This window comes from Salmo salar, chromosome ssa01 (assembly GCF_905237065.1).
Source record: "Salmo salar chromosome ssa01, Ssal_v3.1, whole genome shotgun sequence".
NCBI classification, from domain to species: Eukaryota; Metazoa; Chordata; class Actinopteri; order Salmoniformes; family Salmonidae; genus Salmo; species Salmo salar.
Genome location: NC_059442.1, coordinates 154,458,586 through 154,581,524, shown reverse-complemented (window position 1 = coordinate 154,581,524; position 122,939 = coordinate 154,458,586). Strand labels below are relative to the sequence as shown.

Genomic DNA, 122,939 nt, shown 5'->3' with positions numbered 1-122,939 from the left:
ACAGCTAGTGTGAGACTATCTTTGTAGTGCTGAGCGATTAACCAACATTTAAGTTATTTGAACCAATGTCGGTTCAATTATTTGAATTCGGATTAGGTTTGTTTCTGTAGAGATAAATCAGATCGAGCCCAAACTGTGCGATGTAGTAGGGAGCTGTAGTTTCCAACAGGCCAATATTGTACATAGTTTAGCACAGAAAATGTAGTAATATACTACAATGACCATAATCCATTGCCCGCCTACTTGTCCGGTTTCTTTTACACTTGCTACATAAAAGAGACAGAAGAATGTATGATCGAGAGGCATTGAGCAGTTGTTTCACAAGGTATCGCAACCTGAAAATACATTATCTAAGTGATTGATAGTTGGTTTTCAGCAGTCATAAAAGTATGCCTTATTTACTTTGAAGAACAAAATTGTGATTTTGTCAGACAGCATAGGCTGAAGCTTTATAGAGTAGATTATGACTTGGAATGAAATAACGCCATCAAATAAAACAAATGTAATATACACAACTGAAATATTTTCTTAAAGTAAAGTGAATAAATTATAGTTAATAAGTGATAAAGAGTAACGGGCAGTCACTAACATCATGGGACTTTTATTAATTATTATTCTGTGTCGTTACAGCATTCAACCCAAAAAATGCAGTTAATGTAAAAAAATAATCAAAACCGAAAAACGTTTTCATTAATCAAACCCAAATGACCTCAAAAAGCACTAATTTCTCAGCTACTACTATGTTGGCAAGCATGACCGAATAAGATCCCTTGTGTTACCATGTAAGTGTGAGATCACCTCTGAGTAGAGGGGGTCTGTTATGGAGTCCGTACCATCTGGGAACCCCCACTGTGACAGGGGTCTTGGGAACAACCTGCCTGGGTTGAGAGGAGGAAGGATGAGGAGATGACACACAAAATAAATGAATGAGCAGAAACAACAGGAGGAGAAGAGAAACAAACAAACACAGGGCTAGTCTTACAGCCACCTGCTCCATAGACCACTGACCCTACACCCTAAACCGTACTCAGCCCCAGTAAACCTATAGCTATTAGTTGTAACTGCCAACTAACCCTAATCACCAAACCAGATCTTAAACCATTACAATCCACCAGTGCATAAAAGCCCCTTAGATATTAATTTAGAATCCTAAAAATGTAATTAGATCTACAAGGACATTTTATTGATCTGCCAGTATTTTCATTTAGAGATTCTGGTAAATTCTTTGATGTTTCCTACCAATTATTATTGGATTATTTACCATGGCAACCACTTGTTAGTATAAAAACAAAACTTATTTCTCAGTTCGGTTGGCTTTTGTGGAGATCAGACCGTTTTCATTTGCAGGGATATTTGTGAGTTTTTGACCAAGTACTGGGCTTCTGTGTCTGTCATCACTCTTTGACCAGAGTGCAGTCCGGCATCCATTTACTCCAAGTAGCCTATCCACACATTAGAGAGCACCAGACTCCGTTTTATGGTCCTTTGAGCCGGATGATGGACATCGAGACTGAGGACAACCAGATCTCCCAAGGGTCCCATCCCAGAGGAGAAGACCGTCCACTATGGCAGATACAGCAGCCAAAAAGAATGGAGGACTACATAGTCAACCACCCACGCACTCTAACAACCGCTCCAAGTGGGCATGCCCACCGAGGTGAGGGCATTCTAACTGGTGAGCCCTCCCCCACAGGTCAGCTTCAGGCAAGCCACGCCCCCAAAGAAGAAGACCTTGAGGAGGATTTTGATGAAGAGGATCATCATCAACCTCAACAAAGCGAACTGTTGAGCCCAGGCCAGCCAGAAGAAAAGGCGTTAAAAGCCCAGTCCCTCCAAGGAAGGGGGTGGCCAGCCCCCAGTCAACAAAGCAGTAATGGAGACAACAGTTATCACTCATATATTCAAGTTCATCTTAAGAAGATAGAACTGGAACACCAGTTAGCTAAAGAGATAGAGGCAGCACGGTTCAAGTCTGAAATAGAGAGACTCCAACTCACCATGGAGAGAAGATACCAGAAGATGCAGCTGGAGAGTAGAGAAAGATAATGGTGAGTGCAGCACCAATGTCACAGACTGTTCTCTTTGCTACCACACGACAAGCAGTACCGGAGTGCCATGTCTGGGACCAAAAGGCACCTGAACAACTTCTACCCCCAAGCCATAAGACTGACAATTTATGTTGACCCCCTTTATTATTTATTTATCTTAATGTTATGTTATTTATATTTGAGTACCATAAGATGAATTAATCAATCAATCATTGCACATGCAAAAACACAGATATTGAAACAAACAACTTGAAAAATCAACCTGCAATAGAGCATGCCGGGAAATGATAATGATGGGCGTGGCTTTGGTTCAACTCTGGTTATTAACACCAACACCATGGTTCTTTTACACCACGGAGTGTTAATTTAACCATCACAAATGTTACACTGAAAAATCAACACTAGTAAACACTGGCCAATTTGCTGTGTACTATGAAAGGGACACATCTGCAGGCTACCATACATTTCAATAACCTTTTCAAATTCTGAATAACGGTAGATGCCCCGTCAATAACCCCCCACTTAACTCAAAGGTTCTTTATTGGGCAAGAGTTCTCCAAGGAACCTTAAGAGCTGAGAAAGAACAATTTAAGAACCTTGGAGTTAAGTGCATTTAAACTCCATGGTAACTCCATGGCAACACTGATTGTTATTCTTCTTGAAGCAGAGAAGACTTAAAAGAGTTATCACCTTCATGGCTTTGAGTTTTCACATCACACTCACTGAGACAGAAACTCTGAGATAAGATTTCATTACTCAAACTTTAATGAAGATGGACTGACACCATAAGTTATCAGGGCGCCACCCTGCTACAAAGAGCACATTAGGAGTCTCGTCTGAGTTTGCATTGGGGGGGCACACACACTCATTCACACAAGTCATTGATTAGGCTGTTATCAGAACACTAGACTACAATGTGAGCAGGGATAATACAGACACACACACACTGCATTGATTTAGCTGTAAAAGAGACCCAGTGCAGAGCAATCTTCTTTGACAGTGTCAGCCCAGACACACTAATGTTAAACCCCCCCTTCCTCCAACCCCTCCCCGCTCTGAATAGTTACCGTATGTTTACTACACCTGGACATCGTCGAGTTCCCACACACTCTGTGCCACCCGGTGGACTACACTAAACAGGGGCAGAGAGGGAAAGACCTGACACAGACAGACAGCTGGAGAATGGCTCCTAGCTGGGCACATACGTACGTCAATTCAATGTCTATTCCACATTGAAATGACGTAGGAAAAAAAAACATTGATTCAACTAGGGTGGACCCCATTGCACTACTTACTGCGATGTGCCATGACAGCAGCATGGGGGAGGGGGGGCTGAGGTCGCTGACCTCCCACATCAGAAGTCTTTAAATCTTTACCCCTCCATCAGTGAAGGAGTGGAACATGCCTTTACATAGATTCTGCTGACTGGGGAATCTGAGTCGGGCTCTGGGGAAACACACTGCTCCAGCGCACATGCTGTATGTGGAAAAAAAGAGGGAACAGAAAGAAAGAAATAGGGGTCAGTACTTCAGGACTCTCGTTCACTATGTTGAGATGTGTTTTGGCCGTATACATTACAGCCTCCCAAACACTACAGATGGCCCCAATGACAGACGAGGAGAGGAGGCGTGAGGGAGAGGAGTGAGAGAGAGGAGTGAGGAAGAGGAGCAGTGAGGGAGAGGAGGAGTAGTGAGGGGGAGAGGAGTGAGGGAAAAGAGGAGTGAGGGAGAGGAGGAGAGGTGACAAGAGTGGAGGAGCAGGTGGAGGCATGGTGGAGAGACAGAAACATTGCTGACAAACAACATGTAGCCTGCAGTCTGTGGAGTTAAGAAAGGAAACCCAAATCAGCAGGCTTGTTCTGCACCCCAATCCAGGCCCAGGGTGGTCAAGAATGAGGAATGGCTTTTGATTTACTTAAGTCCTAGAAAATAAATGTCTTTGTACGGCTCCTGCAGTCGGTATTGTTTGTCCCCACTCTCTCTCTTTCTGTCTTGTTTCTCTCTCTCTCTTATCTCTCTATTCTTTTCCTCAGTGCTCTACAGTATGCTTGTAGAGCGTTTGCCCCCTACAGAAACCTCAGCACAAACTGGACACTATAACTATATTATTTTCCAACATAACATTGTCATACCAGCAAAAATAGTTGACCATCCTGTTGTTCTCTCTCTCGCTCTCTCTCCTTGCCACCTTTCTTTCTATTCCACATCCCCAGTCTCAATCTAACCTTCATTCTCTCTCTCTCCATCTGCCTATCAGTGTTAGTGTGACTCATATATTATTGCAGTGTTAACGTAGGAAAGCACCCAAGCCCTGGGCCGGAAGGTCTGCTTCTGGAGATTGAGTCACTGCAGGCAAAATAGCCTTTCCTGTCTCCCACCCTATATATCTCCCGCTCTAATATAGACCTATAATTCATTACATCAACACCAGAGGCTTATAGTGCAGTTCACAATATACAATATAACTGTTTATGTCCAATGGCCGATGAGCACCGACATGTTTTATCACAATATACAATATAACTCCCGCAAAAACGAGCCTCTGCATGTTGTTTGTGTCAACATTTCGGGTTGGAGACTTTTATCAAGACAGATATAGTTTATAGTCCCCAAAAACACTTCAATTACTAACTCATAAAGTGTAGATTAAAGCTCGTTGGCAACATTTATATTAGCTATACCGATATACAGCTTTCCTGCCATTGAGCATCCACGCCTAATGAGGAACTGTAGCTTCCATGATGCTGAATGACAGCGCCTTCTGTCCAAGAACTTTCATTCTCGGGTGGTTGGGTGGAAGAAATACCACTAACTGTTCCACAAGAGAATGTCACTGATGTGCATATTTTATTGGGTTGTTTGCAGATGATTTTGAATATTCTTCACATTTAAGTGAGTGTGACAAATTCAACAGTCAAGTGGAACAGCAGGTCTTTTTTTTAACCTTTATTTAACTAGGCAAATCAGTCAAGAATTTGTTCTTACTCTCAATGACAGCCTAAGGAACAGTGGGTTAAGTGCCTTGTTCTGGGGCAGAACGACCGATTTTTACCTTGTCAGCTCAGGGATTTGATCTTGCAACCTTCGGTTACTAGACCAACACTCTAACCACTAGGCTACCTGCCTTATTTAAGGGTTAGGTGAGTGTCTGGCCCTTGACTGGCAGGGGGTTGGGAGGGGGGTGTAGGTGCATTTTAATGGGGTAGAGTCTGGCGTTTGAGAGTGTGTGTGTGTGTGCCTGTATGTTTGCTTTGGTTGCTGGGTGGGTGTGGTGGCCGGCTGCAGGGTGCAGGGAGTCCAGTCTGCAGGGTCAAGATAAATGCAGAGAGAGGAGGGTGAGGAGGTGAGACAGGAAGTCCTCTAACATCACTTCCTGTCTTTGTTTCAACCACTCTATTTTCAAGGCTTGGAATGTAAATCCTGTTTAGAGGTGAATGAATTCAAAACAAGTTTATTAACCCCTACGTCGGGGGTGGAACAGGCTTCTGAGTGTCTCTGTGTGTGCGTGTGCGTGTGCATGCGAATGGTTTGGTACCACACCCTGTCTACATCCTGTACCAGCCCTTCTGTCCTTGTATCTCAGGCCAGGGCACTGAGGAATGCCAAGCTCCACAGTCCCACAGCACGCTAGTAGAAACACTCATTGACCCTAAAAGGAAGTGTGTGTGAACATCAAACATAAACAGTGATTTACAAAGTGACCAACGCCAGCCCAGGGCTAACGGACAGACAAACACTGCCATACTCTTTACTACGTTATGGAAGCCTACAAAGACAGTGTTTTCCTAAGACAACAACCACATCTCACTTTTAAACTACAGTGTGTTTTAACCCGACTTACATTTTCATGGTGTTGGGCTGGTACTGCTGAGGAGAGAGGACCTCACACACACACTCACTTCTATCCTACGTGGTTAGGGGGTTTTAAGTGGAAGGGTTTGTCTCCTATGGGACGTCATGGAGATACATGTCTCAGGCTGAGGCTCAACATCGACAGAGGACAGATTTAGGGTAATCCTCTGTTCCTTTCCAGAAAGACTCAATCACCCTAATGAGTCTAGGAAACTGCTGTCTGTCAGCAGTACAGGGATTTGGGATTTGAGGCAAACAAACCTTTTCCAACTTCTGTTCACACTGTGGGAAAATTTGTTTTTGTGTGAATACAATGTGAATTTGTGCAAGTTGCAGTGATGTTGTTCTATTTTAAGTGCATTGTACTATTTGAGCGTATTTGACAGCGCTTGGATGAATTATTTTCTATGTGCGTGTGTGTTTGAATGTGTGTGTTTGTGTTTGACTGATATAATAGGTGTTATGACCCATGACTTCTATAGGATTAATAGTCCCTTGGGTGAACAACCTCACATGGAAAACAGTGTGGATTTAACAATCGCTTGGCTGATGGGTTGTTGTTCTTACCTGTGGGGGTCAATCAGCCTTCCCTTGTTTTAACACCCTCCCACCCTCCGTTAACTACCCTCTCTCCTTCCCTCGCTTACCAACAGTGGTGGAAAAAGTACACAATTGTCATACATTACCAGTGCCTGGTTGTTGAAGTGTGTTTGTTGACAGCATGTCGCTCACATATTATGGGCACATTAGGGCCAGGCTGCATGTCCTTGACATGTTTAAGAGAGCACCTCGCCCCATAATTGGACTGAGGATCACCAGGCTGGTCAGGGACACGGCCATGACAAAGAAGGCCATTTGTCAGGCTTGTTTTTCAAATCTTTTTGCTACTGTGTACATCTACTTTAACAATCCTCCTCACTGACTGACTCAAGGTCTTTTAGACTCTATGTGCTACATATGTAGGATCTTAATTTGCAGCAAAATAATCCTGCATAAAACAGGATTTTAACATTTAGTCCATAATGTTGCTTGATCTGTGGTTAGGCTATCAGCTGGCCAAAATTAGACTACATGAAAAGTGCAATACTGTTAATATAACTGTGTAAGTGTGGGTTTTCAGTGAATTTATGTAAATCACAAAGCTCATCTGCATTTTCTGCAAAGAAGGAAAATTCTCAGCAACAAAAAGTGATCAAATTAAGATCCTACATCTGTACTGTGTCAGATGGGCCTTTACTTCTCATCCAGGGAAAGAAGCCATAGGGTACGTCTGAAATGGCACCCAATTTACTATATAGTGCACTACTTTTGACCAGGGCCTGCATAGGGCTCTGGTCAAATGCAGTGCACTATGGATCTTGGTCAAAAGTAGTACACTATATAGGGAACATGTAAGATGCAGACGTGATCTGCCTCAGCATTAACCCTCTGTCTTTGGGATGATTGGCATTGGGGAAAGGTGTTTCAATGTATTATACAGTAAGACACATTTATGTAAATGGCTCCATATTTCAGAGATATGAGGTATCTGAGAGGCTCATCGCATGTCGTCTGTCAAAATCCAGGTGGACGAGAAAAAGAGAGGCTGGGAAAAGACGAGAGGCTGGGAAAAGACAAGCACTGACAGGACAACCGCTGGTAAGCTTGACAAACAAGACGAACTGGCATAGACAGATAGAGGATAAGTGTGGAAGATGGGCAACACCTGGAGGGGGTGTAGAAAAGCACAAGGACAGGACAGGTGAAACACATGTTGAATTTCTTACATGAGCTTTTTCTGAAGACAACTTTATTTTCAAGAATAAAATTTCTTCTTAACTTTTTGCTTAAGGAGAAACATAAGAAATAGCTCAAGAAAATGTCCAAGAACCTTTTTGAGGAATATCAACTTGCTTAACTTTCTTCTTAAGTCTATAGCTAAGGAAAAAATGGCAGTTAAGTAGACATTTCTTCTTAAGAATGTTTTGTGAATCTGGGCCTGGAGGCTCCATTATATACACTTTAGTTTAGGCTCTGGCTTCAACGCTACACAAAGGTGCTATCTAGAACCTAAAATGATTTGTCAGCTGCCCCTACAGGATACCTTTGAAAAACCCTGTTTGGGTCCACGTAGAACCCTTTCCACAGAGGGTTCTAAAGGAATCCAAAAGGGTTCTATCTGGAAACAAAAAGGATTCTATGGGGACAGCCAAATAACCCGTTTGGCACGCTTTTTTCTAAGTGTGTAGCTGCTAACATTACAGTCTGAGGGAATTGTAAAGTTCTTACTCTCTAGTGGTGGAAACTACTGGACACCTCTATCTCCTTACATTAGTCCTGGTTTACCCACTGCCCAGCCTCTCCATTTAGCTGCCGCCAAACCTCTATCTATAAAACACAAAGTGATCCCATCAACTACCTATGTGGATTTGATCTCTAGCCTATACAGATACAGAACCCTTCTTGGCACCACCTGCCATTGATTCACAGCAGCTTTCTCTATTCTTACTGCCCCACCACACACAGTCTCTTATGAGTGGGTTAGGAAACCATGGGATACTCTTTCTAGAAATAGCATAACACAGCAGCAGAGTGGCATATATTATTGATGGCAAAACGCTACAAAAGTTGGCAGACCATGGGATATTAAATAGCCAACAAATACTGTGCGTCTCTATATAACTTAATTCCTTGCTGGAATGCATCAGTGTTCCGTAACAAATATTTGCGCAAAAACTGTAGATTAAATCACAGTTGATCTGAACTACAAGAGATCCTTTAGGACTATTTTGGTGTGAATGTCCACAGTTCACACTCACCAGCCTCCTGAAACAACTCTAGGGAATGTTTTGGATCAAATACAAGATGTTCCAAATGCTAGCCTCATGGAGAGAGAATTTGATTACTATGGTAAATAAGCCAATTACTGTCACGTGTTTCTGAGGGAGCAGAGTTTGGGTGGAATGTGTATAAAATCCCCATCCCTCCCTGGCCACCGTTGACAGTTTCTGACGAGGATTGTTGGCAACAGCAACAAGGGGAAGAAATCTGAGCGGGATGGGAGGGAGGCCATAAAAAGGCATGTTTAAAAAATGTGCTCACATTGATATGCAGGACAAAATTAGTCAAGGCTATTCTCATGTATTTTTGTGATGTCTAAGCATTTTTACTGTAGGGGCCCAAGGCATGGATGGTAAAACCAATTGCGCAACATTGATACACTAGTGACAAACTTACCCACCCTACTACTCAACTAGATTACTAGTTTCCCTTCTCTCTGGTCTTCAGGAGAGGGTGAGATTAATAAAGGTTGGTACCTCTAAAAAGGCTATTCACACATCCAAAACTGGGAAGTATATCAAAGCATGACTTTGCTTTAAAAAAAAAAGTCAAATCCCTTAGGATTTGTTCACATTTTGTTGTATTACAAAGTGGAATTGAAATAGATGTGTTTTTATTTGTAATTGATCTACACAAAATACTCCACAATGTCAAAGTAAAACATTTGATAAATTTTTACAAAATAAAACAAATTAAATAACATATATAATATAGTCATTGCATAATTATTCACCCACTTTGTTAAGGCAAGCCTAAATTAGTTAATGAGTCAAATTTGGCTTAACAAATCACATAAGTTACATGGACTTTATGTGAAATAATAGGGGTTAACATGATTTTTGAATGACTACCCCTTCCTCTGTACCCCATATGAGTGGCAGGTAGCCTCAAGGTTAGAGCGTTGGGCCAGTAATCGAAAGGTCGTTGCTTTGAATACTGGAGTCGACAAGGTGAAAAATCTGTCGCCGTGCCCTTGAGCAAGGCACTTAACCCTAATTGCTCCAGAGGAGTTATACAATGGTGACCATTGCCGTCACACATATAAGCACCTACTCCCATACATACATCTGTAAGGTCCCTCATTAAAGGTTTGAATTTCAAGTACAAAGAATAGGGAGGTTTTCAAAAGCCTCTTAAAGAAGGGCAGTGATGGGTAACAATAACACAGACATTGAATATCTCTATAAGTTAATTATTATGCTGTGGATGCTGTATTAAATCACAGACATATCAAAGATACAGTCAGGCTTCTAAACTGCAGGACAGGAAGGAAACTGCTCAGGCATGTTACCATGAGGCCATTGATGATTTTAATACAGCTATGGAGTTCAATGGCTGTGATGGGGAAAAACTGAGGATGGATCAACAACATTGCAGTGACTCCACAATAATGACCTAAATGACAGAGTGAAAAAACCCGGCAAAGGAATACACTTTTTGGCTTAAATGCAAAGCCTTATGTTTGGGGAAAATTCAACACAACACTGAGTAATTGCCTCCATATTGTCAAGCATAGTGGTGGCTGCATCATGTTATGGACAATGTTGCCTTAGGCAGTGTGCGAATTTAGGTCTGCTGAACGCAAACTTGTGAAAACTTCCAGTGCGCATTTACTGTGAACACTGAGGCTGTACCCGCTTTAAGTTATAGCTTTAACAGTGGCTATGTAGGTTACTGTGGCTATTTGATCATAATTTAGCCCTACCAGAGTGGCCTACCATAAAAAAACAATGGAGAAAATGCATCCTATAACATTAACAAGCGCATCTACTCACGACCGCTCATGCTGTAAACATAGTCCAGTTCAAAGTAAATGGCACAGACCCATATATGTAATGGTCTATTAGCATATAGACCTACTGCAGCTCTGATTGTTTATGTCGCACAGGTCTGCGTAGAGTACGGGCTGAGTAGTGCGTGTCAATGCAATGGAATCCTAATCCGATGCGTTCTACCTACAACAAAATCTCTTGCATAGTTCGTGTTATTTCGGTATGTTGAATTGAATGTGGCTAATATTGCATTGATTTGATCAGTTGCCACAATAAACGGAAACGTTGATGGGGGAAACTCTTGAACAGTGGTTACCAAACTTTCCTGATTCAAGATCACTTTGAGTCCAAATGAAAGCTGAGATCTATTGCTCACCCAATTTTTTTTTACATGACTTAAAAACCGTAAGCATATGCAATATTAACCAATTAAAAACAGTACTGTAGAAATGAGGTTTGTGCAGTAAGCTATAGGCCCAATACATTATCACTGCATATTAGTTTTGCTTGAAATGCCCTGCCTATGCATTGTTGTTCGGGCCATTTAAAAAAATTATATTTCAACATTTGAGGTTGGCTATATGATCACACCGGTAATAGAGCCGTTGTTATATTACTTGTGAGGCACAGCTGAGTGAGCATGCATTTAAATAATCTTTTGTTAATTTATTTTTTTTACTGGGCTGATGGTGCCTGCAGACTGAGGTTCTGCCTCTCAACATCCATCCGCTCTCCCTTTCCTCCAGTGACACTGACCAAAAAGGGACACAGTCTTCCAGCTGATGGGGAAACTCGAGTCGTACCGCATTATTTCTGCCTCGTGCACAAATTCATGTTGTTATTCCTATGAACAGAGAAAGTTAAATATTCCTCGATATTAAAAAAGACCCAAGCCACCAATAATAACAACAATGCAAGAATATAGATACACTTTCCTATTCATTCATTACTGCTGCATTGTTTGTTGTAGCACTGAGTGGAAATAGGAAGAACGAGGCATTTTATGGTTTATAAAAAAGTGTTGACTACAAAGTGTTGACAGTGCTGAGTAAGAACTTTAACCTGAACTCACTCAAAAACTGCAGCTCTGCTGTATTCGTTGACAGTCTCTCTCTAGTGATGGTTTTAAACGTTGTGAAATCTCACAGTATTAACTCCGCTGTAAGCTTTATTTTATGCCTGCTTCGTCACTTTAGACATGGTAGTCTGAGACATCCGATTGGTCAGCAGTAGGCCTATAGTGCACTTGATTTGCTCTCTGAACCTGCCGGGAAGGCAGAGTTTTTACTTTCAGACACATGAAATGGTTCAAAATGGCAACAGTTTGCCTACCCGGCACGCAGGGCAGCTGAATTGGGTGCACCCACCACCAACAGCCCGAGACGAATACAAAAAAATTGGAACACAAGGCTTTATCTTGTTTGTTTTTTTACAGAAATGGTTGGCGTTCGACAAGGAATGCCTTGGTGACCACTACTCTAGAAAGTTGAGTGAAGTTCACTTTTTTTAATTTAACCTTTATTTAACTAGGCAAGTCAGTTCTTATTGTTATTTACAATGACAGCCTACCAAAAGGTAAAAGGCCTCCTGCGGGGACAGGGGCTGGGATTAAAAATATAATAAAAATAAAGGACAAAACACACATCACGACAAGAGAGACACCACAACACTACATAAAGAGAGACCTAAGACAACAACATAGCATGGAAGCAACACATGACAACACAGCATGGTAGCAACACAACATGGCAGCAGCACAACATGGTAGCAGAACAACATGGTGGCAGAACAACATGGTAGCAGCACAAAGCATGGTACAAATATTATTGGGCACAGACAACAGCACAAAGAGCAAGAAGGTAAAGACAACAATACATCACGCGAAACAGCCACAACTGTCAGTAAGAGTGTCCATGATTGAGTCCTTGAATGAGAGATCAATATAAAACTGTCATGTTTGAGAGTTTTTTGCAGCTCATTCCAGTCGCTAGCTTCAGCGAACTGAAAAGAGGAGCGACCCAGGGATGTGTGTGCTTTGGGGACCTTTAACATAATGTGACTGGCAGAACGGGTGTTGTATGTGGAGGATGAGGTCTAAGAGGGTTTTTATAAATAAGCATCAACCAGTGGGTCTTGCGACGGGTATACAGAGATGACCAGTTTACAGAGGAGTATAGAGTGCAGTGATGTGTCACATAAGGAGCATTGGTGGCAAATCTGATGGCCAAATGGTAAAGAACATCTAGCCGCTCGAGAGCACCCGTACCTGCCGATCTATAAATTACATCTCCGTAATCTAACATGGGTAGGATGGTCATCTGAATCGGGGTTAGTTTGTCAGCTGGGGTGAAAGAGGAACGATTACGATAGAGGAAACCAAGTCTAGATTTAACCTTAGCCTGCAGCTTTGATATGTGCTGAGAGAAGGACAGTGTATCATCTAGCCATACTCCCAAGTACTTGTATGAGGTGACTACCTCAAGCTCTAAACCCTCAGAGGTAGTAATCACACAGTTGGGGAGAGGGGCATTCTTCTTACCAAACCACGTTACCTTTGATTTGGAGGTGTTCAGAACAAGGTTAAGGGCACTAAGAAAGCTTTGTTGTAGAGCATTTAACACAAACTCTAGGGAGGGGCAAGCTGAGTATAAGACTGTATCATCTGCATATAAATGGATGAGAGAGCTTCCTACTGCCTGATCTATGTTGTTGATGTAAATTGATTAGAGTGTGGGGCCTAGGATCGAGCCTTGGGTTACTCCCTTGGTGACAGGCAGTGGCTGAGACAGCAGATGTTCTGACTTTATACACTGCACTCTTTGAGAGAGGTAGTTAGCAAACCAGGCCAAAGACCCCTCAGAAACACCAATACTCCTTAGCCTGCCCACATGAACGGAATGGTCTACCGTACCAAAAGCTTGGCCATGTCAATAAAAATAGCAGCACAACATTGGTTAGAATCAAGGGCAATGGTGACATCATTGAGGACCTTTAAGTTTGCAGTGACACATCCATAACCTGAGCGCAAACCAGATTCAATACCAGGGAGAATACTAGACATTAAAAAAGCCAGTCAGTTGATTATTGACAAGTTTTTCCAACACTTTTGATAAACAGGGCAAAATAGAAATTGTCATATAACAGTTAGGATGGGCTTGATCTCTCCCTTTAAATAAAGGACACACCGTGGCTGCCTCTCCTCAGAGAGTTTAGACAGGTTAAAAAGGTCAGAAATAGGCTTGGCGATGATAGGGGCAACAACCTTAAAGAAGAAAGGGTCTAAATCCAGATGGTTTTTGGGGGTTAAGTTTAAGGAGCTCCTTTAGCACCTCGGACTCAGTGACCGCCTGCAGGGAGAAACTTTGTAGCGGGACAGGGGAAAAAGAGGGAGGACCATCGGGGCTCGTCGCATTAGAAGGGGTGGGAGATGAGGAAATGTTGGATGGGCAAGGAGGCATGGCTGAGTCAAATAGGAATCCTGACTTGAAGTGGTGATTAAAGAGCTCAGTCATGTGCTCCATGTCAGTAACAACCACATCATCAACATTAAGGAACATGGGCAGCTGTGAGGAGGAGGGTTTATTCTCTAGGTCTTTAACCATTTTCCAGAACTTCTTGGGGTTAGACCCACAGAGAGAGAACTGCTCCTTAAAGTAACTAACTTTGGCCTTCCGGATAGATCACGGTCGAACCAGGGGCTGAACCTGTTTCTAATTCTCAGATCGGTGTGGAAGAACTTGACTGGCCTGCACAGAGCCCTGACCTTAACCCCATCGAACCCCTTTGGGATGAATTGGAATGCCGATTGCGAGCCAGGCCTAATCACTGCCCGGCCTCACTAATGCTCTTGGCTGAATGGAAACAAGTCCCCGGAGCAATGTTCCAACGTCTAGTGGAAAGCCTTCTCAGAAGAGTGGAGGCTTTTATAGCAGTAAAGGGGCGACAAACTCCATATTAATGCCCATGATTTTGGAATGAGATGTTTGACAAGCAGGTGTCCACATACTTTTGGTCACGTAGTAGCTGAGGGTAGAGTTTAAAACTGTTGTGTTGTGGTGAACAGTTGTGCTGATTGGATAGAAATGAGAAAAGATGGCACGAGACAAAGCAACCAGACGTAGTAGTGCCTGACTAATGTGATTCGCTTGGTGTATGACATGCTGACACTAGGCCTATGATTTGAGCCCCACTAAGGAGTAACCAATCACCTGTCATGTAAATCTGATGAACTGCCAACTTTGAGTGTGAAAATCCCCCCAAAAGTACACGGATAGGAAGCATCCGTAGTAGTACCCGTACTAAGAGCCAACTGTGTAACCCATAATGAGATCTGAGATCAGGCGCTATTGCGACGTTACCATAGGACCAACCATGAAAAGGCACTTGAGTAAAAGTGTTATTAAAACTGAGCACTACCCAAACCCTTGCAGGTGCCAGATGAACCTTGTACACTAGCAGTAAAGGAACCAGTGTGGTAAACCCATTCCTGGATGTGATGTAGCCTGGGATCAGTTGTAAAGATGGCTGGATAGCCACCAGTGCTGGGTCGTTGGTCATAGGAGCCGAGAAAGGGGCCCGGGTGGAAGTGGTGGAGGAGCCACGGAGGCTTCATGGGAGCAAAGGAAGCAGGAAAAGCCTGGTCAGAGGAGCCCATAGCCTTGTATCTTGGAATTTCCCTTTCGCTGGTGAAGTCGAATCTAGAGCCTTTTCTTCCGTCTGGGGGAAAACCTCTTCTCCCGCAAAGGGGATACCGTCGTCTAGGAGTTGCAGAGATAAGCCGAGTACATCCGTAGCCAGAAGAGAGGAGCTCGTGGCTACTAGATGAATTAAAAGTGACATGCCATTCAGACCAGCCTTCCTGATTGAACTTTTGTAAACTACATTTCTAACATGTATAGACTCAGGGGGTTGAATACCTAACTAATCAAGGGATATTAGTGCTTTCCTTTTCATTAATCTCAAAAAAATTATTATAATTGTTCTTCCACTTTAACATTACAGAGCATTTTGTGTAGATCATTGACAAAAAAATTACAATGAAATCCATTTTATCCCACTTTATAACACAATAAAATGTGAAGAAATCCAATGGGGGTGAATACTTATGATACCCACTGCATGGTTCATAAAGCTTTCATCATTATTGCTTGTATGAAGTGAGATGGGTTGATGACAGTAAAATGAAGAAAAAAGGGGTGTTGGTGAAAAGAGGGGTTTGATTGAGGCCTTGGATGCAGGACGTCTTGTTTGGCTTGAATGAATGGAAATCATGTCATCACTGTGGTAGTGGTGGGGAGAGGTCTAGAGCACAGGGAGAGGGGGGTGAAGAGTATTTGTGTGTATTGGGGGGAGGGTCCCAGAGACTTTTCTTCTCTTCTTACTCATCCTCTCCTCTGTCTTATCTAAGCAACACGCAGTGTCATGACAAGGATCAGTATGCAGGATGTGTGGTTTGATAGCAGTGTGTATGCATCATTGTGTAGGGACAATAGGTGTGCATTTGCACATATCTGTACACACATGCATATCTCAGTGTCTCCCTCACACATGCTCAGAAGCCTTACAGTACAAATCTCCACAGCATCCAGTCTCTCCATTCTAGTCTCCAGCATGTAGACAGACCGAGACCAAGCAGCACATCATCATGTAGAAGTACTGTATCAAGTATCTGGAAGCGTCAGTAATGTTAAACTGAGCCCATTCTGCTGACTATGTTTGTGTCCTCAAATTCTTACATTACTGGTGAGGACAGCCCAACCGTCTTAGAGTTGGCCAGAGACTTTAAACACAGCACTGATCCACAACTAAGATAGAGAAGGGGAGGGGGGAGAGAGCAAGAGGGGGGTAGAGAGGATTTTGTTTTCTGTCAATGCTGTTTATCCATTCATGTTTTAAAGAGCAGGTAGATATCAATGGTGGATCTTAGTACCTGCAGCCACAGAAGAGACAGGTACAGACCAGGGCCAAACTCTGTAAACACACTGGTGATGTCATTAATACTCAGACAGGGAGGGAGGTGTTCACTATAGTTCAGTAGCCAGGGAGAAATACCTGGCGTATCCCGTTGGAGAAAACACACACACACACACACACACTGGCACAACCGGCGCTTTCTACATAAACACACCCCAATCCTATTGTGAAGCCAGATAATAAACCAGTACCGGCATGTGGTGGGAACGCTCCAGACTTATTTGTTTGTCAGCAACAATAATATTTACTGTATTGTATGCCCTTCTTTACCCCACCACTCACACTCTCTCTCTTTCAGCCCTCATCAGGAAAGTTTGTTCATGTTTCTAACCCTCTTCAGACCATAGCATGGGCACAGTGACCCTTCTCTCGACTCTCTCCAGGGTAAGTGCTTCTGCCTTTTAGCCAAATCTGTCAGGTCCCCTTTGACGCACGTCCGCTTCCTGTACAAGTGAGATTTTTATTGTTCCAACGGACCCGACTCCAGAATCTCACTACCACAGCCATTTCCTGCTTCCTCTTCGGCAGGAAGTGCTGCTTCGCTTCAGTTGTTTTTGTTGGTCTCAGCAATCGGCATACAAAACTTTGCTTGCGTCAGGCCAAGCCTTGATTTCAAAGAAAGAAAATAGTTCCTTGAAAAGAAACATACACTCGCTTACACACTCGCATATTTTGTGTCTCACGGTCCTTGAACCTTTCCTGCCACTCACCCTTGGCAGAATGTCCTGAGTGTGTGTTGGTGTGTGTGGTCAACCGGGACCCCCAGCCATGGTGCTACAGCACATAAACTTCTTCGTTGTCGCAGTAAAAACAGTATGTGTGCAGGTACAGTAGAGTCACATCGCTAGGCTACAACCCAAATCACTGGGCCCTTAACTAACCTCAGGAATAAAAAGATACCTCACTTTAGCAAGTTTGGTATTTTCGTTTAAAACGCATATGTTATTATATTTCTCTGGTAGTTTTGTAACGTATCTGTAGACCAATATCAACATTTTACCAGCGAAAGGTTTAACCAAATGTTAACCTCTGAACAAATTTCATAACATCTTTTAAAGAAGCTTTGAAGGAAAAATTTTGAATAAATTCAGCATACAGTGCCTTCAGAAAGTATTCATACCCCTTAACTTATTCTACATGTTGTTGTGCTACAGCCTGAATTCAAGTATATTTTTTTCTGTCACCCATTTTATTCTGTCACCCTAGGATTAAATACTTTCAGGGTAATTTTCAAATGTTGCATCCCAAGAATAAATCCCTTTTCTCCTGGGTAACCCGGTATTTCTCTCCAAATCCGGAAGTGTTATTCAAAAGCATATAAATAGGCCTATGTCTGGATTTGATTAGAGCTTTGATTGAAGATTCAAGTCTGATGCTACCTGAGCCTGATTAACCATATATTTAATAGATTTTATGAGCCCAAGTCCAAAAAAGCCCAAATGATTGTGCTGTTATGCAATACATATTTGATATAGGCTACTGCACATTACACATGACAGAAAAACAAAAGCCCATAGATGAAGCTATATGCTCTCTTGGGTAAATACATGAAACTAGCTCCAGTAGGCTAATCCGTTTGAGTATGGACTGTATTAATGTACTGTATTGTATTACACTGGATTATATGACTGGAATTACACACATCATTCAATCCATGATAAAGCAGGGAGAGAACATGCCATTCCGGTGCAGCACATACGGCCTATAAAGTTACAAGTATAGGTTAGCGAATTTGATTTGAATTTTGAAATATAATAGGGCCTATTTGTATAATTGGTAGGCTGATGCATATACAGTGCATTCGGAAAGTATTCTGGCATTTTGTTACATTACAGCCTTATTCTAAAATGTAGTAAATTGTCATTTTTTTCTCATCAATCTACACACAAAAACCCATAGTGATGAAGCAAAAACTGATTTTTCTTTTTGCAAATTTACTACAAATAAAAAATATCATTTACATAAGTATTCTTTCCCTTTACTCAGTACTTTGTTAAAGCGCCTTCGGCAGCGATTACAGCCTCGAGTCTTCTTGGGTATGATGCTACAAGCTTGGTACAGGTGCATTGTCTTGGCTGTGTGCTTAGGGTCATTGTTCTGTTGGAAGGTGAACCTTCGCTCAAGTCTGAGGTCCTGAGCGCTCTGGAGCAGGTTTTCAAGAATCTCGCAGTACTTTGCTCCGTTCATCTTTCCCTCGAGCCTGACTGGTCTCCCAGTCCCTGCGGCTGAATAACATCCCCACAGCATGATGCTGCCACCACCATGCTTCACTGTAGTGATGGTGCCAGGTTTCCTCCAGACATGACACTTGGCATTTAGGCCAAAGAGTTCAATCTCGGTTTTATCAGACCAGAGAATCCTGTTTCTCATAGTCTGAGAGTCCTTTAGGTGCCTTTTGGCAAACTCCAAGTGGGCTGTCATGTGCTTTACTGAGGAGTGGCTTCCGTCTGGCTGTTCCACCATAAAGGCCTGATTGGTAGAGTGTTGTCCTTCTCGAAGGTTCTCCCATCTCCACAGAAGAACTCTGGAGCTCTGCCAGAGTGACCATCGGGTTCTTGGTCACCTCCCTGACCAAGGCCCTTCTCACCCAATTGCTCAGTTCGGCCGGGCGGCCAGCTCTATGAAGAGTCTTTGTGGTTTTTAAGAATTATGGAGGCCACTGTGTTCTTGGGGACCTTCAATGCTGCAGAAATGTTTGGGTATTAATAATTATATATTTAATATAAGTAGACATGCACTCATTGACTGTAGCCCATATAAAGCACCCACAAGCCACCGGTGGCTGAAAACACAATCATCGCGGGATGAACTAGTGACAAATTTACGGCCAAGGCTGGTCCATTTAAAATAATTCCTTCCTCCCTCCCTCGCCCTGCAAGTGTATACTCGTCAGACTTCATGATACGTCATCAGAAGTGTCCACTTAATTTGAGGGCTGAGGGGATAGGGTGCGTCTTTTAAGTGTTTGGACTGCAGCCTCTGTCTTTATATAACTGTAGCATAAGCTATGCTGCAGCAAATGTAGGCCTATTTGTCACAATAAAACAAAAAGTTACCATGATGAGATGATAGGTCTACATGAATTCACACCATGCTGTTCATATAAATAATTTGTTATAATTTACCAGTTATTTATCCTGGGAAAAGGGAGTGGTTTTGGTTGGTAATTCCCAGTAAATCTTGGGAACCGTGTTCCCGCCTTTCAACCCTAATGTACACACAATATCCCATAATGACAAAGTGAAAACATGTTTCTAGAAATGTTTGTAAATGTATAGAAAATTAAATACAAAAATATAATTTACAAAAGTATTCACACCCTTGAGTCAACACTTTGTAGAAGCACCTTTGGCAGCGATTACAGCTGTGAGTCTTTCTGGTTAAGTCTCTAAAAGCTTTCCACACCTGGATATTGCAACACTTGCAAAACATTTCAAAATTCTTCAAGCTCTGTCAAATTGGTTGATCATTGTTAGATAACCATTTAAAGGGCTTGCCATAGATTTTCAAGTAGATTTAAGTCAAAACTATAACTTGGCCACTCAGGAACATTCAGCAACTCCAGTGTAGATTTGGCCTTGTGTTTTAGGTTATTTTCCTGCTGAAAAGGTGAATTCATCTCCCAGTGTCTGGTGGAAACTCCCCAGTCCTTAACGATTACATGCATACACTTAACATGACGCAGCCACCACAATGCTTGAAATTATGGAGAGTGGTACTCAGTATGGTGTTGTATTGGATTTGCCCTAAACATAGCACTTGTATTCAGAACAAAAAGTGAATTGCTTTGCCACATTTTTTGCAGTATTACTTTAGTGCCATGTTGCAAACAGGATGCATGTTTTGGAATATTTGTATTCTGTACAGGCTTCCTTCTTTTCAATCTGTCATTTAGGTTAGTATTGTGGAGTAACTACAATGTTGTTGATCCATCCTCACTTTTCTCATATCACAGCCATTAAACTCTAAGTGTTTGAAAGTAACTATTGGCCTCATGGTGAAATCCCTGAGCGGTTTCCTTTCTCTCCGGCAACTGAGTTAGGAAGGATGCCTGTATCTTTGTAGTGACTGGGTGTATTGATACATCATCCAAAGTGTAATTAATAACTGCACCATGCTCAAATTGATATTCAATATCTGCTTTTTAGGTGCCATTTTTAGGTGCCCTTCTTTGCGAGGCATTGGATAGCCTCCAATGGTTGAATCTGTGTTTGAAATTCACTGCTCGATTGAGGGACCTTACAGATAATTGTAGGTATGGGGTACAGAGATGAGGCAGTCATTCAAAAAACAAGTTAAACACTATTATTGCACACAGAGAGTCCAGCAAATGTTTACTTTTTAACTTATTTAGGATTGCCATAACAAATGGGTTGAATATTTAATTACTCAAAACATTTCAGCTTTTCATTTTTAATAAATTTGTCAACTTCTAAAAACATGTTTCCACTTTGACAAAATGGGGTATTGTATGTAGGCCAGTGACACAAAACCTCAATTTTATCCACTTTTAATTCAGGCTGTAAGACAATTATTTATTTTTTTAAGTCAAGGAGTGTGAATACTTTCTGAAGGGACTGTAGATAGAGTAATTTGAATGCATGGGTTTTACAGTCCCGTCCATAGAGAGCAGTGGCAGTCGGTGCCGTTTAAGATTATGAGCACGGCCTTACTTTTATTACAGCATATTGGATGACTGTCATTCAAATTCCATTCACCCAGCTCAATGTAGCATCGATAGGTTTAGGCTACTACATGACACTCAAATTTTCCCTGAACCCATCATGTAGTTGCTACAACCTAGCCACAAATAAAAGTTTATAATGTAGGTGCACAGGACGAGAGACAAATTGAAGTAATCAAGGTGACAGACAGTGACACATTCAATAAGGCCTTGAGGGTGAAATCATTCATCCAGTTGCAAACGAGTTTCTATTTGAAAGATTCTGGTAGGTTTATCCCCGTTTTGTTCCATTTGCTTCCGTTTAAGAAAATATTCCAAGAGAATTGGCATAATGAATACAAACCTGATTACCCGTACACACAGTTCACTTTCATAGCAGCCACATACAAACAGCAATATTATTTTGCTCGTTGTATAATTCTCACATTTACACACTCTCCTCCTCTCAACTTTTCCCTTCGCTTGTGGACCTTTCCAAGCCAAACCTTTGTACCATATCCGCTACACACTGCTTACATCGTTGTCACCATATTAGCAAACGTCATAGTCAACATAGCTACTAGAACTAAAGTGTTAGTAAACCTGCCACAATCAAGCAGTAGTGTATAGCAAGCAGCTTAGCAGTTATACCGGCGGGTCCCAGTGGCAATAAATGAATACAACCGAAAGCTTACCTTGACTTGGAGGCGTTCCAGTGTTGGGTTAGCCTTAGCTAGCTAGCTAACATAAATAGCAATCCACTCTGTTTGAGCCGGGTGTTTGAGGAGGCCTAATTAGCTTGCTAAGTGAAAAGTGGAAAAAGTGGAAAAAAATTACAACCAAATATATCTAGCTCTTTCTGCTGGTGCTGCTGCTTCTCCTTAATTTTTGAAGAAATTAATTTGTACAACTATTGTCTTTCTCTCTCTTGGAGTCAACTACTCACCACATTTTATGCACTACAGTGCTAGCTAGCTGTAATTTATGCTATCAGTACTAGATTACTTATCTGATACTTTGATTGGGTGGAGAACATGTAAGTTCATGCTGCAAGAGCTCTGATAGGTTGGAGGACGTCCTCCGGAAGTTGTCATAATTAATGTGTGAGGGGTTGAGAACCATGAGCGTCCTAGGTTTTGAATTGAAGTCAATGTACCCAGAGGAGGACAGAAGCTAGCTACCCCTGAGAGTGCTGTCGAGGCTATTGTAGACCTACATTGCAAAACAGTGTGAATACACTGCATTTATATACTGCTTGCTCTCAAAGTGCATGAAGTTTACAATCTGTGGCTTAGATTGAATTCAAAGTTGACACAAATGATAAACTAAGCAATGCATTGCAACAAACTACTACTCATATGAAAGACTAACCCACAGGCAAGTACAATAGCCTACACATGGAGAGGAACCTAAAGGCACATACAGTACCAACCAATACTACTCGCAGTGCTGCCTTGGCTGCAGTCTTCTGGTCCGCAGCTGCTCCCTTCTTCTTAGCAGCCACCGCCTTGGCATCAGTCAACAAGTTCAACTTCAACTTTAGAGTGGAGCATGCTTTATAAACTTAGCAAAAAAAGAAACGTCCTCTCACTGTCAACTGCATTTATTTTCAGCAAACTTAACATGAGTAAATATGTGTATGAACATAACAAGATTCAACAACTGAGACATAAACTGAACAAGTTCCACAGACATGTGACTAACATAAATTGAATAATGTGTCCCTGAACAACAGGGGGGTCAAAATCAAAAGTAACAGTCAGTATCTGGTGTGGCCACCAGCTGCATTAAGTACTGCAGTGCATCTCCTCCTCATGGACTGCACCAGATTTGCCACTTCTTGCTGTGAGATGTTACCCCACTCTTCCACCAAGGCACCTGCAAGTTCCCAGACATTTCTGGGGGAAATGGCCCTAGCCCTCACCCTCTGATCCAACAGGTCCCAGGCGTGCTCAATGGGATTGAGATCCGGGCTCTTCGCTGGCCATGGCAGAACACTGACATTCCTGCCTTGCAGGAAATAACACACAGAACCAGCAGTATGGCTGGTGGCATGGTCATGCTGGAGGGTCATGTCAGGATGAGTCTAAAGGAAGGGTACCACATGAGGGAGGAGGATGTCTTCCCTGTAACGCACAGCGTTGAGATTGCCTGCAATGACAACAAGCTCAGTCCGATGATGCTGTGACACACCGCCCCAGACCATGACGGACCCTCCACCTCCAAATCGATCCCGCTCCAGAGTACATGCCTCGGTGTAATACTCATTCCTTCGACGATAAACGCGAACCCGACCACCACCCTTGGTGAGACAAAACCGCGACTCGTCAGTGAAGAGCACTTTTTGCCAGTCCTGTCTGGTCCAGCGACGATGGGTTTGCGCCCATAGGCGACGTTATTGCCGGTGATGTCTGGTGAGGACCTGCCTTACAACAGGCCTACAAGCCCTCAGTCCAGCCTCTCTCAGCCTATTGCGGACAATCTGAGCACTGATGGAGGGTGTTCCTGGTGTAACTCGGGCAGTTGTTGTTGCCATCCTGTACCTGTCCCCAGGTGTGATGTTCAGATGTACCGATCCTGTGCAGTCGTTGTTACACGTGGTCTATCACTGCGAAGACAATCAGCTGTCCGTCCTGTCTCCCTGTAGCGCTGTCTTAGGCGTCTCACAGTACGGACATTGCAATTTATTGCCCTGGCCACATCTGCAGTCCTCATGCCTCCTTGCAGCATGCCTAAGGCACGTTTACGCAGATGAGCAGGGACCCTGGGCATCTTTCTTTTGGTGTTTTTCAGAGTCAGTAGAAAGGCCTCTTTAGTGTCCTAAGTTTTCATAACTGTGACCTTAATTGCCTACCGTCTGTAAGCTGTTAGTGTCTTAACGACCGTTCCACAGGTGCATGTTTATTAATTGTTTATGGTTCATTGAACAAGCATGGGAAACAGTGTTTAAACCCTTTACAATGAAGATCTGTGAAGTTATTTGGATTTTACGAATTATCTTTGAAAGACAGGGTCCTGAAAAAGGGACGTTTCTTTTTTTGCTGAATTTATATTAATAACATCTAAATGAACCCCGTACACAATAGTGATGGTGGACAGCTCTAGATCTGAATGGTAGGAGTATGTATAAGCTTTGTTCCAGCCCAGCTCATACCTGATTACATATCATAGCCTATCGCTGTGATTCGTTATTTTTATTTAAGTCAGGTGTTAGAGCTGGACTGGGACAAAACCCTTCACACACTCCTGCTCCTCGGGACTTCCTGCAATGACTGAAACAGACGAGAGCAGGAGAATAGTGTTCCAGGTTGAAACAGCTTACCTAGTTGAGAGGTGATAAGACTCAGGCACACCCATTGGTTCTGGAATAGACAAGGTGCAAATAAGATTTGCAATTTGGCAACAATAACATGACAGTAAATCTACCTAAAAAACAAACGTGTGAATACCAATTAATTTAAAACTAACCATACCAGGTAGGACTAAATAAGGTTACATAACCTTGCTTACTAGCTATACTAATGATCTGCTGTTCAGAGGGTAACAACAAACAAATCAAAGTCTTCAAGCAGTAAAGTAAGCACACTGTTGACTCAAGAGAGGATGCTAATCAGTCAATCTCTGAAACCTCACAAAAAGCCAGACCAAAATAATACAGCTAGCTAGGGTAGCTACAAGTCAAGTAGTTACTTGAAGTAGGCTAACCCACAGCCACAGACACAAACATTATAAAGAACGATACATTCACCTTCTTTAAGTTAGCTAGCTAGACTGTTGGTTTATAAAAGCCAAAGAAAGCTAAACTTGTTTTTATGAATTTCTCATTCATTTAAATGGCTGGACAAATAGACGGCTAATGTAACCATCTAGCCAGACTAATGTTGCTAACTAGCTAACCATGAGCTAACTAGCTAGATAACAGGTATTGTGTCAATTTAAAACTAGTCCAAGTCAGTTCACAGAATTGTCCCCATTTTTTTTGGGGGGGGGGCAATTTATGAATTACTGAATGTAGCTAACATTAAATAGTTAATCCAGAGATTCTTACCTTTGCATCGATTCGGCAGTCTCGTCCAAATCATCTGGTCCTGGTGAGTGACGTGAATCTTGAGACAGGCATATGCAGTTCAGTATGATAGTCACATTAGCAGCTAATTAGCATTTCATTTTTGGGGAGGTTAAATACAGGCGAATATATTGATGAAAGTCACCTTGACCGAGAGAGATTTACACAGTTATCAAAACGTCACGCCAGGGTAAGCCTACACAAAACACAGCCCTAATTTGAAATGTTTCTAAAATCCCATATGGGAAAAATTTATGGTGGAAAAACGATTGGAAACATTTCTGTGTTTGACCACTACGTTTTATGGGTATTATGACTCATACTGTGGTACTCTATTGTTGTTGGTTGCATTGGGCCTAGGCCTATGTTTTCACTCCATGTTCTCTGCAACCCTGAACAGGAAGTGTCTCTATTTACAGTAATAATGTATGCTGATTAAACTTACGCTGTAACGGTGTAATGTAATGCAATCTTTTGTGGGTTAAAATCTGAAGGCCTACAGTACAGTCCAGGGTTGGGATCAATTCAAATTGAAGGCAGTCAATTCAGGATGTACTGAAATGCCAATGACTTCTCAATAAATTGAAAAGTATAAGCTATTTATTTGATTCGTTTTTCAATGTCTTTTTTTTTGTCTTTATGCCTTTAATTCGAATTAACCCCGTCTGACAATAGTCAGAGTAAGACGCTTTTTCTTGTCCCCTTCAAACTCTGACCATAGACTATAGGCCTAATAGGGGCAGAGAATGCTTTAAAAAGTAATTGACAAAGCGGTTTAAGCAGGATGGAGTGTTTGTACAGTAGAACGCTTTTATCAGCGTGAAACACTCACAGGAATTCCGGTTTGGGATTGTCCATCCAATTCCTGCGTTCCACAGGAAGCTCTGGATAAAAAGCAACTGAAAAACGCCCAAAGGCATTTCATTTCTCTCCTGTCGGTTCACGGGGAGCATCTAAACATTAACCGTTGAGGTTTTATTCTAAGAAAAAACCGTGGGGACGAGCTAAAAATAAATTGCAACGATGGAAGAGTCCACTAAACTGGCTGTCAAGTGGTTGGAGTTGGTTCCCATGGCAGCATCTGCTCAGCGTGCGCGAGACGCAGCACCACATGACCCCATACTGAGGGGGTAAGAATAGTTTTTTTCGTTTATCTTAACTCATAATTTGATTAACTTTTGGAGAGAAAAAAAACGTATTTACTATACTTATGTAAGATGTTTTAATTGTGTTGACGAAACAAAGGTGGCTATTAAGCCCTCTTTTAGGCCTATTGCCAGTATTAAAAAGGACACTCAGTTTTATATTAGACATGCATAGCCTAACCTTACAACTCAAATATGACAAATCATTGCCACATCATTGGGACCCGTTTCGATCAAGCCACAGCCGACCACGACCAAGGGCGCGAAACAGAATAGCTTTATGATATGCTATGAGCATTTATGGGCCTGTCTAAATGGAAATGACCTTTTTGTCGTGGGTGTGGCACAATGGCGGAGTTGGAGGGGATTGTAGCCTATACTTGAGAAAATAGCTTGAGACATTGGGATATGATAGGCCTTCATGGTATTAACTGAATGCGCTCCCAAGCATTGTGCTAGTCAACTCATTGCAAAAATATATATTTATTAATGTATGAGAATGTGGTATGCTACAACAACAATTAGCCTACATTTAACAATCTATTTAGAAAGGTGGCATATTTCAACAAAATGTATCACATTTGATGAGAAAATTCCCACCGGGCACTGGTTGAATCAACGTGATTCCACCAAATGAAATGATGTTGAACCAACCTGAATTAGACGTTGAATTGAGGTCTCTACCCAGTTGGTTGTCATTTTCCCTGGTAGGCCTAGGCTATCAATAGCTCCGCTAGAAATGGACAACAAAAGTATGAATGTGGATGATGCTATTTTTAGGACCTGTTACAGGCTACAGCAGCCACGTATTTTCAAAAGACGCCCAAACCATATTATCTTTCTCCAATGCAACTCCAGCTTCTTTCGCTCTTGGCCACGGTAGCGCTTGTAATAAATAGCCTACAAATAAATTCAAGTGAAATCTCTGTGTAGTAACGCGGGGAGTCCCCCGTCGCGGTTGCGAGATACCCAGCTGGCTCGAGCCGGAGGGGTGCTGCGGCGGGTACCCCCCCACGCGCACTCTGACAGTTAGTAGGTTTGTAGGCTACTCACGGAGACGGAACCTGCATCTGGACTGACAGAGAGATATTACTACAAGGCTATAACACAAGACGACTCACAGGGAAACGCTCACTAGGCTTCTAACTAGCATAGCGAGTGGATTAGACCGAGGTTTTCCGTTTTGCTAGACATTTCACATTTTGGACAAGGGAACAGTGCGTTGCTACTTAGCTGCACATGGGACAGTTGTAAGTTCAAAAGTGAAAACCAATATCATTTAATTTCACTAAATTACAAGGAGCACATTGGAATTACTATATCAGACTTGTAAGTTGCACGTTTTCATTCAATTTCAGCCCATTACGCACATTAATTATATAGCCAATGCGTACGATCCGTTTACTTTTGATATGACCATATCAATGATATAATTTCTATAGGCTAAGCTTGTTATACTTTGTGACTATTATTAATATCGGTAACTTTTGCATTATGTTGTAGGCTACTGAGAAGAAGTGTGTGTGTGTGTGTGTGCGTGCGTGTGTGTATGCGAGAGTGAGATAGAAAGAAGAGCAAGAGCATCTCTGGCTCAGAGGCAAGTTTGCGGTGTGTGATCTAATGATGAAAGTATTGTAAAACACTGCCGTCTGTTGGCCACTGTAAGAAATGTGTCGCATGTGCCAACTGATTAGTTACATAATGATGCATTGACTGGACCAGTGTTGCCCTAGCACTTAACAGCTGATTCAAATAACCAACTTTGCTAGGGCAAAAAACAAAACGTGCACCCAGGGTAGGCCCCAGGACCGACTTTGGGAAACCCTGGACTAGACCAGGGCAATGAGGGCATGTTCCATCCATTGAGTGTTGGGATAGCTGTTGTTTACTTTGAATACCAAGCTCGTTAGCAGCAATAACAATATTTGAATATCTCAACTAGATCAATATTTACCTGAGTTCACAGCCTGGTCTCATAGACTAGATGTAACATAGTAAACGTAAATCCTGGACACTGAAATTAGTAAAATATGTTAGATTGGTAAGGTTACATAAGACAGATGGTTACTTAAGGCAAAAACGAAAGTAGGGTTGTTGGTCACGGTGGATGGGTGGGCGTATAACGCAAATGTCTAACCACCTAGAGGTTGCGAGTTCGAGTCTCATCACGGACAACTTTAGCATTTTAGCTAATTAGCACCTTTCCCTCTACTTAGCATGTTAGCTAACCCTTCCCCAGTGGTGGAAAAAGTACCTAATTGTCATACTTGAGTAGAAGTAAAGATACCTTAACAGACAATGACTCAAGTGAAAGTCAACCAGTAAAATACTACTTGAGTAAAAGTCTAAAAGTATTTGATTTTAAATATACTTAAGTATCAAAAGTAAAAGTATAAATCATTTCAAATTCCTTGTATTAGGCACAATTATTTTTTTATATTTTTGTTGGATAGTCAGGGGCACACTCCAACACTCTAATGAGTCCGCCAAATCATCGGCAGTAGGGATGTTCTCTTGATAAGTACGTGAATTGCACCATTTTCCTGTCCTGTCATGCATTCCAAATCAAACTAGTACTTTTGGGTGTCAGGGTAAATGTATGGAGTAAAAAGTACATTATTTTCTTCAGGAATGTAGTGAAGTAAAAGTTGTCAAAAATTTCAATAGTGAAGTACAGATACCTCAAAAAACAACTTAAGTAGTACTTTAAAGTATTTTTACAACACTGCACTTCCCCTAACTTTAACCCTTTTTAGCTAAGCCTACCCCTAACCTTATCCTTCTTAGCTAACCCTTCCCCTAACCTTAACCCTTTAACCTAACTCCTAAATCTAACCCTAACCCCTAGCCTAGATTACATTAGCCAACTAGCTAATGTTAGCTACCTAGCTAGATTCGTAACATATCAAACGTTTTGCAAATTCGTAACATATAATAGAAATTGTAATTCGGAACATTTCATACGAAATGGCCGATGGAGAGCCACAAATTAATACGGACCACATGAAACGTAATATATCACATTAAATGGAGTGTCTTGAATTTACGTACAGAATAATACGAAATACTCTGAGTCCAGGTTGGAGTTCAGAGGATTTGAGCAATTAACCCATTTATCGGTCCAGGTGAAGCTGTTCAGTTTGTTTGGTTTGACCAGGTCTGATTTGAGTACCGTAATTTCCGGACTATTAAAACCTGTTAGGGCTAGGGGGCAGTATTGACACGGCTGGATAAAAAACATACCCGATTTAATCTGGTTACCACTCCTACCCAGTAACTAGAATATGCATATACTTATTACATATGGATAGAAAACACCCTAAAGTTTCTAAAACTGTTTGAATGGTGTCTGTGAGTATAACAGAACTCAAATGGCAGGTCAAAACCTGAGAGATTCCTTTACAGGAAGTGGCCTGTCTGACCATTTCTTGAACTTCTTTTCCATCTCTATCTTTTACTAAGGATCTCTGCTCTAACATGACACTTCCCACGTCGTCCATAGGCGCTCAGAGCCCGGGAAAAAACAGAATGTCGTCATTCCAGCCCCAGGCTGAAACACATTATCGCCTTTCTCAAGTGGCCGATCAAGGGACTCTGGGCTTATGCGCGTGACCCGACCGCCCCCGCCTTTGTGATTTTTTTTCCTCTGTTTGCCGAAAAGGAGATTCCCTGTCGGAATATTATCGCTTTCTACGAGAAAAATGGCGTAAAAATTGATTTTAAACAGCGGTTGACATGCTTCGAAGTACGGTAATGGAATATTTAGAATTTTATTGTCACGAATTGCGCCATGCGCGCGACACTTCTTTACCATTTCGGATAGTGTCTGGAACGCATACGAACAAAACGCCGCTATTCGGATATAACGATGGATTATTTTGGACCAAACCAACATTTGTTATTGAAGTAGCAGTCCTTGGTGTGCATTCTGACGAAGACAACAAAAGGTAATCAAACTTTTATAATAGTAAATATGATTATGGTGAGTGCTAAACTTGCCGGGTGTCTAAATAGCGAGCCCGTGATGCCTGGGCTATGTACTTAGAATATTGCAAAATGTGCTTTCACCAAAAAGCTATTTTAAAATCGGACATATCGAGTGCATAGAGGAGGTCTGTATCTATAATTCTTAAAATAATTGTTATGCTTTTTGTGAACGTTTATCGTGAGTAATTTAGTAAAATGTTAGCGAATTCCCCGGAAGTTTGCGGGGGTATGCTAGTTCTGAACGTCACATGCTAATGTAAAAAGCTGGGTTTTGATATAAATATGAACTTGATTGAACAAAACATGCATGTATTGTATAACATAATGTCCTAGGGTTGTCATCTGATGAAGATCATCAAAGGTGAGTGCTGCATTTAGCTGTCTTCTGGGTTTTGGTGACATTATATGCTGGCTTGAAAAATGGGTGTCTGATTATTTCTGGCTTGGTACTCTGCTGACATAATCTAATGTTTTGCTTTCGTTGTAAAGCCTTTTTGAAATCGGACAGTGTGGTTAGATTAACGAGAGTCTTGTCTTTAAATAGCTGTAAAATAGTCATATGTTTGAGAAATTGAAGTAATAGGATTTTTAAGGTTTTGAAAATCGCGCCACAGGCTGCAAGTGGCTGTTACGTAGGTGGGACGAATTCGTCCCGCCTAGCCCAGAGAGGTTTTAAGCACACCTGAATATAAGCCGCACCCACTGAATTAAAAAAATACATATTCTTTTGAACATAAATAAGTCGCACATGTCTATAAGCCGCAGGTGCCTACCGGTACATTGAAACAAATGAACTTTACACAGGCTTTAACAAAACACGGCTTGTAACAAAAAATAAAAAAATAGCAGTAAGCTTTAGTTGTCTTTTTGCACTGAGTCAATTCCTCACGCTGCTGTTTCCAACGTCTTATCATCAACTCATTAAGACCAAGCTCCCATGCAGCAGCTCTATTTCCTTTTCCAACAGCCAGATCAATCGCCTTCAACTTGAAAGCTGCATCATATGCATTTCTCCGTGTCTGCCATGATGAGGGTGACAAAATGACTACCGTAATCAGAATGATGGGAAGTTTGAGAGCGCTCGATTTAATCTAAACAGTAAACAAAAAAGTTGTTTGACCTTAACCCGTTCGGCAATTTCATTGGTCTAATGAAAGCTTCATGCCGCCAAAAAACTGAGCACGTCACAGAATGTGTTTTTTTGGAGAATTTTTTTTGAAAGCGGGTAAAATCCATATATTAGCCGCGTCATTGTTTTAAGCCGCGAGGTTCAAAGCCTGGGAAAAAAGTTGAGGCTTATAGTCCGGAATTTACGGTACTGTGTTCTCGGCTGGGGAGAGTTCTGGTTAGATCGTGCTACGTGTGAACTGAAGATGAACTCAGTGTGAACTGTGTGTGTTTTAGGGCTCCATGCGGTCAGGGACGATACACAGCATGTCTCAGTCAGAGTCAATGGTATTGGTTTATGATTCTGCCAGTGTCAAATCCCCACCTCATGCACTCTCACACATCCCCAGGGGTATGACATAATTCTCTTAGGTAATCCATTCAGGAAGATAGAGGTGTGTGCTCTTCATCTTACAACCCACACCCGCCATCGTCTGTCTGTCTGTCTGTCTGTCTGTCTGTCTGTCTGTCTGTCTGTCTGTCTGTCTGTCTGTCTGCCTGCCTGTCTGCCTGCCTGCCTGCCTGCCTGCCTGCCTAGGTGGGGTCACCTGGGACACCGCAGAGAGAAGGGGGGGCACTGAGATATTGGAGTATGGGGTAAAGGGAAAAATGTTTTTATGGGTCTTTATTGCCTAAAAGTCTTTCCTATATGGAGCTTTATCACCTGTGGAGGTGAGTGTCATGTTGTCTGTTGTGCAGGGAGAGTGAACCCAGGCATTGGCTGCTTGGTTTAATATGTTTCTATTAGAGAGGATAATGTCTGTAGAAATAGATTGTATGAAACCAACAAGGTTGTGGATTCAATTACGTGTTGATATCATCCACCTATCAGCCAGAGGTTGTTACATGTACTATATTCCCTGTGGGAGTATGACTCCGACTATTGGCAGCAGTAGCCAGTCTCACAACCTTACATTTAACTACAATCTAATCATCGGCAACACAACTGCTGACTATGATGTTCTCAAACCACACCAGGCACTTTGTCAAGCAGCAAGGCTGTGATAGATGCACACCTTAAGGTCTTCTTTGATACTTAAAATTTGCACTTCATCTACTCTAAAGATAAGAGCAGACTGGAGCTATGCTGTACTGTACTATTGCTGTGGCGATTTGTGAATGAACCCAAGCTGAGTAAGGTTTGCGTGTTTGCTCTCTGGGCGTGGAGCCAATAGAGGATCAGAGAGACATGCATGCTGTCAGCCAGGGCTTAGCGGCACCTCCAGCCTAACTCTGTCTATGTCCCAAATGGCACCCTGTTACCTATATAGTGCGCTACTTTTGACCAGGGCTCATAGGGCTCTGGTCAAAACTAAAGTATGGGTGACATTTGCAACGCAGACTTACTCTTTGTTCCCTGTCAGGCTAGCCCAAGGCTAAGAGCAACCCCCCAGGGTAACATTAGTGTTATGCTATTGGCTAGAACAAGAACCAAAGCCCTGGCCTATATAGGATCAACTCCAGGTCTGCTGATGCATCCCAAATGGCACCCTATTCCCTATATAGTGCACTAAATTTGACTTGAGTCCTATGAGCCCTGGTCAAAAGTAGTGCACTATATAGGGAATAGGGTGCCATTTGGGATGTAGCCCAGGTTAACTGTAGTGCCATCTTGGAGGCTAAATCAAAATTCAGAGTACCCCCAGCTCTTCTGAAGGTTAACCAAACTCATGCTATAGTTCTCCATCAATCTAACAGAGTGGAAAGGGAGCTAGGAAGAGATTATGGGACAGAGCTGGAGGTAGACCTATCTTCACTTTATGTTCTGAGAGACGGGCCAGTTCACCCTGGCCTCACACAGGATCTGTCTCTGTGTGTGTGTACATACATGCGCGTTATGTATGTGTGTGTGTGTGTGTCGCCTTGGTATGGGTATCTGTGTGTGTGTGGGTCAATAGACAATATAACAGAGCTATAATAATATCCAGGGTTTTAGGGCGGATCAGGGGTTCAGATAAAACCACTAAACCAGCTGTACAGTCTCTCAGGGCCTCATCATCCAGACCACCCTGTTGGCTCCATGTCTGTCCCAAATGGCACCCTATTCTCTGCATAGTACACTACTATTGACCAGAACCCTATCTGCCCTGGTCAAAAGTAATGACCTATATAGGAAATATGGTGGACACCACATGATGCCACCTCTCTCCCTGGGCCTGGCTGTGGTGGGGAGTGACGGGTTAACAGCCCTCTAATGACAGGTCATCATCCAGGGACCGTAGGGGTGCCGTGTCGGAGGAGTCCACAGGATGTTGGTTAGCAGGGAACATTAACCCAGCAGAGAGAGCATGGTCAATGTTTACACCCGCACACACACACAACCTACCGCTCCGAGCGCCCGACAAACAATCTAGCTCAGACACTCAGCATGAAGCACAAACATGGCTCAAAACATCTTTACAGTCGGTAGCAAACAGTGTTCTGAGCGGAGGGGGTATAGTAACCGCCAAAGTGCTAAATCTGGTTACTGCACCCCCTTACTGCTACCTGTTGTCTGAACTCATTCACTTTTACGACAGCCATGTTTAAAATCACCCACCAGGGAAGTACAATCAAATCTATTTTAAACAAAACTCATAAAATCGGGGGATCGTTATATAAATAAATGGGTTGATTACATTAAGCTTTTAAAGATGAGGGGCTCTGCCGTTCATACAAAGAGCTGTTGTAGGGGAACTGGAGTCATGTAACAAACTAAAAAGTACATAGCTATATATTATGAATATAGTGAAAATATGACCTGTGTGAATTAAGGTTAAATATTTTCCCGGTATTTTACAAATGTTTCGTCCCGAGAATAAATCACTTTTCTCCTGGGTAACCCGGTATTTCTCGCCAAAACCGGAAGTATCATTCAAAAGCATTCTGAAGCATATAAATAAACCTATGTCTGGATTTGATTAGAGCTTTGATCGAAGATTCAGGCCTGATGCTACCTGAGCCTGATGAACCATATATTAAATACATTTTATGAGCATTTTATGACCCAAAAAAGCCCAAATGATTGTGCTGTTATCCAAAACATATATGCTACTGCACATTACACATGACAGGAAAAACATAAAAGCCTATAGATGTAGTTAGCTATATGCGCTCTTGGGTAAATAAATTAAACTAGCTCCAGTAGGCTTATTTATTTGAGTGTGGACTATATTACTGTGTGGTGCAAATAAATAATAAGTACTGTATTGTATTTTTCTGGATTATATGACTGGAATTACACACATTGTTCAATCCATGATAAAGCAGGGAGAGAACATGCGATTCTGGTGCAGCACATGCGGCCTAAAAAGTATAGGCTAGCGAATTGGATTTTAGTTTTGAAATATAATGAGGCCTATTTGTATAATACGTTTTGTTGTCCTTATCTTCATCATTCTAATGACATCCTTGAATAATATAGGACTGGAATTAGATGCAGAAGGCTTTCACTTCTGATCACGAACATTGAATGGTTATGGGTCTGAATAAATAACTGCTATAGCCTATCGCCATCGCGCGTTCAGTCTTCTTTCAAACTACCCATGAGTTCTATTGGTTGCTGTATTTAACATTCAACAAACGAGCTTGCGTCCCTCTTCGAATAGTCTATTGGTATAAAAAATTCACAAAAAAATGATGTCCAGCAAGCTATTCTAGTCTAGCTTTTCCTGCATGGGACTCCAAGAGCTAAGGAGCCTTTTTTAAGGAGAGAGATGAGATGATAGGTCTACATTAGAGGTCGACCGATTAATCGGAATGGCCGATTAATTAGGGCCGATTCAAGTTTTCATAACAATCGGTATTTTTGGACACCGATTTCCACCTTTATTTAACTAGGCAAGTCAGTTAAGAATACATTCTTATTTTCAATGACGGCCTAGGAACGGTGGGTTAACTGCCTTGTTCAGGGGCAGAACGACAGATTTTTACCTTGTCAGCTCGGGGATTCAATCTTGCAACCTTACAGTTAACTAGTCCAACGCTCTAACCACCTGCTTTACTTTGCACTCCACGAGGAGCCTGCCTGTTACGCAAATGCAGTAAGAAGCCAAGGTAAGTTGCTAGCTAGCATTAAACTTATCTTATAAAAAACAATCAATCAATCATAATCACTAGTTAACTACACATGGTTGATATTACTAGTTTATCTAGCCTGTCCTGCGTTGCATATAATCGGTGCGCATTCGCAAAAAAGGACTGTCGTTGCTCCAACGTGTACCTAACCATAAACATCAATGTCTTTCTTAAAATCAATACACAAGTATATATTTTTAAACCTGCATATTTAGTTAATATTGCCTGCTAACATGAATTTCTTTTAACTAGGGAAAATGTGTCACCTCTTCAACAGAGTCAGGGTATATGCAGCAGTTTGGGCCGCCTGGCTCGTTGCGAACTGTGTGAATACTATTTCTTCCTAACAAAGACAGCCAACTTCGCCAAACGAGGGATGATTTAACAAAAGCGCATTTGCGAAAAAAGCACAATCGTTGCACGACTGTACCTAACCATAAACATCAATGCCTTTCTTAAAATCAATACACAGAAATATCATTTTTTAAACCTGCATATTTAGCTAAAAGAAATCCAGGTTAGCAGGCAATATTAACCAGGTGAAATTGTGTCACTTCTCTTGCGTTCATTGCACGCAGAGTCAGGGTATATGCAACAGTTTGGGCCGCCTGGCTCATTGCAAACTAATTTGCCAGAATTGTACGTAATTATGACATAACATTGAAGGTTGTGCAATGTTACAGGAATATTTAGACTTATGGATGCCATTCGTTAGATAAAATACGGAACGTTCCGTATTTCACTGAAAGAATAAACGTTTTGTTTTTGAGATGATAGTTTCCGGATTCGACCATATTAATGACCTAAGGCTCGTATTTCTGTGTGTTTATTATAATTAAGTCTATGATTTGATAGAGCAGTCTGACTGAGCGGTGGTAGGCAGCAACAGGCTCGCACGCATTCATTCAAACAGCACTTTCGTGCGTTTTGCCAGCAGCTCTTCGCAATGCTTCAAGTCTTGCGCTGTTTATGACTTCAAACCTATCAACTCCCGAGATTAGGCTGGTGTAACCGATGTGCGCGCTAATAGCGTTTCAAACGTCACTCGCTCTGAGACTTGGAGTAGTTGTTCCCCTTGCTCTGCATGGGTAACGCTGCTTCGAGGGTGGCTGTTGTCGATGTGTTCCTGGTTCGAGCCCAGGTAGGAGCTATACTGTTAGACTGGCAATACAAAAGTGCCTATAAGAACATCCAATAGTCAAAGGTATATGAAATACAAATCGTATAATGAGAAATAGTCCTATAATAACTACAACCTAAAACTTCTTACCTGGGAATATTGAAGACTCATGTTAAAAGGAACCACCAGCTTTCATATGTTCTCATGTTCTGAGCAAGGAACTAAAACGTCAGCTTTCTTACATGGCACATATTGCACTTTTACTTCTCCAACACTTTGTTTTTGCATTATTTAAACCAAATTGAACTGTTTCATTATTTATTTGAGGCTAAATTTATTTTGATGTATTATATTAAGTTAAAATAAGTGTTCATTCAGTATTGTTGTAATTGTCATTATTACAAATAATAAAAGAAAATCGGCCGATTTAATCGGTATCGGCTTTGTTTGGCCCTCCAATAATCAGTATCGGCGTTGAAAAATCATAATCGGTCGACCTCTAGTCTACATGCATTGTGAACTATGCTCCATACTGAGATGGGCTGTATATCCCCACCCTGAGCGTTGATCATTCATCATACAGAGGCCATAGAATAAGGTTGTAACCTAACAAAATGTGGAAAAAGTTAAGGAGTCTGAATACTTTCTGAAGGCACTGTATAATTTAACAGTTCACTTTTCACGCCATGCTGTTCATATAAATAATTTATTATAATTTGCTGGTTTGTCATCGTTATTTATTCCGGGAAAAGGGAGTGGTTTTGGGTGGTAAATCTCGGTAACCGGGTTCCCACCATTCAACCCTAGTGTAAATGTTGAACTAGTCATTTGCTGTCAAGTGAAATGAATGTCAGTGCTGGTAGGTTAATCACTGGCACATTTCTTATTATACAGAGCGAGTGGTACTGTTTCTCTGAGGCTCTGACTTTAACTCTCTCTCTCTTTCTGTGTGTCCACCTCTACCCCATTCCATTACAACATTTTAGGCCAGGATTCAATCCGATCGTCCCTTTTTGGCTATGCACCATTTAAAGGTGATGTTACTGCAGTCGCAGAGATGGCATTCAAATTAAATGCTGCAGATGTTGGCTCAATCAGAAATGTCAACCGCGCAACAACGTGGATCTTCCGGATTGAATCCTGGCCTTATTTTGGTAACAGAGCTACACTCTCCACTGCAGAGTCAACCTCGTCATAGTATTAAAACAGTATGTACATCATCTGTTTTAACTTAAAGTATTACATAACCCATTGCTCAAAGTCAATCAGTAAGTATGTAATTTGTCAGCGTGCTCAAGCCTACCTGCCCTTTAAAGCGAATTGATTATGACCAAGGTGTGGTAGATGGGGGTTGGAGACTGGGCTCTGACACTATTTAATGACCTCTATTAGGACCATTCACAACAGCTCTTCGTCTAATGCTGTCAGGGTAGCTCTGGGTGAAGCTCTAGTGGAGAGTAGGCGTGTTAACCCCAGTGTCCTGGCTAAATTCACAATCTGGCCCTCATACCATCATGGCCACCTAATCATCCCCAGCTTCTAATTGGCTCATTCATCCCCCCTCCTCTCCTCTGTAACTATTCCCTAGGTCGTTCCTGTAAATAAGAATGTGTTCTCAGTCAATTTACCTGGTAAAATGAGGATTAAAAAAATGAAGAGGGGGAGGAGGAAGAGGGGGACGAGGAGGGGGACGAGGAGGGTGGTTTGAATGTTCTCACTGACAGGACACAGCTGACAGTAAGACTAACTCTGACCAATGAATGCTGTCAATCTCAAGTGGCCCATATTCTGCTACAGAGATGTTTTCTGGAATGGTGTGGGAACTGATATTTGGAGTGTTGTTAGGAGATGGATTCTGTTTGAGTGTTTATAATTGGGGGTAACACTTAAGCCTTCCACATCAGCTATGAGAGTGGCGAAGTAAGCTAGTACTGTCTCTGATGTTAGAACTCCGTGATCTTCTTTCTATCACGGTTTCTCTAAAAGGTTAGATGTTGATATGACTGACTGGGATTCAAACCCGGATCGTCTGCATCACAAGTGGAGTGGAAACGTCAAGTGGAAATGCATGAAAAGAGTGAACAGAAGTTACTCTTCACTTTCTGAAGCCTAACCTCTGTGTTTGTCCCTCTCTGTGTACCTACAGGTAGTTGACATCCTCCTCCTAGAAGTCTAAAACAAGGGGCTCTAACATCAGAGAGAGACACAGCCACAGCCCTTCTCCCCTTCCCCTCATCCTCCTTTCTTCTCCCATTGGACACAGAGAGAGCGAGGGAAAGAGCGAGGGAAAGTGAGAAAGAAGAGGGAGACATGTATCAAACACTCCTCCTCTCCTCCTCGCTCTTCATCCTCCATGTGACGGCCACTCCACAGTTCCACGGTCACCACGGGTAACAGCTCCCTCATTCCATTTCCTGTGTATGTTATTGGCCGTCACCCATTATTGGTCCCTGGGATGGCTCGGTTACATGGGCCTCTAGCTTCAGTTACACACCAACAATTTACGGAGTTAATTGGGGGCTATATATTTAGAATGGTTATTTGCTTCACTTGGCATTCTCACCCTGAGTAAATGAAAAATGATTGTCCAGATAACAGTTAAACATTTACGACGGTGACATGTTGTATTAGACATATGTCAACTCTAAGGAGATGCAGGTTCCTTGAGATCTGTTGATTTGGCCAGAGAAGAAAACAAACTACAACCCTTACAAAAGATCAAAGGGTGATGAAAGGTTAGAGGTGACTCTCAACTCAAGACGGCTTCAGTGGCGATAACATTGGCCAGTCAGCATCAATTACATGTCAGTTAACTGCCACTGACAGAGACCTCGAGGTCACGTCATCAACTGAGGGTTAAAATACTTGACGGACTGATTAGTTCTCAGACTGGTTAAGAGAGACCACCACAGCAGGTTTTAAACCCAGTCTCAAACTGTCCCCTGACACAGCACATTCTATATGTGAATGCTTCAGAGGTAATCGAGAGTAAGTGGTGTAATTTCACATTTTAAACCATTACAATTCCTGTCAGTAATTTCACTTCCAACATTAAGTAAATTGTTCATTTGACATCAAAGAATTATGATTATGTTGAATTTCATGACTTGGAGTGTAGCTAGCTGTTGTTAAACCTAACACAGTGACAGACTGATGGCAGCAGAGACAGTCCTAATTTAATATAATATATGCCATTTAGCAGATGCTTTTAACAGTCAAGCATGCATTACTTTTTTATGTATGGGTGGTCCCAGGAATCGGACCCACAGTTCTCATATGTTCCAAGGAATACCTCACTAGCCTCTACCTGTGTGAGTGATCTCACCTGTGTGTTCCTACGTATGTTGCAGGAGGAGGGTGTGTGGCAGAGATATTCATCACAGCAGTGTCATCACGACGACAGAGTCGTTCGTCCAGCCCGTTCACAAACCCTACATCACCCTGTGTCAGGGGCACCGCCTCTGTAGCACCTACAAGTAAGTGACACAGCCATGACTCTCCTGACCACTACTGTTGCTATCACTGTCAATATCTCTAATGCTATCAATGTCAATATCGCTATCGCTGCCAATATCTCTTGATAGCTCTATCGCTGTCAATATCTCTATTGCTATCACTGTCAATATCGCAGTCGATATCGCTATCACTGTCAATATCTCTATCGCTATCAATATCGTGATCGCTACTACTGTCAGTATCGCTATCGTTGTCAATATCACTGTCAATATCGCTGTCACTATCGCTGTCGATATCGCTAACAATATCACTATCGCTGTTAATATTGCTATCACTGTCAATATCACTCAATATCGCTATCACTGTCAATATCTCTATCGCTGTCAATATCTCGATTGCTACTACTGTCAATATCGCTATCGTTGTCAATATCGCTGTCACTATCGCTGTTAATATTGCAATCACTCAATATCGCTATCACTGTCACTATCGCTGTCAATATCTCGATCGCTACTACTGTCAATATCGCTATCGCTGTCAATATCTCGATCGCTACTACTGTCAATATTGCTATCGTTGTCAATATCGCTGTTAATATTGCTATCACTCAATATCGCTATCACTGTCACTATCGCTGTCAATATCTCTATAATTGTCAATATTTCTATCGTTATCACTATCATTGTCAATATCTCTATCACTATCACGATAACTGTCAATATTTCTATCACTGTCAATATCTCTATCGTTATCAATATCACTATCACTGTCAATATCACTATCATTGTCAATTTCTCTGTCGCTATCACTGTCAATATCTCTATTGCTGTCAATATCTTGATCACTGTCAATATCTTGATCACTGTCAATATCTCGATCGCTGTCAATATTTCTATTGCTGTCAATATCTCTATCAATATCGCTATCGCTGTCAATATCGCTATCACTGTCAATATCTCTATCGCTATCATTGTAAATAATGCTATTACTGTCAATATCTCTATCGCTATTACTGTCAATATCGCTATCGACATCGCTATCACTGTCCATATCTCTATCGCTGTCAATATCTCTATCGCTACCACTGTCGATATCGTTGTCAATATCTCTTTCGCTATCACTGTCACTATCGCTATCACTGTCAATATCGCTGTCAATATTGCTATCGCTGTCAATATTGCTATCGCTGTCAATATTGCTATCGCTGTCAATATTGCTATCGCTGTCATTATCGCTATCGCTGTCAATATCACTGTCACTATCTCTATCGCTCTCAATATTTCTATCGTTATCACTATCATATCTCTCACGATCACTGTCAATATCGCGATCACTGTCAATATTTCTATCGCTGTCAATATCTCTATCGTTATCAATGTCGCTATCGCAGTCAATATCTCTATTGCTATCACTGTCAATATCAATGTTGTTATCGCAGTCAATATCTATATTGCTATCACTGTCAATATCAATGTTGTTATCGCAGTCAATATCTCTATTGCTATCACTGTCAATATCGCTACCAATATCGCTATCGCTATCAATATTTCTATCACTGTCAATATTTCTATCACTGTCAATATTTCTATTGCTGTCAATATCGCTGTCAATATCGCTATCGCTGTCAATATCACTACCAATATCTCTATCGCTATCACTGTAAATAATGCTATCACTGTCAATATCGCTATTACTGTCAATATCTCTATCGCTATCACTGTCAATATCTATCACTGTCAATATCACTTTCACTGTCGCTGTCAATATTTCTATCGCTGTCAATATTTCTATCGCTGTCAATATCTCTATTGTATCAATATCACTATCATTGTCTCTATCACTGTCAATATCACTATCATTGTCAATTTCTCTGTCACAATCACTATCAATATCTCTATCACTGTCAATATCTATCACTGTCAATATCACTGTCAATATCACTTTCACTGTCGCTGTCAATATTTCTATCGCTGTCAATATTTCTATCGCTGTCAATATCTCTCTTGTATCAATATCACTATCATTGTCTCTATCACTGTCAATATCACTATCATTGTCAATTTCTCTGTCACAATCACTATCAATATCTCTATCACTGTCAATGTCGCGATCACTGTCAATATTTCTATCGCTGTCAATATCTCTATCGTTATCAATAACGCTATCGTAGTCAATATCTCTATCGCTATCACTGTCAATATCGCTATCGCTATCACTGTCTATTGCTGTCAATATCGCTATCACTGTCAATATCACTACCAATATCACTGTCAATATCGCTATCACTGTCAATATCACTACCAATATCACTGTCAATATCGCTATCACTGTCAATATCACTACCAATATCACTGTCAATATCGCTATCACTGTCAATATCACTACCAATATCACTGTCAATATCGCTATCACTGTCAATATCACTACCAATATCACTGTCAATATCGCTATCACTGTCAATATCACTACCAATATCACTGTCAATATCGCGATCACTGTCAATATCTCTATAACTGTCAATATTTATATCGCTGTCAATATCGCTATCACTGTCAATATTTATATCGCTGTCAATATCTCTATCGCTATCACTGTCAATATTGCTATCACTGTAAATAATGCAATCGCTGTCAATATCTCTATCGCTATTACTGTCAATATCTCTATCGCTATCAACATTGCTATCACTGTCCATATCGCTATCACTGTCAATATTGCTATCACTGTCAGTATATGTCACTGTAAATATCTCTATCGCTGTCACTGTCAATATCTCTATTGCTATCACTGTCAAGATCGCTATCACAGTCAATATCTCTATCGCTGTCAATATCTATCGCTATAGCTGTCAGTATCTCTATCGCTGTCAATATCTCTATCGCTGTCACTGTCAATATCTCTATCAATTTCACTATCACTGTCACTGTCAATATTGTTATCAATATTGCTATCACTGCAAACCCCCTGGGCGCACACTGGTTGAATCAACGTTGTTTCTTCATGAGCCTGAACCAACATGAAATAGACATTAAACTGATGTCTGTGCCCAGTGGGAACATCCCACCTAATCTTATCATAATACCATGTACAGTAGAGGTGTGCTGAGTAGTCGGACAAAACGAGTATCGTAAAGGAATATGGGCAATTTTCTGGATATGATTATGATCCGAGTATTTCTTTAAATGATCCGTGATCGGGGGAAAAAAAGTAATTTTCGGGTGCCAGAAGGCATCTTTCTCATGTCAGTCAGTCACACCCCTAATAACAACTTGTTCTCAACTTGCCTACCTGGTTAAATAAAGGTGAAAAAATAAATAAAAGATGAGGTGCTACATAGGCAAACTAGCCAGTTGAATTATTTAGACTGTCTGTAAAGAGAAGGGCAGGCTATACGTTGATTCTGCTGCTCTAATTGGATAGAATGAAGCTCTATTTCTTGGTCCACTTGCTTCATAATTTCACCCAATCGCTTTCACTTCTCTGTTTCGGTCTAATCAGTCATATTCCTGCTGCCCAATGTTCCCTCTAAGCTGCACACGTGCACGGCTGTGCACCTCCTCCAGGACTGCCGCCCAGAAGAAATTAGAGGTCGACCGATTTATAATTTTTCAACACCGATACCGATTATTGGAGGACCAAAAAAAGCCGATACGGATTAATCGGCCTTTTTCTTTTTTTTCTTTTATTTATTTATATATATATATTTGTAATAATGACTATTACAACAATACTGAATGAACAATGAACACTTTTATTTTAACTTAATATAATACATCAATAAAATCAATTTTGTCTCAAATAAATAATGAAACATGTTCAATTTGGTTTAAATAATGTAAAAACAAAGTGTTGGAGAAGAAAGTAAAACTGCAATATGTGCCATGTAAAAAAGCTAACGTTTAAGTTCCTTGCTCAGAACATGAGAACATATGAAAGCTGGTGGTTCCTTTTAACATGAGTCTTCAATATTCCCAGGTAAGAAGTTTTAGGTTGTAGTTATTATAGGACTATTTCTCTCTATGCCATTTGAATTTCATATACCTTTGACTATTGGATGTTCTAATAGGTACTTTAGTATTGCCAGCCTAATCTCGGGAGTTGATAGGCTTGAAGTCATAAAGAGCTGCTGGCAAGCACAGGAAAGTGCTGTTTGAATGAATGCTTACGAGCCTGCTGCTGCCTACCACCGCTCAGTCAGACTGCTCTATCAAATCATAGACTTAATTATAATATAATAACACAGAAATACGAGCCTTAGGTCATTAATATGGTCAAATCCGGAAACTATCATTTCGAAAACAAAACGTTTATTCTTTCAGTGAAATATGGAACCGTTCCGTATTTTATCTAACTGGTGGCATCCCTAAGTCTAAATATTGCTGTTACATTGCACAACCTTCAATATTATGTCATAATTATGTAACATTTTGGCAAATTAGTTAGCAACGAGCCAGGTGGCCCAAACTGTTGCATATACCCTGACTCTGCGTGCAATGAATGCAAGAGAAGTGACTCAATTTCACCTGGTTAATATTGCCTGCTAACATGAATTTCTTTTAACTAAATATGCAGGTTAAAAAAAATGATACTTCTGTGTATTGATTTTAAGAAAGGCATTGATGTTTATGGTTAGGTACAGTCGTGCAATGATTGTGCTTTTTCGCAAATGCGCTTTTGTTAAATCATCCCCCGTTTGTCGAAGTTGGTTGTCTTTGTTAGGAAGAAATGGTCTTCACACAGTTCGCAACGAGCCAGGCGACCCAAACTGCTGCATATACCCTGACTCTGTTGCACAGAACGCAAGAGAAGTGACACAATTTCCCTAGTTAAAAGAACTTCATGTTAGCAGGCAACTTCATGTTAGCAGGCAATATTAACTAAATAGGTTTAAAAATATATACTTGTGTATTGAGTTGAAGAAAGGTGTTGATGTTTATGGTTAGGTACACATTGGTGCAACGACAGTGTTTTTTTTCCGCAAATGCGCTTGTTAAATCACCCGTTTGGCGAAGTAGGCTGTGATTCAATGATAAATTAACAGGCACCACATCGATTATATGCAACGCAGGACACGTTAGATAAACTAGTAATATCATCAACCATGTGTAGTTAACTAGTGATTATGTTAAGATTGATTGTTTTTTTATAAGATCAATTTAATGCTAGCTAGCACCTTACCTTGGCTCCTTGTTGCACTCGCATAACAGGTAGTCAGCCTGCCACCCAGTCTCCTCGTGGAGTGCAATGTAATCGGCCATAATCGGTGTCAAAAAAATGCCGACTACCGATTGTTATGAAAACTTGAAATCGGCCCTAATTAATCGGCCATTCCGATTAATCAGTCGACCTCTAGAAGAAATACCAGGCTGCGCAGAGATACAAGAGATTGAACTTCATTGAGTTAGCCCAATTAGTTTGCACTATATAGATCGATTTTTCTGTGATCGAATCAACATTACATCATCCCCTTTTCAATGCAACAATCCAAACCAAATGTAACTTTGCAAGATTGAGTCTATGATTATTTTTTCGTAGGCAGAGCCAGAGCGCAACGAAGTAGAATTCTATTGGCTGGGTAGCCCACGAGCAGTCTTTCAATCACCTGAAAGTGAATGTGCTTTTCAGATCAGTTCAGATCAGAGTACAGAGCTGCGCGTGAGCACATTTGTTGATATTCTTTGCTAGTTAGCGAGTTATTAGCCGGGTTATAGATGCGTATAGGTCAGCAATGGGGAGTTACTGCTTCCCACAAGAGCACAATCTGTAGGCTACATTTCAAGCTGTCTTTAAAAAGTCAGTCAGGTAAAAAGCTTATGTCTTAATTAAAGGGGCAGTGTTGTATTTTGAGACCGGCTTGAATATGCTAATAGGCAGAGGGGTTTCCTACATTGTCTAATTCTCTGTATAGTAATAATAATACATTGTATATTGTAAAGTGGTTTCTTGCATTATAGACAATACAATGCAATTTACAGTCACCTATTTGGCCCATGGTGTTACAGACCAAGTAAAAAATCATTAACTAATGTCAAGCCCTGCATAATATAAAAACGTTTTTAAAAGTCTCATGCAATGTAGGCCTGCATTGAACACCACAGGCTACTGTAAACTATATCATAGAAATCCAAAGCTATTTCCACGTGAAAATAGCTTATTGCCTACTGTCTAAAACTGTAAGGGTACAGCCTCACTGTTCACCTTAAACTCGCATTCAAGTTTCCGCTCACAAGAACAAAAATTTGCTCAGTGCCCCAAAAGAATTGAGGGAACATTGCTGCTGCCTCTTGTTAGCCTGCAACTATGGTGAATCAAATGGCAAGGATGTTTGCTATCACGCTATCAATGTGCATAATATCTAAAAAGAAGGGAAAGTTTGGGAACAAAGATTCTGATTGATAGCAAACTGCCCGCTACAATTTGAGGACACAGAGCCCTCCACGGCTCCTCATCTGCAGCTTGTTTGGTCTGGAAACGTGCAGGGAGGGAGCTTATTTGCCAATATCTACTTAGGCATATTAAAACATTTCATTTTTTTCCCGATCACAAGTAACATCCAATCCAACTATCAACTGTCTATTTACAGATACGATTATGGCCATGTCAGCACACCCCTAATACCACCACAAGGTCCATATATCACTGCCTAAACAGGACATCATTTATTAACAACACAAGCAGGGACCTTCATCCAGTCTGTTTCCAGCTGTACCATATTTTATATATGCCATTTAGCAGACTTAGTCATGCGACTTAGTCATGCGTGCATTTTTTTTTTTTTATGTATGTATGGGAATCGAACCCACCGTCCTGGCATTGCAAGAGCCATGCTCTACCAACTGAGCTACAGAGGACCACATATTTAGCATTGTCTATACAGTCTGACCTCAGCCAACCTCATGCAATACATTCATCTCTGACACAGAAGATGTTAAGGTGAGTTTATACAATGTTCTACAATGTTTATTTGTTAGCAGGGCTACACTCTAAAGAAGGTAGACAGCTCCTGATAAGTTTTGACAGAGGAGTCTTATCCCTCCAGCAGAAGACCTGCCACTGTCCTCGCTACCGCTGTCCTCGCTACCGCTGTCCTCGCGACCGCTGTCCTTTCTGTTGTCTCACTTTCTCTGTTCATCTCTCTCTCTACCCCCCCCGCCTCCATGTCTCTCTCGTGCTTTCCCTCTTTCTCTCCTCCTTTGTCTCTCTGGCTCACTCCCTCTTTCTCCCCCCTCTCTCTATGTCTCTCTTTCATATCATATTCATACACAGAAGTGGGTCATGGCGGTACATATTTTGGTGGAATATAAATATCAAGAAATTTGTGTAACTACGGGAAATGAACAGCCAGCCCACAGAGACCACTGCTGTGTTTATCTTGGACAACCTCTCCCTCTGTGCTTACGCACTCTTTCATTCTTTCCCTCCTTCATCTCTCTCTCTCTCTCCACAGCAGACTGCTCCCAGCCGACAACTATAATTATAAACTTTTTTTCCCACCATGAGACTGATGTTATTGATTAATTTGTGAGACATCTTTCGTGAGGCTATTTTTCTCTTTCCTGCTCTCTTTCCCTCTCTCTCTCTCTCTCTCTCTCTCTCTCTCTCTCTCTCTCTCTCACTGAGGACAATGCCAGGAAACATTTCAGCAGATTTCAGTGAAACTGCAGAACCCAGAACTGGCTTGGTGTCAACCTCACCCCCTGCCATCCTTTCCACATCCTCCCCCTCTTGTCACACACACTTGGTAACCATTGGTCCATGGTCCAGCCTAATATACCTGAGCGTCCATGTTTGCTGACATGGAGAAAACTCTAGGAGCTCTGCACGCACACACTATTTCTCAGAATCATTACTCAAACCTATTTAAGTGGCTCTGTCAGACCTAGCTGTAACGTTCTGTTGTGTGTTTCTCCAGGACAGTGTACAGGGTGGCGTACCGTCAGGTGACCAGAGCCGTGCCAGTCTCACACTCTTACCCAGAATGCTGCCCAGGTTGGCGACGACTCCACTCACACAACTGTAATCAAGGTAATAGGGGTTTACACTTTCCTAGCATCCCGTATGTGTGCATGTTCATTTTTTATTCTATTTCTCTCTGTCCTCCAGCGGTGTGTGGCCAGTCCTGTGTGAACGGAGGAACATGTTTAATACCCAACCACTGCGCCTGTCCTCTGGGATGGATGGGTCGCCACTGCCAAACAGGTACACACACGCGCGCTCTTGCACGTACACACAGTCTTGTACAGCTAACCTTGTGGATAGCTGTACAATTCAGTCCCATTCAAAATCCAATTTTCCCTAACCTGTACTCTTACCTTTATGTTAACCCAAAAACCTAACCTTAAACCTAACCCTAGCTCTTAACCCTAAAACTAACCCTAGCTCCTAACCCGAACCCTTAACGTAATTCTAACCCTAACAGGATCAGTGACACCCAGTGTCTCCTCCCTCTCTCTGTCAGATGTGGATGAGTGCCGTGAGCAGCAGCCCTGTTCTCATCAGTGTGTGAACATGGCAGGCAGCTACCACTGTGTGTGTAGAGAGGGCTACAGGCTGGCAGGAGACACACACTCCTGTGAGAACCTTCCTCCTCCTCCTCCTGCCTCTTCCACCCACCCCAGTCAAGAAGCAGCAAACGATCACATACCCCCCTCCAGTGATACAGGTACACCTCCACCATTTTCTTTATCCGCAGACATGATAGCACACGCACATGATTGATTATGTATGTGTGTGTGTGCACGTACATGTGTGCTGTATGGGTGTGTGTGCTGTGTGTGTGTACGTGTGTTTCAGCAAAGTCTCCAATGGGAGTGAAGAAGAGGACAGCCAGGCTCTTGGTCCATTATTACTTTTGGTACGCGCTATGCCAAACTCTACTCGTACCGTGAGTAATAATGCACTGAGACTGGTACAGACTGCAAAGTGGACCGCATGCAGTCAACAAGGTGTGGTGGTGTATGTTATTGCCAGATGGACCACACTGATAACCAGTATAAACAAAGATTGATAGACCAACTGCAGTCAGCAACCAACAGTTTGTGGTCATGTACGGTATGACCCGGTGAACCATGCTGATAACCACTGTTTGAACATCAGCTAGCTGTTTGATGTAGACCAGGGATGGCCAGCTTTGATGGGGGTGGGGGCCACAAAAAATCAGAACTCATCATGAGGGGCCGCAGTGGCTCGTGGGTCACATTCCATACCCACACATGCAGTCAGAGCCAGCCCTAGGCTTTTGGGGCCAGGGGCCCTAAGCTAAATGTTGTTCTACTATTCTAACTATCCACGGGTGGGGGGCAGTTGCCCATCCCTGATGTAGACCTTTCTTCCCCATCTTTAACATAGGAAAACTTCCTACCATTCCAAAACGTTCCTTTAGTGTCCAGTGAAACATCCTCCTCTCCCACACTTTCACACACTCAAGCTATTCTCTAAACTGCTGCATATCACTGAAGAAAAGGGGAAAAAACAGCTCCCATAGATGTGCTGTGTTTGGCGTAACTTAGCAACAGGCTAAAATAACCTCCCCTGTCTAGAAGTGGCTGGATGGAACCCAAAGAAATTCCCATTTCTCTCAGACTGTAGTACGATGAGCATACAGTACTGTACACACATAAAACAAGACTCATCATTTCCTCTACTTTATGTCTGTCTGTCTAGATAGAGATGAGATATACAGGATAGATTGTCTTACACACTAAAATACACAGAGAGAGAAAAACAGCAGTAAAAAAACAGATATGAGAGATTGTACTTGGTGTAGGTGACGCAGGGGGAATATGTGCAGGCTCAGTACAGTTCTGTTCTCCTGGCCAACAAAGTGCAAGGCCAGCAGGCTGCTGCAGCATTAACATCAGCAGCAGTATTGTCTTGGTTAATGGCCCTATTATATCAATGAACTGTTCATATCCAGGCTGACGTATGATGTTGATGAAGATCACCAAGATAAAGAAGGGAATAAATGCCCTGCTCAGACCTTAACAGCTCTCGTCTGAATCCCTCCATATTTTTTCTTCCTTCTCGGTCTCTCTTTTCTTGGCCGGAACTTGCGCTCTCATTCCAGCTTCGTCAACTTCATCTGCTGGGGGTCGCCCCCACCTCCCTCCCACCCCCCCCTCCCTTTCGACTCTTGTCCCAATAGTCCACATCTGGGAGAGATTGAGCTGTTCTCAGCCTTAGCTCCGTGGCTGACCGGGGGGAGACGTGGGGTTTGTACCCAGCTCTGAGCCCATAGCTCTGGGGACCTGTCATGGTGAGCAGGGGGACACTCGGTGGCTGGTTGGACTCAGGCCAACTTAGCTCACCCCTCCTTGTCTTGTAACTGATACAGGACAACATGTTTAGCCATGATGGACTGTGTTTAGCCATGATGGACTGTGTTTAGCCATGATGGACTGTGTTTAGCCATGATGGACTGTGTCTTATTCATAGTGCCCTCTCTTCCGGTTACATGGTGTGTGTGTCATTTCCCCATATCCTCGGCCCCTTTTGCAGTCTTAAGTTATGGATTTGTTACCGGCTTCACCCCTAGCACTGAATTCCCCAGCCAGCTTGTGGTTCAGTGGTTCTCTTCCCATCTGTTTCATAGCTGTGAGACTGAGGCCCCCTGTCTTCTTATGAATCACTCAGGAGCAGGATCAGAGTAAGATGCTGAAGTCATTATCTATCTCAAAGACATGTCACAAGTCTAAGCTTTAGACAGAATTGGAAGGATTAACCATCGCACTCTAAAAATTGTCAGACTCCAGCCACCCTAGTCATAGACTGTTCTCTCTGCTACCGCACAGCAAGCGGTACCGGAACGCCAAGTCGAGGTCCAAAAGGCTTCTTAACAGCTTCTACCCCCAAGCCATAAGACTCCTGAACAGCTAATCAAAGGGCTACCCAGACCCCTCTTTTACGCTGCTGCTACTCTTTGTTCATAATCTATGCATAGTCACTTCAACTCTACCTACATGGACATATTACCTCGACTAACTGGTGCCCCCGCACACTGACTCTGTACTGGTACCCCCTGTATATAGCTTCGCTATTGTTATTTACTGCTGCTGTTTAATAATTTTTTACTTATCTATTTTTTTACCTAACCCTTTTTTATCTTAAAACTTCTTAAAGCATTGTTGGTTAAGGGCTTGTAAGTAAGCATTTCACTGTAAGGTCTGTTGTACTCGGTGCATACAATTTGATTTGATCTGTCCCCAAATCTTTGTAAACTAACCCTACTGGGTCATATTCAGTAGGGTTCACTGTAGCAAAACGTTTTGCAACAGAAAATTAAAATCTGTGTTCTTATTGAAGCAGGTCAGGTAGTACCTCATAGTTTTCAAAAAGTTTTCTCCCAATAGACAACACCATTGTGCAGATAGAGGGTGTCTTAAATACTGGTGATCCACAGTGTGATTGTGTGTGTTGTCTACAGGTGGAGGGTTTGGGCTGACTGAGAACGTCACAGAGGAGGTCCAGAGCCTGAAGAACAGAGTAGAGCTGCTGGAACAGGTACGACTGCACCCCCTGTTCTCTACCATCACCTGCACACACAGCTTTGTTTTGGGGAATTTTCAGGACTTTCTGGGAAGTAAAAATGTATTCCCATTCAAAATTCTACTTTCACTAACTCTAAACCTAACCTTAACCTCAAACCCTAAACCTAACCTTTCAGCCAAAAATAGCATTTTAACAAATTCAGGACATTTAAAAAATATATATATATTATTTTCCTACCTTGTCAGAACATTCTGGTGACTTGTCAGGAGATTGTGGTCCTGATAAAGTAGGAAAATGTGTACACACACATTCACACGGTCTCACAAACAGGTGTACATACCCTCTCCCTCCCTATCCTTGTAAAGTCCCCCTTAAACCCTTGCCAGTACACCTCTAGCATCTCCCACCCACTCTGAGCCAGCACCAGGCAGATACACGTTAGACTGTTATGCTGGTGTATTATCAAATACCACTCAAGATGTAATCATGAACTTTGTTAACCAACAGAGAACACACGCACTCACAAAACCCAGCATCCTTTGAAATGCCAGACTGTCATAGTGACCTTTTAAACGTCTTTTTAGTTTTTCATTAGAAGTCATGTCGTTAATGCTCCGTGGATTACAGTAAAAGTAAATGAGGGGATGCAGGCAGCTGAAATGGGAGGATCCGTATAATATAGCAGTACTTTCACATTACAGCGACCGCTGTGATGGCAAGACGGATTGTGTTGGGATTTGTTGCCAATAGGGAAATAAATGACTTTATTTCTCTGTATTGCTGTCATCCTCTCTGTTGTTGTGTTTGTCACATACACTAAACCCCCTCATCTTTTCTCCCTGCCACTGCCCTTCTCTTCCTCTTTTATTTCTCTCCCTCTCCCCTCACTCTTCTCTCTCCTACCGCCCTCTTCCAAACCTCTCTCCCTCTTCCAAACCTCTCTCCACTCTCTCTTGCCTCCCTCTTCCAAACCTCTCCTCTCTCCCTCCCTTTTCACCTCTCCAGAAGCTCCAGTTGGTCCTGGCCCCTTTCACCAGTCTGTTCCCCATGTCGCTGGACGAGGGCGTGTCTGAGAAAACCAGCTTCCTGTCCCACTCCTTCCAGCAGCTGGATCGCATCGACTCGCTCAGCGAACAGGTCGGCTTCCTCGAGGAACGCCTCGGAACATGTGAGTGGATAAAGTCAAAGTTTAAAACATTTTATTGTACTCCTCTTGTTGGACAGGACAAAGTGGCCATATAAAGGCTTGAAGTGGATGTGAAGTGATTTGGTTGACTATGGATAGTAACATTGATTTGTCCTTTGTTGCTAAAGGTTCCTGCCAAGAGAATTAGAAACAACAGGACTGGGTCACCCTCACCAACTAGATATCTCCACACAAGTCTGAGTCCACAACACAATAACAATAGGAATGGAATGAATGCCCCAGCCCAGCGATATGGAGGAGGAGCAATATTAGTAGAACATAGGCCTACTCAGTGTTTTGTGTATTCCTGTTCCTATACCAGCCCAAAGGCTAACTTGAACACTAGCTCTATGATGGGCAACCCTGTCATGTGCTATATGTCAGTGACACATACAACCCATTTAAGTGTCCCTTTCTCCCAACAGCATAATTTCATGTCATTGCTGTATTACGGAGACATAGAAGAGCATATAGCATCACCACCTGTGACGGTTACAGGGGCCTCATTCCCCCATTAGCACATTACCTGAGAGTCAAAGTTCAAACTGCCAATTTCACTCTGAAGGATCTGGTTTCCATGTTTTAGGTTCACATCAGTCCACTGTCAGAGCCCCCATGGTGGGGTTTGCATGGACATCTGTATTTATGTATTTAAGTTAGAATTCCTTGTGCTTATTTCATAGAGATACAATAGACAGTTTACTTTTTTTTTACCTTGTTTTGTAACTTTTTGTAATAAAATTGATTAAATCAAAAATGTCTGGTAGAAGATTTGTGTGTGTGCTCCACGTGGAAGAACAAGAGATCTCATTTGAACACATTACTCGTTGCCGATTTCAATTCTATGGAGAGTTAAGAAACAGTCACACGGGGTCCAAATCCCATCTGCAAAGCCTGGGTCTCCACTGCTAGCAAACACACAGCAATAAAGCACTACAACAGCTCCTTAAGAAACAAAATGACATTTATTATTTTCCAAACAATTCATCAAACATGTTTAATCAATATTTCTGTGAAATCAAGAAACACATCGATATTAACCAGATACTACAATGGGCTTATATGTTGTCGTGTGTGTACGTCTAGGCCACACAGACAGCTCAGCAGGATGTCGTAAGACAGACGCCTTGGCCAGCTCAATGGTTCATAGTCATCTAAAGCCAACAGATTACACTTTAATTGCTTTGGTGAAATTCATAGAATATTTTGATAAGATTTGTTCTTTTTAAATATAACCACACAAACTCAACATGAAAAGTGCTTTATTCATATTTAGAATACTTTAAATCTTTCTCCAATATCTTAAATATAATTTTGTAAACAGCCAGATCAACCAACCAGGCTCCCAAAGTAGTGCTGCAGAGCCTGTTGAGTTAACATATGACGTTTTTAGCTGACACACTAGAAAGTTAAGCTACAAAACATCATGAAAATAATCAATAGGCTAACTATTGACCATGGTCTAAAAATCAATGACAGTATACATTTGGTAGCATCTTTGATGAACATTCAAACCTCTAAGATTTTTAAAAAGACACCACTGCATTTTAAGATAACAAAAACCATGAAAGGCTTACTATTGTTAATATATACTTCTATTAACAAAAATGAATGTCACAGATTTATTTGATGTATTCAGACTGACTGGCGTATGTATATTCCGTACATGGTGGTACTGGCCTTCAAGAACATAAAGATGAGGAAAGCCCGAGCCTTGAGCTGATTTACTCCTCGGAACCAAGTAAGCCAAAAGCCCAGCAGGTGCCGGTAAAGCTACTGTAGACAATCGACTATGAAGAGGCCTCGTATACAGGGTTATTACCAGACAAAGCATAGATGTTTTCACTTCTACAGCATGAGCGCCTCAACAGGGTTGGAGTTAATCAATTCCATTTTTCAATTCAGTCAATTCAGGAAGTAAACTGAAATTCTAATTTCCGGTAAAAAAAAATCTGAGAAGCACTGAGGATAATTGAAGTAGATGTTTTTTTTGGATTGACTGAATTTAAATTGATTGATCCTCAACACTGTTCCTCAGGAAGTTTGGGTGCACAACAAAGAAAAATGCTGGAGATAAAATTAAGTGTACAATTACTTTACCTTAATTTTAAATAAAAACAATTAATCATTGACATTTCTTTGTGTCAGAAACAGACTGTATGCAAAACATAATTCCATTGAAATAAGTTATACTTAAAATTAAAAAGATTGAAAAATAAAGAGTTAAATGCAATAAGTAGTACACAAATAATCCTGAAATACATTCTCAGACCGGTGTTTTTGACAGGCAAAAAGCTGCAAGCGACTTCATTTTAGCCAACTGTAATGTAAAGGCAGTGAATATTAAAAATGTCAAGATCTGGATACAAATTATAATAAGAAGCTGCGTTGCCATACATTAAAAGTATGTCATTCCAGTTATGTCTATTAATTACAAAATATAAAACCTCTCACAAGTTTACAAACTTCACAATCCCAACTTTGATTATTACTACCTTGAATACAAGGCCAAAAACATTCAGCCAATTCCTCGCTTCCTTTAAAAATAGACCACGCCTTTTCCCCACAGTCAGTTCTACATATCATACACCATCCATCGATAAAATCATCAAATTTAATATTCTCAGTTTTGGGTATCATAATTGGTCAGAAAACCACAGTATGTATTGATAGGAGATGTCTATGCGTGTATCCCTCCTCTTCCCCATTCCCCTATAATAGGAAAAGCACCGGTTCATCAAGTATAAAGCTAAGGTAACCACTGACAGCAGCCCTTCTATACTGAATATAAATGTAACATGCAAAGTGTTGGTCCAATGTGTCATGAACTGAAATAAAATATCCCAGAAATGTTCCATTGGCACAAAAAGCTTATGTCTCTCAAATTTTGAGCACAAATTTGTTTACATCCCTATTAGTGAGCATTTCTAAATTGTCATGGTAATTTATCCACGTGACAGGTGTGGCATATCAAGAAGCTAATTAAACAGCATGATCATTACACAGGCACACCTTGTGCTGGGGACAATAAAAGGCCACTAAAATGTGCAGTTGTCACACAACACGATACCACAGATGTGTCAAGTTGAGGAAACGCGCAATTAGCATGCTGACTGCAGGAACGTCCAACAGAGCTCTTGCCAGAGAATTGAATGTTAATTTCTCTACCATAAGCCACCTCCAATGTCAATTTAGAGAATTTGGCAGTACGTACAACTGGCTCACAACTGCAGACTATGTGTAACCACAACAGCTCAGGCCCTCCACATCCGGCTTCCTCACCTGTGGGATCGCAGGGGTGCTGAGGAGTATTTCTGTCTGTAATAAAGCCCTTTTGTGGGGAAAAACTGATTCTGACTGACTGGGCCTTGCACCCAAGTGGGTGGGCCTATGCCCTCCCAGGCCCAACCATGGCCGTGCCCCTGCCCAGTCATGTGAACGCCATAAATGAATTTCCTTCTATGAACTGTAATTCAGTAAAATCTTTAAAATAGTTGCATGTTGCACTTATATTTTAGTTCAGTATAGTTATCATGTAACAATAAGGAACATTTGGCCAAGCAAAGAACGCACAAGACTTAGCTAATAAATGTTACTGTGGTGAAAGGATGCAGCAATTGTTTTAGCATTTGATAATTTACTGGGGAAAAAAATAATTGTACAACATATCAGGGTATATGTTACTTAACTATGGGGACTGCTATCATGATGGTTACCAAAATACAGGTTGGTGTTCAGTTTGAGGAGAATTTGATTCACATTTCACCTCTTCTGAGATGTGTTTTTGGGGTGTAGGTTGGGACAAGCAGGGTTTATTAGTAGTTAGTAAAAACTCAACATTAAAACAAAACTTAACATCTGAAATCTGATCTCGTTTGATGTGGTTAAGCCTCCTGATATCATCACGATACCATCGTCTCCGCAGTGCAGCAAGGACTCCAGACTTTTCATTGGAAACCGTAAAACCGATCAATCACTAACAGAGCACAGGGTTACATTTAAAACAATCCCCTCATTAGAACACTTTGTACTGTACCCGTGTTACATCTAGATCACTTCCCAATGTGTTACTTTTAAAGCACTAGCACACTTTTTCCAACAAAAAACAGAGTTCCTGTTGGACAAATTCAAGTAGGCCCCTCCCTGTTTCATTCAGTTTGCTCCATTTGCTTTGTTTGGCTCTTAAAACGGTTTCCGTTGCAAGATGTAATGAATACATCCTAGAACTCTTGCACTTTGGAGCAGTTTAGATTGAACAGTTGGACATTGCACTTCATAAAATCGCCTTTTATACATCTTAAATAGGTTCTTCGTGCACGAAGAACAGAACTTTAAGACATAAAAGTCACATAAAAAAAAAATAACAAGACCATATGATGTAGATATAAATAAAGAGAAATATAGAACACAGCTGAAAAAAAACAAACATTTTGCTCTGTTACATGCATCTTATTTCTTAGGTGGATAGAAAATAAAAATGAAGAAAATCTGTGTAGTACACCAAAAATGCACAACATTTGGAAACTGATAAGTCCAGTAAAGTCCATGAATTCACTGAGGATGGTTCTTGTCTTCGTTGTATCCCTTGGTGTTTGGCGTGGTACATTATATCATGGTACAGTATATCAAGCATGGTACAGTATATCATTGAGCTATTGTGATAAAGTGGTTGAGAAGCCAGTGTGGTTGGTATGCATGTAAGTAAGTAACAATATAGAGTGGATTCCACTGAGACACATAAGGAACAAGTCCCTAAGTCAACTACTGTTGATCTGGTCTCGTTCCTCTGTTGCCCTCCACCTCCCCTCCAGACCCCCTGGTCCTCCAGAGCCCCTGTTCCCCCTCTTCTTCAGAGACAATAGGCTGGAATGCAGAACAGGGGAGGATTCACTGGGGTTGGGTGGGATGTGGTGTTGGGCAGGGGGAACTGTTGTGTGTGCATGTTAAAGCCGGGTGGTTGTGTGTGTCTGAGAGCACATTAAGAAAAAAGATTAGGCAGCACCAGAAGAAGGTATAAATATCCACTGGTGACATTTACGAAAATCTAAAGTCAAGCCGGAGGAAGGGAGAGGGAAACAAGCGAAAGCACAACTACTGCCATAAAATCAGACAACCATAAAGCCACTTAAAAACAGATAAACAAAACAAAATGGTGGACAACAGAGCTATCCAAAAGGAATGCATGATGAACCCACATCACATCCATACCATTCTAACCTGCAGATCAAACAGAGCTGCTGCAGTGAGAGGTCAGGGCTGGAATGTACTGGCTGGGTCAGACCAGGAACCAAACTGGACCAGGCCAACATCAGAAAACTTCATGACGTAGACCCGGTGTGTGCGTTCTGTCCTGGTAGAGATACACTCAAATATATTGGCACCCTTCACTATGTCTTTTAAGATAAGTTGACATTTAAAAAACATTTGGTGTACACACATGTATTTGTTTGATTTACAACTGCACAGGACCAATACATTTTTTTTCTTCTAAAATTGAGATTTTTCACTTAAGTTAAAAATATTGCCTGGACTAAATTATAAAAAATTAATTTGGTTGGTTGGAAGCAATTATCTTGTTTACGGTGTCATTTCTCTCACCCGTGGTAAGTTGCAGGTGTCTTAAGGGTAAGACATAGCCATTCAACCAGTTTTGAAAAGAGAAAACAGAACATTCTGCACCATTGTAAAAGTGCGAGGGTGCCAATATATTTGACTTAATTTGTAAGTAGGTAGGTAGGGAGCTGGGACGATGTGGAGGGGAGAGAAGAGGGGAAGAGTTTGGTGTCTCGGACAGGAAAATGAGGAGGGAGGTTGTTCATGTTTAGTGGTGCAAGGAGGGCCCGTTGCTCTGGGTTACGGGGGCAGAGCCAGAGATGTCCAGGAAGACGGAGCGCATAAGGTCGTAGGACTTGTCGGAGAGGTCGGCCACGTCGTCTGACGTCATGCCCTTCGTCTCAATCTTCGGAAGGATCTTCAGTGTGATGGTCCCTTGTTAGAGCATAGCGTAAACATCAATATCATCATAAACATCACAACAACCCTCATCTTGTCTGCATGGACGCAAAAGACAACTTCTTTCTATAAATAATATCATGAGCCATTAATGTCAAGAGTAGCTGTGGATAACCCCTTTCAATATGAACTACAAACATCTGTACCCGAGTTGAACTGCTTTTCTTTCCGTAGGTAGAAGTTACTGTAGGAGGAGAACACGATGGGAATGATAGGAGCCTGAAACAGAGACAGAAGCAAGAAAGAAAGAGAGAGAGAAGCAAGAAAAGGAATTACCATGACAGTTCGTTCGACATTCGATTTAAGCCCAGGGTACCAAAATACCATTCTTTTTTCCAAGATCAAACCAACAAGTATAATCTACTTTAAGGATGCTTCCCTCCCTCAGGCAAGACAAACATGAACACACAGACAAAGACATGCATGGCTGACTGGCCTACACAGACTGTCTGTACACATATCTATGGGCACGCACGCACATGCACCATCTCCTCCAGCCCTGCAGCGGCAGACCTAGAGATATCGTTAGCTCTGCATTGGAGCACAACAGTCATGTGTTAATGATATGGGAAACACAAATATACACCATTCTGCAGAGATCTACTATACGGATGAGTGTTTTGTGTTGACCCTTCTGTAGACCAGAGATTCCTCAGATATTTCTGTGTTAGTTAATATGGACCAGCAGGTCTTGGTTACTGTGTTCCATCTGTTTCTCAGATCTATCCACTGATACACATCTACACACAACCTTTGAGCATGCAGGCGCACAAGGCCTACATTGAATACAGGCTACACAGACAAACTACAATAAACACACACACTTCGACACCTCATAACCTGGAGTGAACCTGCGGTGTCTGTCTGGCTCTGTTTCATGTAACGTTCTTTACATTTATTCCATCCATTTCCCTCCCTCAGTCTTTCACTCTCCCCAACACTCATCCTATATCGCCCTCCATCTATAACTTCAGAAACCCTTTCCATTAGGCGCCCTCTCTCCCACTGTATTGCTCCCTCGGTCTTTGCTTCTCTCAGTCCCTCTTACTCTAGCTCTCTTTGTCTTCCATCTATGCCAAAGGTAGTGAAAATGTCCTCTGCAATTCATGGTGTTCAGTCAGTATCCATGCTCGGTTGTTAGGTCCCCCTTGTGAACACCGGAATAGAGGCATGCACGCACACACTCAAACACACACGGCCCTGTGGCTCACTTGCGCTTGCACTGCCAGGTGGAAGGCTCCCTTCTTGAAGGGCAGCAGGTCGCCCCTCTGGTTCCGCGTACCCTCCGGGAACACCCACAGACGGATCTACAGGGGGCAAAGGTTAGGGGTCAAAGGTGAGGCCTATGCGGAAGCATGGAAACAGTATTTAAATATCAGTGGTGGAGATAGTTCTAGACACTAAACCAGAAATAAGCATAGACAAAAACATCAAGTATTCAAACTTGGGTTAAGTTTCAGGATATACTGGCTTGGGAATGAAATTAATTTGTTGTTCAAAGTCTTATGATCTAACAGTATGTCACTCCCTGACATCATTACCAATCATACATTATTGGGCTTTCAGAATGGAGTTAGTCATTAGATTGGAAGGCTCCAGAGCACAGCACGAGTTTCCGAATTAATCCGGGTCCAATTGGTTAGTCCTGTTGAATTACCTGGTCATCCAGCATGGTCTTGGCAGCGTCGGCCATGACACTCTTGGCGTCTCTTGTCTTCTTGCGGTTGATGAAGACGATGCCGCCCAGCCAGCACACGATGCCCACAGTGCCAGCGTACACCAGCTCCTTCTTGGCAACCATGGTGCAGCGATCTGGGAGGACCTCCATTAGACCTGGGGAATGGAAAGGATCTGTTACAGGATCTGGTAGGATCTCCATTAGACCTGAGGGAGAACATGATATTTGAAAGGATCTGTTAATGGATAGGATCTAGCCTATTAGATCTGTCAGGCAGCCCAATATTTTTTCACTAATTAGTCTTCGGAACACTCAGATCAGCACTGAAAAAGAGCGGATGTGAAAAGATGTGTTTTGATTGGTCAAAAGACCAATTAGTGAATAAATATCAAAATTGGGCTGCCTGTGTAAATGAAGCATTCAAGGACCTTTTAGATCTGATTGCTGGGATATTTCATCTGTATGAAATCATCATGTGGGGTTGAATCTAAAACTCAAGAACCAACCATGCATGTAACTGAATTAACGGTTTTGCACAACGATTTAATTGACACCACTGAATGATTTGTAATGAGACTAATACCCTGACTACACGCGAGCGTTGCAAAATAAATGTAGAAATCTGTGTTATTCAATTATTGCACCCACACTGCTCGCAAGCATCTGCGTTGCCAAGGGCTAAAATATAAGTCCTTTCTGACGCAGATCGCACTGCAAGTCCTGCCTCTCCCATCTCCTCATTGGTTTATTGAAGCAGGTACCCACGCGCCATCTCATTGGTTATACCCACGTGGGTGATTGAAAGACGAACTGTGTTGCCGGTCGTCGTGGCAATACTATGAAAGTTTAGATGCCAATCACCATATAAGTTCAAAGAAGAAAAAGCCTGGAAGGAGGAGAGATGACTAGAAACGATTCGGTTGACCGTTTTGGGTGTGGATTAATTGTCGGAGTAGAGGACCTTGTGCATTTCAGGTAAAATAACAACTCAATGTTCATATCCCAGGACAAATTAGCTGGCAACAGCAAGCTAGCTAAATAGGACAAATTAGCTAGCAAGTGCAAGCTAAATTGCTAAATTGCCGTACATGTTTAATGCTTTTCGTCCTGTCCCCAAATTAAATGTAACTGGTTCAGAGTTTGTTTTGATATTTTAACCTGCGTGTCGTGATTGCGTTGTGTAGGGGGACAAAATAAATGTATGCACGATTGCGCACGTGCGCAGCCGGTTTGGGTTCCATGTTAGGCCTTTAATGCACAGTGGTCTGATTATTAGACTTGGGCCTTTAAAACAAATTAATCTAAATGTTATTGGTCGTGTACACATCAAAAGGTGCAGTGAAATGCTTATGTTTCCATCTTCAACAGTGCAGTAACACCCAAGAATACAAACAAATCTCCAAAATAAAAAGAAATTAAGAAACATCGGAAGGAGCAATGTCAGAGTCTGGAATATGTAAGGGATTATCAATGAGCGGATGTGTGTTTTATGGAAAATGGTGAACAACGTAGAAGGTTTGTTCCACAACGCACTACCGGAGTGCAACTAACCATCCACAGAGTTGCATTATTTTCCAGAGGACGCATAGCCCCTTGTTGATTATTCCTTACATATTCCAGACTGTTAAAATATAGCCATGTCACATTTGCCCCAGAAATGTGTACACTTGCCGGTGACAATGAACTACTGCCATTCAATTATTCCGTGTTTGATATACTATGTGTTATAGGAAAATAGTGCACGCTCTAGAATGTACTTCAAGCAAATCTGAAAAAAGTATTCAACAATGCCATGGTATACAAATATGTACACCGAACATAAATGCAACAATTTCAATTTACTGAGTTACACAGTTCATATAAAGAAATCAGTCAATTGAAATAAATTCATTAGGCCTTAGTCTATGGATTTCACATGACTGGGAATACAGATATGGATCTGATGTTCACATACAGTACCAGTCAAAAGTTTGGACACCTACTCATTCAAAGGTTTTTCATGGCAACCATGAGGCAGAGATCAAACCCAATCAAGTAGGTTTGGGATGAGTTGAAGGAAAAGCAGCCAACAAGTGCTCAGCATATGTAAGAACTACTTCAAGATGGTTGTAAAAGCAATCCAGGTGAAGCTGGTTGAGAAAATGCCAAGAGTGTGCAAAGCTGTCAAGGCAAAAGGTGGCTACTTTGAAGGATCTCAAATATATTTTGATTTGTTTAACACTTTTTTGGTTACTACATGATTCCATATGTGTTATTTCATCGTTTTGATGTCTTCACTACTATTCTACAATGTAGAAAACAGGAAAAATAAGGAAAAACCCTTGAATGAGTAGGTGTGCCCAAACTTTTGACTGGTACTTTATATATTGTGGATTGTCCAACATCGGGGCATGTTTGGAATGGGGGTGTTTAAGTTACAAAAAAAATTACTAATAATTAAATGTAAAAGGGTAATATTTTATTTTTATGATTGTATTGCCGTTGTGACCCAATAAAAATATGTTTACTTAATACATTTGCAAAACTTTATAAAAACCTGTTTTTGCTTTGTCATTATGGGGTATTGTGTGTAGATTGTTGAGGAAAACATTTTATTTAATCCATTTTAGAATAAGGCTGTAACATGAAGTGTGGAAAAAGTCAAGGGGTCTGAATACTTTCCAAATGCGCTGTATGATGGTGTGTGTATAGACAGAATATGAATTGAAAAGGTGTGTACAACAGTAGTTATATAGGATGAGCCTTGACTAGAATACAGTGTATACAGTGCCTTCAGAAAGTATTCATACCCCTTGACTTAATCCACATTGTTGTTTTACAGCCTGAATTAAAAATGTATAAAATATGTTTTAAATCTCACCCATCTACACACAATACCATATAATGAAAGTGACAAAAACACTTTTTTGAAAATGAAATATAGAAATCTAACTTACTTAAGTTCTCCCACACCTTGATATGACACTCCAAATTGAGTTCAGGTGCATCCAATTTCCTTTGATCATCCTTGAGAACCACTTGTGGCCAATTCAATTGCTCGGACATGAATTAGAAAGAAACATACCCATCTATATAAGGTCCCACAGTTGATAGTTTCTGCTCTGACATGCACTATACCATGAAGTGCAGGGAACTGTCCGCAGATCTACGAGATAGAATTGTAATGATGCATATCTGGGGAAGGGTATACACATTTCTAGAGCATTTTCAAAATGCAGATCTTAAAAAATAAAAAAAATCTGCATTTTAAACCATTTCACATGCATTTTATGTTAGAATTCAAGTTAGTGATCAGGGACGCGCAACTAACGTTCTCCACAAAAAAAAGTGAACTTTGATGTGAGTGCTGTCTGCCTGTTCGTGAATTCTCATCGGAGTGCAAAAGTGCAACTGAAGCACAAAATGTGTCTAATGCCAAGCAGAAATCACAAGAAGCATTTTAGATCTGCGTTTACAAAATGCAGCAATATTATTTCTTATGCGTGAAAAAAACTGAATTCTGCGTTAACGCGACCCCGGTAGAGTGCGCCTAGAGCTGGCCTTCAGACCAAACTGAGTAACCGGGCAAGAAGGACCTTGGTCAGGGAGGTGACCAAGAACCCAATGACAGAACTACAGAGCTGCTTGGCTGAGATGGGAGAACCTGCCAGAAGGACAACAGTCTCTACAGCACTTCACAAATCTGGACTTTATGGGAGAGTGGCCAGACAGAAGCCACTCCAGAGAAAAAGACACGACAGCACGAAAGATAAGGCAAAAAAGCCTGTGGTCTTATGAGACAAAAATATAACTCTTTGGCCTGAATGCAAAGCACAATGTCTGGAGAAAACCATGAAGCGTGGTAGTGGCAGCATCATGCTATGTGGATGCTTTTCAGCAGCAGGGACTGGGAGACTGGTAAGGCCAGAGGCAATAATGAAGATCCAGCCAAATCATAGATGAGAACCTGTTACATAGTGCAAACGACCTTAGACTGGGGCCAAGATTTGCATTCCAACAGGACAATGACCCCAAGCAACACAGCCAAAGCAATGCTGGAATGGCTTCAGAACAAGAATGTGAAAGTCCTTGAGTGGCCCAGCCAAAACCCAGACTTGAATCCCATTAAAAATCTGTGGAAAGACTTCAAGATTGCTAATCACCCCATATAACGTAACAGAGCTTGACAAAATCTGCAAGGAAATCCAGATGTGCAAAGATGATAGACATACCCAAGACGACTCAAAGCTGTAGTCGCTGCCGAAGGTGCTTCTACAAAGCATTGACTCCGGGGTGTCGATACTTATGCAAATGAGATATTTCTGTATTCACTTTGTCATTATGGGGTAGTGTGCAGATGGCTGAAATTATTTTTTTTTAATCCATTTGGAATTCAGGCTGTAATACAAAATGTGGAAGAAGTCAAGGGGTATGAATACTTTCTGAAGTGGTTAAAACAGTATGTTAACATTAAAGTTACCAGTGTTCAATGACTATGGACATAGGGGCAGCAGTCTAAGGTGCAGAGTAGAGTACCGTTGGTAGCCAGCTAGTAACAGTGACTAAGTTCAGGGCAGGGTACTGGGCGGAGGCCGGCTAGTGGTGACTATTTAACAGTCTGATGGCCTGGAGATGGAAGCTGTTTTACAGTCTTTCGGTCCCAGCTTTGATGTACCTGTACTGTCCGCCTTCTGAATGGTAGCTGGTGAACAGGACGTGGTTCGAGTGGCTGAGGTCCTTGATCTTCTTTGCCTTCCTGTGGCTATAGATGTCCTGGAGGACAGGCAGTGTGGCCCTGGTGATGTGTTAGGCTGACTGCGCCACCCTCTGGAGAGCCCTGCTGTTGTTGGTAATCAGGCCTACCACTGTTGAGTCAGTGGTCTGATCATTCGACGTCACCCTTTAATGCACAGTGGTCTGATTATTATTGTGAGGAAATTTCTGACCTTGAATGGTGTTCTCTCACCTATCTGGGATGAGCTTTGGCCTTTCGGCCATCTTATCTCACACTGGCCTTACGAAGGCACGGTTAATATGTCATCTATTTGCAGGGCTCTACAGTCGTGGCCAAAACTTGAGAATGACACAAGTATTATTTTTCACAAAGTTTGCTGCTTCAGTGTCTTTAGATATTTTTGTTAGACGTTACTATGGAATAATGAAGTATAATTACAAGCATTTCATAAGTGTCAAAGGCTTTTATTGACAATTACATGAAGTTGATGCAAAGAGTCAATATTTGCAGTGTTGACCTTTCTTTTTCAAGACTTCTGCAATCCGCCCTGGCATGCTGTCAATTAACTTCTGGGCCACATCCTGACTGATGGCAGTCCATTCTTGCATAATCAATGCTTGGAGTTTGTCAGAATTTGTGGGGTTTTGTTTGTCCACCCACCTCTTGAGGATTGACCACAAGTTCTCAATGGGATTAAGGTCTGGGGAGTTTCCTGGCCATGGATCCAAAATATCACATGTTTTGTTCCCCGAGCCACTTAGTTATCACTTTTGCCTTGTGGCAAGGTGCTCCATCATGCTGGAAAAGGCATTGTTCATCACCAAACTGTTCCTGGATGGTTGGGAGAAGTTGCTCTCAGAGGATGTGTTGGTACCATTCTTTATTCATGGCTGTGTTCTTAGGCAAAATTGTGAGTGAGCCCACTCCCTTGGCTGAGAAGCAACCCCACACATGAATGGTCTCAGGATGCTTTACTGTTGGCAGGACACAGGAATGATGGTAGCGCTCACCATGTCTTCTCCGGACAAGCTTTTTTCCGGATGCACCAAACAATCGTAAAGGGGATTCATCAGAGAAAATGACTTTACCCCAGTCCTCAGCAGTCCAATCCCTGTACCTTTTGCAGAATATCAGTCTGTCCCTGATGTTTTTCCTGGAGAAAAAAGTGGCTTCTTTGCTGCCCTTCTTGACACCAGGCCGTCCTCCAAAAATCATTGCCTCACTGTGCATGCAGATGCACCCACACCTGCCTGCTGCCATTCCTGAGCAAGCTCTGTACTGGTGGTGTCCCGATCCTAAAGTTGCTTCAGCTGCGGGAGACGGTCCTGGCACTTGCTGGACTTTCTTAGGCGCCCTGAAGCTTTCTTCACAACAATTGAACCGCTCTCCTTGAAGTTCTTGATGATCCGATAAGTGGTTAATTTAGGTGCAATCTTTCTGGCAGCAATATCCTTGCTTGTGAAGCCCTTTTTGTGCACATCAATGATGACGGCACGTGTTTCCTTGCAGGTAACCATGGTTGGCAGAGGAAGAACAATGATTCCAAGCACCACCCTCCTTTTGAAGCTTCCAGTCTGTTATTCGAACTCCATCAGCATGACAGAGTGATTTCCAGCCTTGTCCTCGTCAACACTCACACCTGTGTTAACGAGAGAAATCAGTGACATGTCAGCTGGTCCTTTTGTGGCAGGGCTGAAATGCAGTGGAAATGTTTTTTTTGGGGGGGATTCAGTTCATTTGCATGGCAATTAATTGCAATTCATCTGCTCACTCTTCATAACATTCTGGAGTATATGCAAATTGCCATCATACAAACTGAGGCAGCAGACTGAAAATTTCGATTTTTGTCATTCAAAACTTTTGGCCACGACTGTACACTGACCTTTTTTACAAGGAGCACGTGTGAGCCTAAGTTGAAAAATGTAGACAAAGAAATTAGGAGCACAATGAAAGATTTGAAATATTAAAGGGTAGGTAGTAGGGCTGGGCAATATGAACAAAATGTTTGACATGTGACAGTATTTTATGTTTCTGAATAATAAAAGTTCTAAATATGCTTTACGAGTTGTTCCTGACCCTAGGGTGGCAACACAAATGATCAATGGGGCTTTCTCCATTTATACTTTTCAATCTAACTCCAAACAAAAATAATATTCAGCATTTTCAATCAATTTCCACACATTATGATGTTGGCAAAAAAATATAAATTCCTAGTTAATTGGTGATCTGTTGTAAATATGATTATTCTAATTTATAGTTGGAATATCGTGGGCAGGACCAATGATTAAACCAGGGAGGAATTATTGACAGGGTAGGAACCAAAGTGTTGGTCAGTGTTTCCAGGTGACCCTTACTTCATGTAGCTAGCTAGTCAGACAACATATTAATGCTTCGCCTATTTCTCTCTGATAAGATACCGTTGCACAAACATGCTGTAATGGGAATTTTAATGTTTGTGCTTTTCTTATAACTAAATTTCGGTGTTTTATTTATTCAGTGCGCTAGCACCAAGCCAAGGTAGAAAAATGTACACAACTCCCATAGCCTACTTCACAGAGAACATGTCGAAAAGTTAAAACAAAAAGGAAAACATACGAGGTACTACACAAAGAGAAAGCAGGCATGATTCTCTTACATTTTGAGCTCACGGCAAGAAAGCACCAGAGCCTGCCATTCTAACGGGTTCCCACTAGATAACAGCTACAAAGTCATGAATAGCATGAGGTGTGGCTAACGTAAGCCAGCTTGAGCTAGCTACCAAGCTAGCCTACGAACTATGTAGCCACAATAGATCCTCCATACGACTGAGAAATAGTGCATTGTGGGTAGTTTAGAAGTGATCCGTAAAAAAGTTTACAAATATGTAATAACCCCAAAACATAACTATGTTTGTACTTATAGGTAACCAGATCGTGTAAGTCACTACGTATTTGACCACACCGTGTTACATTGGCGAGTAAAAACTCATGCTACCTACCCTTTAAAGCTAGAATGGTGCTCCTAAATCACAATTTCAGGTCGCACAGCAAAAATATTTAGGCACATAGTCGAGTAAAATGGTCACACTGTAGAGCCCTGTATTTGTTTGAGGTGGCTGATGTAATCAGTAACGTTTTGCATTTGATTGGTCTGGAGTTTGGTACTGGGTCAAGTCGCCATGCCTTGTAGTGAGAGAAAAAAAAATCTTGGTCGACCAAGAGTCGTCTGTTCCTTCGACTGGTCCAAAATTTTACTTGTATTTTTTGATATGTAGACACACCCTATGCGTTTTAATTAAATCAACTACACTACTGAGCTTGTCTGATGCTTTAAGCAGACTTAATTATTTAAATCAGACACAAAGGACTCAAGAGGGAGGCGTGTGGCTCAGTTGGTAGAGCATGGTGTTTGCAACGCTAGGGTTGTGTGTTCGATTCCCACGGGGGACCAGTACGGGGGAAAAAATGTATGAAATGTATGCATTCACTACTGTAAGTCGCTCTGGATAAGAGAGTCTGCTAAATGACTAAAATGTAAATGTAAATCAAGACAGCTTAACCAGAAGAAAAAAACCTGTTCCCTAGCCACTTCCTCCAGCTGCTTCTGGCCTTCGCAGATTCTGTCATTAGGCTACTGAAGTGGCCGCTAATAGGCTACACTAGGGGTCGGCAACCTTTTCCATTTGGAATGGCAATATTTCTTACCCAGGGATGCAAACTGGTGAGGGCCCAAAAGGTGACACTTTTTTTTACATGCAAACAAATCACAGGTTTTAACTAATTAAACAAATAATATGATCTACATGATCAGTCTCTGTGTGTAACATAAAAAGTGGTTAATGTGAACCTAACTCGCAGCTTACATTTTTTTTTAACAAAAGCAAATGTTATTTGTTGCCTAGATTTTACGAAAAATGACACTCAAGTCTTGACAAAAAAACAAAAAACAGTACACTAATATTGCAGTTAGCCATGACAGCCTTTATAATAGAATGTTTGTGACCCCACACACCTAAATATCACATTTGGGAAAAAAACATCTTAAAAGCAGAAATAGAATGAAACAAACAGGCATTCCACTTTTGCTCTATTATAGTGGCAACTATAGACGTCGATCAAGTGCACAAGGCTACATGTATGCAAAAATAACTTTCACAGAGTACAAATGTAATAATCCCCCTCAAATCACAAAAAAGTGTTACTTTCAAGTTCAACACAACAAAAGCAATACCTTTGAGCTACACTGCAGGTTATTACATTGTACACTTTCTGCCTGTGGACATCTGTCTACAATGTGCCAGCAGAGCATGATACCCTTTGTTGGCATAATTGATCTCTTTCAGGCAGAGTACACACCTGGCATACCACTTTTTATCCACTATATTGAAAATGACCTCATTCTGAAAATTAACCACATACTGTAGAGGGAAAACATTAGTTCGTTAGCTAGTTAACATTTTACACCGTTTTTCCTAGCCACCGTGCTTCTACACCTGCATTGCTTGCTGTTTGGGGTTCTAGGCTGGGTTTCTGTACAGCACTTTGAGATATCAGCTGATGTAAGAAGGGCTATATAAATATATTTGATTTGATTGCCAGGGTCCAGGCAGTAAGCAACTAACGCGTTAAAACGTGAGGAACGGCAAGGAGTTGTATACCAGTTAACGTTAATACTATAGCAAATTGGTTAGGTTACTAACGTTAGCTCATCTGATATTGTAACGTTAGCCAGCTAGCTGTCGGACTTTATTAGCCAGCAAAATTTTACACAATAAACTTAATTACTTGATGTTGCTCAACATTTCTCTGGCTAGCTAACGGAGAATTTGGTCCAGCTTCTATAGCAAGATACTTAATGCTAACAATACTTGTTCCACCACACTTTCTCCCTCACCTCAAACTTTCCAAATACCAGTTGTTTTTCGGTTACAGCTCATGAAGTACGCTTCATCACCCCGTCTACTTGGTCAGGCTTCTCACCTACCTCTTCGTTATCGTTCGGCAAACTGATTTTACACCCGACTGCTGTCTTTCCAGAGCGCTCGCTGATTCTGTAATTAGCAAAGTGGTTGTCTCTTCTCTTCAGTCGCGCGCTGCATTCTGTTATATGAACGATTGGCTGAGCCTTAGATACAGACAGTATCGCTTACAAACGCGCATCACTCGTTCGCTTACACACGCGCATCACTCGTTCGCTTACGCACGCGCTTCACTCGTTCGCTTACGCACGCGCATCACTCGTTCGCTTACGCACGCGCATCACTCGTTCGCTTACGCACGCGCATCACTCGTTCGCTTACGCACGCGCATCACTCGTTCGCTTACGCACGCGCATCACTCGTTCGCTTACAGCCAGCAGTGATCCAAAGCCCCCCTCCCAAACGTTTCTCATCGGATCTACACAATGCACGTAGGTCACCAAATTTGGATTCAAAACGGCAAATTTCACCGAAAAGATGACTAGTTTGCATCCCTGCTTACCATTTCTATCGATCTGTGTGCCAGTTATGATTTTCATGTGAACATTTGTGGAACAGTTTCATTTATTTTATAATAAAGTCTTTGTATCTCAAAATCATTGTCATGTGATTAATACAAATTCTATCTAAAAGTAACTTATTGCCTATGAAAGATTGCCTATATAAAGCCAACAAATAAAAACAATGCAGCCTACAGGTAGAAAATATCCTGATAAAAATAAATCACATTGGCTAGGCATGGCCTGTCTACAAGGAACATGAAAAATTGTATTAACTATCAAATTGGTCCAGCCACAAGCTTGCACTAACAAACTTGCAGCATTGTATAGAATATTCTGGACCCTCAGAGTTTCCAGAGCCAGTGAGATCCAGACAGACACAGCTGTAGGCTATTAGCACAAGGGATAAGAAGTAAACAAGTACGCCCCTTATGACTTTCCACCAGATCAGAGCAGGACTTTCTTTTCCCCTTTCACCCCGAGTGGTTATCGAAAGGGAGAGAGCTGGAAAGGTTAAAATTGGCTACATTGAGGAACAATTGTCATTCTCAATGGATGTAAAAACAGACTTTGTTTACTTGCCGTTTGATGTGAAGATGAAATTACTTTGAGAAGCGCCACAGCTCATTAGTGGTGGTGAGTCAAGACACTCAGAAATACTATCAGATCCCCAAATGGGCACATCTATAAACATACATTTGCACGCATAGGCCTACTTCTGCGCATAATCAGGTGTGTGTCCTTACTCAACATTGAGAGGAGCGCTCCAAAACAAAACAACTCAAACTGACAACTCGTAAATGGAATGAAATAAAACTTGTGTAGCCTAGGTTGTGTGCTCTGCAAACAACGTGTCCACTCTGAAAATGACAACTGTAAAAGACTAATAATAATAATAATAATAATAATAAATTGAATGCATTAACAGAAGTTCCGGTAACCAAACAAACATTGTAATAAGAAATTATGGGAATTAACGGTAACTGTACTACTGGTGAGCCAATCTTGTGGCCTACACAATGGATTAGTCCACTGAGACAGGTGTCAATCAAAACAATTATTTTAACAACTGCCAGATTAAGTGCTCTTTGAGGCCAGGAGCAGAGAGAGAAGCTAGAGGCAAAAGGCCGGGATTGTTCATGGGGAGCGAAGCTAGGGACAGAAGGTCAAGGTTGTTCATGAGGAGGGAAGCTAGTCACAGAAGGCTGAGGTTGTTCATGAGGAGGGAAGCTAGGGACAGAAGGTCGGGGTTGTTCATGAGGAGGGAAGCTATGGACAGAAGGTCGGGGTTGTTCATGGGGTGCGAAGCTAGGGACAGAAGGTCGGGGTTGTTCATGAGGAGGGAAGCTAGGGACAGAAGGTCGGGGTTGTTCATGAGGAGGGAAGCTAGGGACAGAAGGTCGGGGTTGTTCATGAGGAGGGAAGCTAGGGACAGAAGGTCGGGGTTGTTCATGAGGAGGGAAGCTATGGACAGAAGGTCGGGGTTGTTCATGGGGTGCGAAGCTAGGAACAGAAGGTCGGGGTTGTTCATGAGGAGGGAAGCTAGGGACAGAAGGTCGGGGTTGTTCATGAGGAGGGAAGCTAGGGACAGAAGGTCGGGGTTGTTCATGAGGATTGGGATCAGCAGGTGGAGCAGTAGATTATCTATTATGGAAGGTTGGTATGGTAACTCCGACCCTAGATCAGCCTCCTGCGGTGTGTTCTCAGCTCTAATGAAGCACCTCTCTCCTTCACTGTCACACTCCTCTCCCTCCCCCTGTCAGACACAATCACCTCCTCTCTTTCTCCCTCCCACACGCTCCCCCTCCCTTTCATTCCTGCTGTCAGTCTCCTGGCTTGCAGCCAGCTCATATCACTCAGTCACCACCAAGATAGATACACACTGACTACTCCAGCCAGTTGTTAAAGTGAACACCCCCCCACACACACGGAACACAACCTAGGCCCTATGAGAATCCAAGTGGGAGACATACTAAGAATTCCTCTCCTCTGCTCACTGACCAGCATAGTGGGAAAGAATGACTGACCAACTCTCTGAATAGACATTTAATTCAAAGACCTTTACAATGTAAACAAAATCTCCCATGAGGGGATACCAAAGATGATCAATTTTGATGTGAAAATGCATAACACATTCTGCATTCAATAACTAAATACAGCCAGTCAGCCTCAAGGCACTAATTAAGGCTAGTGCTGCACAATCCTCTGGTGCCAAGCATAATGCAGTTTATATTGATCCATGCCTTTCTCTAATGTTAAACATTCGTAACCACATTATTTACAAAATACACCATCTTAAAATAGTGCTGTTGATTGATTACATGCACCAGTCTAGCCCTAGAGTTAAGCTACACAGTCGCTGTTGGGTTTAGAATTAGACAGCCATGTCAGTGATCGGAGCTTGTGTGATGGTATACCAAATGACAGTTGTCAGTCTTCGCCCACTGAAACCATGCATATCATACCCACTAGCCTCCTCCCTCAGAATAGAGTGCTCTGTGACTGGCAGCACTCAAACCATTACTAGAAGATTCCCTTAGGAAGTGAGCTATGGAGGGTAAAGTTGAGTTAGTGAGAAGGGAGAAACCCAGTGTTTGCATTCAATACAAGAAGGAAGAGACTCAGAGAGATCAGGGAAACGCCTCGATCCTATTCAAAACTGTGTGTGTGTGCACGCGTAAGCTTGCATCTGTGTGTGTGTGTCGGTCCGTTCATTCGTCCGTGTGGGTCTCCTACCCAGTACGTCCAGGGAGCTCTGGTGGTTGGAGATGATGACGTAGGGTCCCTCTGTCTGCAGGTGTTCCAAGCCGCTCACGTCAAACCTCAGACCCAGGAAGTATTTCACGTGATGAACCAGAGCACGGATCACCCTGGAAACCAAGGAAGGAACAACAATAATAATCAATTCAATCTTTATTTGAAAACCATTTCAGTGTCAAACGGTGTGACTAGAAACAAAACATTAAACGGCAGTGTTTCAGAGCATCAGTTCTGCTCAGTCCATGTTCACCAGGTGAGCAGACTAACTACCTCCTAACCATAATGAGTAGGCTAGTTACACTACAAATACACATTTTGTGTATGTATTTGAACACCCCTTGAAATGAGTGGATTTGGCTATTTCAGCCACACCCGTTGCTGAATCGAGCACACAGCCAAGCAGTCTCCATAGGAAAACATTGGCAGTAGAATGGCCCATTCTGAAGAGTTCAGTGACTTTCAACGTGGCACCGTCATAGGATGCCACCTATCGAACAAGTCAGTTTGTAAAATGTCTGCATTGCTAGAGCTGCCCCGGTCAACTAAGTGCTGTTATTATGAAGTGGAAACATCTAGGAGCAACAACGGCTCAGCCGCAAGGTGGTAGGCCACACAAGCTCACAGAACAGGACCGCCGAGTGCACTCACTACAGACTGCCTCTGGAAGCATCGTCAGCACAAGAACTGTTCATTGGGAGCTTCATAATATGGATTTCCATGGCCAAACAGCCGTGGCACACAAGCCTAAGATCACCATGCGCAATGCCAAGCGTCGGCTGGAGTGGTGTAAAGCTCACCGCCATTAGACTCTGGAGCAGTGGAAACGCGTTCTCTGGAGTAATGAATCACGCTTCACCATCTGCCAGTCCGGTGGACAAATCTGGGTTTGGCGAATGCCAGGAGAACGCCATCTGCCCAAATGCATACTGCCAACTGTAGTTTGGTGGAGGAGGAATAATGGTCTGGGGCTGTTTTTCATGGTTCAGGCTAGGCCCCTTTGTTCCAGTGAAGGGAAATCTTAATGCTACAGCATACGATGACATTCTAGACGATTCTGTGCTTCCAACTTTGTGGCAACAATTTGGGGAAGGCCCTTTCCTGTTTCAGCATGACAATGTCCCCGTGCACAAAGCGAGGTCATTACAGAAACGGTTTGTTGAGATCGGTGTGGAAGAACTTGACTGGCCTGCACAGAGCCTTGACTTTAACCCCATCGAAAACCTTTGGGATGAAGTGGAACGCCGACTGCAAGCCAGGCCTAATCGCCCAACATCAGTGCCCGACCTCACTAACGCTCGTGGCTGAATGGAAGCAAGTCCCTGCAGCAATGTTCCAACATCTATTGGAAAGCCTTCCCAGAAGAGTGGGGGCTGTTACAGCAGCAAAGGGAGGGGGGGACAAACTCCATATTAATGCCAAAGATTTCAGAATGAGATGTTCGATGAGTAAGCGTTCACATACTTGTACCATGTAGTGTATATTAAAAGTATAGTTCCTCACATTATGCTATTTGAAAAAACTATCCAACAATCTCCACATCGATAATCGCCAATCCTCAGTGTGAAAGAGCAGTGGAAGTTATAGGTCTACTGCTGCATTGACCTATGGACAATGAGTTCCATGTGCTCATTTCTTTAGCCGCCAATGGATCACGGTGTATCAATGTGTCCATATGGCAGAACCTGGTGATCTCGCATTAGTTGACTTATCAATTTAATTCAGATTTTTATGATTAACCACGTGAAAATGATTTTGAGAAACGAAAATGTTATTATTGAAATGAAACTGTTCGACGTAAATGCACATATGAAAATCCTAACCGGCACACAGAACGGTAGAAAATCGTAGGATAAATTGTAAGCTTCCCCAAACTTGAAACTCACTCACTGCCCATGAAGTCTTTATGAAATCATTGCCTCCATAGTCAGAATCTGCCTATAGGCTACTTTGAAGCAAGGCATGCCTCATAATATGAAATAAAACATTCAGGTTTTAAACAATTAAGTATGCTTTTCGAAAAGCATACTTCCTCCAGCTCACATTGTAAAGTGGTGGGTGACGTACTGATAAAAGCACATGCTTTCCTCCAGTAGCACCCAGCTGAGGAGTTGCAGGAGAAATCTCCCTCAAAATAGGCTCTGATTTGTATGCTGTGCGCGTGTGATGGTTGTGATGGAGAAATAAGATACATGATGAGTAACGAAAATACACACAGGCCAATTTAATTCCACTAAATTAACCTTTAGACCAATAAGCATGACGATCAAATGTATTTATATTGAGTGGCATTTCCATCTATTAATAAAAAGCATTATTTTGCAATGGTCTTTTTTTTTCACCTAGTCATTTTGGCCAGCAAAATTTTTATTTCAAATCGCCTTCTCATTTTATTACATTTTTCAGCCAAAAGCCGGCGATTACCAGCTAATGGAAACCCTGACCATCACATACAACTGCATGGTTAGACTCACCATCACATACAACTGCATGGTTAGACTCACCATCACATACAACTGCATGGTTAGACTCACCATCACATACAACTGCATGGTTAGACTCACCATCACATACAACTGCATGGTTAGACTCACCATCACATACAACAGCATGGTTAGACTCACCATCACATACAACAGCATGGTTAGACTCACCATCACATACAACAGCATGGTTAGACTCACCATCACATACAACAGCATGGTTAGACTCACCATCACATACAACAGCATGGTTAGACTCACCATCACATACAACAGCATGGTTAGACTCACCATCACATACAACAGCATGGTTAGACTCGTCTGCTGTTCTTACAACCATAATAAGTGGAAAGAAATGGTTCTGTTAGAGTTGGGGTCAGTTATAAAATAGCCTTCCCTACATAACATATGAATAATGATAGCCTGTACTACACCATAGGCAATGGTATTTAATCAGAAACACAATGTTGTCTACTTCTACCCTAATACAATTTAGTTTCACACAAAGTAGACTGGCCTGAGATGTCTGTTTTTCTCATTACTGACTATGCATCTTAGTTTAAGGTAGGCTGAGGCTCTCTGTAAGGAAAGCAATAACAATCATGCTGAAGAGAGGAGGGCAAGGCAGCCATAGCATAAACTCCCAGATCTGTCCGGGACACAAGGCTAGCAGCGCATGCTCTCTAACAGATGGCCTTCATTACTGGAAGACTACAGCCTCTGTCCCTAAAGGATGAAGAAGTGTGTGGTTCTGTTTACTCCAGTCTAGCATTCAACATACTGTCCACTTTACTCTCCACTGGCCCCTCCCTGTGTGGGTTTAGAATACGACCAACACCGCTCAAGACACAAGAATGAATGTGTAGAGTGCAATGACTGCAAACTAGAGACTGGATCTGCATGTCAAAATATGATCTTTAAACCCGAATAAAAACACTATCTCCTCACTATCACAACGATAAAACCGTCCAATCTTGTGCAAAAGCATGCGTGATTGTGCAAGGCCTCGATCGACAGGCAAGCTGCTACTCTTATTCGACTACAGCAGTTGTAAAGAGGAAGAAAATTGCCTTAAATTCAGTTGCAGTCGCAATGTCAACAACTGACATATCACAACGGTTATCCTCTAATGATCCCGTTTAGGTTGTCAGCTTCCTCCTGTCATTGCATGACTGCTCTCTAAAAGACTCATTTTAACCCTTGTTTTGAACAATTTCAAAACCAGCAAAGCCAACAGTATCTTCGACAGAAGTCTTTACTGTTTAAGTGTTTCACAAAGTGTTTAAATTAAATATTAATTGAGCAAGGTCAGGGTGACCTCAAATCTATCCCAATGCATTGTTCCAGTTTCAACAGATAAACGTGCCAAAGTTCCATTCTAAGCAGTCCGAGAGACAGTTGACATAACCCAGAGAAAAGAGTTGACAACACACTGCAATACACTACATAGCACATCATGGTTCACTAGCACACTGACAGGTCTGTAGTACCGTTGACATCTAGAAGCCATTCCCCTTGAGCAGTGTCTAAATCTCATCTGTTTCCATCCCAAAACTCCTATGTGACGATTCAGGTTGGAATCTTGCAGCAACATTCCTACAGGGATGTAGACAGTGCCATCCCTGTCCTGGCTGAGAATAAAATGACTCTACAAAAACAGTCTCTCATTCTAGACTAATTGCTAGAAATGCCTTTTGCCATGTGATAATGCTCAACACACCGACACTAGTTTGGCAGGAAAACATGGCCAACCTATAGGCTTTCAAAGACACTAAGCATTGAGTGGGTGTTTGACCTGGGGCTGTAAACCAGGGTCATTCACACAGAGTGAACCTGGTTCAGGAGTCCCAGTTCCCACTAGCAATTTGAGGGTAGATGACCGTGACAGGCTGTGTCATCCTTCGTGTTGAATCAGTCAACTCTTTCTAATACGGCCTGCCCCCTCTCAGTCTGTGTCACTGTGTGTCTGGATCTCCATCTTCCACTTCTTCCCACACGCTCCCTCACACACTCAATCTCTCTGTCTCTCACACGCATGCAAACACACACACTTGTTGGCGACTGTGAAAAGGCTCCAGCTGCAAGAAAACCTTTGGGTTAAGAGAGAATACTGCCAGGTGCAACATGACACCACAGCCAATACTTCTGGTCTGCACACCTGGCTGTGAAACAGTTCTGTTATTCCAAGACCACTGAACCAAGTCAGTCTGCCAGTTGTGTGATCACTAACATAAAGGACAACAGGCAGCACAAAGCTGAGGAAGCCATACACTGATTTCTAGGGGACCTTTCGGAAGAGAGAAGTTACAACCAGTCAGAAACACGAATATGAATGGGAGGGACAATCTGACCCCTACTCCTCTCTTATTGTGTCCAACCGGCCATGTCTCACTAGCCACAGTAAAATATGTCCCAATCCTCCTGGCCTGCAGACCAGTTGACTGACAGTCCCTGTGCCCAAGAATGCAAAGGTAACCTGTCTAAATGACTATGGCCCCTTAACACTCACATCTGTAGCCATGAAATGGTTTTGAAAAGCTGCTCATGGCTCACATCAACACTATCATTCTAGACCCACTCCAATTCACATACCGCCCCAACGGATCCACAGATTACGCAATCTCTATTGCACGCCACACTGCCCTTTCCCACTTAGATATAAATAACACCTATGTGAGAATGCTGTTAATTTACTACAGCTCAGTGCCCTCCAAGCTCATCACTAAGCTAAGGACCCTGGGATTAAACACTTCCCTCTCCAACTGGATCCTGGTCTTCCTGACAGGACACCCCCAGGTGGTGAGGGTAGGCAACAACACATCCGCCATGCTGACCCTCAACACGGGCGCTCCTCAGGGGTGCGTGCTTAATCCCCTCTTGTACTCCCTGTTCACCCACGACGGTGGTAGGCCTGATCACTGACAACGATAAGAGTCTATAGGGAGAAGGTCAGAGACCTGGCAGTGTGGTGCCAGGACAACAACCTCTCCCTCAACATCAGCAAGACAAAGGAGCCGATCGTGGACTACAGGAAATGGAGGGCCAAGTACGCCCTCATTCACGTCGACGGGGCTGTAGTGGAGCGGTTCGAGAGCTTCAAGTTCCTCGTTGTCCACATCACTAAGGATCTATCATGGTCCAAACACACCAACACATTCATGAAGAGGGCACGACAACGCCTCTTCACCCTTAGGAGGCTGAAAAGATTTTGCATGGTCCCTCATATCGTCAAAAAGTTCTACAGCTGCTTCAATGACAGCATGTTGACTGGCTGCATCTCCGCTTAGTATCACAACTGCATGGCATCTGACTGCAAGGCGCTACAGAGGGTAGTGCGGACGAGCCAGTACATCCCTGAGCCAAGTTCCCTGCCATCCTGGACCTCTATACCAGGCAGTGTCAGAGAAAGGCCCTAAAAATTGACAAAGACTCCAGCCACCCTAGTCATACATTGCTGTCTCTGCTACTGTATGGCAAGTGGTACCAATGCTCCAAGTCTGGAGCCAACAGGATCCTAAACAGCTTCTACCCCCAAGCTATTAGACTGCTAAATAGTTAGTTAAGTAGTTAACCAAATAGCTACCCGACTATCTGCATAGACCCTTGTTCCACTTACACTGCTGCTACTGGTTACTGTCACTTTATTCCTAGTTATATGTACATACAGGATCTACCTCAAATACCTCGTACCACTGCACATCGATATAACACCTGGTACCCCTTGTAAGTTAACGTAACTCATTGAGTACTTTTACATGCACAGTAATAATTCGATATTAATAACCCCTTGAAATCTACGTGCACGCCCCGCGAAAATCTAATCTGCATAATAATAATAAAAATCCATCAGTTTAAGCTAGATAGGGCCGGACGATATGGCCAAAATATATCACTGTATTTAAAAGACACTTTTTAACAGTAACTGTATTTTAGGTTTTAGAATACAAATTCTCTTTAGGTGTAGTGCGTGACCCTTTGGTGGCAACACATACATTCTAAGTTATTTCAATGGATATTTCTCCATTCTGACTGCTATTCAATTCAACTTCATACATTTTCATTTGCATTTCCACACTGCCACGTAGGGCTGGACAATATTGAACCAAATGTTGCAATTGCGATTTGAATTGCGATTTACACCTTACAGATATGTAAAACTCAACAATTTCTAAGATTTTACTGAGTTACTTCATATAAGGATATAAGTCAATTGAAGACGTTTGAGGAACTGATTTGACGAACTGAAATAAATGTGTAAAGATGTCTAAATGTCTGTTTTTGCTTTGTCATTATGGGGTATTGTTTGTAGATTTATGAGGGGGGAAAAAACGATTTAATGTATTTTTGTAATGTAACAACATTTTGAAAAAGTCAAGGGGTCTGAATACATTCGGAATGCACTGTGTCCAATGACATTAAACCAACTGATAAAATAAAACATCATCTTGCCTTGGTCCTGTTTAGACTTGAGACACAAAATCGATGACAATGCATGGATTAAAGTGGCATTTTTTTGCAGTTGTTGGTTTACATCTGTGCAAAGAAAAAAAACACGCCTGTTGGATACATGTTTCGATCTGGTTTCCATCCACGAAAATGTCGGGCCCTGAGGCCATGTCTGAATGCCATATGTAACGACAACGTTAGCAAGCTACCTAGCATTAGCCGCATGATACCGTACAGAAAGTCCACACATCTGGCAATGCATTGGAGCTAGCTCGCTAGCCTTCTTACCAACCGCTGGATAGCCATCTCGCAGTCCGTTACAAAATGCAACAACGAATAGGTGAAAATATCTGCAAATAGCTTTTCTGAAAGTAGAAACAAATAGTGATGCTATGGTTGCATTATTTCAGTCTTTGGCAAGCTATCTAGCTACTGTAGCCATCTTCCATTACCATGAGCAAACGTTAGCTAGCAATGCACGGCTCGCGTTGTTGTACAACCTGGAACTTACCTCATGTTTTCGATGTCTCTGCCGCCGCTTTTCAGAATACTAAGCGGAATCGCAATCGCAGCCAAAATCATCATATAGGCCACGTAGAAACACTTTTTAAAATAAAAAACAAAAGTGCTGCTGGTCCATAGCAGGAGTGGGACCAGCAGCAGTAGGAACACCAAGAGCGCATCCATACTGATTCCTCCACTGATACTGCCAGCAAGAGTCTCTGATGGTGCTAGTTAGTGTTGTGCAAGCATTAGCAGCACTGTGTGGCACCGACTGACATTACAACTGCCAAAAGGCAACACAAAACTTGTGCAACTTCGGTGGTGCACGACTCGTTCTCTAGATGAATATAACTCGTGGACAACACTGTTCAGTCAACGATTGTGAAAAGCAGCCTCATGTAGAGGTTCCGAAGGTAAATTGACATGGAATTCGATGTTTATTCTGTTTCCGGTTGCACCTTATATGGTTCCTCGGTCACCGCTCTCAGATCACATTCAGTGATGACAGCCCAGCCCAAAGCAAATACTGTAGTAACGGTTTCCAGAAGTAGGGAATGTAGAAGAGCAAGCTTTGTGCTGTGACTAATCTTTTCTAGTAAATAAGTTGTACAATATTTTTTTTAAATAACATTAGGGTTTCATTAGCAGGCTGCAGTTATGCATCCAGCTAATGACTTAGGCTGCTGATCTCATTGAAAAATGCATTATGTTGCTGTTGATGCCTGGGGCCAAACTCAGGTCAAAACTTGTGTTATTTGTCATCCTCTTAAAATCTTCATAAAATATTTGTTGGGCTGAGCAGCATCTTATTCTCTCTCTCTTTCTCTCTCTCGCTCTCTGCATGTGTGTGTAACTATTTAAAGGAAGAAATACAGTGCCAGTTAAAGTTTGGACATACCTACTCATTCCAGGGTTTTTCTTTATTTTTACTATTTTCTACATTGTAGAATAATTGCAAATACATCAATGCTATGAAATAACACATATGGAATCATGTGGTAACCAAAAAAGTGTTAAACAAATCAAATAATATTTTATATTTGAGATTCTTCGAAGTTGCTACCCTTTGCCTTGATGACAGCTGTGCTGGTGTGCCTTGTTAAAAGTTAATTTGTGGAATTTCTTTCCTTCATAATGCGTTTGAGCCCATCAGTTGTGTTGTGACAAGGTAGGGGTGGTATACAAGTCCATATTATGGCAAGAACAGCTTAAATATGCAAAGAGAAACAACAGTCCATCATTTCTGTAAGACATGAAGGTCAGTCAATCCGGAAAATTTCAAGAGTTTCTTCAAGTGCAGTCGCAAAAAACATCAAGTGCTATGATGAAACTGGCTCTCATGAGGACCGCCACAGGAAAGGAAGACCCAGAGTTGCCTCTGCTGCAGAGGATAAGATCATTAGAGTTATCAGCCTCAGAAATTGCAGCCCAAATATATGCTTCACAGAGTTCAAGTAACAGACACATCTCAACATCAAATGTTCAGAGGAGACTGTGTGAATCAGGCCTTCATGGTTGAATTGCTGCAAAGAAACCACTACTATAGGACACCAATAAGAAGAATGATCTGGCCTCCACAATCACCAGACCTCAACCCAATTGAGATGGTTTGAGATGAGTTGGACCGCAGAGTGAAAGAAAAAAGAAGCCAACAAGTGCTCACCATATGTGGAAACTCCTTCAAGACTGATGGAAAAGCATTCCAGGTGAAGCTGGTTGTGAGAATGTCAAGATTGTGCAAAGCTGTCAAGGCAAAGGGTGGCTAAATACATTTTGATTTGTCTAGCACTTTTTTGGTTACTACATGATTCCTTATGTGTTATTTCATAGCATTGATGTCTTCACTATTATTCTACAATGTAGAAAATAGTAAAAAATTAAGAAAAACGCTTGAATGAGTAGGTGTTTCCAAACTTTTGACTGGTACTGTATATACAATATCTTTGTTGTTCTGTCCTTTTAAACATGTCTGAAATAGGATAATGTATTAAACATATGACACAGAAAACACAGACTTTGATTAGCATCTGAACCAGGATGACTCATGTTTGACTCACACACACCGTGGGACTGAGGATGCTCTGAAATACATGTTGGTGGACTCCATGCCAGAAGTACTCAATACACTCAACGAGATGGATCTCATGGTTTGAGGTCTTCAAAAGAAAAAGCAGGAAGATGAGCGGAAAAGCCAAACATGTGTGTATGCAACAAAACCCTTTTCAGCTATGGTCCAAGCGTAACCAGATTTCAGCATTTCTGACAGTGAAGAGACATTTACACGTTTATCCCTCTTATAGATCAAGATGTTAAGGCGTCAATATGCCAGATTAAGACTCCAGATAAAACAGGATTAGTTGTGATAATCCAGGAGCGTAATCTAGCCCTGCCTGGTGCCTCAGGCTTTAGACCGTGTATCTTCTGTTTGTTAACTAGTGACGCTTTGGACCATGGCCAGATAATTAATCACTTAATGACTGCAGTGATTCTTACTATACCACTATTAGTGTTGTAGTCAGTCAAAAGCTGTAACCCTGCAGCTTCAGGAGTAGACAAAACAGCATTGAAAAACACCATTGAATCATTATGATTGTCATTCACTGTCATTATTTACAAAGTCAACATTGTTTTATGTTTTTTATCAAATCAGTAGTTGCTGTAATCTGATTGTAAATAGTTGCAGTAATCTGATTGGAAGAAGCCTCAGAAAGTTATTGGATGATTTATATTTAGGGCTACTCCATCATAGAAAATAGTTTATGCTTGCTTTGCTTGCTGTTTGGGGTTTTAGGCTGGGTTTCTGTACAGCACTTTGAGAATATCAGCTGATGTACGAAGGGCTATATAAAAATAAATTTGATTTGATTTGATTTATATGTTTTGGACAAGAGCCCAAGGATTTCCGTAGAAAATTACAGTGTTTTTTATTGCTTATGTATCAATACATGTTTTATTGTTCATGTTGAACTGAGTTGTTTTTTTTCCCCAGCTTCTCCTCATGTAAGATCAACCCGGTACCTAGCAGATAATTCTTATTGTGGAGTTGAGAATTCTCAGCATGTACCCTATTTTTGTCAATCATTTAAGGTGCTCTGTCTCCACCTACTGGAGATCAGATGAACTGCAACCCATTTAAGTCTTCAGCTCAGTTACAAGAACGAAATGTGACTCATTACACTGGTGTGACTCGAATAGCGTAAATCCTTTTTTGTCCCACTGTGGATGTCTGTTTATTACAGTAATGTCTGTTTCCCTGAATAATCTACAGTTATCATTGGATCTTATTTTGTTTTTGTTTTACCTTTATTTAACTAGGCAAATCGGTTAAGAACACATTTCTATTTACAATGATGGCCTACCCCGGCCAAACTCCCCTAACCCGGACAACGCTGGGCCAATTGTGCGCCGCACTTATCACCCTCTCACTTCACAATAATCAAACCAGAGAGCAACTGTAGCCTACATGTATAGGAGTGTCACCTAATGCTGTCAGTATGCTCAAGGAAGCAGGAGGGTTGAAGTCAGGCGCAGGAGACACAAGTCCGTGAACACACTTTTAATAAATAATCCACACTTGCCAAAAACAGGTAGGGTAGGGCAGGGCAAAGTAAAACAAATACCCATAAACAGCCCGAACTCAGCGTAGGGACGCAGCCCAAAACACGCTGCCACAAAACCCACAGGCAGAGGGAAAAAACACCTGTTCCCCAGACGTACATCCTGACGAAAATAATCACGCACAAAAACAAATCTACACAGAAAGACTAAATAACCCCCCCCCCCCCCCCCCACTAATGAACTAATACTAAACAGGGGCAAACCTAAACTAGACCTGACCAACAGAAAATAAACAGAGGATTGGTGGCAGCTAGTAGGCCGGCGACGATGACCGCCGAGCGCCGCCCGGGCGAGGAGGGGCGCCACCTTCCGTCGATGTTGTGACAGTACCCCCCCCCTTGACGCGCGGCTCCCACAGCGTGCCGATGCCAGCTTCGAGGACGCCCCGGAGGATGAGGTGCAGGGCGATCCGGATGGAGGCTGTGGAACTCCCGTATCAGCGATGGGTCCAAAATGTCCCCCACCGGTACCCAGCACCTCTCCTCCGGACTGTACCCCTCCCAGTCCACGAGGTACTGCAGGCCCCTTACCCGGCGCCTGGAGTCCAAGATGGACCAGACTGTGTACGCCGGGGGCCCCCCCCCGATGTCCAGGGGGGGCGGAGGGACCTCCTGTACCTCAGCGTCCTGCAGCGGACCAGCTACCACCAGCCTGAGGAGAGACACATGAAACGAGGGGTTAATACGATAATAAGAGGGGAGCTGTAACCTGTAACACACCTCGTTTATTCTCCTCAGGACTTTAAATGGCCCCACAAACCGCGGACCCAGTTTCCGGCAGGGCAGGCGGAGGGGCAGGTTCCGGGTTGAGAGCCAGACTCTCTCCCCCGGGGTAAACACGGGGGTCTCACTGCGGCGACGGTCTGCGCTCTCCTTCTGTCGTCCCCTGGCCCGTTCAAGGGATTCCTGAACGGCGTTCCAGGTCTCCCTAGAGCGCTGGACCCAGTCCTCTACTGCAGGGGCCTCCGTCTGGCTCTGATGCCAGGGCACCAGGACCGGCTGGTAACCCAACACACACTGAAAAGGCAATAGGTTGACAGAGGAGTGGCGGAGAGAGTTCTGGGCCATCTCGGCCCATGGCACGAACCTTGCCCACTCCACTGGCCGGTCCCGGCAGTAGGACCGCAGAAACCTGCCCACATCCTGATTAATCCTCTCTACCTGCCCATTACTCTCGGGGTGAAAACCTGAGGTCAAACTGACCGAAACCCCCAGTCGCTCCATAAACGCCCGCCACACCCGGGACGTGAACTGGGGACCTCTATCAGAGACGATGTCCTAAGGCACCCAGTAGTGCCGGAAGACGTGGGTGAATAGAGCCTCCGCGGTCTGCAGGGCCGTAGGAAGACCGGGTAAAGGGAGCAGACGGCAGGACTTAGAGAACCGATCCACAACGACCAGGATCGTGGTGTTCCCCTGAGACAGCGGGAGGTCGGTGAGGAAATCCACCGACAGGTGGGACCATGGTCACTGTGGAACGGGGAGGGGCTGTAATTTCCCTCTAGGCAGGTGCCTAGGAGCCTTACACTGGGCGCACACCGAACAAGAGGAGACATAGCGCCTCACATCCTTCACCAAGGTGGGCCACCAGTATTTCCCACTAAGACCCGCACCGTCCGCTCAATCCCTGGGTGACCCGAGGAGGGTAGCGTGTGCACCCACCGGATCAACCAATCGCGGACACAGAGCGGGATGTACTTACGACCCACGGGACCTTGAGGGGGAGTAGGTTCCGCCTGTAACGCCCGCTCAATGTCCGCATCCACCTCCCAGACCACCGGTGCCACCAGGCAGGAGGCTGGAAGTATGGGTGTGGGATCGGTGGACCGTTCCTCAGTGTCATGGAGACGAGACAGTGCATCAGCCTTAGTGTTCCGGGAACCTGGGATGTACAAGATCGTAAACTGAAATCTCGTAAAGAACATCGCCCAGCTTTCTTGACGAGGATTCAGTCTCCTCGCCGCCCGGATGTACTCCAGATTACGGTGGTCGGTCCAGATGAGAAAAGGGTGTCGCGCCTCCTCAAGCCAATGTCTCCACACCTTCAGGGCTCTTACCACAGCCAGCAACTCCCTGTCCCCCACATCATAGTTACGCTCCGCCGGACTCAGCTTCTTAGAGAAGAAAGCACAGGGGCGAAGCTTCGGGGGCGCGCCCGAGCGCTGTGATAGCACGGCTCCCACCCCAGCCTCGGACGCGTCCACCTCCACTATGAATGGCAAAGAGGGATCCGGATGCGCCAGCACTGGAGCATCGGTAAACAGAGCCTTCAGCTGACTAAAAGCCCCATCCGCCTCCGCCGACCACCGCAACCGCACCGGGCCCCCCTTCATCAGTGAGGTAATGGGAGCCGCCACCTGCCCAAAGCCCCGGATAAACCTCCCCGGATAAACCTAGTAATTGGCAAACCCCAAGAACTGCTGCACCTCCTTCACCGTGGTGGGAGTTGGCCAATTACGCACGGCCGAAATGCGGTCACATTCCATCACCACCCCGGATGTGGAAATGCGATACCCTAGGAAAGAGACGGCTTGTTTGGAGAATTCGCATTTCTCAGCCTTGACGTATAGGTCATGCTCCAACAGTCGCCCAAGCACTTTACGCACCAGAGAAACATGCGCGGCGCGTGTGGTGGAGTAGATCAGAATGTCGTCGATGTACACCACGACACCCTGACCTAGCAGGTCCCAGAGAATCTCGTCCACAAAGGATTGGAAGACGGCGGGAGCATTTTCTAACCCATACGGCATGACGAGGTACTCATAATGGCCAGATGTGGTACTAAATGCATTTTTCCACTCGTCCCCCTCTCGGATACGCACCAAATTGTACGCGCTCCTGAGATCCAGTTTCGTGAAGAAGCGCGCCCCATGAAATGACTCCACCGCCGGGGCGATGAGAGGTAGCGGGTAACTGAACCCCACCGTGATGGAATTTAGACCTCTATAGTCAATGCACGGGCACAACCCCCCCCCCCCACCTTCTTCTTCACAAAAAAGAAGCTCGAGGAGACGGGTGATTTGGATGGCTGAATGTATCCCTGCCTCAAGGACTCAGTGACGTATGTCTCCATAGCCACTGTCTCCTCCTAAGACAGGGGATACACGTGACTCCGGGGAAGTGCAGCATTCACCTGGAGGTTTATCGCACAGTCTCCTCGTCGATGAGGTGGTAATTGAGTCGCCTTCGTTTTACTGAAGGCGATAGCCAAATCGGCATACTCTGAGGGAATGTGCATGGTAGAGACTTGGTCTGGACTCTCCACTGTAGTCGCACTGATGGAAACCCCTATGCATCTGCCCGAGCACTCCTTCGACCACTCCTTAAGAGCCCTCTGTCTCCACGAAATCTTAGGGTTGTGAGTGGCTAGCCAGGGGATCCCTAGCACCACCGGAAATGCCGAGGAATCAATGAGAAAGAGACGGATACTCTCCTCATGACCCCCCCGCATTACCATGACCAGTGGCACAGTGACCTCCCTGACCAGCCCTGATCCTAGTGGTCGACTGTCTAAGGCGTGCACGGGGAAGGGTTGGTCTAACTGAACCAGGGGAATCCCTAACTTACTGGCGACCCCATGGTCCATAAAACTCCCCGCCGCGCCTGAATCGACTAGCTCCTTAAGCCGGGAGTGAGGGGAAAATTCAGGGAAGGAAACTAACACATACATATGACTGACAGGGGGCTCTGGGTGAGGCTGGTGCTGACTCACCTGAGATGTCGAAGGAGTGCTCTGCCTGCCCTCTGGACTCCCGGGCGAGCTCCTCCAGCACCGGTCGGCAGTGTGCCCTCTGCAACCACAGTGGGTGCAGGAGAGGGCTCCCCCTCCAGTCTTCCTGGCTGCAGACGCCCCTATCTCCATAGGCGTGGGAGCAGGAGCGCTGGGAGGTGGAATGAACAGGGCCTGGTTCGGACGCCCGCGGGCGGCCAGCAGGTTGTCCAGTTGGATGGACAGATCAATCAGCTGGTCCAGGGTGATGGTGGTGTCCCGACAAGCTAACTCCCGGCGGACGTACTCCCTCAGACTACAACGGTAGTGATCTATCAGGGCCCTCTCATTCCACCCCGCTCCAGCCACCAAGGTCCGGAACTCTAAGGCAAAGTCCTGCGCGCTCCTCGTCTACTGTCACAAGTGAAACAATCGCTCACCCGTAGCTTTACCCTCCGGGGGATGGTCGAACACTGCACGGAAACGGCGGGTGAACTCCGGGGAGTGGTCCCTGGCTGAGTCCGGACTGTCCCAAACGGCGTTGGCCCATGCCTGGGCTCTACCCGTGAGACACGAGACGAGGACGCTGACACTCTCCTCTCCCAAGGGAGGGGGACGGACGGTCGCCAGGTATACCGTGCGGACCTCTGAGACTATCACAGAGCAGGTGCATTTATACGGAGACTTGATTACACACAGGTGGATTCTATTTATCATCATTAGTCATTTAGGTCAACATTGGATCATTCAGAGATCCTCACTAAACTTCTGGAGAGAGTTTGCTGCACTGAAAGTAAAGGGGCTGAATAATTTTGCACGCCCAATTTTTCAGTTTTTTATTTGTTAAAAAAGTTTGAAATATCCAATACATTTCGTTCCACTTCATGATTGTGTCCCACTTGTTGTTGATTCTTCACAAAAAATTACAGTTTTATATCTTTATGTTTGAAGCCTGAAATGTGGCAAAAGGTCGAAAAGTTCAAGGGGGCCGAATACTTTCGCAAGGCACTGTAACTCCAGCTGGAGTAGGAAGCCCTTACACCCAGCGGCCGTCCCATCGTACTCCCTCGGTGGCGCGAATTTAACCGCACTGGTACTGGGTGCTGTCGGCGCTGGTGGAGGTGCAGGCTGTTGAGCAGCCACGTTAGATGGGGTGGGAGCGCTTCTGTCCAAGCTCTCCTGGCGCGCCAACACCTAGTCCATGGCGTTGCCCAGACGATGGAGGATGGCGGAGTGTTGGGCAACCCTCTCCTCCATGGACGGAGTTGGCGCTGAGGCTCCTGCTGACTCCATCAGTTGGTGCGTGATTCTGTCAGTATGCTCAAGGAAGCAGGAGGGTTGAAGTCAGGCGCAGGAGACACAAGTCCGTGAACACATTTTTAATAAATAATCCACACTTGCCAAAAACAGGTAGGGTAGGGCAGGGCAAAGTAAAACAAATACCCATAAACAGCCCGAACACAGCGTAGGGACGCAGCCCAAAACACGCTGCCACAAAACCCACAGGCAGAGGGAAAAAACACCTGTTCCCCAGATGTACAGCCTGACGAAAATAATCACGCACAAAAACAAATCTACACAGAAAGACTAAATAACCCCCCCCCCACTAATGAACTAATACTAAACAGGTGCAAACCTAAACTAGACCTGACCAACAGAAAATAAACAGAGGATCGGTGGCAGCTAGTAGGCCAGCGACGACGACCGCCGAGCGCCACCCGGGCGAGGAGGGGCGCCACCTTCCTTCGATGTTGTGACAAATGCCTGACATTTACATGACAGAGACTATAGTGAAAGAGAAGGAAAGGGGATACCTAGCCAGTTGTAGAACTGAATGCATTCAACTAAAATGTGTCTTCCGCATTTAACCCAAACCCTCTGAATCAGAGAGATGTGGGGGGCTGCTTTAATCAACATTCACGTGCAGGGGTCTGCCTTAATCAACATCTTCGTCAGCTCAGGGATTTGATCAAGTAACCTTTCGGTTACTATACCAACGCACCTAGCCGCCAGGCTACCTGAGAAATGGGCAGTATCTAGTAGCCTCTCAGGTATTACCATGTGTCACCCTAGAGATCCTTAGTCATACAACTATAGTAGCTAAGGGAACAATGTAACTACACTGCATTGTCACTTAAAATGTACTGTATCTGTGATCTAAATTGATAGTTGGGTCATTTTTTATTTAGCCTTTATTTAACTAGGCAAGTCAGTTAAGAACAAATTCTTATTTACAATGACGGCCTACCCCGGCCAAACCCGGACAAATTGTGCGCCACCCTATGGGACTCCCAATCACGGCTGGATGTGACACAGCCTGGATTCAAACCAGGGAATGTAGTGACACCTCTTGCACTGAGATGCAGTGCCTTAGACCGCTGCGCCACTCAGGAGCCTCGGGAGTCATGGGGTGGGGGCTTTCCGATGAATTGCATCTGGGGTTGTCGGACCGAATCGGTCTTATTTAAAAGGACCTTATCACTGTCTCTCTCACAGTACACAACCATGCACTGACTCGCACAACAATCCTTTTAAAAGACACAATTTTACCATTCACCCTGTTTCCACAAGTTACAGTTGTAATATTTCCTGTCAGTGACAAGGCAAGTAAACGTACATAACTAAAACCACTTGAGTGAGTGAGTGAGTGGTGTTGTATTGTGCTTCTGTGTGTTTGACTTACAGGAGCCCTCGGACTAACAAGCCATCCTTCACCGATGTGACTCAGGTGTTTGGGCCTGTCAGAAAGAATGATGACTCGACCCTAGTTTGAAAATGATTTATTCACCAATCCTGCATCCTCTAGAATAGTAGTAGAAGTTAATTTACTTGCTTACATGCCTTCAGAATGAGGTTCTTATTCTCAACAGCCCCTTTACCCCACTTTGCCTTCTCATTATCGAAACAGATAAATAGCAAAAATTTGAAAAAAGTCTGATTGAATTTTATGATTTTATAATTTAATTTTAAATATTTTTACTTTCAGTTTTGTTTAACTCAGTCCTTTTCATTGAGGGAGCAAAGTAAAAAAAATGATACATTTATTTGTTCATTACTTTTTGGGAAATTGTGGTAAAATGCATAATATCTGATCAAAAAACATAAAAATAATGATGAAACAGATAATTGAAGATCCTAATCTCAGTGATCCAAGAGGATATTTTGTGAAAAATGACAGTTGAAAAATGTTTGGTTAAATGAGAATGACCCATATCTTCTTTCACTGCCAGCCGTCATAGGGTATAAAAGCCCACAACTGTCTGGCCCTAGTGTTTATTTACAGCGAGTGCATCAGGCTGTGGTGGTGCGTGCAGTTAGACACACAATGGAGCATTAGGACATATCTCAATTATACATGAAGACAGTGGGCCATTAGGACACATCTCAATTATACATGAAGACAGTGGGTGATTAGGACACATCTCAATTATACATGAAGACAGTGTGCCATTATCACATCTCAATTATACATGAAGACAGTGGGCCATTGGCCATTAGGACACATTTCAATTATAAACGAAGACAGTGGACCATTGGCCATTTGGACACATCTCAATTTTACATGAAGACAGTGGGCCATTGGCCATTAGGACACATTTAAATTATAAACGAAGACAGTGGACCATTGGCCATTTGGACACATCTCAATTTTACATGAAGACAGTCGACCATGGGTTATTAGGACACATCTCAATCAACCTGTCTGGGCTAGGGGGCAGTATTTTCACGGCCGGATGAAAAACGTACCCAATTTAAACAGGTTACTACTCTGGCCCAGAAACTAGAATATGCATATTATTAGTATATTTGGATAGAAAACACTCTGAAGTTCCTAAAACTGTTTGAATGGTGTCTGTGAGTATAACAGAACTCATATGGCAGGCAAAAACCTAAGAAAAATCCAAGCAGGAAGTGAAAAGTCTGAGAATAGTAGTTCTTCTTTTGATTCTCTATCGAAGCTACAGTGTCTGTGGGGTGACGTTGCACTTCCTAAGGCTTCCATTGGCTGTCTAAAGCCTTCAGAAATACCATGCTAATACACTACCAAGCAATGCAAAAAGATGTGGAATTAACCCCATAACAGGTGTGTGTCTTTTTGGATGAAGAATTGATCAAGAATAACAATAGGCTTGATCAAATCCTCTTCCCTATTACGGCATCATATAATGCACAGTCATATGCAAATCCATAAAACTCCGTCAATAAAAACATTGAAAACCTTAACATGACTTCTTGCAATGTCATTATTTTCCTCACCATCCATCAATGGTTGAATTGTGTTCTTTTTCTTTGTACATGCACCGAGCTTCCAATTGGCTGGAGCCAAGCAACAGGCTAAATTAAAAAAATTAAAAACAACATTATTCTTAATGACAAATATAATCTAATAAACAAATGTTTGCATAATGAAAGACAAGAAAACTGTCTCCAATAATGTATTTAGCTATGTATAAAACTTTGATATTGTCAGTAAGGTCATTGAGACTAACAATAGACAATAGTTATTGTGGGAGGTTTAGGGATAAATATAGTGAAGGATCATGAATGTTAAAGATTTGTTCACAGTGGGTATTGTCTGTGTTGTGCAAAGTATTTTTATTCTCAGTCCACAGAATGGAAAACCTATCATTGAACCATGATAACGTGAGTTACCAATGATATACACTATTAGTTTCTGGGAAATACATCCTTGTTTCTATCGCTACTTGCATATTTATTTTGACCCCATTCCTGAAAGCTCACCCTTCCAGGAACACATATGTTTGTTCCCCCACAATATACTGTATGTATCCATATTGCCCATTAGTTTCTAGGGGATAGACCATATGTTCTCAAGAGAAAATAGGCAAAATAATTAAAAATAATCGAATCCACAATTACATAATATGCAATGAACTACTGACTTTTTCATTTGTAAATCATTATTATAACCCAAATGAAACCTTTGGTTTATATAGCCCTGGGGTGAATGAAAAAAGTTGTATATGTATTAGGTTGTTAAAATCTTAGATTACATGTAAAAAACTACTTATCGCTGAACTAAATCAAAATATGTATTTGTATTATAACCTCTGAAGAACGTGTCTAGAACTCACAAGTATTATTAAAAATGTGTAAGAAATTACCCTCAACAATATGGAAATACTCTTGAATTACAACCCTATTCATAAACGTGTACAAATCTCAGGGGATGCTGATGGGGGTATAAAGACCAGCGGTAATTTAGCCTACATGTTGGGGATGAGTTCCAATAAATGGACGTATGTGAGTGATAAATTATTCCCATTCCCTGCGGATATACATGCAGGGTTTTACAACATATTTGTGTATACCGACATCATATCCTATCAAAGGGTAGGAGACAGTTATGTGCCCCTCCTGAGAACAGTTCATATAGAGGGAAGGACGGTGATGTACTCACTGTTAACTATGACAAGCCTCACTATGTACCTGTAAGCAAGAAATATATTGAAAACATTCTGGTTGAGCTTAAAACGGATCAGAACAAAAATATCGAATTTACTTATGGTAAAACGATTGTAAAACTGCACTTTAGACCCACCAAAACCTCTCTACATATCTAATATATTATTAGTATTATGTATATATTTTTTATAAACATAATACAAATAAATTACAATGGTTATGGAACACAACCAACATCTCGACCCTAACTGATATGTCTCATACTATGTTGATCAAGTGGGTAATGGGTTACCCGGCTATCACGGATCCCCGACTATGTACGGTTCGGGGATAGGAGGTATATTTCGTAACCTCTTTAGGATGATTTTACCGTTTATGAAGAGAGGCCTCAGCATAGCCAAACCACATTTAAAATCCGCTGCAAAAAATATTGTAAGTGAGGTTGTAGCCAATGCAATGACCAGGTAGGACTTCATCAGATGCCGAGCATCAAGAAGGGTCGGGGCTTATGCTGTTGTCTCGAAGGACTATATGTGTAAAAGCTCGGGCAATTTCAGGATGTTCGCTACCGGCAAATAGCATATCGTCCAAAACCAGCAGATTGTTTTTATGAGGAGGTAAAAGTTCATCATCAGACAGGGATGTGGGTATTCCTTCAACAAACTTGATTTTTATTTTCTTCAACAGCTCATCTGTCACAATCTTCTTAATCAGATGATAAAGAAAAATCATTGTCGGACCAAAACGCAGCGGGGTTATGTGCACTCATCTTCTTTTATTAAATTGGCAAAGAAGGAAAACCAAAATAAACACGTCCACAAAACACAATGACGAATAACAGGCCGGTAAGGCATTAAGGCTATACCTAGCACAATCTCCCACAAACTACCAACACAAACACATACCTATATATAGGACTCTCAATCAGAGGCAACTAGGAAACACCTGCCTCCAATTGAGAGTCAAACACCCAATGACCTAAACAAAGAAATACTAATACTAGAATGAACATAGAAATACAAAACATAACATAGCCCAAAAACCCGGAAATAATAAATCAAACACCCTTCTAAACAACCAACCACCCCGAACCACATAAAACAAATACCCCCTGCCAAGTCCTGACCAAACAACAATACAAATAACCCAAGATGTTACAACATCTTGGTGCCATGATGGATCGCGTTGTCCAGACCATGGACCGCTGGGAGAGACAGGAAGTCTCTCCAGTGCCTCGACCAGCACAACCGGGGTTATCTCCATCCGTTCCATCCGGAGAGAGTTCCAGTGGGATGCGCCTCTCCCTTCCCAGGGAGTATGATGGAAGGGCAGCACAGTGCCAGGGATTCTTGTTACAACTGGAGCTCTACCTGGCCACTGTGCACCCAGCTCCCTCAGGATGGGAGAGAGTGGCCACCCTCGTCTCCTGTCTCACAGGAAGAGCGCTGGAGTAGGCAAACGCCGTGTGGAGAGAAGAAGACACGGCCCCAGACCACTTCGAGGAGTTCACCCGTCGCTTCAGGGCCGTCTTCGACCATCCACCTGAGGGCAGAGCGGCGGGGGAGAGGCTCTTCCATTTGAGACAGGGGACGAGGAGCGCCCAGGACTTCGCCCTAGAATTCCGGACCTTGGCCTCCGGAGCAGGCTGGAACGACAGGGCCCTCATCGACCACTATCGATGCAGCCTACGAGAGGACGTCCGGCGTGAGCTGGCCTGCAGGGATGCCACCATTTCCTTCGACCAACTGGTGGATTTGTCCATCCAGTTGGATAACCTGCTGGTCACCCGTGGACGTCCAGAGGGGGCTCTGTCGGTTCCATCGTCCAGCACCCCACTCCGGGGCCCATGGAGTTAGGAGGGGCTGCTCATAGGGAGACTGGAGGAGGAGCCATCACGTGCACTATCTGTGGCCACAGAGAACACACTGCCGGTCGGTGCCGTGTTGGTTCCTCTAGGAGTCGAGGCAACAGGCAGGGCACTCTGGTGTCACCCCAGGTGAGTTTGCACCACACTCATCCAGAGTCCTATGTTGATCAACTGTTTGTGCCTGTTTGTTTCCCTGAGTTTTCCCCACATTCCCAGCATAAGGCGCTCGTCGATTCAGGCGCAGCTGGGAATTTTATCGACAGAGCATTAGCCATTAGGTTAGGGATCCCTATTTTTCCTATAGTTAGACCCGGTACACGCTCTAGATAGTCGACCATTAGGGCCGGGCTAATCAAGGAGGCCACCATCTCCTTGGCCATGGTTATGCAGAGGAATCATGAGGAGAGTATCAGTCCCTTTCTCATTGACTCTCCTGCGTTTCCTGTGATACTAGGCCTTCCTTGGTTGGCTCTGCATAACCCCACTATTTCCTGGAAACAGAGGGCTCTCACAGGGTAGTCACGAGAGTGCTCAGGGAGGTGTTTAGGGGTTTCCGTTGGTGCTACCACGGTGGAAAGTCCAGACCAGGTCTCCACCATGCACATCCCCCCAGAATATGCCGATTTGGCTCTCGCCTTCTGTAAAAAGAAGGCGACTACATTACCACCTCATCGACGGGGGGATTGTGCGATAAATCTCCTGGCAGACGCTGCGCTTCCCAGGAGTCACGTGTATCCCCTGTCGCAAGCGGAGATGGTGGCTATGGATACATATGTCTCTGAATCCCTACGTCAGGGGTACATTTGGCCCTCTACTTCACCCGCCTCCTCGAGTTTATTTTTTGTAAAGAAGAAGGATGGAGGTTTACACCCGTGCATTGACTATAGAGGTCTCAATCAAATCACGGTGAGGTACAGTTACCCGCTACCTCTTATCGCCATGGCGATTGAGTCAATGCATGGGGCGCGCTTCTTCACGAAACTGGATCTCAGGAGTACGTATAACCTGGTGCGTATCCGGGAGGGAGACGAGTGGAAGACAGCGTTCAGTACCATCACAGGGCATTATGAGTACCTCGTCATGCCGTACGGGTTGATGAATGCTCCATCAGTTTTCCAATCCTTGGTAGACGAGATTTTCAGGGACCTGCACTGGCAGGGTGTAGTGGTGTATATCGATGACATTCTGATTTACTCCGCTACACGCGCCGAGCATGTGTCCTTGGTGCGTAAGGTGCTTGGACGACTGTTGGAGCATGACCAGTATGTCAAGGCTGAGAAATGCCTGTTCTTTCAGCAGGCTGTCTCCTTCCTAGGGAATTGCATTTCCACATCAGGGGTGGAGATGGAGAGTGACCACATTGCAGCCGTGCGCAATTGGCCGACTCCCACCACGGTAAAGGAGGTGCAGCGATTTTTAGGGTTTGCCAATTACTACCGGAGATTTATCCGGGGTTTTGGCCAGGTTGCTGCACCCATTACCTCGCTGCTGAAGGGGGGTCCTGTAAGGTTGCGGTGGCCGGCTGAAGCGGACAGGGCTTTTGGGCAACTAAGAGCTCTGTTTACTTCGGCTCCAGTGCTGGCCCACCCGGATCCCCCTTTGGCATTCATAGTGGAGGTGGACGCGTCCGAGGCTGGGATAGGAGCCGTGCTCTCACAGCGCTCGGGCACGCCACCGAAACTCCGCCCCTGTGCTTTCTTCTCTAAGATGCTCAGCCCAGTGGAGCGTAACTATGATGTGGGGGACCGGGAGTTGTTGGCTGTGGTTAAAGCCTTGAAAGCGTGGAGACATTGGCTTGAGGGGGCTAAACAAACTTTTCTCATCTGGACTGACCACCGCAACCTGGAGTACATCCGGGAAGCGAGGAGACTGAATCCTCGTCAGGCAAGGTGGGCCATGTTCTTTACCCATTTTATGTTTACCCTATCCTACAGACCAGGTTCCCAGAATAAGAAGGCAGACGCACTGTCCCAGCTGTATGACACAGAGGAGCGGCTCATGGATCAGACTCCCATACTCTCGGCCTCCTGCCTGGTAGCGCCGGTTGTGTGGGATCTGGATGCGGACATTGAGCAGGCGTTGCGTACAGAACCTGCTCCCCTCCAGTGTCCCGTTGGGCGTGTGTACGTTCCGTCTGCTGTCCATGACCAGTTGATCTCTTCGGCCCACACGTCTCCCTCCTCTGGTCATCCGGGGATCGGTTGGACGGTGCGCTGTCTGATGGGGAAGTACTGGTGGCCCACTTTGGCTAAGGATGTGAGGGTTTATGTCTCCTCCTGCTCGGTGTGTGGCCAGTGTAAGGCTCTGAGACACCTGCCCAGAGGGAAGTTACATCCCTTACCTGTTCCACAACGACCTTGGTCACATCTGTCAGTGGATTTCCTAACGGATCTTCCTCCCTCACAGGGAAATACTACGATCCTGGTCGTTGTGGATCGTTTTTCTAAGTCCTGTCTTCTCCTCCCTCTGCCTGGTCTCCCTACGCCCTACAGACTGCGGAGGCCCTGTTTACACACCTCTTCCGGCACTACGGGGTGCCTGAGGATATTGTGTCAGATCGGGGTCCACAGTTCACGTCAAGAGTTTGGAAGGCGTTCATGGAACGTCTGGGGGTCTCGATTAGCCTTACCTCAGGTTTTCACCCCGAGATTAACGGGCAGGTAGAGAGAGTTAACCAGGATGTGGGCAGGTTTCTGTGGTCCTATTGCCAGGACCGGCTGGGGGAGTGGGCAGCGTTTGTGCCCTGGGCCGAAATGGCACAGAACTCGCTTCGCCACTCCTCCACTAACTTTCTCCCCCTTTCAGTGCGTATTGGGGTACCAGCCGGTTCTGGCACCATGGCATCAGGCTCAGACCGAGACTCCTGCCGTGGACGACTGGTTTAGGCGCGCGGAGGAGACATGGGAGGCCACCCGTGTCCATCTCCAGCGAGGACCGTCACCGCAGTGAGACCCCAGTGTTCACACCGGGGGACCGGGTCTGGCTCTCGACCCATAACCTGCCCCTCCGCCTGCCCTGCCGGAAGCTGGGTCTGCGGTTTGTGGGGCCATTAAAGTCCTGAGGAGGGTGAACGAGGTATGTTATAGATTACAGCTTCCCTCTGATTATCGTATTAACCCCTCGTTCCATGTGTCTCTCCTTAGGCCGGTGGTGGCTGGTCCGCTCCAGGAATCTGAGGTGCGGGAGGTCACTCCGCCCCCTTTGGACGTCGAGGGGGCCCCGGCATACATTGTTCTGTGCCTCGTCCTCCGGGTCGTCCTCGAGGCCGGTGTCGGCGCGCTGCTGCACCAAAACAAGCAGTATGGCTGGTGGCATTGTCATACTGGAGGGTCATGTCAGGATGAGCCTGCAGGAAGGGTACTTCGTTCATTCCATCCTGGATTCGAGGCGTCGGGTGGGGGGCCTTCAGTACCTCGTGGAGTGGGAGGGGTACGGGCCGGAGGAGAGGTGCTGGGTTCCGGTTGCAGATGTTTTGGATCCTGAACTGCTGCAGGAGTTTCACCGTCGCCGGCCGGATCGCCCAGCCTATTTTGGTGGTTCACAATATCGGCCGCACGGATGTGGAACATGAGTGTAGGAAGCCTGCCATGCCCAACCAGGTGCAGTCAGTGGAGGACCTGTACCCGGCCGAAGACTACATACAACCTTCTGTCCCAAGAGCCCACAGAGGAGGATCTTCAGTGGCTAAGGGCCAGCGATTATGGAGCAGGGGTTAGGGCCAAGCGTTTTACTATGTCACTGCTAAAAAAGGGTCCTCAGATCACAGGGGTTGTTGTCTGTAAATTGGGGCACAGATAGCAAAGCGAAGGGCATCAAGGCATTCAAAATGGCTACAAGGATGGATGTGCAGGAGTCAGGGCTTTGAGTCACGGGGTCTGGGATCCTTGGTGCCTCACCAGATGGTTTTGTGGGCACCACAGCAGTGGTGGAGGTCAAGTGTCCTTATGGGGCAAGGGACCTTACCATTGAAGAGGCAATGACGACCTCTGAGACTCGACCTCTGAGGCTCCTCCTATCAGTACATGTTTTCAGGGAAGCCAATGGTCCAAAGATATTCCACATAGTTCATACACACACACTGGGCTCCCAGAATAGGTTATATTACATACAAGTTTTGCTCATATCAGACAACTAAAGTAATGTAGTTAAATTTATCATGGGCACAGTGGCAATTTATATCTGTGATGTTCAAATTACTTCTTACCCCCTGTCTTTTACTTGCTGAAGGTCCCAGTCATCCCGGCCTGTACCTGACATTGTTAAAAAACAAGTGAGCAATGAATAAAGATAATACACAAACAATAGGCTCGTAGAATAGGTTATGACATTCACGTTTTGGTCAAAGCAGCCAACTAAAGTAATGTAATTAACGTAAGTTCAATCACAAAGGCTGGTCTGAGTGCATATCTTCACAGTTTCATTCAGCAGTACAACACAAATCAAAGCAAATTGTATTTGTCACATGCGCCAAATACAACCTTACAGTGAAATGCTGGCTTACAAGCTCTTAACCAACAATGCTTTAAGAAGTTAAGACCTTTTTTTTTTAAGTGTTCGGTAATTAAAAAAAATAAAAGTAACAAATAATTAAACAGCAGCAGTAAATAACAAGTCAGGCTATATACAGGGGGTACCAGTACAGAGTCAGTGTGCGGGGGCACCAGTTAGTCGAGGTAATATGTCCATGTAGGTAGAGTTGAAGTGACTATGCCTAGATTATAAACAAAGAGTAGCAGCAGCGTAAAAGAGGGGTCTGGGTAGCCCTTTGATTAGCTGTTCAGGAGTCTTATGGCTTGGGGGTAGAAGCTGTTAAGAAGCCTTTTGGACCTCGACTTGGCGTTCCGGTACCTCTTGCCGTGCGGTAGCAGAGAGAACAGTCTATGACCACGGTGGCTGGAGTCTGACAATTTTTAGGGCCTTCCTCTGAAACCGCTTGATATAGAGGTCCTGGATGGCAGGAAGCTTGGCCCAAGTGATGTATCAGTGATGTTTCCAATGTATAGTCTATTACAGTGTATTGCATTGGGGGCTATGGAGGGTGGAGAATGAAGGGGGTGGAGTTTTGAAGGGGGTGGAGAATGAAGTGCTGCTGGATATGTACTACACAGTCCACCTCCAAAACTACAAATATTAGGTTAGTAGAGACCCTACTGAGTATTTTCCACACCACTTTAGCTGAGACAGGTAGAACAAGTTTCTAAAAACATATGTATTTTTCTCTTAAATTACTTATTGCCTTTTCTTGTTGGCACAATACAAGTGGCAATTGATAAAAATGCAATATCTTTTGAATGAGTTATCCACATTTCAATGTTTTGAAATACGGGCTTTTATTTTAAAGGTTTCCTTATTACTATACGAACATGACATTGTCATTTGTCCTGCTGGCAGAATACTGGTGGCTTGAGACCTGCAACTTGCCCTTTTAAAATAGCACTCTCATGAGTCACTGCAAAACTGGCTGTTAAAGGCGCTACATGGTCAATCAGGAGTCTGCATTGGCCGTGAAGCATTTGTGGTGATATGGCCTCCGCAGAGGTCAGGTCAGGGCAGCGCTGAGCAGCGCTGTTGTGAAGGAAGTTGTCAAGGAAGTGAGTTTCTGTTTATACAGGACCTCCCGCCCTCACCTACCGTCAACCAATCATGTCAATGCGGAGCAAATACGGAGTCCTCCCCATTGTTACAACATTTGAGAGGCGTACGGCGATGTGGTACAGAGCTCAATTTGGCATCTGCGTTCCTCCTCCGGATGCTCCGTGATTGCGTCACACCATCCATTTAGTGGCTCCGACAAAAACATTTGGTCAGGCATAAATTGGCTCTTGCTGTTACGAGAGTTCGTTCGTAGAGTTAGAAGGGGTAGAATAGTAGCGTAATCAATAATGTATTTTTTTAAACGGAGGAGTCGGACAGGATTTTTCAGTCAACATTAATAGCCTAACCGATGGCGCCTAGGCAACTGAAAACGTGCTCAGAATGTCAGTGTGCATGTTGTAAAGGGATTATAGCTACACTTTGTATTTTTCCCCAAGGACGGCTGAAAGCTTAGGATAGGCTATGATTCTCTGCAAAACGAATGCCGTTGTTTGTGTTTAAAATTGGATTATGAAACGATGCCCACTTTCTCGCTGACCTGGACTGTTTAGATTTTGTCTTTTATTTTCATAAAGGATCTTTGCTCCACATGCAAATCTCGAACGATAAATGCGCACAATACTGAATGCCATAAGGGTGAACAGGTGACGTCAGTTTAGTGTGCTCAGACTGGAGATGCTGGTCCCATGTATGTGACTCGACGGGAATACGGTTCAGTGATTTGCCGTTCCAGCCCGAGCGCGTTCTACTAACGGAATCGCTTATGATGCCCAGAGGTTTACGGAGGCTCGTGCACCTGGTGCTGTTTTGCCCTATGTCGAAGGGGCTGCAGGTGGGACCACTAGCTGAGATTTGGCTGCGTTTTTGTGCCCTATATGCCATCAGATCGTTACAAATAAGAGTATTCTCTCTCTCTATTTGTCAATAAATTGCTAAACCATAGACCTCTAATTAGGTAATAACACAATAAACCATTGTATTGATTTTATTTTGTCTGCACAAAGTTGACACCAGGCTATTTGCCTTGTGGACACTGGGGTGCTATTGAATATCAATGTTAGAAAGATCTGAGTGATATACATCCGTGGTATTCATTTCTTGAAAACACAAGCCTTTCAGTTTTGGCTGTAGTGAAGGCCCTGAAACTGTGAATAATGGCTTGGCAAGTTGCATGAAATCGAGACAATATATTACCCCCAGAGTATGGGTTCTGCACGTACTTATGTATTAAAAGGGATTATTCATATTCATTTGCAACCTGGTCTCAGAGCATTGCATATTATTCTATACGTACACTGAACAAAATATAAACGCAACATGTAAAGTGTTGGTCCCATGTTTCATAAGCTGAAATGAAAGATCCCAGAAATGTTCCATATGCACAAAAAGCTTATTTTTCTCAACGTTTGTGCACAAATGTGTTTACATCCCTGTTAGTGAGCATTTCTCCTTTGCCAAGAGCATCCATCCACCTGACAGGTGTGGCATATCAAGAAGCTGATTAAACAGCATGACCGTTACACCTTGTGCTGGGAAAAATGTGCAGTTTTGTCACACAACACAATGCCACAGGTGTCTCAAGTTTTGAGGTAGCGTGCAATTGGCATGCTGACTGCAGGAATGTCGACCAGAGCTGTTGCCAGAGAATTGCATGTTCATTTCTATACCATAGTCCGCCTTCAACATCATTTTAGAAAATTTGGCAGAACGTTCAACCGGCCTCACAACCGCAGACCGTGTGTATGGCATTGTGTGGGTTAGCAGTTTGCTGACGTCAATGTTGTGTACAGAGTTCCCCATGGTGGCGGTGGGGTTATGGTATAGGTAGGCATAAGCTACAGACAACGAACACAATTGCATTTTATTGATGGCAATTTGAATGCACAGAGATACCATGACAAGATCCTGAGGCCCATTGTCTTGCCATTCATCGGCTGCCATCACCTCATGTTTCAGTATAATAATGCACGGCCCAATGTTGCAAGGATCTGTATGTACACTCTTCTTGGAAGCTGAAAATGTCCCAGTTCTTCCATGGCCTGCATACTCACAAGACATGTCACCCATTCAGCAGGTTTGGCATGCTCTGGATCGACATGTATGACAGACAGCGTGTTCTATTTCCTGCCAATATCTATGAACTTCGCACAGTCATTGAAGAGGAGTAGGACAACATTCCACAGGCCAGAATCAACAGACTGATCAACTCTATGCGAAGGAGGTGTGTCGCGCTGCATGAGGCAAATGGTGATCACACCAGATACTGACTGGTATTCTGATCCATGCCCATACTGTTTTTTAAAGCTATCTGTGAACAACAGATGCATATCTGGGCCTAATTAATTAATTTAAATTGACTGATTTCCTTATATGAACTGTAACTCAGTAAAATCTTTTAAATTGTTGCATGTTGCGTTTGTATTTTTGTTCAGTATAAATCCTAGACGCTCCATTTAGTATGATATATTATGTTTGGTATGGTTACATAAGACAGATGGTTACTTAACCCTTTTATCTTACCCTTCCCCTAACCTTAACCCTTTTATCTAACTCCTAAACTTAACCCTAACCCCTGGGTAACGTTAGCCACCTAGCTAGAATTTGTAACATATCTTACATTTTGCAAATTTGTAACAAATTGTACATTTTTCAAATCATAAAATATTGTACGTTTTTCAAATTCGTAACATATAATACAAATTGTAATTCGTAATATATCATATGAAATGGGTGATGGACATCCACAAATTAATACATGCCATACGAAACTTAACATAACATACTAAATTGAGTTTCTCAGGTTTGCGTAGAGCATAATACAAAATGCTCTGAGACCAGGTTGCCATTTTGTGACAACCAAACCTTATACTCGATGAACGTTTGAGGAGTAAAAGAAAGGTGCCAGGAATGGCAAGACTGCATATTTCTTTGCACATTAGACAGTTCAACAAGAGGGCATCTGTTAAAAATTTTACTTTGTAGATGCCCCTCTCTGATATGGCACAACAGCCAACAGTAAAGTGTCAAACCTGCTCTCGCTCCCCCTCCCTGGCACTGGAGGGCGCCAGACTGCCCATCATTACGCACACCTGTCACCATTGTTACGCACATCTGCGCTTCTCTGGACTCACCTGGACTCCATTACTTTGTTGATTGCCCCTCCTATATCTGTCTGTTCCTCGGTTTGATCCCTGTGTCAGCATTATTGTCGTTATGTTTCCCCTGTTCAGACGCTGTACTTGTTTGTTTCATGTCAGATATTTATTAAATATCCACTCCCTGTACTTGCTTCTCGTCTCCCAGCGTCTGTCTTTACAGAATGCTGACACCCATATTGGAAGCATCAGGGAGTTTCTTTTTGGTTTTTTTTGTTTTGATTGGTGACCTCGGGTCCGAGTGCCGTTGCCGACGGAACCGGGGATGCCTTAGCTGGCTCATCAGACTTCCAGGCCTTAGATGGCTCGAGAGGTTTTCTTGCCTCGGTTGGCTCGGCAGGCTCCTGCCTCAGCTGACTCGTCAGGCTCCTGCCCCACGCCTCAGCCGACTCGTCAGGCTCCTGCCCCTCAGCTGGCTCATCCGGCTCCCGCCCCTCAGCCGGCTCGTCAGGCTCCCGCCCCTCAGCCGGCTTGTCAGGCTCCCGCCCTTCACCTGTCTCGTCAGGCTCCCACGTCTCAGCAGGATCATCAGGCTTTCATGCACGCCTCAGCCGGCTCGTCCGGCTCCCACGGACGAGCCGTCAGGGTCCCACACACGCCTCAGCCGGCTCGTCAGGCTCCCAAGCACGCCTCAGCCGGCTCGTCAGGATCCCACGCCTCAGCAGGATCGTCAGGCTCCCACGCCTCATCCGGCTCGTCAGGCTCCCCCGCCTCAGCCAACTCGTCAGGCTTCCATGCCTCAGCCGGCTCCCATGTCTTGGCCGGCCCGTCAGACTCACCCAGGTGGGACGCTGGGTGGCGCCCCTAGAGGGGGTGGGGTACTGTCACACCTGCTCCCGCTCCTCCTGCCTGGCGCTTGAGGGCGCCAGGCTGCCCATCATTACGCACACCTGTCACCATCGTTACGCGCACCTGCGCTTCTTTGGACTCACCTGGAATCCATTACTTTGTTGATTTTTCCCTCCTATATCTGTCTGTTCCTCGGTTTGATCTCCATGTCAGCATTATTGTTGTTGTTTCCCCTGTTCAGACGCTGTCCTTGTTTGTTTCATGTTAGTTATTTATTAAATGTTCACTCCCTGTACTTGCTTCTCATCTTCCAGCGTCTGTCCTTACATAAATAGAGGTTCCAATGGGTCATTGAGTTAGAGCATGCTGCTGGCCAAATCAGGGTTGTGTGTTTCTTCCCCGCAATGGCCATGCTGATAGTTCTGTATTTCGCCTTGGATAAAAATGTCTTCTACAAGACCATATTATAATGATTGCTTAGATTTCTCAGTGTCTTTCTGGTCTAAAACCCCTCTCTTCCTCAGTATGTGTGTCTTGTTTGGGATAAAGCAGAAGACACATTTCTGTAGGACTGTGGACTTTGGTCAATGTGTAATCTTCTCCTGTCCTGTGTAGAGTCGTCTCCCGGCGTTAAAGGTGAAGTACCTGCTGCTGGCCTGGCTGGGGATCCTGGTAGCCAGCTGGGTCCTCTACATGCAGTATTCCTCCTACTCAGAGCTCTGCCGAGGACACGTCTGCCACATGGTCATCGTAAGTATGAAACCGTGTGAACACCCTGACACCTCCTACGAAGGAAGGAGAAAGAGAGAGCGTGGGAGTAAGGGATTGGAAGGAAATATAAAGGGACTGGGAGGGAGGGGGCAGGTGTGGGCAAGCTGTGGGTGGAAGATAGAACACTAAGGTCTGGAAATGGACAGATGGAAAGAGTGAATGAGAAAAAGGGTAATCTGTATTTTGTGTCAGTGACTGCTGAGTGCAGGATGGTTTCTCTTATAATACAGTAGCAAATTTGGACCAGGAAAAAGTAATTAACAGAATACCTGATAAGAGTAACACTGGATGAGAAATCAGTGATGTAACAGAGTTTCTGCATCCAAAATGGCATCTTATTTCCTCAGGCTCTGTCCAAAAGTTGTGCACTGAATAGGGAATAGGGTACCATTTAATGATAACCAGGCCACAGGAGAAGTGACTCTACTCTAGTTTCCTTAAGCATTGTGATAAACAGTGATGAGAAGTACAGTGGGGGAAAAAAGTATTTGATCCCCTGCTGATTTTGTACGTTTGCCCACTGATAAAGAAAGGATCAGTCTATAATTTTAATGGTAGGTTTATTTGAACAGTGAGAGACAGAATAACAACAAAAATATCCAGAAAAACGCATGTCAAAAATCTTATAAATTGATTTGCATTTTAATGAGGGAAATAAGTATTTGACCCCCTCTCAATCAGAAAGATTTCTGGCTCCCAGGTGTCTTTTATACAGGTAACGAGCTGAGATTAGGAGCACACTCTTAAAGGGAGTGCTCCTAACCGCAGCTTGTTACCTGTAAAAAAGACACCTGTCCACAGAAGCAATCAATCAATCAGATTCCAAACTCTCCACCATGGCCAAGACCAAAGAGCTCTCCAAGGATGTCAGGGACAAGATTGTAGACCTACACAAGGCTGGAATGGGCTACAAGACCCTCGCCAAGCAGCTTGGTGAGAAGGTGACAACAGTTGGTGCGATTATTCGCAAATGGAAGAAACACAAAAGAACTGTCAATATCCCTCGGCCTGGGGCTCCATGCAAGATCTCACCTCGTGGAGTTGCAATGATCATGAGAACGGTGAGGAATCAGCCCAGAACTACACGGGAGGATCTTGTCAATGATCTCAAGGCAGCTAGGACCATAGTCACCAAGAAAACAATTGGTAACACACTACGCCGTGAAGGACTGAAATCCTGCAGCCCGCAAGGTCCCCCTGCTCAAGAATACATATACATGCCCGTCTGAAGTTTGCCAATGAACATCTGAATGATTCAGAGGACAACTGGTGAAAGTGTTGTGGTCAGATGAGACCAAAATGGAGCTCTTTGGCATCAACTCAACTCACCGTGTTTGTAGGAGGAGGAATGCTGCCTATGACCCCAAGAAAACCATCTCCACCGTCAAACATGGAGGTGGAAACATGCTTTGGGGGTGTTTTTCTGCTAAGGGGACAGGACAACTTCACCGCATCAAAGGGACGATGGACGGGGCCATGTACCGTCAAATCTTGGGTGAGAACATCCTTCCCTCAGCCAGGGCATTGAAAATGGGTCGTGGATGGGTATTCCAGCATGACAATGACCCAAAACACATGGCCAAGGCAAAAAAGGAGTGGCTCAAGAAGAAGCACATTAAGGTCCTGGAGTGGCCTAGCCAGTCTCCAGACCTTAATCCCATAGAAAATCTGTGGAGGGAGCTGAAGGTTCGAGTTGCCAAACGTCAGCCTCGAAACCTTAATGACTTGGGGAAGATCTGCAAAGAGGAGTGGTACAAAATCCCTCCTGAGATGTGTGCAAACCTGGTGGCCAACTACAAGAAACGTCTGACCTCTGTGATTGCCAACAAGGGTTTTGCCACCAAGTACTAAGTCATATTTTGCAGAGGGGTCAAATACTTATTTCCATCATTAAAATGCAAATCATTTTATAACATTTTTGACATGCGTTTTTCTGGATTTTTTTGTTGTTATTCTATCTCTCACTGTTCAAATAAACCTACCATTAAAATTATAGACTGATCATTTCTTTGTAAGTGGGCAAACGTACAAAATCAGCAGGCGATCAAATACTTTTTCCCCCACTGTAACCAATCATTCCCAGATCAACAACGTCAGCACAGTCATTTCCCTCGTCACATATTTTACATTTCAGGTTGAATATAAGCAGCAAGGGCGAGATCCCTGTGAAATATTACATATATACTCTGAAGTGGGAGTGTTTGTTGTTCAGCAGTCAGCACATACATATTCAGGAGTAAAGGATCAAGAGAGAGAGGGGAAGGGTAAAGATGAATGGCCAGACTGAGGTGGTCCTGTTTTGGTGTCTTTATCTATGTATAGTGAAATTGTGATGAATAAGGCAGTACTATCGTGCCCTACTCTTCCTTGTGCTGTGAGAGGGAGAGGCAGCATGTCTCAGGACATACAAGACAGGGAAAACAGTGTCTGGAAAGGGGGAACATGGAGAGAGGAGATAGATGGACGGCGAGTGTGTGTGTGTGTGAGAGAGAGAGGGAGTGAGTGTAAAAGAGAGAAGGAAGGAATGAGCGAAGAGTGTTGTCATTGTTGTGTGTGTGTGTCCCCCTAGGCTAATTTGCACATTAGTACGACATTAAGGACGACTGGGCCTTTAATTGGTTGGCTCGCAACCAAAGTGGCCAAAATGAAGTCATATTACCATAGCAACTGTTATACTGTGGAGAAGGAGGTCACAGCCTATAGTCTTTATTTGTCAATTTTGTTTTGGAAGAGTGAAACTGTTTGGGTGGATCTCATCTTACTGTGGCACTAGCTACTGGAGCAGTGGATTTAGCTACAGGCTGGCGTGTTGCCTGGATGTTTTGCCTGTATGTTTTGCCTGGATGTTTTGCCTGGATGTTTTGCCTGGATGTTTCCTAAGCAAGATAATCTCACACCCACACATGCTAATTTATGCAATGACTTTACTTCTCCTTTCTGCTTCTGCAAACAGTCTTTTCCAGATATTTTTTGGGGTTGGGGTATATCGTTACACGGTGCCAACAATGGTGCCCAGCTCTGGGTGGACTAAATATAACCGATACATGTGTATGAACACGTAAGCCATCTCACAGGGGGTGAAAATAAGTTGACATCTGTGTGGAAACTGGAAAATCCTCACCGTTGTTATCTACAGTATAAAAAAAAGCTATGGTTTGCATGCAGGTGGGTATCTCCACCTGGGATTTAGACCATAGTACATATGAAGGAGAGATGGTAATGGCTAGAAGAGATACAATTATTCACCTTTGACAATTTGACAAAAACTGTATTTTTTTTAGCTAACCTGTTTCCTAACCTTTACCTATTTCACCTAATCTGCTTTGTAAGTTCTCATAACCTGCTATATTGTAGGATCCTTGGATCCTCTTCCTGTTGATAATGTGATGATGTATTTTCTGTTTCCTGTCTGTCTCAGTGTGACCACTACAGGAGAGGCATTATCTCAGGGTCGTCCTGCAAGGCCCTGTGTGAGGAGAGGAGCCTGACCCTGCAGCGATGCATGTCCACCTCCTCCACACACCAAGTAGGTAACACATACACACACATCAGGTAATACCCACGCACACACACTCTATTTACTCTGTCTCTATGTAATGTGTATTTACCTGTGGTTCTAGGTGTACAGTGGTCTGTGGAAGGACAGGCCTGTGGTGATAAAGTGTGGTCTGGAAGAGCCTCTGAAGGGGGACGGTGCTCCTGACTCTGTACTGAGACAGGAAATGACCCTGTTCGACAAGCCCACCCGCGGGACCTCCATGGATGAGTTCAGAGAGATGTTACTCAGCTTTCTCAAGGTCTGGTTGCCCATTTCACTTCCTGTCAGTCCTCACAGTTAGATTAGATAGAAGAGCTTTCCACAATAGACATGTTGGTTGTTTAGCAACACAACCCAGGCGTGCGTTACTATGGGGCAAAACAGACAGGGTTGGCTAAGATAGAAGCTATATTTAGTCTCCAATGTTTTTTGAAAACTTAAATACATTTGTACAATGAGCACTTGTCTTTCAATTAAATCGTTACAGTTGTTGGTTAGCTAGCTAGTGAATTTGAACCATATTAGCATTGACATGAAATCAGTCAAAACATAGTATCAATAACGAGCCACTTATGATTCCCCACATGGCAGTTTCTTGTCATTCTTGCTAGCAATCTGGCCATCCAGAATCACAACAGGATGACATCTGCCCCATGGAAGCGCACATCGTTTTCGTGACGTTGTCAGCTAACCATCTATAGGGAACTGGTGTTTTTTGGTGATATCAGGCAGTACAGGCACATTTGAAATGCAATTTAACTCAACCCCTCAATCAGAGAGGAGGGAGATAGAGATAGAGGATAGAGTGTGTGATGGAAGGAGGCGGTAGGGGGAGGGAGGGAGAGGCAGAGAGAGGTTAGGGGTTGAAGCCCCATGCCAAATATAACCCTACACGTCATTGTCAGTACAATGGCTACACTCTCAGCCGTATAGAGATGGGCTGAGAGTGGGGAAGGGAATAAGTTATATGGAAGAAATCTAGCACATTTCAATCATTCCACACAGTCTTGTTTTTATTATGGTGTGTACGACTAACTGAACTGAAAAGTGAACTGTTTCAGTTTGTCTATTTTTTTTCTTCTTTAAATAGCATTATATACACTCAGTGGCCAGTTTATTAGGTACACCACCCCATTCATGAAAATGGTTTGCTCCTCCAGACAGTAGCTATGTTTCCATTAACTTGTCCAGTGATTTTTCTTTTCTCGACCTGTAGAACATTTGAATAGAAAATAGATGTGACAGTTGCCTGTTAGGTTGCATTTCCATTGAACTATCTTGAGTCGATTTAAAAACAGCTGGATGTAATGAATTCACACCTAAACACTTTTTCAGAAAACCCAGTGTCTAATAAAAATGTAGTGGTTGAAGTGTTACCATTATCCATTCAGGCAAATTGCGCATTAATAAATTGCTGACATTTGTATGCCCTCCCATCTATCTGTTTCATGTCTCGGGTATTCTGCGAAAGCCAGCATGCAATAATTGACTAATATTTGCCACATTCTAATAATTCCTATGTTCCTAACATATCGGCTGCCTAGGCTAGTCTGTGCCATGGTGAAATTTGCACTCCTGTAGAGCTGAAATAATTGGATGGTGAAACTTGCCAGCCAACCAGGAAAGCAAGGTGAGCAGTGGAAATGTGTTCTCTGGAGTGATGAATCACGCTTCGCCATCTGGCAGTCCGACGGACAAATCTGGATTTGGTGGATGCCAGGAGAACGCTAACTGCCCCAATGCATAGTGCCAACTGTAAAGTTTGGTGGAGGTGGAATAATTTTCTGGGGCTGTTTTTCATGGTTCGGCCTAGGCCCCTTAGTTCCAGTGAAGGGAAATCTTAACACAACACCATACAATGGCATTCTAGAGGATTCTGTGCTTCCATCTTTGCGGCAAAAGTTTGGGGAAGGCCCTTTCCTGTTTCAGCATGACAATGCACTCATGCACAAAGTGAGGCCCATACAGAAATAGTTTGTCGAGGTCGGTGTGGAAGAACTTGACTAGCCTGCACAGAGCCCTGACCTCAACCCCATCGAACACCTTTGGGATGAATTGGAACGCCGACTGCGAGCCAGGCCTAATCGCCCAACATCAGTGCCCGACCTCACTAATTCTCATGTGGCTGAATGGAAGCAAGCCCCCGAATGGAAGCAAGCCCCCGTAGCAATGTTCCAACATCTAGTGGAAAGCCTTCCCAGAAGAGTGGAGGCTGTTATAGCAGCAAATGGGGGACAAACTCCATATTAATGCCCATGATTTTGGAATTAGATGTTCGACAAGCAGGTGTCCATATATTTTTGATCATGCAGCCATATCTAGAAAAACTAATTCCAAAGAGTGGACCTAAAATTGTGTATGAGCAATAATTCCTATGTCGAAGATGTGAAAAATATTTGTTGGTCTAATGTGTCTAATGAGGAACATTCGGTTGCTGCATTTATGAAACTGCTTCTTCCGGTTACTGATAGGCATGCGCCCGTCAAGAAACTGACTGTTAGAACTGCGAAATCCCCATGGATAGATGATGAATTGAAAACCGTATGGCTGAGAGGGATGAGGCAAAGGGAAAAGTCTGACTAACAAAGCAGACTGGTAAACATACAGTAAATTGAGAAATCACATAACTAAACTAAACAAAAAGAAGAAACTATACTATGGAACAAAGATAGATAATAAAGTACTTTGAATGAAATTTTTTCCAAAAAAGCAAACCTATCCTTCATTGAGGCAGATGGCTTGTTCATGACAAAATCCTTTATTGCCAACCACTTTAATAACTTTTTTGTTGACAAAATTAGCAAACTTAGGTATGACATGCAAACAACAAGTATTTAATACTGAACCTTCATATTCATGCATAATGGACCAAATAATGAAAGACAAGCACTGTAGTTTTGAGTTACACCAAGGTAAATTGCTGAGGTTGGTAGCAGAGTACATTGTGACTCCTGTTTGCCACATCTTCAATTTAAGCCTGGAAGAAGGTGTGTGCCCTCAAACATGGAGGGAGGAAAAAGTCATTCCGCTACCCAAGAATAGCAGAGCACCCTTTAATGGTTCAAACAGCTGACCAATCAGCCTGTTACAAGTGCTTAGCAAACTTTGGGGAGAAATTGTGTTTTATCAAATACAAAGTTTATTTTACAGAAAACAAATTAAAAAGCATGAGCTGGCACACACCCAGAGAATATTATTTAGTGTAGAGGTGCTGATTAACGGTTAATAAACTGTAAGCTATAAAAACAAAGTGTCACACAACCTATATACTGTACAGTTGAAGTTGGAAGTTTACATGCACCTTAGCCAAATACATTTAAACTCAGTTTTTCACAATTCCTGACTTTTTTTCCTAGTAAAAATCCCCTGTCTTAGGTCAGTTAGGATCACCACTTTATTTTAAGTATGTGAAATGTCAGAATAATAGTAGATTGATTTATTTCAGCTTTTATTTATTTCATCACATTCCCAGTGGGTCAGAAGTTTACATACACTCATTAGTATTTGCTAGCATTGCCTTTAAATTGTTTAACTTGGGTCAAACGTTTCGGGTAGCCTCCCACAAGCTTCACACAATAAGTTGGGAGAATTTTGGCCCATTCTTCATGACAGAGCTGGTGTAACTGAGTCAGGTTTGTAGGCCTCCTTGATCGCACATGCTTTTTCAGTTCTGCCCACAAATTTTCTATAGGATTGAGGTCAGGGCTTTGTGATGGCCACTCCAATACCTTGACTTTGTTGTCCTTAAGCCATTTTGCCACAACTTTGGAAGTGTGCTTGGGGTCATTGTCCATTTGGAAGACCCATTTGCGACCAAGCTTTAACTTCCTGACTGATGTCTTGAGATGTTGCTTCAATATATCCACATAATTTTCCTCCTCATGATGTCATCTATTTTGTGAAGAGCACCAGTCCCTCCTGCAGCAAAGCACCCCCACAACATGATGCTGCCACTCCCGTGCTTCACGGTTGAGATGGTGTTCTTTGGCTCCCCTTTTTCCTCCAAACATAACAATGGTCATTATGGCCAAACAGTTCTATTTTTATTTCATCAGGCCAGAGGACATTTCTCCAAAAAGTACGATCTTTGTCCCCATGTGCAGTTGCAAACCGTACTCTGGGCTTTTTATGGCGGTTTTGGAGCAGTGGCTTCTTCCTTGCAGAGAGCCCATTCAGGTTATGTCGATATAGGACTCGTTTTACTGTGGATATAGATACTTTTGTACCTGTTTCCTCCAGCATCATCACAAGGTCCTTTGCTGTTGTTCTGGGATTGATTTGCACATTTTGCACCAAAATACATTCATTTCTAGGACACAGAACACGTCTCCTTCCTGAGCGGTATGATGGCTGCGTGGTCCCATGGTGTTTATACTTGCGTACTATTGTTTGTACAGATGAACGTGGTACCTTCAGGTTGTTGGAAATTGCTCCCAAGGATGAACCAGACTTGTGGAGGTCTACAATTTTTTTTCTGAGGTCTTGGCGGATTTCTTTTGATTTTCCCATGATGTCAAGCAAGGAGGCACTGAGAAGGTAGTCCATGAAATACATCCACAGGTACACCTCCAATTGACTCAAATTATGTCAATTAGCCTATCAGAAGCTTCTGTAGCCATGACATAATTTTCTGGAATTTTCCAAGCTGTTTAAAGGCACGGTCAACTTAGGGTATGTAAACTTCTGACCCACTGGAATTGTGATACAGTGAATTATAAGTGAAATAATCTGTCTGTAAATAATTGTTGGAAAAATGACTTGTGTCATGCACAAAGCAGATGTCCTAACCGACTTGCCAAAACTATAGTTTGTTAACAAGAAATTTGTGGAGTGGTTGAAAAGTTTTAATGACTCCTACCTAAGTGTATGTAAACTACCGACTTCAACTACATATATATACACACACACACACACACACACACACACACACACACACACACACACACACACACACACACACACACACACACACACACACACACACACACACACACACACACACACACACACACACACACACACACACACACACACACACGAGTGTGCGACTGTTTTTATAGCTTATAGAAAACAAATTCACGACAGACTTTCAGTGAGCTTATAGGGACGCTACAGTAGGGCAGCCGGCTAGGGCCATTATTGTTTTCTGTTTTTACAAATGACCTTCCACTGACCTTGAATAAAGCCTGTGTGTCAATGTACGCTGATGACTCAACAGTATACATGTCGGCTGCAGCAGTAAAATAAATAACTCAGACGCTTCAGTTTTAGAATGGGTGACTAGCAATAGGCCTGTGCTAAATATCTCAAACTAAAAGCATAATTTTTTGTACAAATCACGCACGCAACTCTAAACCTTGTTTAGATCTATTATTGAATAATGTGGCTATTGAGCAAGTTAAGGAGACAAAACTGCTGGGTGTAACCCTAGATAGTAAGCTGTCGTGATCAAAACATATACACTGTAGTGAGGCGCGTACTGGTGGCAGAGAAGTCAGGCGCAGGAGAGCGTAAACTGATTTACAACGGTGTCGTTTAATAAACATAAATCACCGTCAACAGAACAATACATGAAATGGGTTAAACAAAACCCGGTAATAACCATCATACCGTGCACAAGCACTACAAGAAACAATTACGGACAAGGACATGGGGGGGAACAGAGGGTTAAATACACAACATGTAATTGATGGAATTGGAACCAGGTGTAATGGAAGACAAGACAAAACCAATGGAAAATGAAAAGTGGATCGGCGAAGGCTAGAAGACCGGTGACGTCGACCGCCGAACGCCGCCCGAACAAGGAGAGGGACCAACTTCGGCGGAAGTTGTGACATACACTCAATGGTTGCTAAAATGAGAAGAAGTCTGTCCATGATAGGTTGTTGCTCTGCCTTCTTGACATCTCAGACAACCAGACAGATCCTACAGGCCCTAGTTTATTTTGCAGCTGGACTACTGCCCAGCTGTGTGGTAATGTGCGGCAAATAAATGTTTTTTATATATCTTGTAGTTTAATTTGCACTGTACTATGTATGATATCTAGATATTGTGTGTATGTACTGATATGTAGGCTGTGTGTGACGTTTTAAATGTACAGTGCATTCGGAAAGTTCAGACCCCTTCCCTTTTTCCACATTTTGTTGCTTTACAGCATTATTCTAAAGTGGATCAAATTACCCCATAATGATAAAGCAAAAACAGGTTTTAAATTATTTTTGCAAATGTATTAAAAATAAAAACATAAATAGCTTATTTACATATGTATTCAGACCCTTTGCTATAAGACTCAAAATTGAGCTCAGATGCATCCTGTTTCCATTGATCATCCTTGAGATGTTTATAGAACTTGATTGGAGTCCACCTGTGGTAAATTCAATTGATTGGACATGATTTGGAAAGGCACACGCCTGTCTATATAAGGGCCCACAGTTGACAGTGCATGTCAGAACAAAAACCAAGCCATGAGGTTGAAGGAATTGTCCATAGAGCGATGAGACAGGATTGTGTTCAGGCACAGATCTGGGAAGGGTACCAAAACAATTCTGCAGCATTAATGGTCCCCAAGAACACAGTGGCCTCCATCATTCTTAAATGAAAGAAGTTTGGAACCACCAAGAACCCAAATAGTCACTCTAACAGAGCAACAGAGTTTCTCTGTGGAGATGGGAGAACCTTCCAGAAGGACAACCACCTCTGCAGCACTCCACCAATCAGGCCTTTATGATAGAGTGGCCAGACGGAAGCCAGTCTTTAGTAAAAAGCACAACAGTCCGCTTGGAGTTTGCCAAAAGGTGCCTTTTGGCAAACTCCAAGCGGACTGTTGTGCTTTTTACTAAAGACTCTCTCAGACCATGAGAAACTAGATTCTCTGGTCTGATGAAATCAAGACTGAATTATTTTGCCTGAATGCCAAGCATCACATCTGGAGGAAACTTGGCACCATCCCTACGATGAAGTATGGGGGTGGTAGTATCATGCTGTGAGGATGTTTTGCAGCAGCAGGGACTGGGAGACCAGGGAAATATGAACGGAAAAAGGGCAGTGAGATCCTTGATGAAACATTTCTCTAGAGCACTCAGAGACTCAGACGGGGGACAGGACAACGACCCTAAGCACACAGCCAAGACAATGCAGGAGTGGCTTCGGGACAAGTCTCTGAATGTCCTTGAGTGGCCCAGCCAAAGCCCGGACTTGAACCTAACCAAACATCTCTGGAGAGACCTGAAAATAGCTGTGCAGCAACGCTCCCCATCAAACCGGACAGAGCTTGAGAAGATCTGCAGAGAAGAATGGGAGAAACTCCACAAATACAGATGTGCCAAGTTTGTAGCGTCATACCCAAGAAGAATCGAGGCTATAATCGCTGCCAAAGGGGCTTCAGCAAAATACTGAGTAAAGGGTCTGAATACTTGTGAATAAATGTGATATCAGTTTTTCTTTTTATATACATTTGCAAAAATTCCTAAAAACCTGTTTTTGCTTTGTCATTGTGGGGTATTTTGTGTAGGTTGATGAGATAAAAAACACATTTTTATACATTTTAAAATAAGGCTGTAACAAAATGTGGAAAAGGTCAAGGGGTCTGAATACTTTCCGAATGCACTGCATTTCAGTCCTTGACTAATAATGTTCTGTATTATGTCATGTTTTATGTGGAACCCAGGATAATGGGGATCCTAATACCAAATCCCAACGGACCTGTGACCAACAGATACATATCTGTATTTCCAGTCATGTGAAATCGATATATTAGGGCCGAATATTTTTTTTTCAATTGACTTATTTCCGTATATGAACTGTAACTCAGTAAATCTTTGAAATTGTTGCATGTTGCATTTATATTTCAGTGTAGATGGGTACCTAATAATCTGTCCACGAAGTGTATATTTAAACAGTTCTTCTAGTCTTAGCTGGCTGATATTTACGCCGTTGCTTAAGTGTACAAGAACTGTAACATTCGCTTGCAAGGTTTGAACATCGCGGTCACCTGTACATATCAGTTCCTCACTTCGTCTTCTTTCTGTCCTCCCTGCAGTCTAACCTGGGAGAGCAGCCGTCTCTCACCACCTTGGTGGGTCGTGTCATCACCCTGGCCGATGTCAACAAGGACCGCAAGGTGTCCCTGGCGGAAGCCAAGTCTGTGTGGGCTCTCCTCCAGATCAACGAGTTCCTTCTGATGGTAGCCCTGCAGGAGAAAGAGCATACCCTCAAGCTGCTGGGCTTTTGCGGGGACCTGTACGTGACTGAGCGCGTGGGCCACAGGTGATGATCACTTTGGAAATAAGGGTTTTAATTAAAGAATGACTGTACTGGCTGATTTTAATTGGTTTTGTCCTAATTTTCAAGAAATGCCACTGCAAACATTTGTGTCTTGAATGTGTGGTTTGATTTGGTGTTCATTGGTTTCAAATTATATACTCTGGGATTAAATGCACATCTTGTTCGTGTATGTATTTTTTTTACCCAGAAATAATATTACATTCAATCGACAGCTCCCTCTATAGGTTGGAGGTCCCCAGCTACCTGCAGGCATTAGTCCCGGAGGCCCTGAGCTCCAGCCTGAACCAGTGGCTGGCCCCGGCATGGCCCCGGAGGGCCCGCATCACCATCGGCCTGCTGGAGTTCATAGAGGAGGTAAAGATAAGATTATGGGAGGAGCCATAGAGATAGAGTACTCATCTTTGTATCTGTGCCATTATAGCGTCTGTGACAGCATGGGCAGCGCCATTGAGGCCATCTCCATTTTAAAGTAGTCAATTTTCTTCACGATTGGCTGATCCCTCCTGATGACCTGGTTGAACATGACTCCAAAAGGGTCACCAGGAGGGATCAGCCAATGAAATTGGAAGTTTCCCCCTAGTTGGCTACATTAAAATGGTGGAAGCCCAATGGTACTGCCCATGCTAATATGACCTTTTGGCCACAGGTTGCGGCTCTGTGAATACATAAAACATATCAAGCTTAGACAGAGGACAGACAATTTTATAATCATTGGGAATAGAAAGTGTAGATGTCTGATTTATAATGATCTATACACTACACATCTGTATCCCATCAATGCCTTCCCTGTGGCTCAGTTGGTAGAGCATGGTGTTTGCAACGCCAGCATGGTGTGTGCAACGCCAGGGTTGTGGGTTTGATTCCCACGGGGAGCCAGCACAAAAAATGCACGAAATGGAATGTATGCATTCACTACTGTAAGTCGCTCTGGATAAGAGCGTCTGCTAAATGACTCAAATGTAATGTAAATGAAATTACAACAGGTGTTCCACGGGGCCTACGGCAGCTTCCTGATGTGTGATGCCAGCCCGCGCCACGTGGGGTACAACTTCCGGTATGACTGCAAGATGGCAGACCTGCGCAGCGTGGCATCCGAGATGGCGGTCCGCAGTTTCCTGCGGGGACGTCGCTGCGAGACCAATGCTGACTGCACCTTCGGGCGTGACTGCACTGCCACCTGCGATCGGCTGGTGAAGCAATGTAACACAGAGGTGGTCCAGCCCAACCTGGCCAAGGTGTGTGTGATGCTACAGGACTATCTGGTGTCCGGGGCACCCCAGGACCTCCGCATAGACCTGGAGAAGCAGCTCCGTACCTGTGTGACGCTCAGCGGCCTGGCTAGCCAGATGGAGGTGCACCACTCGCTGGTCCTCAACAACCTCAAGACCCTGCTGTGGAAGACCATCTCCAACACACAGTACTCCTGAGGACCACAGAAGAGCTGCTGGGAGCCATATGTAGGCCTGGGTTGTATTCATTTGACACCAAATAAAGGAAAATGGATTGAAACAAATGGACAACCCGAAGTTGTCCAGTAAGAACTGCAAATGTATTAACTGTTAAAATAATTTGCTACGGTATGCCCTAATGACTACAACTGTCATTTTTTCTTAGACCGACCTTAACCAGGAAAAAACAACAACACCAGGACCTACCCATAGGAGTGAGGCAGGTCCAAACTCTACCCTATTATTTACCCTAGAGGAACTTCACCTCCTACCCTACTTTTTTGGGGCCGTTACAAGACATGCCAAAAGCTTGAGTAAAACAGACAAGTAAATCACTGACTGAAAGTGAAAATGAATGAAAATCAAATGGATTATGATTTAAAAGTAAAGGCAGTTTATTTTAATGGAAGGATTCTTTATTTTGTGAAGGAGGAAACTGTCTGGTGTATTCTCAGGGCCTTGCCTATGTAATGATAATTAACTGTACAGTATTCTACTTTAAAGAGTAGTTATTAAGTGTATAACTTCTATCAGGGAACGTCAATGTAGAGGTGTAATGCCATGAAAATATGGGAGTGATGTAACAGTATGTGGAAAAACTACTATTTTATCTGTGAGTGAATGGTCCATCAGACAAGGTCAAATGAGATGGAAATATGGAGGGATCACTTGAGCTTTTGTGATAGATCATAACCAATTGTTAAGGTCTGGGTGTAGCTGGTGCAGAGCAGTCAGGCGCAGGACAGCAGAGATGAGTAATAAAAGTAACTTTACTCAAAATGACCAAATACATGTAGTAATACCAAGCCCACACAAAAGGACCGAAATACATAAAACAAACACACAAAAAAACATGGGGAAAACAGAGGGTTAAGTAATGAACATGTAATTGGGGAATTGAAACCAGATGTGTAAAACAAAGACAAAACAAATGGAAAATGAAAAGTGGATCAGCAATGACTAGAAGGCTGGTGATGTCGACCGCCGAACGCCGCCCGAACAAGGAGAGGGACCGACTTCGGCGGAAGTCGTGACACCAATCTATATGACTCAGACGAAAAAAAAGAATACAGCACTCCAAACTATGGCAATTTTATAGACTAAAAAAATAGAAGTCTCAGTATTTTATGAATTATACAACAGGTTGGTCTAATCCTGAATGCTGATTGGTTAAAACTGCATTCCAGCCAGTATCTATTCCACAATGTACCACCAGCTAAATTATTACATTAAAATGACTATTTACTGTTCCATCTGATTGCGCAATCCACTGTCTCATCAGCCCAGCCAGGATGTTTATAAATTTGATCCACTACAAAAAGGCATCTAGACATTTAGTTAACAGCGGAGACTTGTTTAAACCTTGCTGTCTGTCTGACATGCCAGGCGATATCGCACCTCATTAGCTCATTGCTATGATGCATCCAAATAAACAATAAACATGATGCATCCAAACAAATGTCACAAAACAGCTTAAACAAATGCAGCTATTCAGGCTGCACTGTTTGACGTGACTAAGTTAGCCGAAGTTGGCTAGCTAGCAAGCAAGGGATAAGAACGTTGCCAGCCAGCATGGCAGTGGAACATTAAGTATGAACGACTGATACAGAACAAAAAATTGAACGACTGGGGCACGTCTCTGATTTGAATATGTTGGTAAACCGTTGTATAAAAGTGATAATGCACTCAAAGCCGGTGTGGAGGATATTGGCACGGTTTGCCCGGCCCTTGACTTAGTCTTGGGCCTAACACCCGTGCCAATATATACTCCAAACACTGGCTTCTCTGGCATTATCACTTATTAAGGGGAAACAAGCTGTCTTTTACCATTGTGTAGTTCGCCCCGCCAGTATTTCACAATTCACATTCCAACCAACCATGTTCTCACCTCAATTTTCATCCATCTTACCATGGCACCAATATATTCATTTTACAGGTGTACTTGTTAAGATAGTCTCCAGTGTCAGTAGATACATTGTAATAGTGACATGTTTCGGCATCTGAAGGGAAACGCTCATAAGAAAATACATTTCAACCAGTGAGATCAGCTTGAGATTTGAATTAGCTTGAAAATTGCATCATGATAAAAGTGATACTCAAAACCAAAATCTGGTCCATTAGGTAATTTTATTCTTCAAATCCAACAGAGTAAATTGGTTCCAAATACTACCTAATTAAATAAAAGGTACACAGTCCAGAGGTTAACATGATCAGATAACACTTATCATCCATCTACCCAAATACAGTGCCTATCAGATTCTACCAACTTTGCACAACTCTTACAGCAACATGCACAGTGTACAAAACATTAGGAATACCTTCCTAATATCGAGTTGTTCCTTAGCCCACTGCAACCCATTTATTTTTATTGTGCTGAAAGTGGAACTCCAAACTCGTCGGCTGCCATACCCCATTCATGTCAAGGTACGACGAGTTGTGCATTCTTTTGGGTCTTTGGGCACCAATGTTGTACTGGTCTGTCAGTTGACTAACTGTTGCCGGTCTGTTGCTCCGCACAATTCAGGTCAGGTCCTTTGTCGTCTTTCGTCAAAGACCCATTTTCGGCCACAGGCCTGCCGTTGGCCGGATGTCCTTTAGGTGGTGGACAATTCTTGAGACGCGGGAAACTTGAGCGAGAAAAACCCAGCAGCATTGCAGTTCTTGACAAACCGATACGCCTGGCCGCTACTACCATACCCTGTTCAAAGGCACTTCAATCTTGCCCATTCACCCTCTGAATGGCACACATACACAATCCATGTGTCTCAAGTATTAAATCTTTTAACCCATCTCCTCACCTTCATTTACACTGATTGAAGTGGATTTAACATGACATCAAGGGATCATAGTTTTCACCTGGTCAGGCCATGTCATGGAAAGAGCAGGTATTCCTGATGTTTTGTACACAGTGCTTGTTGCCGTAAGAGTTGTACAAAGTTGGTAGAATCGTATTCCAAATGATTCAGAACTAATGGTTGCCAAAGGTGCTTCCAAGTACTAAGTCGAGGGTGGAGACTTATCCAAATTATGATATTTCAGTGTTTAATTTGTTACATTTTCTATAACTTTAACGTTAAAGATGTGGAGTAGGTTGTGTAGATCTGTAGGACTATAATAAAATGTAATCCCTTAGATTACATATTAATGTCAAATGTCTGGCAGTCTGGCTGCGCTCCACAGGTAATATTACACTTCACTACATTACAACGGCTTGATTTGTTTGATCTGAGCAATTCTTCTTAGCTAGCTACATAGCCGTCTTTGTATCAAAGATAATTGTGTAGTTTAGAGTAACTGAGTAATTATCGAGGCTAGCTATCTTCGTCCTCCTAACGTAGTCAACACTGCTAGCTGCTAGCTAGCTAGTCATCACTGCTAGCTAGCCAACTTCTACCGACTAGCAGCACCGCAGAAACTGTTACATTACAACGTAACGACTTGATTAGTGTGGTGTTAGTGTTAGTTAGCCAGCTACATAGTTGTCTTTGCTGTCTCTGTATCTAAGATAATTGTGTAGTTTGAGTTTGAGTACTATCGAGGTGAGCTAGCCAGCCGCGACGCGGCGCCAGACTTACTCAACACACCTAGTCATCATTAACCCACTGCCAGCTAGCCAACCGTTACCGACTAGCAGCGCTGTAGATACTAATACTTTACAACGGAACGATTTGACTAGTGCAGTGTTACCTAGCTAGCTACTTAGTTGTCTTTGTCATAGCTTGATAATTGTTAGCTAGCCAGCCATCGAGGTTAGCTAGCCAGCTATTTCCGTCCCCCGCGACGCCATTTTTCCTAACCCAGCCAACTATTACCGACGAGCAGCATTGTTGAAACTAAATACACTACAAGGAACGTCTTGATTAGTGTTATGTTAGCTAGCTAGCTACAAAGT

The 122,939-nt window shown here is 43.2% G+C and overlaps 3 protein-coding genes and 1 long non-coding RNA gene across 11 annotated transcripts; 2 read left to right on the top strand and 2 right to left on the bottom strand.

The window, feature by feature from the left end:
* Positions 1-2,795: 2,795 nt before the first annotated feature.
* Positions 2,796-26,230, bottom strand: LOC106568890 (uncharacterized). The gene is made up of 4 exons (XR_001320415.2): positions 26,026-26,230; positions 25,176-25,233; positions 24,450-24,489; positions 2,796-3,524 (listed from the first exon to the last, which is right to left on the bottom strand). It is a non-coding gene; the product is annotated as an uncharacterized lncRNA (long non-coding RNA).
* On the top strand, positions 26,046-53,554 carry LOC106568866 (epidermal growth factor-like protein 7). Of its 8 annotated transcripts, none has more exons than XM_014139657.2 (9): positions 26,046-26,323; positions 38,815-39,058; positions 40,019-40,144; positions 48,037-48,149; positions 48,228-48,323; positions 48,583-48,786; positions 51,547-51,623; positions 52,617-52,779; positions 52,926-53,554. In XM_014139657.2, the coding sequence occupies exons 2-9, from the start codon at positions 38,979-38,981 to the stop codon at positions 52,943-52,945; spliced, it is 879 nt and encodes a 292-aa protein (XP_013995132.1). In that variant the 5' UTR covers positions 26,046-26,323; positions 38,815-38,978; the 3' UTR covers positions 52,946-53,554. The 8 variants fall into 8 exon arrangements, with proteins under 8 accessions (XP_013995132.1, XP_045548462.1, XP_013995095.1 ...); XM_045692506.1 differs by having other exon boundaries at positions 48,544-48,786; XM_014139620.2 differs by having other exon boundaries at positions 48,037-48,323.
* Positions 53,555-53,743: 189 nt separating this feature from the next.
* agpat2 (1-acylglycerol-3-phosphate O-acyltransferase 2 (lysophosphatidic acid acyltransferase, beta)) lies at positions 53,744-81,310 on the bottom strand. Its single transcript, XM_014139607.2, has 6 exons — positions 80,856-81,310; positions 73,395-73,528; positions 60,467-60,642; positions 60,021-60,116; positions 58,956-59,028; positions 53,744-58,785 (listed from the first exon to the last, which is right to left on the bottom strand). Exons 1-6 carry the CDS (start codon positions 81,029-81,031, stop codon positions 58,619-58,621), a joined length of 822 nt encoding a protein of 273 aa, XP_013995082.1. The 5' UTR covers positions 81,032-81,310; the 3' UTR covers positions 53,744-58,618.
* Positions 81,311-100,953: 19,643 nt separating this feature from the next.
* On the top strand, positions 100,954-119,451 carry LOC106568855 (divergent protein kinase domain 1B). Its single transcript, XM_014139593.2, has 7 exons — positions 100,954-101,895; positions 105,623-105,757; positions 109,197-109,304; positions 109,399-109,575; positions 117,355-117,581; positions 117,812-117,953; positions 118,583-119,451. Exons 1-7 carry the CDS (start codon positions 101,827-101,829, stop codon positions 119,024-119,026), a joined length of 1,302 nt encoding a protein of 433 aa, XP_013995068.1. The 5' UTR covers positions 100,954-101,826; the 3' UTR covers positions 119,027-119,451.
* The last annotated feature ends 3,488 nt before the right edge of the window (positions 119,452-122,939 follow it).

Bases quoted from the DNA above. Each gene is read 5' to 3' on its own strand.
- agpat2 (XM_014139607.2), bottom strand. From the start codon at position 81,031: ATGGATGCGCTCTTGGTGTTCCTACTGCTGCTGGTCCCACTCCTGCTA. The intron at 73,529-80,855 runs GTAAGTTCCAGG...CTTGGTTTCCAG, and splicing joins AGAGACATCGAAAACATGAG to GGTGATCCGTGCTCTGGTTC. The intron at 60,643-73,394 runs GTAGGAGACCCA...TCCATTCCCCAG, and splicing joins GAGCTCCCTGGACGTACTGG to GTCTAATGGAGGTCCTCCCA.
- LOC106568855 (XM_014139593.2), top strand. From the start codon at position 101,827: ATGATGCCCAGAGGTTTACGGAGGCTCGTGCACCTGGTGCTGTTTTGC. The intron at 109,576-117,354 runs GTCTGGTTGCCC...TCCTCCCTGCAG, and splicing joins TGTTACTCAGCTTTCTCAAG to TCTAACCTGGGAGAGCAGCC. The intron at 117,954-118,582 runs GTAAAGATAAGA...AAATTACAACAG, and splicing joins TGCTGGAGTTCATAGAGGAG to GTGTTCCACGGGGCCTACGG.
- LOC106568866 (XM_014139620.2), top strand. From the start codon at position 38,979: ATGTATCAAACACTCCTCCTCTCCTCCTCGCTCTTCATCCTCCATGTG. The intron at 40,145-48,036 runs GTAAGTGACACA...GTGTTTCTCCAG, and splicing joins CGCCTCTGTAGCACCTACAA to GACAGTGTACAGGGTGGCGT. The intron at 48,787-51,546 runs GTACACCTCCAC...TGTTGTCTACAG, and splicing joins ACCCCCCTCCAGTGATACAG to GTGGAGGGTTTGGGCTGACT.